The sequence below is a fragment of the Silurus aristotelis genome (assembly GCF_946808225.1).
Source record: "Silurus aristotelis genome assembly, chromosome: 21".
Taxonomy (NCBI): domain Eukaryota; kingdom Metazoa; phylum Chordata; class Actinopteri; order Siluriformes; family Siluridae; genus Silurus; species Silurus aristotelis.
The window spans coordinates 16,282,112-16,409,899 of NC_139594.1; the positions used below are offsets into that span (position 1 = coordinate 16,282,112).

General features: G+C 39.4%; 5 protein-coding genes and 2 long non-coding RNA genes across 27 annotated transcripts in view; 5 read left to right on the forward strand and 2 right to left on the reverse strand.

The window, feature by feature from the left end:
* Positions 1-25,233: 25,233 nt before the first annotated feature.
* LOC310716538 lies at positions 25,234-32,227 on the forward strand. Of its 2 annotated transcripts, none has more exons than XR_014530587.1 (6): positions 25,234-25,353; positions 25,775-25,903; positions 26,000-26,230; positions 30,549-30,776; positions 31,056-31,662; positions 32,213-32,227. It is a non-coding gene; the product is annotated as an uncharacterized lncRNA (long non-coding RNA). The 2 variants fall into 2 exon arrangements; XR_014530588.1 differs by having other exon boundaries at positions 25,240-25,347.
* Positions 32,228-34,423: 2,196 nt separating this feature from the next.
* grna.1 (granulin a, tandem duplicate 1) lies at positions 34,424-49,566 on the forward strand. Of its 6 annotated transcripts, none has more exons than XM_083523700.1 (12): positions 34,424-34,510; positions 41,362-41,436; positions 41,659-41,793; positions 43,834-44,106; positions 44,184-44,321; positions 45,594-45,755; positions 45,833-45,970; positions 46,659-46,820; positions 46,898-47,035; positions 48,310-48,471; positions 48,549-48,686; positions 49,274-49,566. In XM_083523700.1, the coding sequence occupies exons 3-12, from the start codon at positions 41,659-41,661 to the stop codon at positions 49,367-49,369; spliced, it is 1,542 nt and encodes a 513-aa protein (XP_083379826.1). In that variant the 5' UTR covers positions 34,424-34,510; positions 41,362-41,436; the 3' UTR covers positions 49,370-49,566. The 6 variants fall into 6 exon arrangements, with proteins under 6 accessions (XP_083379826.1, XP_083379827.1, XP_083379829.1 ...); XM_083523701.1 differs by having other exon boundaries at positions 34,426-34,485; XM_083523703.1 differs by lacking the exon at positions 34,424-34,510 and adding an exon at positions 39,413-39,455.
* Positions 49,567-57,643: 8,077 nt separating this feature from the next.
* On the forward strand, positions 57,644-65,224 carry clxn (calaxin). Its single transcript, XM_083523834.1, has 6 exons — positions 57,644-57,822; positions 61,945-62,100; positions 62,200-62,304; positions 62,408-62,559; positions 62,655-62,759; positions 64,498-65,224. Exons 1-6 carry the CDS (start codon positions 57,747-57,749, stop codon positions 64,546-64,548), a joined length of 645 nt encoding a protein of 214 aa, XP_083379960.1. The 5' UTR covers positions 57,644-57,746; the 3' UTR covers positions 64,549-65,224.
* Positions 64,455-74,217, reverse strand: rbm48 (RNA binding motif protein 48). Its single transcript, XM_083523798.1, has 5 exons — positions 74,064-74,217; positions 68,087-68,277; positions 67,370-67,515; positions 66,748-67,274; positions 64,455-64,681 (listed from the first exon to the last, which is right to left on the reverse strand). The coding sequence occupies exons 1-5, from the start codon at positions 74,211-74,213 to the stop codon at positions 64,613-64,615; spliced, it is 1,083 nt and encodes a 360-aa protein (XP_083379924.1). The 5' UTR covers positions 74,214-74,217; the 3' UTR covers positions 64,455-64,612.
* A 796-nt stretch (positions 74,218-75,013) lies between these two features.
* pex1 (peroxisomal biogenesis factor 1) lies at positions 75,014-90,599 on the forward strand. Its single transcript, XM_083523499.1, has 24 exons — positions 75,014-75,253; positions 75,333-75,488; positions 75,568-75,651; positions 77,994-78,108; positions 78,198-78,907; positions 79,794-79,913; positions 80,033-80,156; positions 80,244-80,350; positions 81,280-81,371; positions 81,496-81,628; positions 81,730-81,826; positions 81,988-82,158; positions 82,254-82,408; positions 84,286-84,478; positions 84,555-84,721; positions 84,887-85,021; positions 85,458-85,522; positions 85,879-86,021; positions 86,266-86,369; positions 88,231-88,407; positions 88,712-88,942; positions 89,607-89,801; positions 89,911-90,041; positions 90,147-90,599. The coding sequence occupies exons 1-24, from the start codon at positions 75,146-75,148 to the stop codon at positions 90,229-90,231; spliced, it is 3,798 nt and encodes a 1,265-aa protein (XP_083379625.1). The 5' UTR covers positions 75,014-75,145; the 3' UTR covers positions 90,232-90,599.
* Positions 90,600-123,386: 32,787 nt separating this feature from the next.
* On the forward strand, positions 123,387-125,552 carry LOC310716551. Its single transcript, XR_014530606.1, has 2 exons — positions 123,387-124,464; positions 124,501-125,552. It is a non-coding gene; the product is annotated as an uncharacterized lncRNA (long non-coding RNA).
* The window catches only part of elmo1 (engulfment and cell motility 1 (ced-12 homolog, C. elegans)), a 113,693-nt gene continuing 110,733 nt past the window's right edge, over positions 124,829-127,788 (reverse strand). For all 15 annotated transcript variants that reach the window (XM_083523618.1, XM_083523620.1, XM_083523628.1 and 12 more), the window contains 2 exons: positions 126,691-126,768; positions 124,829-126,072 (listed from right to left, as the gene is read on the reverse strand). In XM_083523618.1, coding sequence (XP_083379744.1) covers positions 125,872-126,072; positions 126,691-126,768 — 279 coding nt within the window. In that variant the 3' untranslated portion in view covers positions 124,829-125,871. The remainder of the gene's footprint in view (positions 126,073-126,690; positions 126,769-127,788) is intronic.

Consider the following 127,788-nt stretch of genomic DNA (forward strand, 5'->3'; position numbering starts at 1 on the left):
TAAAGAGGTTCCAAAATAAATAACTGTATGACCACATATACAGTATACATACAGGAAGTTGACACTCATAAACCAAAAAAATAAACAAATAAATAAAAATGAAGCCATGACACTTCTACAGTCTTCTATAATTTATAGTTTAATTTATAGTAGTGAAAAGCTTTTCTTTTTTTTTACAACTGTCCAATATGTAAATAAAAATAGAATATAAATATCTATTTAGTTTATTTTTTATATCTGAGTAAATAAAGGATGTCGTGGAGGCTACAATTTTGCCTCTTTTATTGATATAAATTTTGTAATTTCATTATATTTTAAATAAAATACATTTGCAGTAAGGCGTTATTTAAAAAAAAAATCTACTGTAAATTAGTATAGAAAACAAGTTATTTTATTATATATATTTTTTCACAGTCCATTTTCTTACCCCATCTCTAACCTCCGTCTATCCAAAACTCTACATTTGCATCACAAAGCACAGTTTTCACACAATGCCTTCTAAAGCTATAACTGTAAATGGCTTGTTTTACATTTAGGTCTCACCTTTTGTTTATTTTCAATGAACTCTGAGAGCCATTGCCCAGCATGAATACATTAGCATGCCTACTCTTGACATGAACTGGCCAAGTAATTAAACTGGTGTGTGCAGTATGCAAACACATTTAGCGTAAGTAAATCAAGTCTATAAAAAAAAGTATATGATATACTGTATGTGACGTGAAGGAAGGTGAAATATTGTAGATACGATGAGAACTGGATATGATCAGAACTGTGGAATTAAGACATTCTTCAATGGATACAGAATTCAGCATAAGAATGCAGTGATAATATTTAAATAATAAATCTCAACAAAAACATTAACAGTTTATGCTATAAATAAAACGGGCTGCCAAGTGTAAAGTTAAATGTGTTTGACTCATTATAGCAAGAATGTTTTTTGTATATGTTTATAGTAAACACACACACACACACACACACACACACACACACACACACACACACACACACACACACACACACACACACACACACACATAAAAGTCCCTAAACATGAAACTGTTCTTCTGCCCGACCTGTTCTTTAGGATAGCTCTTACATACTGATTGGCTTGTTCACAGGAGCTTTGCAAGACACTTTGGCAGTTAATGATAACGTGAAGACTAAACAGTCTGTTAAATGTGCCGTTCTGATGGCCAAATGCTTGTCTGATAAAGCCGTGTTCTGTTATTCCTTGTTCCTTTGTGGTTGGTGTGACATTCAATGGTTGTTTACAGTTTCCTGATCAAATAATCACTATTATTTTGCGGACTGTACAGTTTTTGATAGGCTTTTTTAGAGTCCCTTTTCCATATTTATTCGCTGTCATGATAATCTCTAATCTACTGGGAAGATCCTCCACTGGATTTTGGAGTGTGCTTGTGTACATGAGTGCTCATTCAGTCATGAGGAAATTAGTAAAGACAGGTATTAACGAAAGGAGAGGAAGCCTGGGGTGCCCCCTGTTTCATCCCAAAGGTGTTCAACAGGGTTGAGGTCACAGCTCTATAGCAGGCCAATCAAGACTTAAGCAGAAGAACCATACATGGATAAAAAGTCAGGGGTCTCAATACTTTAGCCCATACAGTATATACAGTGAGGAAAATAAGTATTTGAACACCCTGCTTTTTTGCAAGTTTTCCCACTTAGAAATCATGGAGGGGTCTGAAATTGTCATCGTAGGTGCATGTCCACTGTGAGAGATATAATCTAAAAAAAAAAAAAATCCCAAAATCACAATATATGATTTTTTAACTATTTATTTGTATGATACAGCTGCAAATAAGTATTTGAACACCTGTATATCAGCTAGAATTCTGACCCACAAAGACCTGTTAGTCTGCCTTTAAAATGTCCACCGCCACTACATTTATTATCCTAAATTAGATGCACCTGTTTGAGGTCGTTAGCTGCATAAAGACACCTGTCCACTCCATACAATCAGTAAAAATCCAACTATTAACATGGCCAAAACCAAAGAGCTGTCCAAAGACACTAGAGACAAAATTGTACACCTCCACAAGGCTGGAAAGGGCTACGGGGAAATTGCCAAGCAGCTTGGTGAAAAAAGGTCCACTGTTGGAGCAATCATTAGAAAATGGAAGAAGCTAAACATGACTGTCAATCGCCCTCGGACTGGGGCTCCATGCAAGATCTCACCTCGTGGGGTTTCAATGATCCTAAGGAAGGTGAGAAATCAGCCCAGAACTACACGGGAGGAGCTGGTCAATGACCTGAAAAGAGCTGGGACCACCGTTTCCAAGGTTACTGTTGGTAATACACTAAGACGTCATGGTTTGAAATCATGCATTGCACGGAAGGTTCCCCTGCTTAAACCAGCACATGTCCAGGTACGTCTTAAGTTTGCCAATGCCCATTTGGATGATCCAGAGGAGTCATGGGAGAAAGTCATGTGGTCAGATGAGACCAAAATAGAACTTTTGGGTCATAATTCCACTAAACGTATTTGGAGGAAGAAGAATGATGAGTACCATCCCAAGAACACAATCCCTACTGTGAAGCATGGGGGTGGAAGCATCATGCTTTGGGGGTGTTTTTCTGCACATGGGACAGGGCGACTGCACTGTATTAAGGAGAGGATGACCGGGGCCATGTATTGCGAGATTTGGGGGAACAACCTCCTTCCCTCAGTTAGAGCATTGAAGATGGGTCGAGGCTGGGTCTTCCAACATGACAATGACCCGAAGCACACAGCCAGAATTACCAAGGAGTGGCTCTGTATGAAGCATATCAAGGTTCTGGCGTGGCCTAGCCAGTCTCCAGACCTAAACCCAATAGAGAATCTTTAGAGGGAGCTCAAACTCCGTGTTTCTCAGCGACAGGCCAGAAACCTGACTGATCTAGAGAAGATCTGTGTGGAGTAGTGGGCCAAAATCCCTCCTGCAGTGTGTGCAAACCTGGTGAAAAACTACAGGAAACGTTTGACCTCTGTAATTGCAAACAAAGGCTACTGTACCAAATATTAACATTGACTTTCTCAGGTGTTTAAATACTTATTTGCAGCTGTATCATACAAATAAATAGTTAAAAAATCATACATTGTGATTTTTTTTAGATTATGTCTCTCACAGTGGACATGCACCTACGATGACAATTTCAGACCCTCCATGATTTCTAAGTGGGAGAACTTGCAAAATAGCAGGGTGTTTAAATACTTATTTTCCTTACTGTATAGGTGTCTGAGCAGCTGATCATGTTTAAGTTTCACCGCCAGTTGTATTCTGTATATAACTATGCTTGTGACAAATAAAAAAACGTGAATCTTGGATCTTAAGGTAACCCAGTTGCAACTTCATTTATACAAATAGACTGTTTTTGTTGATTTTAATGACTTGACTTGACTAATGTATAAATAATACAATCTGCAGCTGCAATCTGGGTAAGGCGGTTTATCATAGATTACTGGAGTATTTGACAAACACCAAAGTTACTTGAGAAGCAGGAGTCACAGATGGACTTCTAATTGTCCTTGTAAAGGAGACTCTCGTACTGAGTACAAAGCAGGTGACATCCAGTCAGATTCGCTTTCAACTCTGGACACATCAGTTCAACCTCTAGGATCACCTTTCCCAAATCAGTCCTGCTTCCACTCAGACAGGCGGCAGGTGTGAAAAGGATGCTAATGGACTCATATTACCTTCCACATTTAGGCAGGGTGTGTCTTAGTGCCTACTTTCAATGCATTTTAAATGTGTGAAGGAGAACAATCAGGTTTTTAAAATTTGGGGGAAGGGCAAGAATCAGTCACACAAAACATAAAAGAGTGATATACACCTGAATAAGAAAGCAAAAGTAAAATGGAAAGTATAGCACAAAGTACAGTATATGTTTATATGATGGCTTGAAGTTTCTTCCTGATTCCATGTTTGTGAAGTTTTAAAATAGTTTCCTAATGGCAATTTACTAACAATAAATTAATTTATTTTCAAATTGTAGTTTCAAATTTTTTATACAAATTATTTGTAAACAGTAAAGTCATTTGGACAACAGTGATAGTCATTATTTTAGAAATCTAAATATTCAAGACCCATGTGAATATCTAAGGCGAACTTTTATGTGTCATCACATTTCTTTGACTAGCAAGCTAAACAGCTTGCTAGTTTGTACATTTGTTTTTAAAATGTAATATCAATGGAACTATTATACTATAAAGTGTTATACCAGGGAGGTTGTAGATCAGTGGTTAAAGCATTGGACATTGGATCTGAGGGTTGAAAATAAAAAGTAGGAGGTAGGAGGTTTTTTTTTTACAAAGAAGTCTGCGATTCTTACAAATGCTTTTTACAAAGTTTAAATCTGGGAAAAATGGTAGTTTAGTGGTTAAATCTATGAACCTTGGATCTGAAAGTCACCAAGCTGGGCCCTTAAGCAAGGCCCTTAACCCTCTCGGCTCATTTGAAATTCACTCTGGATAAAGGTGTCTGCCAAATGCCATAAATATGAATACAATTGTCAGAAATGAGGACATACTATACTATAATCTTTTTCCGCATAACAGACCAGTTTCATGCAAGACAATTTTTCATAATAACATACACATTATATTACTATTGTATATATTATCTGATTATATAATTCATTATTTCATACCTAATGATAATGTAACTCAACTCACCATAATTCTAAATTAGTGGGAGCACCTCAGACCATAAAAATCAATAATATTATTTCTTTGGGACCCACTGGTCAATACCATCCACGGCCCGGTGGTTGGGGACCCCCGCTATACAAAACCGACAAGAAAGCTTCATGCTCACTATTCAGAAGAGGCAAGTCTGAGGCTAAATTTAGCACAGAACTAAAAACAAGAACTATGATGAGGAACAACGCAACCAGTGAAGGAGGCTAGGAAAACCAAGAAACTGTTTATAGCTCCAGCTATTCACTGTATTATCAATACGAAGGGACTTGAGATCAGCATTGCAAGACGTATGAGTAAAGATCAGGAAAGTAGATCAGGGTAGATTCTTTGATTCCAGATTATGTTCTGGAAGGCTTTGGTTCATTGGCTATGTAATATATTATATGAGGATTGTAAATGGCACATGCAGAAATGCTCAGATACAGAGAAGTAGGTTTAAGGCAAGAGGAACAATACCACATGAATGCCAGAAACCATCTAATCCATTTCGCTTACGTTCTTTACACCATACCCTGTGTATACTTCTGTTTATATTTATACCTATACATAGACTTGTAAACTTTGCTTCTTTTTATCACAGACCTTGCATGCTTGCAGTGCATGCTTAGAACCCCCTGAGTATTAGTGTCTGAGGAAATGCCTCCAGACGCTGTGTGAAGTTAGTTAACTGATACTATATGCATGTTTTGTCTCAGACAGAGGTATAAAGAGAACCTGAAAATCATACTCGAGTAACAGTATAGATTCCCTACTGCAAAACTTATTCCATTACAAGGTAAAAGTCACAGATTGACTTCAGCAAACCCAAAAAAAAGGCTCAAAGATTATGGTGAAAAGCCCAAAACAGTTGATTTGTGAGGATTTATTTCCTAAAATACAAATCAGAATGTACATCTCAACACCGCATTAACACTGCAAGATCAACACAACAGTCTCTTCAACATGCCAGAATGAAACATAGATCAAACAAGTCGGTTAAAAAAAGACAAAGCAGTAAAACGATCTTTTAAAAAGGGATCATCAATTAGCCAATAAAATAACAGGATCATGTCACAAAGTATAGAAGAACCATTATAATTCAATTGACAAATCAAATTTTCATAAATAATTGTAGATAATGTAAAACTCAATGTACAGAGCTGACTTTGATGCAGCTCTCAGTCTCAGAGGGAGACAATATTTTTTATTCAACTTCAACAAAAGCAGGTTCTTGAAGTTTTGGGAATTTATTTTTTGGACTGAAAATGAGGTTAAATAGTCACTCACATGCAGCAGATGTGGGCAGAGGAGTGTTAATGACATCTTAAAAAATGTCATTGGTGGAGCTCATTGTCTATTCAAATATATTGAAGTAAAAAGTACATATATTGAATCACAGATGTAGCTGATTAGCGAGTAAAAGTTGCTTATATATTTGATACAATTGCTTAATTACAGTACTGGAGTGCATTTACTCAAATACTTTACACCAGTTGTCTCAGATCAGACACTAGCATGTATATTGGATCATCTCCACGGGGTTTTGTCTGCTAACGTTTATATTGTAAAAGAAATTCAAGACATCACAAGCTTCAGTGAAATGTTTCACAAGTTCCTCAAGGCTCAAGTGTATATTGATGGATACTGATAGCAACAACAGAACCACTTTCTTGTTTGAGTGTGATTTGAGCTGAAACTCACTGAGTGGGTCTCTGCAATCCTGGTCATGAAGGATTGCAGGAGAGCATGGTATGCACTAGAGCATGGCATTGGGTGGGAACTCCCATGGGTGGGAACTTGTATTCAGGATCCAAGGAGAGTATATCAGTTATATAAGAAGATAGAGTGGGAAAAGGAGTATATTTAAGACAAATATTTGAAATATGCCAGTCATCCTATTGGATTAATCCTGACTACTTGTATAGTTATCCTAAAAGCAGTATGAGGCAGTCTAAGCAGGGGGGCCTCTGGAGGCCAGGTGAGAGAATACACAAGACCTTTTTGGAGGGTCTGCTGTATTTTTATTTTATTTTGGATTCTTTTGGCGGGGGGGGGGGGTATTTAATATGGTGGCGATTTGGACTGACATGGCAGATGTATGTTTAAGCTCATTTTCTGGATCCTGTCTCCAGATTCCATCTCCAGTCTCATCTTGCCTCAGTGGACAACGGACTGTTTACTTCCTGTTTTCCAGTTTCCAGTTTGTCTTCCTGATTTCTATAGCGATCAACAGCTGAAACTATCTCTAGAGGTGTAACGGTACACAAAATTGTCTACATTTGTCAGATCCCACTTGGGTAATACAGCTATGTATATAAGAGTGTGTGTGTGTGTTTTACACCATTACACCAAACCAAACCAAACCAAACACACACACACACACACACACACACACACACACACACACACACACACACACACACACACACACACACACACACACAGTATAATACAGTTTAATGATAGAAATTAAAAACTATAAAATGCCATGCTTAATCAACCCTTTAAAAGCAAAACGAGAGTTGAAAATATACGTTCTGGTAATATAGGAATGGCAACCTGACAGTAAATGTTGTCAGAAGGAAATAAAGTATTAAATCCAAATGCTGGCATGCAGTAAAGAACACAGAGCTGGCTCAACATTTACCCTGAGCATCACTGCTAGAGACAATGCTAGGTTGTTTTCTGTGCTGGCTTGATTTTTCTTTCTTTTTGTTTTTTTTTTTAAACTCAAGTCCAGGTCAGGCAGCTAGTAAATCCGTCCCCACAACAGGCCCCTTAAGACAAGACTCTTTCTGTTGGCCATTTCCATGGAAACCAAGCAACTAACTTGAGGAGGGACATAAAAACCTGCTCTGTGGAGAAAGGAGGAACACCTGCCACCTCTACAAACGGACGCTCAGAGAAACTCTGTGCATTTACACATCACACAAAACGCACTTTCACAGGCTCCAAGCGAAATCGACACATCTGTTTAAACTTACATTAAACGCTATTTATTCAAAATTTGTTATTCTGTTTATATTTGCATTGTGGCAATGCCATGATGACAAGTGCTGAAAGAACAGATGTCTTAGCCTTAGCTGTCCATCAACCTGGAACAGGTTTCCACTGACTATTTAGAAACACCTCAATAATTCATTATCAGTGCTCTTAGTAAATGTGTTTAACCAGAATCTATCGACTGTACAACAGGAACTAATAAATGCATGGAGAGTTGGCATTTAATACAGATTATTTCCTTCACTCTGTTTCCATATGCCGTCCAAATATGTTCAGCAGATATGTGTCAGCCCATGAATGATTGCAAGCAGACGGTTCTGGAAAGTACCGGGTGCTCGTGTGCTCTGTTTATTAACAGCATTAATGATTAACTGAGGTGCCATTGTCTTAGTCAAGCTGTCTACTGTTTATCCAGGTCTGAGGTCTTCCATTTTCTTTGGCTTCTACTGGTCTGCGTTGAAACTGACAGATGTGAAACAGTGAAGCATGTTTTGTGGGCACGGATGCCGTAGAGTTCATATCTGTAACATCTCTATAACAGTGTAGCTTCATTTCCAAGACGGATCCGTTTCAACATTTGCACTGGGTTTTAGGTTTATAGCATATATTTCCTGGACAATAGGGCCATTAATGTGTGAAATAAAAAAATTAAAAAGTGTCAAGAGGAAATAATGATGATGGATGGCAATGCTGACAATGTTGCTAGATCAGTCTTCGCAGCTTAGCAATCTCGTTTGTTATGGCTTATTTTGGTTCACACTTTCACCTTTCTACGAAACGTCACACTTTCATTGACCAGAGTGTGAAACTACATGAGCTTAATGTCATTCAATCACATTTCCTGTATACTGTAGCCACAAATCCATAAATATACCTTGCTGTACACATTAACCCCAAACACAACAAAAGGTCCATTTTTATCTTTACACCACAAGTACTTTAGTCTTTGAAGGTTCTGTCACTTTCACTTTGGATCTGGTTTTTGATTTGCCAGGCATCAAGGGTGTATTTCAAATCCATCTGGAAATGATTACATTGCAAGAGGCCTCAGTCAAGCTTTCTCTTCCTCTAACAATATAAAACATATAAAGCCAGGGCTGAGGGTATTACCAAGACATGTATGAATCAAAAACTCCACTTAGTCTATAGTTACTATTCAGTGATAGATTATTATTTATAACACATTTATTCTGGGATCTTTGAGAGATCCTTATATAGAACTGATTTTTTTTTTCATTCGTTTAGAAAATGCTGCATTGCATTAACCCTAACTGACACTGACTCTATGGTCATTAAAAAAAAATAAAAGAGGAATTATTATATATTTTTTTTTTATTCTTGCTAGGGGACGTCGACCTGTGCTGTAAAATGACCCACAGGATTTAACAGGTCCAGTGTACCACTAGCAGAGAATAAAGCTTATTCAAAATGTCAAAACGTGTCGCCAGTTATTAAAAAATTTGTCTTAAGTGAAGTACAAAGTAATAGACTGCATGAAGCAATGGAAACGATTATATAAAACTGTTACAAGACTAACTTCAGAGCAACTCTTTTCCACGAAATGTTCGCTCAAAGTTGCAGTATATTTGCTATGATGAATATAAATTTTGTGCAAACGATGCAAAACAATGCATCAAATCATGTACGTTAGATGAAAAACCTATCTTTTTAGACCTTTTGTAGATGATTTTACATAAGTATTCTGAAATCAAATATCAGTTTTTCATATGTGGACCTGGGAAAAGCTCTACATATCAAAATCTATGAATATATAAAGACAATAAAGAAGTCCTGTGTAGTCAATATTATATTATATTCTTTGGCATGGCAGTATTTTTTACAATAAGTGTACTTGGTAAGAAGTTTGCATGTCCTTCCCTCCATGTAAACCTCATTATAATTTAAGAACATTTTTTGTAAATTACTACTACATACTCAAACTGTTTCTAACTCTACATTTCAATTTAAATGTTCAATCAAGTGTTTCTTCATTTATGTTGAAAATCTATCTTGTACTTTTTTCACGTACAGAGTACAGAGTGCTTGTGCTCGAGCGAGCATGCTCAACCAGGATGTCTGGTGTGTGAGTCTGTGTAACGGCTGCATGTTCTGGGGAAATATTTTCTAAATGACATCATCTGGGTTTTAACATGGCCTCCCAGCGGACACGTGAGGGGGACCCACAACACAGAAGTTAATGTAGGCGTGGGTTTGAGTTGTCGAGCGAGCACAATCGCTTCGTAATATGATTCATTACAGCTACAGCTGGAGAGCACAGTTTATCAACCATACACTGCACTCCAAACATAACCTGCTCTACCCCAAACATCTGGGACATAATGTTGCTTAGAACACACTATGGGAACATGAGAAATTAAAAACGGATCTGCATCTACTACAAACAGGTAATTGCAAAAAGTTTTGGATACTTTTATGACAAAGTTTTTATTTTATTAAAGTTTACATTTATTTGCTGCACTATGCAATACAAGTTCTATCTATCTATCTATCTATCTATCTATCTATCTATCTATCTATCTATCTATCTATCTATCTATCTATCTATCTATCTATCTATCTATCTATCTATCTATCTATCTATCTATCTATCTATCTATCTATCTATCTATCTATCGATCATCTCCATTCATTCATCCATCTATCTTTTTAACTGTCTGTCTGTCTGTCTGTCTGTCTGTCTGTCTGTCTGTCTGTCTGTCTGTCTGTCTGTCTATCTATCTATCTATCTATCTATCTATCTATCTATCTATCTATCTATCTATCTATCTATCTATCTATCTATCTATCTATTTAACTGTCTGTCTGTCTGTCTGTCTGTCTGTCTGTCTGTCTGTCTGTCTGTCTGTCTGTCTGTCTGTCTGTCTGTCTGTCTGTCTATCTATCTATCTATCTATCTATCTATCTATCTATCTATCTATCTATCTATCTATCTATCTATCTCCATTCATCCATCCATCTATCTATTTAACTGTCTGTCTGTCTGTCTGTCTGTCTGTCTGTCTGTCTGTCTGTCTGTCTGTCTGTCTATCTATCTATCTATCTATCTATCTATCTATCTATCTATCTCCATTTATCCATCCATCTATCTATTTAACTGTCTGTCTGTCTGTCTGTCTGTCTGTCTGTCTGTCTGTCTGTCTGTCTGTCTGTCTGTCTGTCTGTCTATCTATCTATCTATCTATCTATCTATCTATCTATCTATCTATCTATCTATCTATCTATCTATCTATCTATCTCCATTCATCCATCCATCTATCTATTTAACTGTCTGTCTGTCTGTCTGTCTGTCTGTCTGTCTGTCTGTCTGTCTGTCTGTCTGTCTATCTATCTATCTATCTATCTATCTATCTATCTATCTATCTATCTATCTATCTATCTATCTATCTATCTATCTATCACCATTCATTCATCCATCTATCCATCTATCCATTCATCCATCTATCTATCTATCCCATATCTATCGAGGCATCCTGAGGTTGCTCCAGCTCCAGTCACGTCCCACATTATAAATATTATGTACCTTTAAAGAAGTAAATGCCAACCCCGCAAACACAGACGTACCAGTGCCAATTGGATTCCACATCATGTGGAGTTTGAAAATGAGTGTTTAAAGGCTCTGGCATGGAGAAGCTGGTGTTGGATCTGTGATGATCGCAAATGTTGCTCAGTAGCTTCTAGTTTTATAACCACAAATTACTGTATAAGACTGTAGAAAGAACATTACTCATAATCTTACACTCCAGTGCTCATGTTAGTTCTCACTCTCCAGTGTTCTGTATTGTTTAAAGACTATAATCACAGTCTTGATGTCACCCAAATGAGGATGGGTTCCCCTTTTGAGTCTGGTTCCTCTCAAGGTTTCTTTCTCATAACGTCTAAGGGAGTTTTTTCCTTGCCAGTCACCATGGCCGATCATCAGGGATAAATACACATCGTTCACCTTCACTGTTAAATTCTGTAAAGCTGCTTTGAGACAATGTCTGTTGTGAAAAGCGCTATAAAAATGTTAAAAATAGGGTTCCTGCCACTTCTGAAATGTGTCCTGGAAGTCTTCTTTTCAAAGAGTGTCACGCACATTCTGATCCTTTGAGCTGGATCTTCATCTTCAGGAAAAGGGCTGGAGTCCGCAGAAGCCAAATCTGGTAGTAGTGAGATCATGTGGCTTGTTCTACAACGATCATCTTGCACAAGTTACCGAATAGTCTTGACATTTTCAGGGGCTGAACTCATTGAAGTTGTTCCAGATCTCTCGTCGTCTTCCAGTGATGTTCTTCCGAAACACCTAGAACGACTCGTTACAGCATCGCCGTATGTCAAACGTATGCCATGTCAAAAATTTCTGTAACAGATTTGCCCAGTTTCAAGTTAAGTCAAGTCAAGAAGCTTTTATTGTCATTTCAACCATATATATCTGATGCAGTACACAACGAAATTAGACAACGTTCCTCCAGAACCCTGGTGCTACATTAAACAACATAAAGCTACATAAGTGTCCTCGCCACATAAAGTTCATTGTGTGCAACCTGGTGCAAACAGTGCAAGACAGACAGTGCAAAGACAACACAAGACAAATACACAAAACACGAAATTCACACAGAGTTTCATGTTTGCTCTTTGTTCTAACTTGCTGTCCTTGATGAAATCGCAGACGTGGTAACGCCCGTGGTCAGAATAGCACCAGATGCCACCATTAGTTTCGAAACTTTTCAATACCACTTCATATACTCTAATTCGACTTTGTTTTAGAGTCCCATTCTTCTGGCTAAAAAGAACCCCTCACTAGAACAGTACTGATGATTGACATGAATGAGCCAAGAATGAGGCTTTACTTATATTTGTAAGCTTTCAAAGCGAGACACAAAGATGTTCACTATACACACACACACACACACACACACACACACACACACACACACACACATACACACACACACACACAAACCCATATGTTATTGTCCACTAAGTGAGACTCCAGGTTAAAACAGCTGTGTGGCAGAGAGAATGGATCGAGACAACTTAGCAGGATTTGCCATTCTTGATTCAGTCACATGTCAAAATGCGTAGGCGAGGTATCTGAGTGAAAATGAAAGGCATTAAAGGGGCGAGGCTGCAGTGTAGACATCTAAACATACTTCAAGTCACACACTCGTGCACACACAGACACGCGTGCACGCACACCCGCACTCCTGCTGTGACTGTATACCAACAACACTGAGGTGAAGACTGCCAGTGCATTTTCACACTGACTGCCACAAGTGAGGGAAATGGGTGGTCTGCAGATTATTTGCTGCAGAACTGCAAATCAGAGAGTCAACCCTTATGAAAAATTTTTTCGCTAAAACATGCACACATACTCCATGATTCAATTACATTCATGCCATTTGACAGACACCCTTATCCAGAGCGACTTACATTTATCTTGTTCATACAACTGAGCAGCAATGGCATTAAGGGCCTTGCTCAGGGGCCCAGGAGTGGCAGCTTGGTGTGGCTGGGATTTAAACACACAAGCTTCGGATTTATTCCCTCAACCACTAATGCCATGTGCACACTGATATGTTTCGTTTGAAACACTGCGCCGCGAATACGGCGCGAACTGTGAACATGGAGGCTTTCGAAAACGATGACTCGTTTGTCGTCATTGCAAAAAGTTGGAAAGTAAATAGACGGCAGGCGGAGATGATGCACGTTTTTTTCACGTGCGGTACAGGGACTTGAGCGTTTCCAGCCGTTTCAGTGAGGATGAGCAACCTTTGGGAAACCATTGAAATTGAAAGTGTGAATGCGGATCGTTTTTAGACGAAAACGCTGTTTTCAAATGTGTCAGGATTCAATAGCTCAAGCTACTGAAGAGGTCTGAGCTACCACCTTCCCTCAATTCGAACCAGTCAGACTTCCAAATCTGAAACGTCTCAAAACAAACATTTGGAAGAATCTCATACTGAAGTTTTACCAACAAACCAAACTTTTTATTTATTTGTAATTTTTTAAACGCTCGGGTGAGGTGAATAGCAAATCCATTGAAAACCTCAATCAAACTTATCTTCATTTAAGGGTGGAGCTTATTTTCAAGCTGGAAAAATGTAAAACCGAAGCCAAAAATGATTACGATTATGTTTTTGCTAATATTCCAAAAATTGGTTGCGTATTGCACCTTTAATGCTGATGAGAAGAACTGTGATTAAATCTAATGTGTAATCCTGTGTTGAAGTGGAATAGATCAAATCTAAAACAAGAGAACTGCCAGTACAGCATGAGTCCATGATTTAACACTTGGAAAATATGCTTTCCTGCACTAAACTTCGAATGAGAAAAAAGGAGTATCCTGCACCTGCTGTGCAAAGTCCTGGGACCAGCTTTATCAGCCTTATCTGCATCTATTTGGCTCTTGGTATGCAACCAGTATGCCAGAGGGTCACTAAGCCAAAGGCAGTCCGACCAAACATGTAGACCGTTTACACCTTCATGGAAATGGGACTTCTTGACAAGTCTTATCATGCAAAAATTTCCCCTTTCCCAATTCTCTCTCTTAAAATATCAAGCTATGCTCTCATATCTGTACCTCAAGACTATAAGTACAATATGCTTAGTATATACTTAACATATAGTATATAATTTATTATATAATTTATTTTAAATACTTGTCTTAATATTAGAGTCTTAATTTTACTTTTAAACTTTGTGTCCTCACAAGCAGATTATTAATGTGGTGCAGTTGCTCATGAGGTACCAGATGAAGCCTGGCTTATCGTCGAAACCATAATATAATATTTTTTTGCCAGCAAATATATAATTGTATTCATAAAATAAAAAAATCCCACAGCTAATAGACTTATAAGCAAATGTCACCACAGAGCTGATGCAAGCCACTCATCACAAGTGTGATGTTTCTCTCTTCTATTAAATGGAAGTACATAGTTTCACAGCCATTCGAGGTGACGGTTGTAATGTGCTGCTGCCTTACTCATTTAGAAAACTTCAGTTAGTTCGGTTAGTTTATGCAAAATCAAGCAGAGCTCATTATCCTAGTTTTTTAGAAATATATTATCTAGTTACTCTGTTACCCTGTACTGTTTACTGTATAAGACTGTAGAAAGGACATTACTCATAATCACACATTCCAGTGCTCATGTTAGTTCTCACTCTCCAGTGTTTTGTATTGTTTAATGATTTATAATCACACTTTTGATATCACCCAAATGAGGATGGGTTCCCCTTTTGAGTCAGGTTCCTCTATGGCTTGCTCATCAGCGGTAAATACACATCGTTCACCTTGACTGTTAAATTCTGTAAAGCTGCTTTGAGACAATGTCTGTTGTGAAAAGCGCTATAGAAATAAACTTGACTTGACTTGACTTACCCAGTTTCTCTGGAAAATATCTTAAAACTTCTGCCTAGAATCCTGCAACAGATCGAGTGATTATGAGATTATAATTACTTCAGAAACGTTAAAATTAGCCTTTTGTCCCAAAAAGTGTACAGAAGTCCTATTTATAACCTTTAAAAATCTAACTAGTGTTGCTCTAGTGTATTTTTTCTGATCAGCTTAAGAAATATAGCCTGTCACAATTATTTTACTCGTAACATCAGGCATATCAGAGAGTTTTCCTAATATCTAAACTCTGGATTAGTGTTCAAGAGACTATTAGGAATGTTTTAATAGCTGTACAGGTGTCCTTATTGCCATATTTTTTTGCATGTAAAATTTTAACAGCATGTTAAACCCATAGTAAGTGTTAACCATATAAGGGTTAAGCTTGCCAATTGTATTATAAATACGCTGTATTGCCCAGCTTTTTAGACCTCCAAAACTGCAGCTCTTGTGGAATGTTCCCAGTCTGCCATGGTCAGTATCTATCAAAAGTGGTCCAAGGGTGGAACAGTGGTAAACCGACGACAGGGTCATGGGCGACAGAGGTTTACTGATGCACGTGGGGAGCAAAGGCTGGTCCGTGTGGTCCGATCCAACATATGAGCTCCTGTAGCTCAAATTACTGAAGAAGTTAATGATGTTAATGCTCGACAAGTCAGAACTGTTTTAGCAGCAAAAGGGGGACCAACACAATATTAGGCAGGTGGTCATAATGTTATGCCTGATCCGGTGTATATCCAGGGACCACACCTGAGTTCAGATTGAAGTCCTTGTGGGTTTCATCTATGTTCCATGACCTTCCAAAATGACTGCCAAAGCTGCATGAAGCTGACTGGCTACAATGACATTCATGCTTCTATTGGTCTGGTTTCTTATACAAGGTGTGTTCCTGTGTGACAGTTTTCCAGAATTAGCTCCAGATTCATGACCATTGCCAGGATAAAGCAATTACTGATAATTAATGAGTTATTATTTACAGTATGTAGGGTTGGACATTTCCTGATCAAGATACTAGGGATAAAATATTTAAAGTTTGCTTAATACCTAATAACTTAATTCCAAAATTTTATTTTATTTCTAAAATATCTATTTTTTATGTATACCTAATTTACAAGCTGCAAGTAATCCTAAAATATTTTTTTGAGAAAAAGAAATTGGAAAATTAAAACTAATAGAAATATTATTGTGGAAAATTAACATATGATAATAAATAAGATACAAATAAATAATTACAGATGGTATCGATCTGTTACCAGGTATTGGGCTGAAACCAGCAAAAATTGCATAACAATACATAGTTTAAAAAAAAATACAATTCTAACAAGACAATGTTAATCTGAGCTTGACAAAAAAACAGCAACAAAAGAAAAATTTTTTGTTTTCATTTCAATTCTAAATACTTTAGTATGCATAGATCCACTTTCCAAATGTACACAAATTAATACAAATAAAATTACAAAGTAAATAAGTGAGTGTTTAATAATGTTGTTTTTGAAACCATTATGCTAATATGGTGTCCAAGTCAAAGCAAACTTTATGTTTGCAGTGGATATACAGACTGAAAATATATTATTTACCAAAAATAATAGAGTCAGAATATTTATTTCCTCTCACTTCTTTCCGCTTTAGTCATAGGCAATTCCCTCCCATCACATCACAGCTACCAACCACGGAGGGCGAGGGTTATCACGTTTCCTCTGATGCACGTGAAGCCTGCCAAATGCATCTATTCAAACGCCAACGTCACACACTTGAAGGAAAGCGCCCACCTCGGAATGCTTTAGGTCACATATGCCTGTGATTGGCTCGTGTACTTGCGATTGATGGGTGAGAGACTGTACCACCTCTCCCTCCCTGAGAGCATGGCCAAGTTTTGTTCTTCATACTGAATAGCTGCAGCTTCACTGGGATCTGAACTCCTTTCTTATCTGTCACTTTCTTTTTGAAACATTATAAAAATCATACTTACAAGTCTTTTTGTTTTTTTTTTTATTGTTTTTTATTTATAATTTTGTCTTTCTAGATTAATTGAATTTATCTTATATGTCATTCATATTGTTCTTTAGAATCTTATTTTCAGAGGGATATATTTTATAAATCATAACAGTTTTATAATTTAATTCATTTCATTTTTAAAAACGTATTCGTTTTTTTTTTTAAAACAAAAATGTAAAAACTAAAATAGAATATGTTTATATAGTATGGTTCTGATGATGGGGTAAGTATTGCACTACTTACTGTACACTGTAAAATGTAAATAGAAACAAAATGCAGAGATTGACTAATCTCATAAACCCATATTTTATACACAATAGAACATAGAAAATATAAATTGTTCACACTGAGAAATTTTACCATTTTAAGTAAAAATTTGGTAATTATGAATTTGATAGCTGCAACTGGTCTCATAAAAGTTGGGTCGGTGGAAAATGTTATTATAAATAGACAGTTGGAGAAAACTTTACCAAATAATGAGGTTAATTGACAAAGAGTGTAAACAAGTAAGTGTTATTAAAATTAAAGAGTTGCAGAAACATTTTGCAATTAATGATGTTAATGATGATGATTGAGTAAGATGATTGGGTATAAATAGTGTGTCTTAGTGAGGCAGACTCTCTCTGAAGTAAAGATGGGCAGAGCTTCACCATTGTGTGAAAGACTGTGTTTACAAATTGTGGAAAAATTTCTGAATAATGTTCCTTAACATAAAATTGCAAAACAGTTGAATATCTCATCATTTACAAAACATAATATCATCAAAAGTTTCAAAGAATCTGTAGAAATCTTTAGTGCACAAGAGGCAAGGGTGAAAATCAATATTGGATCGTGATCTTCAGGGCTTCAGGTGGCACTGCATTTAAAACAATCATGATTCTTTAATAAAAAATCACTGCATGGGCTCATTAACATCACCTTGAAAACATTTTGTGCATTATGAAACAAAAAACACAACAAAAGAGACCCAGAACTGTTGAACAGTTAGTGTCCTGTATCAAACACAAATGGGACAACTTCCCTCTCCCAAAACTTCAGCATCTGGTCTCCTCAGTACCCAGATATTTACAGACAGAAGGCGTGACGCTACACAGTGGTAAACATGGCCCTGTCCCAATTTTTTTGAGACCTGTTGTAGCCATCAAATACAAAATTACCACAAATTTCCCTTAAAATGGAATATATATTTTCAGTTTAAACATTTCATGTTTTTTTTTTGTTTTTGTTTTATTGTAAATATAATATAGATTAATGAGATTTGGAAATCATTCTGTTTTTTATTTACATTTTACACAGTGTCCCAACTTGGGAGAAATTGGGGTTAAAGATAATAAAAAATAAAAAATTTTAATAAATAAGATAGATAGACACTAACAAACCTTCTACATTTTATATTAGCTAAAATTAAATGCCATGCCATTAAAATTTTTTGTACATGTGTGTGTGTGTGTGTGTGTGTGTGTGTGTGTGTGTGTGTGTGTGTGTGTGTGTGTGTGTGTGTGTGTGTGTTTAATCAGGCCTGCGGCTCAGCCTCAGAGACTGACTGTTGCAGAGTCACAGTGGCCTCTTTCCAGTCTCTCCTGGCTCAGGCCACATCTTTCCATCCTGCACAGTGTCAGCATGGAGGATCTGAGCTCCACACAGACGCCACTGCGAGTGTCACACGGTTCAACCCACTGAATTAAATACTCTTGAGTAAGACTAACACACTTGGCCTGGCAAATACACCGCCAGACATCTTCACAACTTTTAATTAACCCTTCCAACTCCCACTGGGGTTAATACTATTTAAATTGTATGCTGTGTATGTGTATCTTCTGTGCATATGTGCCAAGTTTGACCTTACTATTAAACCCTTTTGCAAACATTATATTAGCGCTTGATGTACTTTATGAAACTAAACAATAGTGTATGATTCAATGTGGCCATCTAGAGGACAAATGTGGAAGAGCTTGTTGGATAGCACTGTAAAAAACTACAAAAGAATGTTTCTGTTCTTTTTCTTCATTTCTAAACCTATATTTTTATTTTTCTATCTCACTATATATGTCCGTTTTAAATGAACTCTTTTGCACCCATTTAAACAAAAATGTGAAAATGTTTGAGAAACACATGCCACCAAATCAGTGATAGCAAAAAAACCCAAATATGTTTATTACTGTATGTGTACATTTTATATAAAGCACTCAAAAGTCAAGGTTTAGTTGCTGATTCAATAAAATAGATGATACAGTTAAACAAAATAGATATCTGTATATACATATAATTTACAAAGAAATATTCTATAGCGTTTAATCTGTGTATAATGCATCTGCTAGATTTGTAAAAAAAATTACCAGGACTTTTTCGTCTAGTATACTGTATTAGTACACTTTAACAAAACGTATTAATTTATGACAGGCTGTGCTGGGATTCATCAGAATCTAATTTACATATAGAGATGTTCAATGTGTATAGGTGTATAAAATGCATACTTTACTGCAGTAAAGTCAAACTCAACAGTCAATTTAATTGTTTTTTGATATCTTGGGACATGAATTCTGACCAACATTGAAGAATCCTGAGGTCCACCGTTCGGGCCAGATCATATCATATCTCCCTGAGGATCTTTTTTAATTTCTTTAGAACCAAATTACTTTTTTTCTGGATTATTTGAATTAATTTTGGGTTTTACATGGTGATTCTTGCCCCTTATTATCTGATTTTGATTCATCTAAAAATTTCTTGTGAAAGTTCTCCAAAATAAAATAAAAATCTAATGATGACAGAACTTTGTTATTTAATAAACAAAAAATAATTGATATGATAAATAAATGAGAAACAAATGAAAGTTTGTGAAAGTTGTTTTTGAGTCTGTCCCCACTGTGGGATGAATAAAGGTATAACTTATTTAATTCATAAAAAAGAAAAAGAAATTAATCTTTGCAAATTTGTATATATTTAATGCCAACTAGCTTAATGTGTCAACATAAATAGCTTAATATGTGTAAATTAATGCTGTGAAAACCTAATACAAAAAACTCTTTTTATTAAACAAATGAAAAATAAATGAAAACAAATTAAAATAAATCAACCATCATGCAAAAGTTAAATTCATGCTAAGTCGTATTCACTTTTAATGCTAACTCTAGCTGAGGTTTATAAAAACATTACAAAATATGGAATCAGATTAAAGAAAATACAAATTTATGTTAAATCCACCTGCAGAAATGTTGAAGTCTATCACAACAAATTTGGATTGATCCTCCCTAATTCACCTATGAATTGTGACACAGCGATACACAGTTTGTGGCTTTTAAAAGGTTCACTCGAATCTCTGTGCCTCGTTGTTGTCACCATGCCACACCATGCCCCATGCCACATTAGCGGTTCTGTAAGCAGAACTGTGTGTAACAGCAAACAAACACTGATTTGATGTTAACATTTTTGCAGCGTTTACAAAGATTCCTTCTTCAGTGTAATATTTAAGGAACATACTGGTTTTAATACTCTCAGTTTCATTTTAAAGAATTGCTTTCAAATCCAGTAAACATTTCTATATGCTTATTAAAATTCTTGATAAAGATAAAGCTTTACCTGTTCATAATAATGATTCATTATTTCAGTGCATAATTATATCTTATATTACTTCTTCTTTTTCTTTCGGCTTCTTCCATTAGGGGTCGTCACAGCGGATCATTCGTCTCCATACCCCCCTGTTCTCTACATCTGCCTCTTTTAAACCAACTACCTGCATGTCTTCCCTCACCACATCCATAAACCTCCTCCTTGGTCTTCCTCTTTTCCTCCTTCCTGGTGGCTCCGTTCTCAGCATTCTCCTACTGATACACCCCATGTCCCTCCTCTGCACATGTCCAAACCATCTCAATCTCATCTCCCTCACCTTGTCTCCAAAACGTGCTACATGAGCTGTCCCTCTAATAAACTCATTTCTAACCCTGTCCATCATCGTCACTCCCAATGAAAACCTCAACATCTTCAGCTCTGCTACCTCCAGCTCCACCTCCTGTCTTTTACTCAATGCCACTGTCTCTAAACCATACAACATCTCAGGTCTCACCACAGTCCTTTAAACTTTCCCTTTTACTTTTGCAGATACTCTTCTATCACAAATCACTCCTGCTATCACTCTTCTCCACCCACTCCACCCTGCCTGCACTCTTTTCTTTACTTCTCTAACACACTCTCCATTACTTTGCACTGTTGACCCCAGGTACCTGAACTCCTCCACCTTCTCCAGCTCTTTTCCCTGCAACCACACCTCTCCACTGCCCTCCCTCTCATTCACACACATTTACTCTGTACACTCCTACTGACTTTCATTACCCTTCTCTCCATCAGGTACCTCCACCTCACCAGACTCTTCTCAACCTGCTCCCTACTCTCACCACAAATCACAATATCATCTGCAAATTTCATAGACTCCTGTCTGACCTCGTCCATTAACCTTTCCATCACCACTGCAAACATGAAAGGGCTCAGAGCCGATCCTTGATGCAGTCCAATCTCCACCTTGAACCAGTCTGTCGTTCCTACTGCACACTTCACTGCTGTCACACTGTCCTCATACATGTCCTGCACCACCCTCACATACTTCTCTGACACATGTGTTGTATGCTTTCTCTAAATCCACAAACAATTATATATTATATTATAAATAGTATTATTTATAGAATGATAGACTTTATGTATTACAGATATGTATTAGGTAGTGTTACTACCCCAACTGTATAGTTGTAATTTTTCTAGATGCTTTTTTAATGTATTTATATTAAAAGCATGGATACTGGCTTCACAGCATTAAATACACTAGGAGTTCATTTGAATAAAAAAAGGGAATAGGGCATAAGGTTGTGAGAGTGAGGGGAATTTGTGTATCACAGTAATTATAATATTGACATCATATTACATTAGATGTGACTGTATTTGAATCGTGCTTTTCTTAATTGTCTTTCTTTACAGAAATAAATTATGAATATTTTATGAATATACATTTAAAATTTACAAATTAGTCTGTACATTTATCCCTAATGAGTGAGCCAGTGGTGACTGTGGCAAAATATAGATGGTATGTGGAAGAAACCGTGAGAGCAACCAAACCCAAAAGGGAACCTCATCCTCATCTGGGTGGCACCGGCAGTCCGAAATTATAGTTCCATCAATGTTGAGGTTATCAACTGTTCACTGACGGGAATGTAAGTAAAATGGTTCATGGTGATTTCAGTCCCAAGCCATTGTATCAAACTGTTAATATTAATCACAATGAAAATCCATCCTCATAGTTCTCGAGTTTAACCCTCCACAGTAGCCCCATGGATCTTTAGACTGTTGATGTGGAACCACCCTCAGCAGCACAGATTGGTCTCAAATCGAAAAGAACTCCATCCAGAGTTAGGGCATCAAGAGAAATAAAAACGAGATCTTTTATATTGAGGATTCAATATAAATGAAGCCAGTTACTGTTAGCAGAAAATAAAAATACAAATATATATATATTTGGAAATTAAGGAAAAAGCGATTACAGTGTTGAACTTGACCAAACAAACTGATGCAAGAAAGAACAAATTAGATCCTCAAATGACTTCTAGGTTTACTTCAGTATAATAAAAAAAATTTCCTCACAAAGTATGAGGCACAAGGAGCCATTTTATTTGCCATGTATGTGTACATTTGAGTGTTTTATGAAGGCGAAGGATTGAGTGAAGAAGCACCTATTTTTTTCTTGGGAATGAAGTGAGGTAAACGAGTGAAGTGCAGAATTCAATTTAAGCAATAATAGCAGTGTTGGACAATAACAAAGTCAATGTAATTTGTTGCTGTATTTAAGTAGCTTTATTTATTTTTTTGTAGTCTATTGAAGTATTTTCATTTGGGGAAACTTTAACTTTAACTTCACTACAAATATATTTTTTACCTAACTACATTTCGCAAAATCAGTCGTTCCTTTTTTATTTATGTTTGGATTCAAACATTACTGGTCAAGCAGGCAGCAAGCCACCCATCAGGGTAAAGAGTGTGCTCTGTTTTAATGTTAAGTTGTTTTCTTTGCTGCTTGATGGTTTTTACAGTAATCCCCCGTTTATCGCGGTGGTTACGTCCCAACACCGCCCGCGATAAACGAAAAACCGCAAAAAATGGACGCCACCCCAAAAATGCCATTTTATGTATACAGTACTGTACTATATTAACTTTTTAATTTATTTATAAATTCTTATATTCGTATTAATAGATTTCATTATTTCAACATAAAACGTCATAAAAACAATTCGCTGTATGTTTTTTGGTTTATCGTGCTCTCTGCGAGAGACCGGGAAAATCAGCCAAACTAATAAGTTATATGGCAAATGCAATTCCGTGATAAACCGGGGGCGCACGATTCGAAACTCGGTAAAGTGGGGGATTAGTGTACTTATCAACAACATACAGTTCATAAACAGTTCAACAGCAAGCAGAACATTTTGAGAATAACTCCTTGCCACAACACCTGTGGCCTTCTTTGTTTGACTTTTTCAAGCAGTCAAAAACAAGATTTTGGGCTTATGATCATTGTAATAGATATCAATCAGTGTTTGACTCATTAATATCATTATATTAATAGATTGTTGTACTGAGAGTAAAACGAGTGTCTTTTCACATAAACTGAGTTGATTACCAAAGAGTCTGACAAATCCACTGTCTTCTCTAGGGTCTCTTCTATGTTCCCCCCTACTGTCTCCCTTGCTGACTTCTCCACTATCTTTGCCACCACCTCTTCCACTGTGTCCTCCTCTGATCTGGAACTTTTTAAGGATTCCAACCCTTTGGTGGCCTAGAATGAAATAGTACTCTTTTGCTTTTTCCCCTGACATCTTTAAAACAAACAAATGTAATAATTTGTGAATGAATTGCCATGATATAAAGCATTACTAAAATTATTGCCAGAGTGCTCTTCTTTAAAAGATGTTTTATCATAGCCGAAAAGAGTATTAATACTGTTGAAATTGAAATATAAAAGAAGAGTTTTTAACTCCATCAAGCATGATTAAGCTCTTACTAGCTTTGATCAAAGTAAAGTGATTATGTCCATTACGTCCATTATTACAAATAAAATCAAAATGAAGGGGTTCCCTACTGCATTCATAGTAGCAAATGTGCTTGCAGCGGGATTACTTAATTTACCCGGAAACAACAAATTCTGTTTTCTGATTGGTTGCTAGTTGGCATTTAACTCTGTATAAATCGAGACAGCAAAGAAGAGAACTTCCCTCTGTATGCATGTGTCTCAACCATTCATTTAATATAGATTGACAAGTTTTCCCTAGACTTGAGAGCCCTGTATTTGTAATATACACCGACCAGGGATTACTTTATGGCCACCAATCAGGTATAGCATTATAAGAAACAGACTAATATTGTGTTGGTCCTTCTTTTGCAGCCAAAACAGTTCTGACCTGTCAAGCATTAACAGCATTAACCTCTTCAGCAATTTGAGCTACAAGAGCTCGTCTGTTGGATAGGACCACACGGACCAGCCTTCACTTCATGACTCTGTCCCTGGTTCACCACTGTTTCTTCCATGGAGCACTTTTGATAGATTCTGACCACTGCAGACCAGGAACATCCCACAAGAGCTGCAGTTTCGGAGATGCTCTGACTCATACGTCTAGACATCACAATTTGTCAGACTCGCTCAAATCCTTACGCTCATCCATTTTTCCTGCTTCTAACACGTCAACTTTGAGAACAAAATGTTTACTTGCTGCCTAATAAATATATCCACCCACTAACAGGTGCCATTATGAAGAGATCAGTGTTATTTACTTCACCGCTCATACTGTTATAATGTCATAATGTTATGCCTGCTTTTATTAGACAACAGCACTGAGCTGGTTTCTGCTCCTGTACCTCATACTGTGTGCTCCTATAATATCTTACTGTATCTACTTATGTATATTTATATACATGAGTAGATACATTTAATTGGCCCTGACAATAAAGTTGAATCAAATCAAATGTAATCTAATATATGAAAATTTTCAAAAGAGGTACTGTTAAAATCATTTTAGTTAAATGAGATGCATTTTTCTGTTCTTCTTCTCTCATAACTGCCGTACAATTAGTAAGTTCCTCTATACAGCACTGACAGAATGGAAATAAAAGGATCACATCCTCTTTCTTGGGTGTTGGAGTTTCACATCTGCTTAATAAGTGGGTCTGAGGGGTAATACAGCCATTTGAGCAGCTGAGACAGAAACGTACTCACGGATATTGCTAACAAACAATCCACGGCACAAGCAAGGCAAGTGTTGTTCAACTATTTCATAGAAATCTGCCGTTATTTATTATTTATCAGAGACTGAAGGTGGATTGATTTAAAAGTTGTTATGGATTATTTAGTTTAAAGGTCCCCTGGTGGTCTAGTGGTTAAGATGCAGCGCTCCCACCGCTGCGACCCGGGTTCGATTCCCGGTCAGGGAACCATCCCCAGCCACTCTTAGTGCCGGTCCCAAGCCCGGATTAATTGGGGAGGGTTGCGTTAGGAAGGGCATCCAGCGTAAAACATGTGCCAAATCAAACGTGCGGAGGATCCGCTGTGGCGACCCCTAATGGGAGAAGCCGAAAAGAAAGTTTATGGATTATTTAGTTTCAATGGCCAGTCCTGTTTTAAGTATTTGCCTCAGACACCAGTGAAATAAGTATGGGTTGTTTTCTGCGTTTTCATCCAGATGATAGCTGTGTTGCTTTTGCTAAGACTGGTTTCTGGCAGTATTGTTTGTCCAGACGGGACAGAATGTGACGACAAAAATACCTGCTGTCCAGCTAATACAGGATATGCATGCTGCCATTATCCATTTGTAAGCATAAACAATTAATAAACTAATGATCTGTTTGTTAATTTAATGCATTCAATTAAAGTACATCTTATATAACAATCTTCCATGTATTTTAAGGCTGTTTGCTGTCCAGACAAAGCCCACTGCTGTCCACAAGACTACCAATGTGACCAGGAGACTGGGACATGTAAGAAAAACGGGCTTCATTTGTATGGAATCTCTCATTCCCGTCAGATACCTCCACAAAAGGAGGAGAAAATAACTCCTGTTCCTCTGAGGAAATCTGACAATCCTTTAGTCTCTTGTGGCAACTTCTACACCTGCTTCAAATCTCTGACTTTAAAAAGGGTAAGATTTGTGTTATGTGTAAGTAAGTAAACACCAAGAGACATTCAGTTATAGGTAATTAATAGAGAACAAGAAAAAAAAAGTATAAAAACAGCGATTTACCTTGTGTGAACTTATCATTTCTTTTTTCCCCGTAATGAAATTGCGATGGTAAGTGGTGCACAGGAGAAAGGATGTTTTTCACAAAATAGATAGAAAAAAGATATATGGTGTGATATTTTTAGGTAATTATCATGTGTGCAAATTTTTTTATTTTTTATATATTTCTTTTTGTTATCATATACAATTATTTATTTATTATTATTATTTATTTTTTTATTTTTTTTATTTTTTTTACGAAAGATATCTTATCTGTCACCTCTGTAGATTTGTGTCTGGCTGTTAACCCTCTAAACTGATTTGTTATTCTATAATAACACATCCTGAGAAACATTTTCTTCTGAATTAAGTGAAGGAAGTCAAGTATAGTGCAGTCATCCTTTCATTCATTCATTTTCTCCCGCTTATCCGTAATCCGGGTCGCGGGGGCAGCAGTCTAAGCAGGCCCCCGCCTCCGACTGCTGCCCAATCCTCACAGCACCGTCCCTTACGGTCCCTCCTGCAGGTGGTGAGCCCACGGGAAGGGGGCCCCACGTCACTCCGGCGTCACGGACCTTGATATTTCCCTCGTAAGAGACCCACGGAGCATAGAGGGTTAAGGGCCTTGCTCAAGGGCCCAAGAGTGGCAGTTTGGCGATACCGGGGCTTGAACCCCAGACCTTCCGATCGGCAACACTCCCCCCGTATAGTGCAGTATTAAATGAAAATTGGTGAAAGTATTATACAGTGGGGCAAAAAAGTATTTAGTAAGCCACCAATTGTGCAAGTTCTCCCACTTAAAAAGATGAGAGAGGCCTGTAATTTTCATCATAGTTACACTTTAACTATGAGAGACAAAATGAGGAAAAAAATACCAGAAAATCACATTGTCTGATTTTTTAAGAATTTATTAGCAAATGATGGTGGAAAATAAGTATTTGAAATTGAATTTAATTGAAGTTATAGAAAATGTATAAAAACCTCACTCAGGTAAAAGTGAAAGAATTCAGTCAGAAAATGAAAGTAAACTTCGACAAAGTCAGGTGCAAACTAACTCAGCACAAATGTTGACTAAAACTTACACTGTGATATAATATGCCTTTTATGCAGCAAAACGCTTGTATTTACTCTGTAGGACTGTACAGTTGATGAATGTTTAGCGAGAGTAACGCATCGCTTAACAGTAAAATAACCAAATGCATCAGTATGTGATCACTTAGGTGGGAATTAAAATGATAAATGATGATAAAACTGAAAAGACAATGTTGTGCAATTTCAGCTTCTCAATTTAATACAAACTGCTCTAGTTTCTATGTTGTATCTGAAATTTTAATGTAAGTGCATAAGCAAATGTAAGTGTTAGCTAAAGTTTGCTCTCACATTTTCCACAATGGCTACAAATTTAGCGACGCTTAGGGTATAAATCGTTTTCATTAAAACATCGATTTCACCCGTATTTTTTTTTTTTTCATTAAAATAATTTACATGTAAGAAAATTATTGTTTTTAGAGATATTAGCCCCATTTCCAAGTCCCAACACACATCGTTTAACCCCTGAACATTTCTACTTATTATTTGTTTATTTGCCCATAACTACAGTGAAACTACAGCAAAAGTATTATGTAAGTAAGGAATCCATTTCACAACATGCCAACGAAGTGAAAAACATCTATAAAAAAAAGAGTGTATGAATAAGTGAGGGGAAATGATTCAGATCTATGACCCATAATAAAGTTCTATTTATGTTAGGAATAAAAAATAACTAAAGAATATACTTTTTAAGATAAATAATCAACAATATGTTAACATTTTTGTATGTCTAATTTTATTTTTAATGATCCAAAATAAAATAAAAAATGGCAAAATATTATATAATAATATAATATTAAATAATTTCCCTAGAAACCAAGTGCTAAAAACATTTTTTGTCTGCACAACTGCATGTAATGTCCACAGCTCTAGCATGTGTCAGCTATAGTCAGTGGTCATTGCTTCAACCCCATGACTCCCGTGTGATGTTGGGCATGACTGTCTGGTCTTTCGAAATACAAATTTATGACATATGTTAAACTTTATTGCTTTACAGTTTATAGTATGTGTTCCAATACAAACTGTGTAATAACTGTGTAATTAAAACATTGGGATCTGTAACATCTGCTTTACCATATTAAATTATACAACAACCCACAATGCTTTCCTGAGCGACAATATGGATGGTAAGATCCACAGATTCACATCTATGCATCGGCTTAAAAGTTAAGTGTTAAAGTTAAAGTTAAAAGTTATGTGTTGCATCGATTTAAAAAAGTGTGCATCGAGCACAAGTTGGCATTTGTATCACGATTCATAATATTTTTTTAACAGATGTGCATCAGTAAAAAAAAATTTATTTATGTATAATTATTAGTAAATGTGCAATACTTTTATTATTTGGCAATAATCTGTGACCAATATTTTAGATTGATTTATTTTTGCTAAACCATTTCTCGAACGCATTTTCTCAGTACCACTGCTGCTACCGAGGCGTATAAAACCGAGGCGTGTCCTGAGAGTCACATAGAATACAGATTAACATGGCAGAGGTAGAGCTGCATCTTCCTGTAGACACAACAGGAAAAAAACTCTGGTTATTTCTTTTTTTGTTGCACAACAAAGTGCTATTTGTTAAAAGGCCATGTGTTAGAAGTCAGAAGGCACTTAAGTAAATTTGTCTGTTGAACTGTCTAAACCAATGATGTCATATTGCACTGAATCGCATTGTATTGTGTTGAATCAAATTGTAATTGTGTCACACTGCATCATAATTACATTTTATTGGGTATACATTTTATCGATACGGTAGCAATACCGATATTGCTTCTCAATACCGCTATTTATCGATACTGCTATACCGATACTACACTCTATAATTTTATGTAAAAATACACAATATGAATTTCTTTTTTCAATTTAAAGATATTCTATTACTACTGAATTTTAGTACCGCAGTTTACAAATGACTCAACAACAGAAAAAGGAACATAAAGCACTCTTTAAAATGTGTGTGAGAGCGAGAGAGAGAAAGAGAGCGAGAGCGAGAGAGAGAGAGAGAGAGAGAGAGAGAGAGAGAGAGAGAGAGAGAGAGAGAGAGAGAGAGAGAGAGAGAGAGAGAGAGAGAGAGAGAGAGAGAGAGAGAGAGAGAGAAAGAGATTTCCTCAGCATACCACAGCACAACATATTTGAATTAGCGGTCGACCGATACTTAGTCCGATAGCTACATTGGATAGTAAATAAAGCCGCATTTAATCAGGTTTGAAAACAGATCATTTACTGTTGTAGTAGGCAAATGCTATAAAAAGAGAATGGAACGGAGAAATGCAGCAAGCTAACAGATTTGATAAAAAAAGGAAAAAATATACATTGGTGTACAAATGCATTATAATTCGCTGAAAACCACAACAGTGACTAAAAATGTGATTGTTTACTGCTGCTGTTATTTGCTGCTTTTGGATTTAGTGCTTTCATTGAATCCATCACCATGTAGAGTGAGTCACGACATAACAAAAGTTATCAAAAAAAACAGTTTACACAATAGCACTTCATTAAACTGTACCATTTTCACATGATGAGGATTATACAGTTTTCATCCATGACACCAGTGTGTTTTATTTTCATGTGGTACCTCCATCTCACACAAACTCCGCTTTGCATAACTTCCAGGTACAGTTTTCTTTGTTGTGTTTAATATAAAATGCTCCCATGCATTGGATGACTTGGGACGCACACTTTTTCCTGCTGCCGGGTGATCCTGTACTGTACTGTCCGCCATTTTCCCAAACGGCTGTGTTATTTTACCGTCACACTAAACCGTAAATTGAGCAGCCCAACTAACGATAATGGCATTCGTTGACAACGAATTTCATTATTGATTATTATCGGTGTACATGGGATTGCTTGATGCACTGACTTTCCATGTTAATCCCCTAAAGTTTTAGCATTTAATTTAGTTATTGAACTTGAAGTGTATAATAAGAACTACAATGAAAAAAATCATGTAGCTCTTTTAATTATGACAAAATAAATGCAGACAGATTAACCAAGAACAAGTCCATCCTTTATAATTATTTGTGGTTAATTAGATTAGATTCAACTTTATTGTGATTGGACAAAGTACATGTACAGAGCCAATTAAATGCAGTAATGCTGCTGTCATACTCGTGCAAAGCCTCTCTGAATGACTAAATAGAGTTATTCTCTGCAGGATCAGTGTTGTCAGTGCAAGGCAGGCTGCTGTCCCAACGGGTTTCACTGTAATGAGAAGACCAAAACCTGTGTGAGAGACTCCGATCCCTCGACTCTAATAAAGTCCACGTTAAATCTCCAGAGTCAGTCTGGAGTTATACACTGCAGTGACCAATTCTACTGCCCAGATGGAAACACTTGCTGCAAGACACCCACCGGCCAGTGGGCATGCTGTCCATATGCTCTGGTATCTATCTATCTATCTATCTATCTATCTATCTATCTATCTATCTATCTATCTATCTATCTATCTATCTATCTATCTATCTATCTATCTATCTGTCTGTCTGTCTGTCTGTCTGTCTGTCTGTCTGTCTGTCTGTCTGTCTGTCTGTCTGTCTGTCTGTCTATCTATCTATCTATCTATCTATCTATCTATCTATCTATCTATCTATCTATCTATCTAATCTATCTATCCCTGATAATTCTAATGAACTCGTTTATTTTATTGTACATTCTTTTATAGGGTCAGTGCTGTAAGGATGGACTGCACTGCTGTGAATATGGCTATGACTGCAATTGGACATTTACAAAGTGCAAAAAAAAAAGAGGCTACTCTATCGTTCATGCTGGTGTCACCAAAGAAGCGCTTCTTCTCTGAATCTTCGTTCCTTGAGCCAAAAAGGCGAAAACCCTAAAGAGCAATATAAATAAATAAGAGCATTGTATATGATTCATGAAAGTTTGCAATTTCTATTTTGTTAGTCTTTTTTTTTTTCTCAATGAACAAAAATAAATCACATGAATAACTAACTTTAATGCACATACGAATAAATAAAAAGCGATTTTTTTAAATCAGAGTTTTGTATTATATTTATTTCTAGTTTAATTCCTATTGTATAGCCTACATGCTATTTAAGAATTTCTGAAAGGTTTTTCTCTGTTGGTTAATATTTTTAACTTCTTAATGAGCCATACTTTATAATGTCACACTGTCTCAGTATTCACCACTGCATTAATTATACACCTGACAAGTAACTATTTGGCTAAAAGTATGTGGACACGTGACTCCATCCATGTGTGCTTTTTGAACATTCCTTTATAAATTTGTCCCCCTTGACTATTATAGTCAAGTCAAGTCAAGTCAAGTTTATTTGTATAGCGCTTTTTACAACAGACATTGTCTCAAAGCAGCTTTACAGAAAACAACAGTGAAGGTGAATGGTGTGCGTTTGTCCCTGATGAGAAAGCCGTGGCGACAGTGGCAAGGAAAAACTCCCTTAGATGATATGAGGAAGAAACCTTGAGAGGAACCAGACTCAAAGGGGAACCCATCCTCATATGGGTGACATCAAAAGTTTGGTCATAAATCTTTCAACAATACAGAACAATTTGTGATCATCATAGATCCAGCATCAGCTTCTCCATGCCAGGGCCTTTAAACACTCGGCATCTACTTCTCCATGATCATCCATAGGTCCATAATCTTCACGTGGTGGGACGTGACTGGAGCTGGCCAAACCTCAGGATGCCTCGGGATGGGGAGAGAAAGAGAAGCAGTGGAGAGGAATTAGCGTAGCTGCTGTTCATGATATTAACAGCACAAGTTGATAATGTGCATGTGATCAGATGTTCTGGAGCACAAGGTTATGATGTGATGTGTGTGATGTGTGTTATGATAAGCTGCATTCTTCTGAGAAGGCCTTTCGACTATATATAGGAGCAGAGTTATGGCAATTCATTCTTTTAGGCACAAGACCATTATTAAAGTAAGGTGTTGATGTTGGGTGTGGGGGTCTGTGGATCAGTTCATCCTAAAGGTACACTGTGAAAAATTCTCAAAATTAGGGAAGTTTCTTCACATTTTATATATGAAATTATTTGTTAAATATTCAGAATGAAGTGATTTATTGTGTTGTTATAGATTAAATAAATACATGATTAAGAAAAAAAAAAAGTGTGCTTGACGATCCCTCGAAACTTTTTAGCGTCCCCTAGTGTGGGTTACGATCTCCCTTGAGTTCCAGTAATGGCAATGGCATACAAAAGCATCCTATACAATTGGTGCGTCCAAATTTGTGGCAAAAAACCCCACAAAAAACAGGGAAGAACCACAATTAATATGTGAAGCTCACCAGCAGTACAATCGTAGACAGCAGCAAATCAGCTGATGCTTAGTTCCAACAAAACTGCTTTCCAACCCATGAAATTCATTTCCATGTAAACATCTTGTGACCTCTATGGAAAACTCTCTGAATGCAACTTTGGGTAAACCATGGACAATCAACAGTCCTTCACATGTTGCTGATCTAACACGCTCATGTTGATTTCTCCTTTACAATAACAGGAGAATACGTGAATTTCCGTCCACAGGACAGCTCAGGTGTTTGTTCTGTCCCTCGTCATCTCAATACTAGACTCTTGGCATGTCTGCCTCCAGAAGACCACCACACACCACACCACCCCACTGCACTATTCCCTCCATTGGTTTCCTGTAGTTGCTCACATCAGCTTTAAAAAACTGAAGCTTGCCTTACATAGCCAAATGTCTCTTAGGCAAATCTTCTCTGTCATTGCACTGAGGTTCCCACTAGATGGCCTCAGAGATTCATTGGCATTTTCAATGTTTGTTTTGACGTTAACCCTCTGTAGTCAGTGGTCCTCGCCGGGTTGCATTACATGAGATGACAGCTGAGTGTGTATTTTAAAACAAACTCCACTTAAACACTATATTAGAGACAATCAAAAGACTAGTAACGCAGATCCTTTGAAGAATGTTCAACTTTAAATTTGTCTTTATATCTGTCACATCTGCTCATTATTGACTTTTATATTAATTGTTATCAACTAAATCAATTAAACTAACACATTTGGCTATGGACATGTGACTATCACACCCATGTGTGCTTTTGCATTTTTCTGGGTAGCTTTTGCACTAGTTATTGGAGCAGCATGTTAATCTTTCAGGTACTGATGTTGGGAGTGGAGGTTTCTATGTTACAGCAGCAAACAAAAAGAAATGTGCAAAAATATATATACAAAAAAGTAGAAACATAATACAGTATATACAACACAATGTATAAATACAAAAGAAGAAAAAGAGACCACCAATAAGTAGTTACGCTATCAAACATATTGCACATAGGTAATATTGCACGGTTTTAAATGATTGTTATTGCACATTCATTGCATTAAAAACTGTGTTATTGTTATTATTGCACAGTTAAACATAATAACAGTGTGTATTATGGTGACTGGTTCACTGGAAGCAACTCTGATAGTAAAGTCCAATAGCAGCAGGAAGAAAAGACCATCTCTATTCTTCAGAAACTTAGAATAGAAAGAAATACTAATTATAGATATAAAAAGCAAAGTCAAAGTTGGATTTTCTCAAAAACTGTTTAAAATGTGAACAAATGTGAACACACAACACTGCTCCTATTTTCTGCTAACATCATTTTTATTTTCCAAATATAGATTATTTTATAACTAGAGCCACATGTATATTTGATACTGATGGTTGTAATGTGGACATTAGGCAACATTTTAAGTAGATTGTCTTTAAAGCGGAACCAGAAATCACCCAGATGCAAAATTTGCATCCAGATTGGGAACAGGACATGTGCTAACAAATTGTTCTAACCTCTAATAACAATGATAAACTTAAATATATAGGATTTAATCAAGCCAATAGGGTGTAAAGCTAGATTTATAAGTATAATATATAAATATATAATTAGAAACAGGGAAAAACTTTATCAATACATTGTAATAGTTTATTTGTCCCAATAGACCAAAAACACATTTCTTTTCCACACAATTTTAAATAAACAATATTTTGATAATATTGACCCTTTTGGCTTTCTACAGTCACAGCTCCACCTTAAGTACACTCCAGGGTCTGATAAGGAAACCAAGAAATCTGGGTGCTTCACTGCGGAACAGAGGTTTTGTATGTAAGTTTGCTGTTCCTATACATAGGTAATACTATATATACTAATACTATATGATCCTATACATAGGAATTATTCAACAAATAAACTATAATATATAAAACACTATGTTCAAAGGAATGAAGTTTTTTTAATCACAGTTTATTAAACAGGGAATATAAATGGATTAGGAGTTTAAAAGGATTTGAATTATATTTTAGTTCAGTTTGAAAAATTGGGAGGGAAAAGAATCTTATATAAATTGAATTAAGTTTTATTTGTAGAGTGCTTTTAACAATGCACATTGTCCCAAAGCAGTTTTACAGAGATAAAGTGGTTATAAAATATGAATGTATACGTTTTATAAGATCATCTGCAATGAACCAGCCAGTGGAAACCGTGACAAGAAAAACTTCCCTGGCAGGTAGGAGGAAGAAAGCTTAAGAGGAAGCAGATTAAAAAAAAAAAAGTCCTTATCTCGGTGGCATCAGAAGTCTATTCATTACAGTTCTTTAATTGTTGCGGTTTGGTGGTGGGTTTTTGAATGGAGAACTGTTCATGCAAATTGCGATCCTAAGTCACTGTGGTAGGCTCTTTACATTAATTACAGTCCAAATCCATCCCCATAGTTCATGGGCTGCTCAGTATCATGGATCTTTCGGGAGATAAGAATTATTAAGTATGTTTCGGTGTGTGTGATCAGGGTATGAGAAGGAGAGAAGACCTTCTGTATCGTTCCTTTAGACACTTGGAATATAACAGTCTGCCACTAAAGGAGCTCATAGATTAAAAGTGTGAGCCAGAAAGCATCACAAAGATGAGGGATCTCTGGAATAAGAGATGGCCACCACACCACCGTCAATAGAAAACCTGAGTAAACACATGAGAGTAGTAGGATGAAAGCATCTAAACATCCCAATTCAACTTAATTCTCTATAACCATGATCTCTGCAGATCTGCTTATTTACTTATCAAAACTTACTGACAAAAGACTTGACTAAATTAATGTGTTCAGCCTTGATTTGATCACTGAGACAGTTTTTGAGTCCCAAACAATGATTGGAAGGCTGTTTTATAACTGTGGTGCTGCTGTAGTCTTCATATTCTGAGGTACCAACAAATAGCCTGCACCTTTTGATTGAAGATCGTTTTAGTGAAACATACAACTGCGCATCGTCAGCATAGCAATGGAAGCTAATATGAAGTTTACAATCAATTTCACCCAGTGGCAGCATATATATATATATATATATATATATATATATATATATATATATATATATATATATATATATATATATATATATATATATATATATATATATATATATATATATATATAAATTTAGTGGCCTAAGACAGATTTCTTTGGTGTTTCCTCCCTCAGTAAGTGTAGTCTAGCAGGGAGAATATTATGATCAGTGGTGTCAAACGCTGCACTGATATCAAGAATCACAAGAAAGGAGACACAGCCCTGATCAGAGGCCGCTGTCTCTGAATGTTATTTCTATGCAGGTATGAGCATAACTGCTCTGATATAACCTTTTATCTAAACTCTTGCAGATAAAGGGGAGGGATTAATATTGGCTTATAGTTGGACAGCTGACAGGGGTTGGCGGTTTGATAACCTGTTTGAGAACAAGTTTGAAATCGTCTGCTATTATCTGTATGAATAAACATGTTGCTAAAGGATCTAGAACAGAAGTTGATGATTGTGATGCATAAATAAATGTATTTGCTATCTTTAAAACATTATAAATTGATGATTGCTGTTATAACTAGAATGTGACATTTCTCCTGAAGAAAATGTAAGCAGTGCTTGCCGGTGCAATAGTCGGCACCGCCGGGCGTGCGTCGTTTTTAGTGCCGACCGAGAGACAAGCAGTTTGCCTCCGCACGCCTGTAATTGCCCTTGTTTTTTGGGTGTGGTTAGGGGGGGTGTCAGCGACACACGTTGTCAGACTCCCCTCGCAGTGACGAGCGTTTTGACATATCGCGTTAGTTTTTTAGCCTATTTGGGATAATGGTGGGGGCGTGGCTTGAGGTAACATCACGATGAGTCCGTTGATATGTCACATGTCCCCTTCCTGTATTTTTTTAAACCCCAAACCCCCCACTTTATTGCCCCTACCCCCTTCTCCCCATTCAGTTTGGGGTTATAGCATTTCCCATGATGCAGTTAATAGTGAATGAACTGATAGTCTGGATTTTCTGCCACTTTTGTTTTTTATTTGATCAATAAACAAAATTCATAAAATTATCACTGCATATTGAGAAAAATAAAAATGTAGGCTATGGACATGTGACTATCACACCCATGTGTGCTTTTGCATTCTTCTGGGTAGCTTTTGCACTAGTTATTGGAGCAGCATGTTAATTTTTCAGGTACTGATGTTGGGAGTGGAGGTTTCTATGTTACAGCAGCAAACAAAAAGAAATGTGCAAATATATATACAAAAAAGTAGAAACATAATACAGTATATACAACACAATGTATAAATACAAAAGAAGAAAAAGAGACCACCAATAAGTAGTTACGCTATCAAACATATTGCACAAAGATAATATTGCACGGTTTTAAATGATTGTTATTGCACATTCATTGCATTAAAAACTGTGTTATTGTTATTATTGCACAGTTAAACATAATAACAGTGTGTATTATGGTGACTGGTTCACTGGAAGCAACTCTGATAGTAAAGTCCAATAGCAGCAGGAAGAAAAGACCATCTCTATCGTTTTTTAAGGCACTTAGGATGGAAAGAAATCATTATTATAGATATAAAAAGCAAATAAAAAGTTGGATTTTCTCGAAAACTGTTTAAAATGTGAACACACAACACTGCTCCTATTTTCTGCTAACATAATTTTTTTTAATATAGACTATTTTATAACTAGAGCCACATGTATACAGTGAGGAAAATAAGTATTTGAACACCCTGCTATTTTGCAAGTTCTCCCACTTAGAAATCATGGAGGGGTCTGAAATTGTCATCGTAGGTGCATGTCCACTGTGAGAGACATAATCTAAAAAAAAAAAATTTTGGAATCACTATATATGATTTTTAAACTATTTATTTGTATGATACAGCTGCAAATAAGTATTTGAACACCTGTCTATCAGCTAGAATTCTGACCCTCAAAGACCTGTTAGTCTGCCTTTAAAATGTCCACCTCCACTACATTTATTATCCTAAATTAGATGCACCTGTTTGAGGTTGTTAGCTGCATAAAGACACCTGTCCACCCTATACAATCAGTAAGAATCCAACTACTAACATGGCCAAGACCAAAGAGCTGTCCAAAGACACTAGAGACAAAATTGTACACCTCCACAAGGCTGGAAAGGGCTACGGGGAAATTGCCAAGCAGCTTGGTGAAAAAAGGTCCACTGTTGGAGCAATCATTAGAAAATGGAAGAAGCTAAACATGACTGTCAATCTCCCTCGGACTGGGGCTCCATGCAAGATCTCACCTCGTGGGGTCTCAATGATCCTAAGGAAGGTGAGAAATCAGCCCAGAACTACACAGGAGGAGCTGGTCAATGACCTGAAAAGACCTGGGACCACCGTTTCCAAGGTTACTGTTGGTAATACACCAAGACGTCATGGTTTAAAATCATGCATGGCACGGAAGGTTCCCCTGCTTGAACCAGCACATGTCCAGGCACGTCTTAAGTTTGCCAATGACCATTTGGATGATCCAGAGACGTCATGGGAGAAAGTCATGTGGTCAGATGAGACCAAAATAGAACTTTTGGGTCATAATTCCACTAAACGTGTTTGGAGGAAGAACAATGATGAGTACCATCCCAAGAACACCATCCCTACTGTGAAGCATGGGGGTGGTAGCATCATGCTTTGGGGGTGTTTTTCTGCACATGGGACAGGGCGACTGCACTGTATTATGGAGAGGATGACCGGGGCCATGTATTGCGAGATTTTGGGGAACAACCTCCTTCCCTCAGTTAGAGCATTGAAGATGCGTCGAGGCTGGGTCTCCAACATGACAATGACCCGAAGCACACAGCCAGGATAACCAAGGAGTGGCTCTGTAAGAAGCATATCAAGGTTCTGGCGTGGCCTAGCCAGTCTCCAGACCTAAACCCAATAGAGAATCTTTGGTGGGAGCTCAAACTCCGTGTTTCTCAGCAACAGGCCAGAAACCTGACTGATCTAGAGAAGATCTGTGTGGGAGTGGTCCAAAATCCCTCCTGCAGTGTGTGCAAACCTGGTGAAAAACTACAGGAAACGTTTGACCTCTGTAATTGCAAACAAAGGCTACTGTACCAAATATTAACATTGACTTTCTCAGGTGTTCAAATACTTATTTGCAGCTGTATCATACAAATAAATAGTTAAAAAATCTTACATTGTGATTTCTGGATTTTTTTTTTTTAGATTATGTCTCTCACAGTGGACATGCACCTACGATGACAATTTCAGACCCCTCCATGATTTCTAAGTGGGAGAACTTGCAAAATAGCAGGGTGTTCAAATATTTATTTTCCTCACTGTATGTGATACTGATGGTTGTAATGTGGACATTAGGCAACATTTTTAGTAGATTGTCTTTAAAGAGGACTAAAGAAATCACCCAGATGCAAAATTTGCATCCAGATTGGGAACAGGACATGTGCTAACAAATTGTTCTAACCTCTAATAACAATGATAAACTTAAATATATAGGATTTAATCAAGCCAATAGGATGTAAAGCTAGATTTATAAGTATAATATATAAATATATAATTAGAAACAGGAAAAAACTTTATCAATACATTGTAATAGTTTATTTGTCCCAATAGACCAAAAACACATTTCTTTTCCACACAATTTTAAATAAACAATATTTTGATAATATTGACCCTTTTGGCTTTCTACAGTCACAGCTTTACCTTAAGTACACTCCAGGGTCTGATAAGGAAACCAAGAAATCTGGGTGCTTCACTGTGGAACAGAGGTTTTGTATGTAAGGTCGCTGTTCCTATACATAGGTAATACTATATATACTAATACTATATGATCCTATACATAGGAATTATTCAACAAATAAACTATAATATATAAAACACTATGTTCAAAGGAATGAAGTTTTTTTAATCACAGTTTCTTAAACAGGGAATATAAATGGATTAGGAGTTTTAAGGATTTGAATTAAATTTTAGTTCAGTTTGAAAAATTGGGAGGGAAAAGAATCTTATATAAATTGAATTAAGTTTTATTTGTAGAGTGCTTTTAACAATGCACATTGTCCCAAAGCAGTTTTACAGAGATAAAGTGGTTATAAAATATGAATGTATACGGTATATAAGATCATCTGCAATGAACCAGCCAGTGGAAACCGTGACAAGAAAAACTTCCCTGGCAGGTAGGAGGAAGAAAGCTTAAGAGGAAGCAGATTAAAAAAAAAAAAGTCCTTATCTCGGTGGCATCAGAAGTCTATTCATTACAGTTCTTTAATTGTTGCGGTTCGGTGGTGGGTTTTTGAATGGAGAACTGTTCATGCAAATTGCGATCCTAAGTCACTGTGGTAGGCTCTTTACAATAATTACAGTCCAAATCCATCCCCATAGTTCATGGGCTGCTCAGTATCATGGATCTTTCGGGAGATAAGAATTATTAAGTATGTTTCGGTGTGTGTGATCAGGGTATGAGAAGGAGAGAAGACCTTCTGTATCGTTCCTTTAGACACTTGGAATATAACAGTCTGCCACTAAAGGAGCTCATAGATTAAAAGTGTGAGCCAGAAAGCATCACAAAGATGAGGGATCTCTGGAATAAGAGATGGCCACCACACCACCGTCAATAGAAAACCTGAGTAAACACATGAGTCCCAAACACTGATTGGAAGGCTGTTTTATAACTGTGGTGCTGTTTATATATATATATAAATTCAGTGGCCTAAGACAAATTCCTTTGGTGTTCCTCCCTCAGTAAGTGTAGTCTAGCAGGGAGAATATTATGATCAGTGGTGTCAAATGCTGCACTAAGGTTAGGGGGGGTCCGACTCCCCTCTCAGTGACGAGCGTTTTAATAGTGGGGGCGTGGCTTGAGGTGACATCACGCTGAGTCTGTTGATATGTCACATGTTCCCTTACTGTATTTTTTTTAAAACCCAAACCCCCCACTTTATTGCCCCAAACCCCCTTCTCCCCATTCAGTTTGGGGTTATAGCATCTCCCATGATGCAGTTAATAGTGAATGAACTAATAGTCTGGATTTTCTGCCACATTTTTTTTTTATTTGATCAATAAACAAAATTCATAAAATTATCACTGCATATTGAGAAAAATAAAAATGTAGAATTGTGCATTTATTATCTTTTAGAAGGATAGCAAAATATATGGTGATCTAAGCTTTTTTATAACTTGGAAGGCTGCTTTTTAATACTATCAATTTAGTTTGTGTTCTACTATCATTTCCAAGTGGCCTGTTTCGAGGCGTGTATATTACCATTATACAACGGCGCTAGTTTTCCTCTCTAAAAATTTTAGAGACAAGAGGACATACAAGAGGAGATACATTATCTATAGTGAAGTGGAGCATTTTAGACATTCAGTAGCCCAGTGGGGTCAGACAGTGATCCAATCCCTATTAATAACTCCGGGGAGATAATTCATTATACACACTGCAGTAGCTGATATTAATGTGCGTTTGACATGGTAATGTGTCAAAGTACATATGCTATGACTGGCAGATTTTAATGTCTTGAAAACTATGACTACATTTTATATGAACTTTGCTTTATCTCAGCATGCATTTAACATTATACAGAGTTCATTTCCAACAAATCAGTTCCTCAATGGAATGACAATAAAACGTCTTTAAACAATACTGACACAACTGTTTTGAAGGATCACTTCCTGTTTTGTCACATCTGCCTGCTGACTGTGTTTACAGATCAGTACAACCATTTAATGAGCTGAGAAGGAACCTTACAGATACTTTGAACGAACGGTCCACTGCACAAGCAAGGCAAGTGTACTTTTTATATAGACAACCACACAAACATTAACATAATTAAACACAAATTTAAGCAGTCGATTTTAGTTTTAAATGTATTGTTCAGATTCTGAAATTTTGCTGTCTTTTATATTTTCATTATTGAAGGTCAATTTAAAAAGTGTGTATGTCGATTTTAATGTTTATTGGTGTTTTTCACTAGTATATATTCTTTATTTTCTATTCTTCATCTAGATGATCGCTATGCTACTGTTGCTTACGATTGGACTAGTTTCTGGCAGGACTCTTTGTCCAGACGGGACAGAATGTCAGGAGAGAAATACCTGCTGCCCAACTAAAACAGGATATGCATGCTGCCATTACCCATCTGTGAGCAAAAACTATTCATTTCTTTAAAGGTTTATTAATAACAGAATAATGAAAAAATCATCTAACATCCATCCATCCATCCATCTTCTCCCGCTTATCCGATGCCGGGTCGCGGGGGCAGCAGTCTAAGCAAAGATGCCCAGACTTCCCTCTCCCTAGACACTTCTTCCAGCTCTTCCGGGGGGACACCAAGGCGTTCCCAGGCCAGCCGGGAGACATAGTCTCTCCAGCGTGTCCTAGGTCTTCCCCGGGGTCTCCTCCCAGTGGGACGCGCCCGGAACACCTTCCCAGGAAGGCGTCCAGGAGGCATCCGGAACAGATGCCCGAGCCACCTCAGCTGACCCCTCTCGATGTGGAGGAGCAGCGGATCTACTCCGAGCTCCTCCCGAGTGACTAAGCTTCTCACCCTATCTCTAAGGGATCGCCCAGCCACCCTGCGGAGGAAGCACATTTCGGCCGCCTGTACCTGGGATCTTGTCCTTTCGGTCATGACCCAGAGCTCATGACCATAGGTGAGAGTAGGAACGTAGATTGACCGGTAAATCGAAAGTTTCGCCTTGCGGCTCAGCTCCTTCTTCACCACGACAGACCGGTACATCGACCGCATTACTGCAGAAGCTGCACCAATCCGTCTGTCAATCTCCCGTTCCACCCTTCCCTCACTCGTGAACAAAACCCCAAGATACTTAAACTCCTCCACTTGCGGCAGGAACTCCCCACCAACCTGAAGTGGGCAAGCCACCCTTTTCCGACTGAGGACCATGGCCTCGGATTTGGAGGTGCTGATTCTCATCCCAGCCGCTTCACACTCGGCTGCAAACCGTCCCAGTGCATGCTGAAGGTCCTGGTCTGATGAAGCCCACACGACAACATCATCTGCAAAGAGCAAAGACGAAATCGTGTCGTCACCAAACCGGACACCCTCCGACCCCTGGCTGCGCCTAGAAATTCTGTCCATAAAAATTATGAACAGAACCGGTGACAAAGGGCAGCCCTGCCGGAGTCCAACATGCACCGGGAACAAGTCTGACTTACTGCCGGCAATGCGAACCAAGCTCCTGCTTCGGTCATACAGGGACCGGACAGCCCTTAGTAAAGGGCCCCCGACCCCATACTCCCGGAGCACCCTCCACAGGCCGCCGCGAGGGACACAGTCGAATGCCTTTTCCAAATCCACAAAGCACATGTGGACTGGTTGGGCAAACTCCCATGAACCCTCCAGCACCCTGTAGAGGGTATAGAGCTGGTCCAGTGTTCCACGGCCTGGACGAAAACCACATTGTTCCTCCTGAATCCGAGGTTCTACTATCGGCCGTATTCTCCTCTCCAGTACCCTGGCATAGACTTTCCCAGGTAGGCTGAGAAGTGTGATCCCCCTATAGTTGGAACACACCCTCCGGTCCCCCTTCTTAAAAAGAGGGACCACCACCCCGGTCTGCCATTCCAGAGGCACTGTCCCCGACCGCCACGCGATGCTGCAGAGGCGTGTCAGCCAAGACAGCCCCACAACATCCAGAGACTTGAGGTACTCAGGGCGGATCTCATCCACCCCCGGTGCCCTGCCACCGAGGAGTTTCTTTACTACCTCGGTGACTTCAGCTTGGGTGATGGACGAGTCCGCCTCTGAGCCCTCAGCCTCTGCTTCCTCAATGGAAGACGTGACGGCGGGATTGAGGAGATCCTCGAAGTATTCCTTCCACCGTCCAACGACATCCCCAGTTGAAGTCAACAGCTCCCCACCTCTACTGTAAACAGCATTGGTGGGGCACTGCTTTCCCCTCCTGAGGCGCCGGACGGTTTGCCAGAATCTCTTCGAGGCCAGCCGATAGTCCTTCTCCATGGCCTCACCGAGCTCCTCCCAGGCCCGAGTTTTTGCCTCGATAACCACCCGGGCTGCAGTTCGCTTGGCCTGCCGGTACCCGGTATCATCTAACATAATAAAGATAAAAATGATGCTGCATTCTGACTGAATTTTAGGAATATTCTATATATACAAACCTTCTTAATATCCTCTAATTTGAACTCTTTGTGTATTTTAAGGCTGTCTGCTGTTCAGACAAAGCCCACTGCTGTCCACAAGGCTACCTGTGTGACCTAAACAGTAGGCTGTGTGAAAAGCAAGAGGTACCATGGTACAGACTTCTTCCTTCCCCTCAGATACCTGCACAGGAGAACAGTGTTCCTGCTCCTCTGGGGGAATCTAACGGTCCTGCAGTCTCTGTGGTTTACTGTGATAATTACTACACCTGCCCTGATGGTACAACATGCTGCAGGACTCCCTATGGGCAGTGGACTTGCTGCATATACAATGTGGTTGGTATTTGATCAGTAAATAATGGATGTAAATGTGGTTTATGAGACCAGTCTTAACCTTTTGTCTGATCCTTCAGGGTCAGTGCTGTCCTGATGGCATCCACTGCTGTCCCTTCGGTTATCGCTGTGACAGCACGTCCACCCAATGTTTTAGAGGAGCACTGAGATTTCCTGCTGCTCCAAGGATCCCTGCCATGAAGAGCGACAGCATGAAGGTATAAGACAGAACAATAACTTTCTCTCTGTTATGCAATAAATGCTAAACATTAGTGAAATGGCATGCTATAAAATGAATGGGAATAGGTAGGGGAAAGAAGTTAATCATGAATTAAATCTGTGGCCTTCAAAAAGGTTTTTTACTGGATTCCACAACGGATCACAACGGTACATTCTTGTGAAACGGGAAACGCTTGTCGCAATTCCAATGATGAGAAAATGGGTATCGGGGCAAATGTAATCCATCCATCCATTTACAGATTATTGCTGGAGACTTTACACTTATGGCATTAAGAAGACACACTTATCCAAAGCAACTTACAATCATCTCATTTATACAGTGAAGGTAACGAGGGTTCAGGGCCTTGCTCAAGGGCACAGCAGTGGCAGCTTGGTGGTGCTGAGATTTGACCTGATCAAATTACGATCAAAAGTTCAATATATTAAAGACTGAGCTACCACTTCTAATAGAGCTCTCCCTTGTTATAGACTAAAGGTCGACCGATTGATCAGTAGGCCAATTAATTGGAAAGATTATTAGGCAGGCACATCTGACACACCAAGCCATGCATGCGTTTGCGTTCTGTGCTTGTATGAGAGAAAGCAGGGGGCAGTAGTCTGTATTCGGTATCCAAACAGGAAAACCGGAAGAACTAGAACTGTGAATACATAAAGCGATTAGCGTTTACACCTTCCGCGATCATTACTAATGGATTTGTGTAGCTTTTTACAATTATGTCTGCTAAGTTGCAAAGAGAAGTGCAGAATGACGTCTGTGTGTGTTCATTCTTTATTCCGTCATTGTTTGCTTTCGTCAGTTCTGTTTTTTTCTCATGTGATCATTCGCTAAGCTATAAAGCTAATTGGTGTCGACAAGCTCCGCTGCTGATTTGATATGCAGAATCAACCAGAAAACTGTCCAACTCGAGCCAATGGTGCAGAACACACAGAAAAAAATACTAATGCACTTAAAAACCACCCGCCGTGTCACTACGACCGGACGTCAGCTTAGTGTGTCCCGGGCTTTAAGTTCTTATCCTTCGTTCTTCATCTAGCCTCATATACTTCATTGGTTAAATATGATGCTGCATTTGAAGATAGAATGAGAAGTACTTTGGTGGCGTAACTTTTTGATACTGTATTGTAAGGGGGTAAAAAAAGAAAATCAGCAAAACATATCGGCCAAAAAAAAGCTGTTCTATATATCGGCATCGGCCAGAGAAAAACCCATATCAGTCGACATCTAGGACAAACTTCCTCTTTCCCCTCAGATACCTGCACAGGAAGAAGAGAACAGAGTTCCTGCTCCTCTGGAGGAATCTAATGATCCTGCAGTCTCTGTGGTTCACTGTGATAATTACTACACCTGCCCTGATGGTACAACATGCTGCAGGACTCCCTATGGGCAGTGGACTTGCTGCATATACAATGTGGTTGGTATTTGATCAGTAAATAATGGATGTGAATGTGGTTTATGTGAACAGTCTTAACCTTTTGTCTGATCTTTCAGGGTCAGTGCTGTCCTGATGGCATCCACTGCTGTCCCTTCGGTTATCGCTGTGACAGCACGTCCACCCAATGTTTTAGAGGAGGACTGAGATTTCCTGCTGCTCCAAGGATTCCTGCCATTAAGAGCGACAGCATGAAGGTAAAAGACAGAACAATAACTTTGTCTCTGTTATGCAATAAACGCTAAACATTAGCAAAATGGCATTCTATAAAATGAAGAGCTAGAAGTGTGAATATATGACGCAATCAGCATTTACACCTTCCGCGATCATTACTAATGGATTCGTGTAGCTTTTTACAATCATGTCTGCTAAGTTGCAAAGAGAAGTGTAAGAATGACAAGTGTCTGTGTGTTCATTCTTTATTCTGTCATTGTTTGCTTTCGTCAGTTCAGTTTTTTTCTTGTGTGATCATTCGCTAAGCTATATAGCTAATTGATGTCGACGAGCTCCGCCGCTGATTTGAGATGCAGAATCAACCAGAAAACTGTCCAACTCAAGCCGACGGTTCAGAACACACAGGAAAAAAAAAAAAAAAGCAAACGGACACTTAAAAACCACCCGCCGTGTCACTATGGCCGAACGTCAACTTAGTGTGTCCCGGGCTTTAAGTTCTTATCCTTCGTTCTTCATCAAGCCTAATATACTTCATTGGTTAAATATGATGCTGCATTTGAAAAAATAATGAGAAGTACTCTGGAGAGAGAACGCGGCAAACTTTTTGATACTGTATTGTAAGGGGGTGGAAAAGCTGTTCTATATATCGGCATCGGCAGAGAAAAACCCATATCGGTCGACCTCTAGGACAAACTTCCTCTTTCCCCTCAGATACCTGCACAGGAAGAAGAGAACAGTGTTCCTGCTTCTCTGGGGGAATCTAACGGTCCTGCAGTCTCTGTGGTTCACTGTGATAATTACTACACCTGCCCTGATGGTACAACATGCTGCAGGACTCCCTATGGGCAGTGGACTTGCTGCATATACAATGTGGTTGGTATTTGATCAATAAATAATGGATGTGAATGTGGTTTATGTGAACAGCATTAACCTTTTGTCTGATCCTTCAGGGTCAGTGCTGTCCTAATGGCATCCACTGCTGTCCCTTCGGTTATCGCTGTGACAGCACGTCCACCCAATGTTTTAGAGGAGGACTGAGATTTCCTGCTGCTCCAAGGATTCCTGCCATAAAGAGCGACAGCATGAAGGTAAAAGACAGAACAATAACTTTCTCTCTGTTATGCAATAAATGCTAAACATTAGCGAAATGGCATTCTATAAAATGAATGGAAATAGGTAGGGGAAAGAAGTTAATCATGAATCAAATCTGTGGTCTTCGATAAGGTTTTTTACTGGATTCCACAGCGGATCACAACGGTACATTCTTGTGAAACAGGAAACTCCTGTCCCAATTTCAGTGATGAGAAAATGGGTATCAAGCTAAATCTAATACATCCATCCATTTACAGATTATTGCTGGAGACTTTACACTTATGGCATTAAGAAGACACACTTATCCAAAGCAACTTACGATCATCTCATTTATACATTGGAGGTAACAAGGTTCAGGGCCTTGCTCAAGGGCACAGCAGTGGCAGCTTGGTGGTGCTGAGATTTGACCTGATCAAATTACGATCAAAAGTTCAATATATTAAAGACTGAGCTACCACTTCTACTAGAGCTCTCCCTTGTTATAGACTAAAGGTCGACCGATTGATCAGTCAGCCAATTAATTGGGAAGATTATTATGCAGGCACATCTGACACACCAAGCCATGCCTGCGTTTAGGTTCTGTGCTTGTATGAGAGAACAGAACTCTCCCGAACCAGCAGGTGGCAGTAGTCTGTATTCGGTATCCAAACAGGGAAACCGGAAGAGCTAGAAGTGTGAATATATGACGCAATCAGCATTTACACCTTCCGCGATCATTACTAATGGATTCGTGTAGCTTTTTACAATCATGTCTGCTAAGTTGCAAAGAGAAGTGTAAAAATGACAAGTGTCTGTGTGTTCATTCTTTATTCTGTCATTGTTTGCTTTCGTCAGTTCAGTTTTTTTCTTGTGTGATCATTCGCTAAGCTATAAAGCTAATTGGTGTCGACGAGCTCCGCCGCTGATTTGATATGCAGAATCAACCAGAAAACTGTCCAACTCGAGCCGACGGTTCAGAACACACAGGAAAAAAAATAAAGCAGACAGACACTTAAAAACCACCCGCCGTGTCACTATGGCCGAATGTCAACTTAGTGTGTCCCGGGCTTTAAGTTCTTATCCTTCGTTCTTCATCAAGCCTTATATACTTCATTGGTTAAATATGATGCTGCATTTGAAAAAATAATGAGAAGTACTTTGGAGAGAGAACGCGGCTAACTTTTTGATACTGTATTGTAAGGGGGTGGAAAAGCTGTTCTATATATCGGCATCGGCCAGAGAAAAACCCATATCGGTCGACCTCTAGGACAAACTTCCTCTTTCCCCTCAGATACCTGCACAGGAAGAAGAGAACAGAGTTCCTGCTCCTCTGGAGGAATCTAATGATCCTGCAGTCTCTGTGGTTCACTGTGATAATTACTACACCTGCCCTGATGGTACAACATGCTGCAGGACTCCCTATGGGCAGTGGACTTGCTGCATATACAATGTGGTTGGTATTTGGTCAGTAAATAATGGATGTGAATGTGGTTTATGAGAACAGTCTTAATCTTTTGTCTGATCCTTCAGGGTCAGTGCTGTCCTAATGGCATCCACTGCTGTCCCTTCGGTTATCGCTGTGACAGCACGTCCACCCAATGTTTTAGAGGAGGACTGAGATTTCCTGCTGCTCCAAGGATCCCTGCCATGAAGAGCGACAGCATGCAGGTAGAAGACAGGACAATAACCTTCTCTCTTTCTGAAATTAAAAAGTTTGCAAATGAAATATAACATGACTCTGTAGTAAATGTTTAAAATTTGCAATGGAAAAGGTGAGTTCATGGTGGAAAAAGTTTGGATAGGTCAAGATTTGTATAGAGATAAAGTAATTTAGTGTGGGATGGTTATTTTTTGCTTAATAATGTGTGATGTTCAAATTCACAGCAATACCAGCTTATTGTTAGTAATCATTGCAATAACTCCAGTAATTTAGAAGTGACAGTTGGATGAGATTGCATGTCTATGTGAAATCCAGTCTCATGAAATACTTTATATCTAGTGATACACAGTTTCTAGGACTCTCTCATCCACACTTATTCCTGCAGTTGAACTACATAAATTTGTGTGATAAAATAATAAAAAAAAGTATTATTGTTCTACGATTTGACAAATTTATGCATACTGGGAGTTAAATATATGAAGTGAATAAAAGTGATAAATAAATGAGGGGGAAAACAAAGGGAACTGCACATTTAACAAGCAAATAATAAATGTAGCATGGCTAACCACAGTTAAATCTCTGTTCATCTGTGCAGGATCACTGCTGTCAGAGCGAGAAGGGCTGCTGTCCCATCGGGTTTCGCTGTGATGAGGCGAGCAAAGCCTGCATAAGTAACTTTGATATTCTTTGAACAGAAGGCAAAATCTAGAAAAGAGCAACAGTCATTTGCACTCTATTTGCCCAATTTTTTGCAAGCCTATCTTGTTAGATTTTTTTTTGTTATGCCTCAATAAACAAGCTATTACACTGGATTTTTATAACATTTTAATTTTGAACAAGAAATAAATAAATTCCAAATAAATTAATCTTAAAGCAAACTCAAATAAATGTGCATTATTTCTGTTTCTACATTTGACATTTGACTGTCTGCTTATTACAGAGTTCAGTTCTGCTTTATGGTGCACAAATGGTTTCCAGAAATATCTTGAAGTACTCAACAGTGCAAATATAAGCAATCTTAGAATTTCTTGACTTAATACCCAAATGTAGCAATTTCGTTTTTAACCTGACAACATTTCAGTAGAAGTTCCCCCTGGGGAAAGATCTATGTTTATCTTGGTGGTTAGATCATGTGAAGCTTCCTTATTTTTTCTACTCACAAGAATATCTCTGTCTTTTCAGTCTGCCTTTTCTGGGTAAAAAACTTGCCCAGCCCAAAATGCCAAAACAGGAAGCTTTAAATGATCCAAACAACAAATGATCACTCAGGAAACTAGCACAATTTTCTCGTTTACTGTTGTTGAAGTGAAGCGAGAGTCAGGGACATTCACTTATATAATTTTATTGTAGTCTTCCTTGTTAATCCTGATACAAATTCAAATATGTAATATATCAAATATAAAACAAATGCCTGGGTTCTCATTAACTGACTCTCATTGTTTGATAAAGTACAACAAAGTTGTTTCATCATTTTGGTTTTGGCCCATTTTTTTAACCCTGGAGTGAAATTACCAGCTGAGACCCATCAAGTCAAGTCAAGTCAAGAAGCTTTTATTGTCATTGCAGCCATATATAGCTGACACAGTACACAGTAAAATGAGACAACGTTTCTGCAGAACCCTGGTGCTACATAAAACAACATAAATCATAGAGTTACAAGAACACAGAGTTAAAGACTAAAGGAAGTTGTCCTCACCACATAAAGTGCAACTTGGTGCAGACGGTGCAAGACATAGTGCAAACACAACACAGTGTAGGACAAATACACAAAATTCAAAATAGCGCCACCAGTAAACCTACTGTATGTTATTCGAGTTTCAAGATGGCACCGGTAAGGTTTGCTGACGTCACGACTGCTCCGGCTGCAGGTTTTTGATTTTTTACATATCTATCATTTTCTTTATATAAGATGGCCATCATTACATATGACAGAGCCACTCATATCTATTGGTATACAATCTACTTACCTTTCCCCATTTTTCAACCCGGACCCATGTTGGCCGAGCGAGAACCTGGGGAAGAACAAAGGTCAGTCGAGGGCGAAACGAGCCGGCACCAGGAACAGGCTGAGGGCACGTGCAAACTGCGCCCCCTTACAGAGTATCCCATTAGCCAACATCCAGTCTAAAACAAAGACATGGCAGAACCCAGCGGTACCGGACCACACTATCCAGCCAGCCGAGTTTTTCTCAGTTTACAGCATGGACAGAACAATGGAGATGGGGAAGTAAAGGAAAAGTGGAGTGTGTCTAATGGTGAACAACCACTGGTGTGACAGCGCGAACATTGTTCCTCTTTTACGCTCCTGCACACCAAATCTGTAACTACTGACAATCAAATGTCGCCCCTTCTATCTCCTTCGGGAATTCAGCTTGATCATAGTCAGGTCCGTTTATATTCCACCTCAAGAGGACACATAACATTAAAATATGGGAGTTTCATAAGGATGCGGCGCTCATGTGTGTTGATGTCAACATGTTTTACGGAAGTGGTTGTGGTATTCATCTGGAAACTAGTGGATGACACGGTACAGCTGATCAGCTGACCATCAGAAGGTTTCCCAACCAGAAGCCAGGGGTGGATAAAACTGTCCACGATGCTCTGATAACCCGCTCCGCTGACTACAAAGCGGGGCTCATCACCGGGAACATGGACGAGTACAAGGCTGCATCTTACAGTGGCACAAACAGCAGGCACGGTGAGAGAGCCAGAGAGGTAAACAAGTTCACCATCTCGGAGCATGACGTGCTAGCTAGCACCGGTGCTCACAGAGATATTTAACCTTTCCCTGGAACAGTCTGTTGTCCTTTCATGCTTCAAACAGCCAAACAGTCAAACAGAGACTACATCAATACCGGACACACTGGATCCTCTACAGTTCGCATACCGCCAAAACCACACTGAGGACGCCATTGCACATCTTGTACATACAACTATTAGCGACCTGGACTGCAGAAAAGGGAATTATGCAAAAATGCTCTTATGGACTACAGTTCAGCAATTAACACCATAATTCCCTCCACACTCACCTCTAATTTGGAGGTCCTGGGATTCAGCCCACCGCTATGTCAATGGATCACCAACTTCCTGACAGACAGACCACAAGCCATATGGGTGGGCAAACACACCACATCCTCCCTCACCCTCAGCTTCTCAGGGTTGTGTTCTGGGCCCCGTGCTGTACTCACTGTACACACGACTGTGTGGTCACTTCCAACTCCACCACCATCATCAAGTTTGCTGATGACACTGTGGTTCTGGGCCTGTCTGTACAATTTGAGATGGCTAAGGGACTTTAAACTACCCTCTCAGGTGCTAAGGATTTGCACCACCTCTACACCTGCACCACTGAGAGCATCTTGACGGGTAGCACAATTGTCCGCTCCTTGAAGGTGTACTTGTAAATAAAAACAAAATGTAAACACAAAAGGTTGTGCAAAACAGTATGGCAGCAATAGCAGCAGTCAAAAAGTTGTGCAAAAACAGTATGTAAAGTGTAGATATAATAAAATAATATTACAATATGGGTGGTGCTAAAGACATGTATGTGTGTGAATTGAAATAAGTATAAGTGTGGGTTTGATTTCAGATTTGTAACAGTTCAGTAACACACAGTTGAGTGTGTGCGTGTGAGTTTCAGATCCAGTTCACTAGTGTGTGTTGAGAAACTAGATGGCTTGAGGAAACAAACTGTTGCACAGTCTGGGTGTGAGGCCCAAATGCTTCAGAATCTCTTTCCTGATGGAAGGAGAGTTAAGCGTGTGTGAGGGGTGTGTGGGGTCGTCCACAATGCCGTTGGCTTTGCGGATGTTGCATGTGGTAAAAATGTTGATGATAGAGGGGAGAGATCCATTGTCCTGTAGGGTCTTGCGATCCGAAACGGTGCAGTTCTTAAACCAGGCAGTTATCAAATCAAATCAAATCAAATTTTATTCATCACATACACATACATACAGGGTACGACATGTAGTGAAATGTTTTATACGATGGTCCGGCATGAGGGAATAGGATGGGGGAAAAGAAAAGGAGGCAGATAAATAAGTATAAGGTATAAGAAAAACTATATAAAATAAAATAAAAATAAATAAATAAAATAAAATAAAAGAATATAAGGTATGAAGATATATAAAAAGATAATGTATGAAACAAATATACATATAAACAGTAAACAATGTGTAGTAAAAAATTTTTTAACAATAGGCAATTTGTGGTGGGTTGTCCATAAAGTGTCCGTGTGCGGTATGGTGTGGTGTAAAGGTCCGTAAAGTGTCTATGTGCAATATGGTGTGGTATGAATAAAATAAAAGGCGCACTGTGCTGTGCAAGTCCAGAGTTTAAAGTGTCGTGGTGCGAACGGTGAGATATGTTTAAAGTGACGTGGTGCGAAGGTGAGATATGTACAGAGAAGTGTGATGATGGAGAGAGTGGGCCAGTTCTAGATCCTGGGTGTTTTCTGGTTTAAACACCGAATGGCCTGCGGGAAGAAGCTCCTCCTCATTCTCTCTGTGTTCGCTTTCAGGGAGCGGAAGCGTTTTCCTGAACGCAACAGAGAAAAGAGTCCATTGTTGGGATGGCTGAGGTCCTTCATAATCTTCCTAGCACTTGTCCAGCACCGTGTGCTATAGATGTCCTGCAGGTTAGGGAGCTCAGTGTGGATGGTACGTTCAGCTGAACACACCACCCTCTGGAGGGCTCGTCTGTCCTGCATGGTGCTGTTCCCGAACCAGGAAGTGATGCTACCCATCAGAACGCTCTCAATGGTGCAAGTGTAGAAGGTCTTAAGCACCTGAGAGGGTAGTTTAAAGTCCCTTAAGCGTCTCAGATGGTACAGACGCTGCCGGGCCTTCTTCACCAGGGTATTGGTGTGACAGGACCAAGAAAGATCCTGTGTGATGTTAACACCAAGGTACCGGAAACTGTCCACTCTCTCCACTGGGGTCCCGCTGATGTTTATAGGTTGGTATGACCGCTCCCGCTTTGTGCTGAAGTCCACGATCAACTCCTTAGTCTTGCTGACATTCAGGAGAAGGTTGTTCTGGAACCATCTCTCCAGGTTTTTAACCTCCTGTAGGTAGGCCGTCTCGTCGTTGTTGGAGATCAGACCCACCACAACAGTGTCGTCAGCAAACTTGATGATAGTGGTGGAGTTGGATGTGGCCACACAGTCATGTGTGTACATTGAGTAAATCAGGGGGCTCAGAACACAACCCTGGGGGGCGCCAGTGCTGAGGGTGAGGGTGGATGAGGTGTGTTTTCCCACCCGTACGGCTTGTGGTCTGTCTGTCAGGAAGTTAGAGATCCATTGAAACAGCGGCTGGCTGAGTCCCAGGACCTCCAACTTAGAGGTGAGTGTGGAGGGAATTATGGTGTTAAACGCTGAACTGTAGTCCACGAACAACATCTTTGCATAATTCCCATTTCTTTGGTCCAGGTGGCTCATCGTGGTGGAGAAGATGAGCAATGGCGTCCTCAGTAGAGCGGTTCTGACGGTACGCAAACTGTAGTGGGTCGAGTGTGTCTGGTAGTGATGCAGTGATGAAGTCTCTGACCAGTCTCTCGAAGCACTTCATCACTACTGAGGTCAAGGCTACAGGGCGGTAGTCGTTAAGGCAGGCAGGCTGGAGCAGTTATGCAGCTGCTCAGGATGATCTGAGTGGTCCCTCTGTAGAACATGGTCAGGATGAAGGGAAGAAGATGTGCTTTTCTCAACCTTTTTAGAAAGTAGCCTTCTCAGTATGTATAGATGCTGCTGTGCTTTCTTGGTGATAGAGCTGGTGTTAAGTGACCAGGTTAAGTTGAACACCAAGGAATTCGGTGCTCTTGATTATCTCCACAGAGAATCCATAGATGATCAGTGGAGAATGGCCGCTCAAGCCGTCAACAACCATCTCTTCAGTTTTGTCAACGTTCAGAGACCGGTTGTTGGCTCTTTACCAGGCTGTTAGCTGTTGCACCTCCTCTCTGTATGCTGACTACGATCGTGTCAACAGTGAACTTGATGATGTGGTTCGAGCTGTGCATTGCTACACAGTCAGCAGAGTAAACAGCAGTGGGCTGAGCACACAGCCCTGATAGGCCCCAGTGCTAAATGTGGTGGTGCTGGAGATGCTGTTCTTGATCGGGACTGACTGAGGTCTCCCAGTCAGGAAGTCCAGGGTCCAGTTGCAGAGGAAGGTGTTCAGACCCAGTAGGTTCAGCTTCTCAATCAGGTTTTAAGGGATGATTGTGTTAAATGCTGCACTGATGTCTATGAACAGAATTCATACGTGTGCGTCCTTATTGTCCAGGTGGGTGAGGGCTGTGGAACGGTTTGGACGATACACAAACTTAATGGGGCCCAGTTGGGAGGTATCTGGGTCTTGATGTACCTCATGATGAGCCTCTCAAAGCACTTCATTACGTTGGATGTGAGTGCCACGGCCCGATAGTCATTCAAGCAGGAGACTGTAGACTTCTTTGGCACGGGTATGATGATCGTTGTCTTAAGGCATGTAGAAACAACTGCGCTGCTGTGGGAGATGTTGAAGATGTCAGTAAAGACATCCGCTAGCTGTTCTGCGCATTTAATGAGCAGGAATGTTGTCTGGTCACTGGCGATTTGTACTCCTACAAGTCGGTTGCAGCCTCCTCAAACAATCAGTGCATTTAAAGCGGTCCTGAAGAGCAGACATGGATCGTGCTGGCCAGGTTCTTACCTGCTTTCGAACTAGTCTTGAATGCTTGTTGAGGGGTCTGTATGCTGGGGTTAGCATAACAGAGATGTGGTCTGAGTACCCGAGGTGGGGCGGGGCTTTGCCCGGCATGCGCCTGGGATGTTTGTGTAAACAACATCCGGCATGTTTTTCCCTCTGGTTGCAAAGTCCACATTCTGACTGAAATTTATGGAGCACAGTTTTGAGAGTTGCATGGATAAAATCTCCAGCGACAATAATAAATATCCGTCAGGTTGTGTGTCCTATGTTCCGTTAATGGTCCCATAGGGTACATAGAACCCCTCTTTAGCATTAGTGCTAGGTGGAATGTACACTCCAAGCACAATAGTGGTGGCGAATACCCGCGGTAAATAAAAAGGTCTGTATCTCACAACCATAAGGGCAGAGTTCTTACACAGTTACTTGTTAATGTAAACACAGAGTCCACCGCTGCAAGTCTTACCGCACAGGGCTGCATTTCTGTCGGCACAAAATGTGTTACTCAGCCACGTCTCCGTTAAACATCCCCCCCCTTGCTTGAACCCAATCATCTTGTTATTCTAGATAACAAACTCAACCTGTCTACAGAATTTATTCAAATTTGAGAGAAATTCTTGCTTAAGGTCTAGATATTTCCAGACTTAATCACTGTAATTCAACTCTATTTGAAGAAGTGGTAGCTCAGTGGTTAAGGTGTTGGGACTTTTGAGCAGGAGGTCATGAGTTCAACTACAAGGTCGTTGGGAAACTTAGTGTCCCTAAGTTTCCTCAAAATAAAAAATTCGTACATTACTACACCAGGAAATGAATGTAATACATATTAAGTATACAGAATCACAACATAGCCCTCTCTTTCTTCGGAATAAAAGGTGATGTAAGCCTATTAAGGTTTTACTGAAGCCTAAACATTAACTTTTAATATGTAGACAGAGATAACATTCAGCATGTTGATAAAGAATATATGTTCATGTTTGAGTTTCAGGTATCATTTCTTACTTTACTTTATTTCCACATCTTTCTACTTTCCAATTGTTTTCCTGAAACGATTGCAATTTCGTTCATTTAACATAAAATAGAATCCAATAATATCTAGAGGCAAACATCTACAGTGCATGCAACATCTTAATGATCTTCAAAATATTTTTCAATATAATCTATACTTCAAAGTAATTTATTCTTTAATATTTGATTAGTTTTGTAGGTTTGGAATTGTTAATTGTTTGCAATTAGTGTGTGTGTGTGTGTGTGTGTGTGCAAAACCATGTACAAACCTGTAGTGTTATAGAAGGTTCTATATGGAACTCCATAAGATCCATAAAGGCTGCAAAGTTACCTGACCCCAAAACTCTGCCCAAAAAATGAAAATGTGAGTCTGTTCAACCAAAAAACAAGAAAAAAAAAAAAAAAAAAAAAGAAAGAAAGAAAGAAAGAAAGAAAGAAAGAAAGAAAGAAAGAAAAAGGAAGAACAAAAAAACGAAAGAAAGCCACAAAAATCTCAGAGACTGACAAAATCATGATAAGGCCTGTGCAACAAGCTAACAGTTAGCAAGTAGCCATTTTATTAAAATAAACTTCTCTTATCCAATAATGTAATAAAATATAATTTCTTGTTGTTGTTAAGTTTCATTGTTATTTAAACACTTTTGGACTTAATATCACAAAAAAACGAAAAAAAACACCACCACCACCAACAACATTAACGTAATAAATGATGTGAAATGAGAAAAACACTGTAGTGTGTTAGTGCATAAGTAAATACAAAATAAAATCAGGATTAATAAACAAACAAACAAATGAATAATAAAGACATTGACAAATCAATTAAAAAAGATATGTTTGTTCCATTACAAATATATATGAGATATGATTTAACACATTTAAATATTTATTTATTGTTATATTGACCCATAGTCATTCATTCCCTTTCTGAATGAGTAAATTCGAAATGAAATAGATTAATATACAAACTAAACTAACAAATGAATACCATAGACATAATATTGCCATAATTGTCAAAATCAATTAAACATATATGCTTGTTTGTTTTATTATTAGCTATTAGATTGAGATATATAGACTGTTTTTATTTAATCAGGTTATAAAGAAATGTGCAAATATTTTTTTTAAAGTAAAGCCATAATATACATCATGGCTCTAAAGATGTATAACTTAGTTTTATTTATGTTAAACTAAAGGTTTCACCGCTTAGATAATTAGGGCACTAAACAGGGTGTACAGCATCAGCTGCTCTATCAGGGGGTATTTGGGTTTCAGCCTGATAGAATCGAGTTGTTCGCTTATCGCCCCCTAGAGGCGATTTTGGGTTTCCATGGTAACCGAGTGTCAACATCGTGAGTTGGTGAATGCGCTTCCAACATGGCAGAGATGTCTGCACTGAGCAGGAAGTTAATCCAAAACATGGCTGAAACCTTGTCTAAACAAGTGAAACACTGTAAGTATCATATCTTGTTGCATATTTATTTAATCAGGATCTGGATCCTTTGGCAACAGGGAAAATCTAGTTGTTTATTACCAGCTTAGCCAGCTAGTTTCATTGTTGTCTTAGTACACAGTATACAACTAGTGATTAGTAATCCAGTTTTTCATCATTTTTGTTTGTTTAATTTTTTTTTATATCTATTCATCCCTTTTTATAAGCACATTTCGGAGATGTTTCAGAGGATATTATTGAATTTATTACAGAGAATAAAAAAAAAAGTGCACAATATTACACTTCTTTACAATTTCCAATACATTGATACTTGTAAAAGAACTTTAACGGTCTAATTAAAATAATGGTTAAATTGACCCGTAGTGTCTTAGTGAATGTAACAAAGTAACAAAGTTGTTAAATAAATGTACAGATGTTATTTACAAGTGTACAGTTTACAAATAGACCATTTGAACTCTATGTACAAATGTGACAGTTATGATGGACAATGTGTAGTTCTGAATATTTTGATTGTTAATGCTGATTATAGCCTGCGGGAAATCTCCACTGTTTTGACTGTGTTGAGCTCCAGGTTGTTGTGGTTGCACCAGACAGCTCTCTAACCTCCTGTCTATAATCATCCTGGATGAGGCTGATGACTGTAGTGTCGTCAGCAAACTTCAGGAGCTTGACAGAGGTGCAGTCATTTGTGTACAGGGAGAAGAACAATAGGGGGAGACCTGGATGTGAGTTTACCAAACCTCACTGTCTGCTGCCTGTCTGTCAGGAAGCTAGTGGTCCACCGACAGAATGGGGTCGGCACGGAAATCTGGGTCAGTTTGGCTGAGAGAAGGTCAGGAATGATGGTCTGTCAAGATGTTGCAGAATATATTGCAGTCCAATGTTCCTCTGTAGGCAAACTGAAGGGGATCCAGCAGAGGTCCATTGATGTCTTTCAGGTAGGCCAGGACCAGACTTTCAAGTGTAGAGCGCTTAAATCAGCAGGGAACTACACACCAGTGATCTGTTAAAGATCTAAGTGAAGATGGGAGCCAGTTGGTCAGCACAGACTTTTAGTCAGGCAGGTGAAACACCGTCTGAGCCAAAAGCTTTTCTAAGTCGTCTGTCTTTGGAAGACTCGTTTCAGATTCTCTGCGCAGGTTGAATGGAGAGGGAGGGAGGAAAGGGGTGTTGAAGGGGGGTAGGTAAATGTGTGAAGTGCAGATCAGAGGGGGTGGTGGGTGGTAGACTGGGCTTTTCAAACTGGCAGTAAAACACATTCAGATCTTCAGCCAGTTGTTGATTCTCCACAGACTGTGGTGTGGTGTCTTGTGCTTGGTGTTGTTCCTCAGACCAGTCCATACTGATGCTGGGTCACTGGCTGAAAGCTGTTTTTCTAGCTTTTAAAAATATATATTTTTTAGCCAATCTGATCTCCTTTGTTAGTTTGTTCCTGGCCTTATTAAACAAGATTTGATCCCCACTTCTGTAAGCATCCTCTTTAGCATGACTAAGCTGTTTGAGTTTCCCAGTAAACCATGGTTTATCATTACTGAATGATAAGAATGACCTGGTGGGGATGCACATATCCGTACAGAAACTGATGCATGAAGTTACTCCGTGAGCTTGTCCAGATCGGTGGCTGCAGTTTCAAAAACACTCCAGTCAGTGCAGGTGAAGCAGGCTTTTAAATCCTGCTCTGCTTCATTACTCCATCTTTTACCAGTCCTCAGCACAGGTTTAGCTAAATTTAGTTTCTGCCTGTAGGTTGGTATGAGATGAATTAGACAGTGATAAGAGCCCCAAAGCTGCTCGTGGGACAAAGTGATATGAATCTTTTATTGGGGTGTAACTGTGATCTAAAATATTACTGTCTCTGCTGGGACATGTAACGTCTGTATTTTTGGCAGTTCACAGGAAAGATTCGCTTTGTTCAAATATCCAAGAACGATTAAAAGAGAGTCTGGGTACCTTTGCTCCGTATCAGTTATATGTTCCACCAGCTGTTGCAGCACTGCGCTGAACAGCTGGAAACCCGGCAGTTGTAGCGTGAATAAAATGTCCAACAAAACGTCTCAATAGTCAAAAATGTGAAAACTATTGTCCGCGCCGTGGGTGCCCTTCGCTGCACCATCATGATACTACTATCTGTTACGACTAACAGATAATTGGTTATATAGTATGTGTATACTATAGGTAGTCAGCTTTTAGTAGCCAGATACAACTTTTCCAGCGGTGGACGAAGAACACAAATCATGTTGTTGATTTGAAGTAGTGAAAAACAGGGTAAAATATTACTCTAGTAAAAGTGTTCCCTTCAAATGTACTAAGTATCCAAAGTACTATGATTTATTCTGGCTATAATGTTCCTGTTATCATTTTTACCAAAAAGCAACTCAGTTTATGTAAAAAGACACACTAATGCTACTCTCAGCACACTGATCTATTAATAGAATGATTTTAATTAATCAAACACTAAATGATTTCTATTAAAATGATCATGAGCCCAAAACCTTCTTTTCAACTACTTAAAAAAATTCATGAAATAAGGCTAAAGGTGTTGTGGCGAGTTTGAGTCAGGAGTTTCTTCATCATTTATTCTGGTCAGAATCGTTTGTTATTTTATCACGTGACTTCATGGCCGCAGGAAGTGGGGGTGCTGGGGGTGCTGCAGCACCCCCTATTGGCGAGAGAGAGATTAAAAAAAAATGTAGGCTATTAAAAATATTTTGCACAATTTATAAATTCCTTATGAATATTTTAGGAAATGATTTTGACACACGTAAGCTGTTAAGTGCATTTTGGATTTTAATTAAATTATTTTGATTATTTTAATTATATTGATTTTTCAAGTTTATTTGTAAAACGCGTTTCACACGCGCGGGTGATTTTAGTTTGGCTTTCTCTGGCAGCGCACAAACATAGCCTAAATGCCTTCCCCTTGTGGAAGATAAAATTAGCTCTTCGTACCTTTTACAACAACATGAAGATATCAGAAAAAGAGATCAGTGGTCTCTTTCCTGCTCGTGTTCCACATCCCTCTCAAAGCGCAGAGCGGTAGGCTATAACGCATCGTTGTGTGGAAATATAAAACTGTTTTTTTTTTTTTTTTTTTTTTTTTTAATGGATTCAACTTTATTATATTATGTAAGTTACCAGTATTTACTGATATTTATTTCAATGCTTTACAGGCTTTAGTGTGTTGTTTCTTTGGGTTTTTTAAATTATTATTATTTCAAAACAACCCCCCAACCACCGCAACACCGCCGGTATTTGGTCCACTACCACCGTGGTGGTAAAAAGAAAAAAAAAAAATGCCATCGTCACAGCCCTATGTTATTTTTTAAAATGTATTCTAAATAGGCCCATAGGCTCATAGGTTTAAAAAAAAAAATTAAAAAATAAATAAATAAATTCACAGCACCCCCTGTTCAAAATTACTTCCAGCGGCCCTGCGTGACTTCCATAGACGCTACACAATACAATAGTTTGGGTTTTTGGTCCCAATCTTGACATTGCTACAATAATTATGGGAGTCACGTGACAAAAGAACTAACAATACGGACCAGACGATATGAGACATAAAGCTACTCATTCTGTCTATCATAATTTGTCTTTATCTGCATTTTCTTCATTATTGGAACTATAGTTAAAGATCATGTAGACATGCTGGGGGATTTGCTTCCTAAAAATGTAATATATATATATATATATTATTTCTGGTCGAAGGAAGGAAATAATCTAAATGACAAAAAAGGATTCGTTTATATTGATGAAACAGAGTTTGCACTCGACCCTGATTGGTGGATTGCTGCGTGCTCGATTAGTTAAGTTTTTATCCTCATAAATAAAAAGGAACGACCGATTTAGCAAAATTTAGCTGACTAAAAAGTTATTTAACTTTGAAATGTAGTGAAGTGAAAGTCTCCTCAAATGGAAATACTTCAGTGAAGTACAGATACCCAAAAAAGCTGCTTCAATACAGTAACGAATTACATTTACTTCTTTACTGTAAACTGCTGATCTTTGGATATCGGAGATTCCGATATATTTCGATACGCTCCCTTTCTCATACACATGATTCTTTGATTCTTTCTTTCTTGTTGATTCTTGATTCAATGATTCTTTGTTTTTGTTGTACAGTTAATAAAACTGAAACGGAGTGCCTGATCCGCTTGTTTAACACGCTCCTGGGAGAAAAGACAGAGAGCAAAGCGACACACGGGTTGGACCGAGGCAAATTTCGCAACATCCTGCACAGCACATTCGGACTCACCGACGACATGATAATGGACCGAGGTTAGCACACAAAAGTTTGACCTCGGTGTGGTTTCTAAGATTGAGTTTTTCTGCAAATGTATTAGTTTTTTATCAATTAACCTTCGTTATCTATCCCAGTATTTCGCACCTTTGACAAGGACAACGATAGCAGCCTCAGTGTTAAAGAGTGGATAGAAGGACTAGCGGTCTTCCTCCGAGGGACGTTAGACGAGAAAATAAAATGTACGATTATTTTCATTTGTGTTATATTTTCTTCTTCTGTACGAGTATCTCTAATCGCAGCACTTCTCAAGCCGCTGTCCTTCTCTGTCTGAAATGCCTGTAGTCTGTTTTGTCGTGTACGACCTGAACGGAGACGGCTACATATCTCGAGAGGAAATGTTCCACATGCTGAAGAACAGCCTGATCAAACAGTTGACTGAGGAAGACCCTGATGAAGGAATTAAGGATCTGGTGGAAATAGTACTGAAGAAAATGGTAAGCGAAACGCAATGGAATCTCTGATAAGAGAAAGAGATCTGAAATATGACAGATCTAGTAACATTTATGGTGCAAATGATGTTTGTGTTCAGGATTACGACCATGACAGCAGAATTTCATTTTCCGACTTCAGTAATGCGGTGAGAGATGAAAATCTGCTACTGGAAGCTTTTGGACCTTGTCTTCCTGACTTAAAGGTAAAAAGAACAAAAATCACACTTTTGGTATGAAAGTGCAGGAGATGTAGTCATTTAAGGACTGTTTTGTGCATATATATATATATATATATATATATATATATATATATATATATATATATATATATATATATATATATATATAAACCCTGAGAAGCCTTTTTATTATTCAAAACACTGTCCAGCCTTGTGTTTCCTCTTAATTACCCTAAACCTTTGACGAAACTGCATATGTGTGACAAATGAAATACCAATGATTTGCCCTAATGAACAGAATAAACACTCACTGAACAGTGTGATGTGACGATGCTTATTATATGTGCAGTTTTTCTTAGTTGCTTTGGAGCGTTTTAAAATAATATAAAATTCTCAGAACTACTTGTTCAACCTCTCCGTCATGTAGTAGCTTGTGCACATCATTAAGCAATTTAACAAATTGCTACGCCTTGGTAATTCATTTAATCGATTGTGTACAATTGTTTGCCGTTTCTTACAATATCAAATGTTTGTCATGCTGATCCAAATATATTATACTGGTTCTCACCTGAATATTCCAAACCCCCAAAAGAATTACAAACATTTTTGTAAATGTGTCTTGAATTGATTAATTGTGCACATGAATCTTGAACGTCACTAATGAAGGCAAGTGAACGGCATCAGATCAACCAATGATCAACTAGTTCTCTAAAACAGGTCAAAGGTGAATCTCGTGAACCTTCAATTGGTTTGCGTATACAGACAAAACACAATTTCGGAAAATGGTTGAACAACCGGGAAACAGACACTAGTACAGTACAGTAAAAGTGTGACATACATACACTAATGTGTACGTTTGTGCTGTTAAAATTCATGTACGCCATACAGAAGAAATTCAGCTTTATTGAAAATCCTGAAACCGCGTGCCGTCATACTGACATGACTAAACATTTTGACGCTCGTTTGTTTACAATGACAAATAGACTTCTATTATTCTAATTAGATGTTCATCGCGGTATATATTATATTTCGAACGGTACGATATTATAATTTTGCTGAATTCGGTATTTCATTCGCTGCTGTTCCGAAATTCACCTGTAGGCGGCAGCGCTTCCTAAATTGATAGGCACATGGATTAATTGTGTAAACTCAAAATGTAACCCATGTTCCTGGTAGGTTTTTTTGTTACATTTTGTTTGCACAGAAAAGATCCGAAGATTTGAAAACATTTTCATTGTATTACTTCAGTTATATTTAAACTTTTTTTCCAACATAAAAATCTATGTTCCCTTTAGGATTTTTGATACAAAAGGTATGAATCTATTTTTATTATTACTTTTTTTTTTAAATAAAATTGCTTTCAAATTATTTTCAATCACATCTTTTAAGGCTGGTTATTTATTAATTATGGTTTAGATTTGGTATCGATTCCGAGGTATTGCATTTTGGTATCGTACGGACACCAAAATTATTATATTGAGCCATCCCTAACTGACACACATACTTACTTTAGAGAGACTCACTAGGGATTTTTAAAGAAGTACAGGTTTTGCAATTAATCCATTGTGTTGTTCTGTTTGTACAAATTGTTCAGAAAAATGCACTTACTGGTGTGCAAATATTAAGAATGATTCAAGAAATGCTCCTAAACAACTGAGAAAAACTGTAAAAATTCAATAAAACATACCACAATGTTCTACCATCCTTTTTATATATATAATTAATATATGAAAAGTAATTTATTATTATTATTGTTTTGCAGAGCATACAGGCATTTGAGCAACATGCATTCCAGGATACATCAAGAACCTAAATCACTCAAATCCACAACAAAGCCAAATGCAGCTCCTGTATGTGTTATGATGTTTAGAATGGGATTAAATTCTTCTCCTTGGCTTTGCTGTGGTGGTACTGGTGGTCTTTATCTCTGAGGAAATTGATGAGACCTAAAAAAAAAACCAAAAACAAAAAAAGAATTAAATACATACAACATACATATGTTCATTGAATATTTAATTGTAAGTCTAGTGACTTATACTGTACAGTTTCTATGTAACAATCTAGATAAAGGGATAAAACAGACAAGAATTCTACAGTGAGTGAGTGGAAGAAAGTTGGACATATTTAATCTAACAGAAGAGAAGATATTAGCCTCAAACCCACAGTCACACATAGAAATGGAAGCTTAATGATTTGGGGTTGTTTTGAAGCAGGGAAGGTTGAAGACATATTCTGGGTGAAATATACCAACATGGCAACCATAATTTAACACCATGCAATTCCATCTGGACTGCGGCTCACTGGAATCGAAAAAATAAGCGTACGTCATTCTGGATCACAAGAAGAACATCTCTAGCGATGTTTTACAGAAAGTATAGCAAAGTATTTCAGCTGAATGTTTGGTGAAATAAACTGTCCTTATGCCAAGCTGTTATTCATGTTTGGGGAGAATTTTTCAATGAAAAAATAAAGAATATTTGAAAATGTAATTTGTTGTAGAGCTGAAACGACTCCTCTAGTCCATTTAACTACACACGGAGCACCGTGTTTCCCAACGGATCATTATTACTGACGCACCACCCGCTAAACTCTGGAGCGCTCTGGACAGGTAAACACTATGGAAGCCTGTTTTAACCACATAAAAAACGTTTGCCTAATTCTGAGGGGTTTTATTTTCGCAATTCTGACTTTCTTTTTAGTTAATCGGGCAACGTTGCCCCTCTGTAGTGCCAGAAAGATTTACACACTGAGAATTAAATTGGCTTTCAAACTAAGCCTTCAATCTCTGTCTTACAATTAGCTCTGGAGGAGAAGGAACAAGAAGAATGAAGCAGAGGAGCCTCATTCATACACAACAGCTTCAAATTTTAAAACTTTTTTAAAAGACAAAGTTGCAATTGCAAGAAAAAAGTCGTAATTAGGCAAACCTTTTTTTTTTTTATGTGGCAGAAACGGGATTTTATACAACACAGAAAACGCTGCAGAAGAGAGAAAACAGCGAGGGGTGAAGGGAAGATTCAGGTCAAAGAACACGACTGAAAGTCTAAAGACTAAAACAAAACAAAAAAACAGTACAGTGCATTTACCCTTTTTAAAGTAATTTAACACATTTTTATATTTTTATTAATGATTTTAATATTTGTATTTGCATTTTGATGTAATATGGCAATTAAATGGACTAAATGGGTTTAGTTTTTACAGATATTCTTGTTTGCAATTTCAGCAATAAAAATTTTTATTTTTCTAAAACAAACAAATTTTTTATTTTTTAATTACATTTTAAGAAACCTGTCTTGTTTTCTCTCTCTCTTATTTTCTCTTTTCTTACTTTCATACAAAAAATCTGTACTGAATCATGACAATGTTCTAAATACAAATTTTTATATTAATTATATGAATAAATACTGGGGAAAATAAAACACATGCATTCAAACTGAAACAAAAGATTACATTCAAATAAATAAAAAAAACACTTTAAATACAAAGAACTGCATGCGATTCAAGTATATCAAGGTCCATTTCTGGTTCTAGTTCAATATTTAAAGTTAAGAAGCCTCAAATTATAATAGAGAAAGCAAAGCTGGTGTGCATGGTGTTCAGTGATTCGCCTCTAGAGGCCGCTCTCGTACTGAATAATGACAGTGGCAAACAAACATGTCCATGCACAGTCCATTCAACATTTTGGATAAGGCCAAAATATAAGGAATGCTCTGGTAATAATCTCAATCATCACACCTGCTCATTTAAAATAGAATCAAATGCATTTTATTCAGTAAAGAAATTATTATTCATAAACCCTGAGCAATGACATCAAACGCATTATTACAAAGCTTACACAAAAGAGGAAGGCGTAGTTCAGTGTTTAAGATGTTGGACTTCTGATCAGAAGGTCATGAGTTTAAATCCATGCACCATTAAGCTGCCACTGCTGGGCCCCTGAGCAAGGCCCTTAACCCTCAATGCTCAGTTGTATAAATGAGATAAGTAACATTAAATGTAAATGTAATCTTACCTTTGCCATTGTTTGTCTGATTATGTTGGCCGTGGTGTTTAATGAATTGTCTTCCATGTCCATTCTCTGTTCTTCTGGAAGTTTGGGTCCAAACACAGGAGCATTTTTGTCCAGCAAATCCGCCCTGTCCTCCATTTTTCTCTTCCTCTTTTCCAAACTTGCTGTCCTCGGTATAAACCTTGGTGCAGTGGATGGGGGAATTTGGGATTTTTTAGTCCTGTCTCTTTCTTCTTTTTCAGCAGATGCTGAGATTGTGCATTTTGAGGTCTGTTTGGAAAGTTCTGGGGAAGCCGGGATGAAATGATGTAAAGATCCCATCTTATCCTCTGTAGGTGCACTCGTTTTGTTTTGTGATTCAAATCCGCTTAAAGATAAACTGTACTGAGGTGCTTTTTTATGTGGCGGTAAGGGCAAGAGTGGAAACCCTGAACAAGTCTCAGTTTGAGCACTGTTCCTATCTCGCCAGAAAGTAGATGCTGGTGCTGATGATCCTGCAGGTTCCTTTTCACAGTCCGGTTCTGGAACAGCTTTGTGTAAGACAATTCATAAGGAATGAAATGCATATGCAGGGAAAAAAAATCTCGACATGAATCTAGGAAGTGGACGGGTTTAATCGCGCTACCTGATTTCACACATGCTCTTTTCACGTAGCTCCTCCTGTCTTGTAGCTTCTTTCTTATATCTTCTACAGTCTCATATTCAGGAGCATAACATACATGAAGAATGCCCCCATAAAAGCTTTTCTCGTCAGTGTTCCGCTTAGCAGCCCTGAAGAAGAAAAAAAATCAATATTATTACAATTTTAGTGCAACTACATAATTGTCTTAGTAAAATTTAAATTTTTAAGTTTAAAATTTAGAAATCAAATTCAAAATCATTTTAAACAGTATTAATTTTCTGATGTCCACGTATCGCTATTTCTAACGCTCACTAAAATGCTGCTGCAGCACTTTAGAATGGTTTTGTTTGTAGTTTCCATGGTGATGCAATTCTTTCTTTGCGCTAGTTCAAATTTAATTCGCCGTATTACAACTACAAACGAGACCAACATGCAACAGCCAATCAGCTTTCTCCTATTGGCGTGAATCTCTCTTGGATTGTGGCACAGATTTAAAACAGATTTCATTTTTCAGCTGTAGGGAAATGCAAGTTTAACGACATATGGCCTAAAAAAAAAAAAAAAAAAAAAAAAGAATTTAGGGCTCGTTTAAGGCCAGTTACAACAACGTATTTGTGTGTTTTTGATATCGTGATACAGGTCTTAATTTTTATTCTTAGTGAGCTTAAAAAGTATTACATTTGACTTTGTGAAACCTGCAGAAACCCTGCGACCCCTTACCTTGCCATGGTGAGTTTCTGGAACTTGATTAGATAAACTTCGGTGAATTGTTCAGCAGGATATTCATCGAGAATCCTATATTCCTCGATCACTCCGTAAAGAGCAAAAAGCTGCACCAGCTCGGCCATCACACCAATAGCAGGCACTCCTTGCACCAGAAGAAACCGAGACTCCAAGTTAATAGTATAAACCTAAAAAAGCACACAGATTTTAGGACAAAAAGCAGAACAACCAACATGCAAATAATATAAAAGAGCACTCTGAAGTACAGATTGATTACCGAAACTGATTTAGTAGGAATGGAACGGTTCCTCGAGTATTTCGATTACAAAAATTAAATCAAGGCAAAATTATTTGTAATGGAATTACTCGAGGTTCGTGCTTAGTTTAGTCTATTTAACTACACTCGAAGCGCTGCGTTTCCCATGGACCATTATTACTGACGCACCACCAGCTAAACTCTGGAGTAGAGACCTGCACTCCCACGGGAACAAGTGCGGTGTGGGACAAGACTTATTTGGTAAAAGCGGATGGGTCACTGAGTGCTACAAATATCAAGTCAAGTCTAAGGGCTTTTATTGTCATTTCTACTATACACAGTGGTACACAGTAAAAATGAGACAACGTGCCTCGAGAAACCTGGTGCTACACTAAACAACACAAAGGTACAACACACAACACAAAGCTACATAACAACACATATAACACAAGACGGCACCGACCAGTAAACCTCCTGTATACTCTGAATATACAGTACTGTGCAAAGAGGACTATAAAGACTATAACCAGGAGTATGTATGTATGTAAACAAACATAATGTAGTGCAAAAACAGCAGTAGCAGCAGGCGAGAGGTGCAAAAAACAGCATGTAAACAGTGTAATATGCTTAAGTAAATAATAATAATAAATGGTGGTGGAATGGATTGAGATGAGTAATGAGTGTGTGTTAAGTTCAGGTTGTACAGTTCGGTAACACATAGTTGAGTGAGGGTGTGTGTGTGAGTTCCAGTTTAGGTTGTGTTCAGGAGTCTGATGGCTTGTGGGGGAAAGCTGTTACACAGTCTGGATGTGCAGCCCGAAAGCTTCGGAACTTCTTCCCTGATGGCAGGAGAGTGAAGAGTGTGTGTGATGGGTGTGTGTGGTCGTCCACAATGCTGTTTGCTTTGCGGATGCAGCGTGTGGTGTAAATGTTCATGATAGAGAAGAGAGAGAGACTCTGATGATCTTCTCAGCTGTCCTCACTATCCTCTGTAGGGTCTTGCGATCTGAGACGGTGCAGTTCCCAAACCAGGCAGTGATGCAGCTGCTCAAGATGCTCTCAACGGTCCCTCTGTAGAACATGGTCAGGATGGGGGGAGGGAGATGAGCTTTCCTCAGCCTTCTCAGGAAGTAAAGACGCTGATGGGCTTTCTTGGTGATGGAGCTGGTGTTGAGTGACCAGGTGAGGTTATCCGCCAGATGAACACCATGGAATTTGGTGCTCTTGACGATCTCCACTCAGGATACATCGATGATCAGTATCACTTCATTATTAAAGGAAGGAACAAACAGCACAACAAAACCTTGGCCTGTTTTTTTCGTTTCAGTTGATGTGTTGCATCAGTTTAACTGAATCAGATCACAACCTGGATCATCTTCTACCTGTGTACAAACCCCTTGCAAGCAGGCAACCAGCAGCCTCTCGCCCAGTGAGGACATGGCCTGATGAGACCAGTGAGGCTCTGAAAGACTGTTTTGGCACAACTATGTGGGAGGAATTGTGCAGTCCACATGGGGAGGATATTGACAATCTAAGAGACTGTATTACAACTTCTGTGTAAGCTAATTAGCAGATTAGAGAAGGTGAGTCATATTTTTCGACATTTCTAGTGCTTTTAACACCATCCAACCTGTGCTCCTGAGGGATAAGATGGTGTACATGGGAGTGGACCATCATCTGTCTGCCTGGATACTTCACTACCTCACAGACCGACCACAGTATGTGAGGACTCATGACTGTGAGTCTGACATGGTTGTCTGCAACACTGGAGCCCCACAGGGAACGGTTCTGCAGACTTCAAATTCAGCTCAGCAATCTGTCACCTGCAGAAGTTCTCTGATGACTCTGCCATCGTTGGTCTGATCACGGATGATAATAACAGGGAGTACAGAGGACTGATTCAGAACTTTGTGGACTGGTGCCATCTGAGCTGCCTCCAGATAAACGCGAGAAAACCAAAGAACTGGTGGTGGATTTCCGTAGGCACAAATGCTCTTCGCGCCTACCAGTGAATATTCAGGGAAAGGACATTGAGAGAGTGGACAAACACCTGGGTGTTTATCTGAACAGTAAACGGGACAGGACAGACAGAAGATAATACTGAGGCAATTTCCAAGAAGGGACAGAGCAGACTCTTTCTGCTAAAGAGACTAAGGTCTTTTAGAGTGCAGGGAGAGCTGCTAAAGACCTTTTTTTGACTCTGTGGTTGCCATCTTCTATGGTGTGGTCTACTGGTGCAGCTGCATCTCTCCTGAAGACAGGAAGAGACTGAACAAGCTGATCAGGAAGTCCAGCTCAGTCCTGGGGATTCCTCTGGACACTGTACAGGAGGAGGGAGAAAGGAGGATGGAAGCTAAACTATTATCATTGCTGGAGAACGCCTCTCACCCCCTGTATGAAACAGTTTATTCTGTGAGCAGCTCCTTCAGTGACAGACTGTTACGTTCTAAGCGATACAGCAATACAGAAAGTCTTTTTTTCCAGCTGCTATTCAGCTGTACAATCAGAGCTGCTCCCAGTGAACCAGTCACCATAATACATACCGTTATTGTGTTTAAGTGTGCAAGAGTGCATGTGAAATATGTTTGAAAGTGTAACTACTTTATTTGTGGTCTCTTTTTCTTTTGTATTTATACACTGTGATGTAGAACACTTGTATTATGTCTCTACTTTTTATATACAGTAGAACCCCGGTACTCGACCGTTTCAGAACTCGACGGAATTGGAATTCGGGGCGAAATTTCGAGTAAAATTCGCATCGGAATTCGAACAAAAACCCGGAATCCGACCCGATAAACCGCGCGATTCGTTTGTTAAACAGCGTGTTTCGATCAGTCGGCGTCCATCCTACAGGTTGTTCACATCACGCTCAGCTCTACTCTGAGTGTAAAGATATATTAAGCTTTTGTTTCTTTTTGTACTATTTTTGGATAAAAAACATGGGTCCCAAGAAGGCCACTTACCTCCTCTCCATATCGATGCCCACAGATCAAGATCATCATCAGTGGCAGGGTACAGCAACTTTATAATGTTGTGTTTTTTAAATTAAATTATGTTATTTAACTCTGAACTATTTAAGTGTTATTTCTGTGTAATGTTTTGTATAAAAAGGCAAAGTTAGGGTAATAACTTGGTGGTCGAGAACGGATTAATCCAATTTGATAAATTTCTTATGGGGAAAAATATTCGGATTTCGACCGTGTCGCATTTAGACGCTCTGCTAGAACGGATTAGCGTCGAAGTCCGGGGTTCCACTGTATTTTCACATTTCTTTTCTTTGCTGCTGTAACACAGAACTTTTCCATTTAAAAGTATATATTTGTATTTACATTTTGATGTAATATGCCGATCAAATAGACTAAATGGGTTTATTTTACACAGATATTCTTTTATGCAATTTCAGCAAAAAAATTTTTTATATATTATATTTTTTACAATAATATATTTTCTCTTTTATATTTAGTATTGCTCTTTTTTTTGTTAATTGTTGGAATAATCGGTAGAATACTTGATTACTAAAATAATTTATAGCAACAGCTCTACTATACATACTATTTATATGTTTATATTTGGACCTGATGCCATCCAATTTATCAGTGGCAGCCTGTAATTGCCAGTAAGATCTTTTCTGCTGGTCTAAACTCAGAATCTCTGACATATAGTTTACCATATTTTTGTCCATAAATATTTATTCTCAGTAGTCTATTCTCTTCCTTCCATAGTGAATTTAGATTAGAGTTTCTATCCATTCAGATTTCAGCCGTCACATCACATTAAAAGACCTGGGAGTTATTTTAGACAGCAACTTATCTTTTAAAAATCACATCAATCAAGTTACAAAAACAGCCTTCTTTCACCTTAGAAATATTTCTAAGCTAAGAAATATGTTATCTATATCTGATGCAGAGAAGCTCGTCCATGCGTTTATGACCTCTAGAACAGACTACTGTAATGCATTACTAGGTGGATGTCCTGCATCATTAATAAACAAGCTTCAGTTAGTTCAGAATGCAGCAGCAAGAGTTCTTACTAGGTCAAGAAAATACGATCATATAACCCCAATCTTATCGTCCCTACATTGGCTTCCTATTAAGTTTCGAATAGACTACAAACTACTGCTACTCACTTATAAAGCACTAAATGGTTTGGCTCCCATGTATCTATCCAGTCTCTTAACACGCTACAATCCGTCACGCTCCCTGAGATCTCAAAACTCTGGGCTTCTAGTAGTTCCTAGAATAGCAAAGTCCACTAAAGGCGGTAGAGCATTTTCACATTTAGCTCCTAAACTCTGGAATAGTCTTCCTGACAGTGTTCGGGGTTCAGATACACTCTCCCAGTTTAAGTGCAGATTAAAAACATATCTTTTTAGCAAAGCCTACACATAACACACATCACACACATCACATCATAACCTTGTGCTCCAGAACATCTGATCACATGCACATTATCAACTTGTGCTGTTAATATCATGAACAGCAGCTACGCTAATTCCTCTCCACTGCTTCTCTTTCTCTCCCCATCCCGAGGCATCCTGAGGTTTGGCCAGCTCCAGTCACGTCCCACCTCGTGAAGATTATGGACCTATGGATGATCATGGAGAAGTAGATGCCGAGTGTTTAAAGGCCCTGGCATGGAGAAGCTGATGCTGGATCTATGATGATCACAAATTGTTCTGTATTGTTGAAAGATTTATGACCAAACTTTTGATGTCACCCATATGAGGATGGGTTCCCCTTTGAGTCTGGTTCCTCTCAAGGTTTCTTCCTCATATCATCTAAGGGAGTTTTTCCTTGCCACTGTCGCCACGGCTGCTCATCAGGGACAAACGCACACCATTCACCTTCACTGTTGTTTTCTGTAAAGCTGCTTTGAGACAATGTCTGTTGTGAAAAGCGCTATACAAATAAACTTGACTTGACTTGACTTGACATCACGTGTTGCATTCAGATTTCAGCCGTCACTTTATGTGTTGCAGAGGTCAAGAGTATCTGTCTGCCATAAGGGCTGTTAGTATCTTCTAATCTATGTTGCATGAAGCTGTTTCTTTAACCAATCAGATTGCGACTTGCTGACTCCGAGGCCCTCTAGAAGGCATCCAATCACATCAGCATTTTCATGTCCTGTGACTGGATGGTCAGAAAGAGCACTAGTCAGAGCTCGCAACCCGCATCTATAGCAAACGGCACAAGCTCAAATCTATTCATGTGGATTTAATAGTTTTAATTTTATATTTTTTTCATTCCAAAATGACAAAGAGGAGAAGAAATTGATTTGGCTGCAGATACACTTACAAGGACATTTATCAACTTTTCAACAAAAGATCCCTGCACATCCTGAGGAAAGATCAGCCAAAACATTTCAAAACAGTTGTTAAACCTTTTATACTTTTGTGTGTGTGTGTGTGTGTGTGTGTGTGTGTGTGTGTAGGGGGGATTTTAAATCCCCAGAGTCATTTTATGAGGTTAATGTTGGTGCTTCTGCTAGAGATGATGTATGCAGGTGTTCCGGCTGTGGCTACAGTGAATGGAGAATTGTTGAATTGTGTTCATTTGGGTTCTTGCTTTGGTAATGCCATTCATTCTTACATTAAATGCCATTTAATGCCTTTTCCAACCATCCCATGGAAGCCTGAGCTCCCAGCTGATTCTGTCAATTCCGATCCATTATCTTGACTTCCTTTTAAATAAATTAAATAAATAAAAAAACAAAGCTGACCTTGACGGCTTTTGGTCTCCTTCCCTCCCTGTACTTCGGTCTTGTGTGACAGACCTTTTGCTGCTCATGGTGTTTGTACACTCGGGGTGCATCCCAAACAGAGCTGCCCCTGGACGCCGCCATGTTTTCTCGCTTTTGTTCCCGGCGCATGCGCACAACCAATAAGCTCTCTTGATGCTACATTCAGTGGCATTAAAATTGTTATCAAGTTCCTAAAGCGAGCGTTTCTGTAAATCTGTAACTACATACTTAAAATACGATATCAAAGATGACCAAACAACCCAACCCAGTTTTATCTGCCGCACCACTGTATTTACAAACCTAGTTTCTATAATAAGTTATATTTTAATGTTCGATGCGATCACAATGTATTCGTACGATGACAAAAAATACTATTTGTACAATATGAATAGATATATATTTTATTATAGTGAAGGGTGTGTTTCAGTTGTAGTTTTTCGATCGATTTATTGGTTGAGTTTCAAGGATGGATTATAAGTATTGATAATTATAAATACATCTAGGAAGCATGAACACTGCATAAGACCAAACTAATCTATCTACGATGGCTTCCCCCAAAAAATACAATACAAATAATTTCAGACTTTCAAATAAACAATATATATTGAAAATATTTTCTGAATGCAGTAAGTTTAAGTTGTTTAAAATGTATTGCTGTGTCTAAAGCGGACAAAGATAATAAATAAATAAATAAATAAATATAACTAGAAATAGAAAAAACAGATACATTAAATAATAATAATAGTCTACACAGTGATTTATTATATATATATATATATATATATATATATATATATATATATATATATATTTTTTTTTTTTTATTATATATATTATTTAATATATTAATATATATAATATTGTTTCTTGATATCCCTTATGTAATGATCAGGACTAGAGAGTGATCAGTTTACCGATAAATCTACTAGTCATGCCTGTTATGGACTATGGACATGGTTAGCATGGCAGTTGTCAGTTCACGTTAGCCATGAAGATAAATATTGTCTAATATTTATCTATAATTATTAAACATAGACCATTTTGAATCATATTTCCATGCAATGCTAGGCAGCTATGGGATTCAACCAGTTACTCTGGTCTTTAACAACTTTAAAGATTGTTTTCTGCACCTGTCTCCCAACTTAGTGTCTCAGCTCTGTCTCAGAGAGGTGTGTATGAACAGATATGTGATTTCAATATGTGAGATTTTTCTATGCATGTTTATAAATCCTGTGTCTTATAAAACAGAATCAGGTGTTGGAGTTGTCCTGGGCTGATGGTGATCATCCCCTGTACTTAAGCTGGATCAGGGGCAGTAAGACATCATCATCAGCAGGACAGGAGGACAGGGTTGAGCTCAGCAGGCAGTTGGGAGAGAAGCTCGGGTTGCATGAAGGAGAACAGGTAATTCAGTGATCGTGTTTTGTTTTTTAGAAGAAGAATAAGATCCAGTGTAGGAAATAATTAGTTTTTCTATTCCCAGGGCTTCCTGAGATCATGTGTTCAGGTGCAATCAGTTCAACAGGTGTTTGTGGAGCCTCTGTCTTCAGATGATTGGGAAATCCTGGTGAGAGCTTAAAACCTTTTTTTTTTATATATATATATTTGCATTTATATAAATATTTTGTTTAACTCCAGATATTTCTGTGCCAGAATTCCAGGATATAAATGTATGTATATCACCACATAATATTTATAATCAGTGCTCTTGCTGATATTTAAAGCATAAATTTTTGAACACATTGGAATGAAGTTTGTGTATGCAGTGAGTTTTATTCAGCAGCACTCCTTGGCTTTTAATATATGGATCAATGATTTTTTTTCAAGTTATACAGTCATCAAGCTGTATACACTAATACACATTAGGGATGATGAGATTCAGCGATTCGCATCGGCATAAAATTTAACCATGTGATGCATCGATTTAAAAAACGTGCGTCAGATACAAGTTGCCATTGTTTTTAACATATTCGCATCTGTAAAAAAAAAAGTGAAAAAATGTATTTATAAAATATATTTATCTATAATTAGTAATAGCGCTATACTTTTATTATTTCAAAAGTACCCATGTCCTGAGAGTCACCCAGAATACAGATCAACATGGCAGAGGTAGAGCTGCATCCTTCTGGAGTCAGAACACTGCAAAGCTTTGCCCTACAAAGTGTTTCACAAAGTATTTATGAAAGTGGCCATGTGTTCAGTCAGAAGGCACTTAAGTAAATTGATGATTTGTTGTTTGTCTGAACCAAAGAAATAAAAGTGGACTCTCTGTACCTTATTGAATTGTATATCTTCTTTTCTCTTCGGCATTCGTCCGTCTTCGAGAGACGATGGTGTAGCTTCCAGTTTGGGTGTCCTATCTGCACCTTCGCGAATGGCTGAAAAGTCCGATTCTATTGCATCGTATTGCATTTAATTGCATTGTTTTGAATTGAATAGAATTTGGATCACACTGCATCATAGTAGGGGTGACTTATGTCGCATCGGGAGCTGCTACCTATGTATCTTTTTAATGTATCGTTTCGTTTTCTTTACGTCAAGATCACATCGGCCTCAAGTTATGGAGACTCACATCCTTCAAAAAATATATATATATATATTTGTATACTAACAACTATTTTGATAATTGATTAATCGAGGTGTTTGTGTGTTTTATTTATTGTGTATTAAAGTGTACACAATACACTTGTACACAGTACAGGATTTATTGTGTATAAAAGTGTACTTGAGAAAATGCAAAAGCCGCATATTATCTTTAATTTAGACATTTAAAGTTTATAGTAGCTGCATGTTGAGGAGTGGATGCGGGATTTCTCCTCTGAAGAAATTCACTTATGCTGGGTTGTTTCTAGGGGGGGGGAGAAAATCAACATTTATATTGTTTTTAATGATAATTGCAGATGGCAAGTTGACAATCATGCTTAAAAAATCGATATAAAAAAAGTTTTGAAATTTTTTGTTTGAAAAATTCACATTTTTTGTTCATTTGTAAAGATATAAGCATCTAGAATATATAATGAATAAAATTTTGTATAATAATGAAATGATTTATGCATAAATTAAATATACAAATATTAAAAACAAGCATTTGAACGTAGTAAAGCCGCAGTTAATCAAGTTTGACAACGAACACGTTACTGTTGTAGTAGGCAAATGCTATAAAAAGATAAAGGAATGGAAAAAACCTTAATCCGTGACACCAGTGTGTCTTACTGCAACGCTGTTATACCTCCATGCAACACAAGCTCCGCTTTGCATAGCTTGCAAGTTGCAGTCTTCTTTGTTGTGTTTATTATAAAATGCTCTCATGCCTCGGACGCACACTTCTTTCTGCTGCCGGTTGACCCTGTACTCACCGCTATTTTCCCAAGCGGCTGTGTTATGTTACTGTCATGCAAAACCGTAACTTGAGCAGCCCAACTTATCCATTACGAATTGTTTATCAATTTCATTATCGATTATTATTAATTTTATTGATTAGCTGACGCAGCCCTAATACATACGTACATACATATGTTTGTGTATGCAGTGAGTATTATTCAGCACCGCTCTTTGGCTTTAAATATATAGATTAATGTTTATTTATGTTTCAGTCGAAAGTCAGATATTACAAGCTATGTATACTACACATGCACTTCACATAGACATAGGTATAAAATCAGGACAAAGACCCTGGAGATATGAGAAGAAAGCAATACTCACTAGGAAATGTGCACTGTGGTTGTTGAAGCATAGTCGTTTTTATTTGTATCCCATTTTATGACACACACCAATTTACTGCAGAACGAGATATATTGTACTTTAAGATGTTTTCTGCAGAATACACAAGTATCCACTACCGTGTCCATTAAAGCAAGTTAACCATGCATGTGTATGTAACATGGTGTGCACGTATTTTAATGTTTCCAGGAGCTTCACTGCTTAGCTCTTGAACAGCAACTTTTAGACCAGATCCGAGTGGTCTTCAGAGATGCAGTGTTCCCTGTGTGGGTGGACCATCACACTGTTATCTACATCAAGATAGGTTGGTAATTCCAATGCTTTATTGGAATTTTGCAGTCAATAGTGCAGCTCTCTTCTTCGTCTCTAACCACTCTGCTTTTATTGTTGTAGTCTCCTTGTCTCCGTCTGTCTCATACGGCCGATTGGAGCAGTTCACTGAGCTGGTAGTCTCACCTAAACTTCGACCTGGAGACAACCACCTTCCTCATGCTCCCTCAAATTCTGAACCAAAGAACCAACATCTGCCAAGGCAGCCGAGCGCCGAACCCTCATCTGTGACCTCATGTACCGGAAGCGACTCCCAGTCGAGTGTCCCAGAGTCTATTAGTCATCGCTCAGATTGTCCTCAAAGTCTTCAAGTTGGAATGACTGATCTGAGGAGTCTGTTACGATACATGTTTACAGGAAACCATCAGCCGGCCAAAGAGATTCCCGAAGTTCCTATTATCCCTGCTGTCTTCCAAGATTGTGTGCTTCGGGTGTGTGGATCCCCACCAGCAGCGATTTCTCATCTCGGTTCGAGTCCTAGAGACGTTCATGTATTCCCATGGCACCAGTTGGAGTGTTGGAGTCCAAGCCTGCCTGTATTAACCTACGGCAGACTTTCAAAGGTTCACTCTCCGAAAGAAGTGAGGGAGCAAGCCAAGCAAGCGATGGAGAAGAAAAAGAGCAGAGAGACAGAAAAAGATCAGACTGATACAGATATTCAGAAAGACAGACAAGAGTCAGTGGTGGTTAGGATGATTTGCCACGATGCTGAAAATCTGCAGCTGGATCTGAGATCCTGGAAAATGGGAGAAATTCATAGTGGGAAGATTTGGGTGAGTATTATTACAGCACCACACTTTAGCTTTAAATATATAGATCAGGGGTTTCAAACTCAAAGCACACTTTAGGTTGCGGACAGGATAAACATTTATTGAACACACTAAAACTGAATGGTTTTTTTACATAAATATAAATAAAAACAGACAGTAATATTATTCCAGAATAAATCAACTTTAAACTTTAAACAACATAAAATATTTTGCTCTTTATAAAAATATCCTGTCAAAATTTAGAAATTTGAAAAAAGTTAGAAATATACAAATATATAAAAAAAAAAAATGTGCCTTTAAGTAAACGTTAAAATAACAAACATTTTCTTTGTTCTTTTGCCATTAAAAAATATATAAACTTTAAATAACAAAATATTTTGCTCTCCGTAAAAATATCTCCTGTCAAACACAAGACGTCGCACACCTTCATCATGCAACTCTTCAGAAACTCTCCCTCGGTAAATGGCCGGGCTGATTTGGCTCTGATTTCTCTTCACCATTGTGAGGGGCTTCGCAATAACTTTACAATAGGGTTGTATACATTAACAGAAGCTTGACTTGATTGACGCTGGAATGTTCCCAGGTAGCCTAGCATTCGGCAAGGTAGCTGAAGCGCTGCATTATGGGATTTGTAGTTTGTGTGTTATCAACGCTTCATATCGCCGGGCCATTAATACCAATAATAATAGATCTATATAAAATGAAGTTGCGGGCCGGATATAATTGTACATCGAACCAGATGTGGCCCACGGGCCTTGAGTTTGACACATATGATACAGATTTTGATGGAGAATTACGATGGAGATGCGTTACAATGACACCATCATAACTTAAAATATAGTAGGTCGAGACACAGCCTAGCCTACACAATACAATGTTCTATTTCCAGATCCCAAGCAGTTTACGAGGCAGGTTGAGCGTTGAAACGAACTCTGCTGTGAAAATCCAACCTTTGCGATGTACCCCTAAAGTAGCACTACATGTTTCTCTTCAGCCCTTACATCTTATGGTGAGTGTCTCTGTCCTCTAACCAACACGTTTTCACTTACATTTCGTCATTCATATATTAGCTATGGGTTCTATTTGACACACAGTGAAACTTGATGCTTTTTATTATTGTTTCTGCAGGCTGAAGGTGACCGAGAGGAAGATGTTCAGTCTGCTTTCCTCAGTTGGCTTCATGCTCTGAGCCATCAGCCTTTAGCTTGTCTCACAGCACGGACTGACGTCATCATCCTGCCCTGCACTGAAGGTAAAACAAAGGTGCATATGGTTTTTCTACGAAATAATTGATTGACTTCTAGTTTGTCATTTGGTTTCTGCTGTTTTTATTTCTTAGGCAAGTCCGAGTTCATCTTGACTGTTCTAAAACCTGAAGCTGAGCCTGAGCAAGCAGATGAGATCTTTCTCTTATCTACTGGTGCCCTGTACAAAGCAGACATAAAGGTAGTTTGTTACTGGGAAATAAAATTGATTTTCCAATGCAATTAGTCAGCCAATTTAGGACACTTTTTATTCACATTTATTTTTGGAATTTAGGAGAAAGCTGGTTTTCTTTTCAAATTTTGCTTAATAATAATCATTTTAAAAATGCGTTCTGATTTTCAAAACAATGATTCTCTGATGCTGTAGCTGAGGATGGTTCCTATAATCAGCCTATGGATTCATATGGTTGCTGTCTAGGATTGAAATCTGGAAGCATGAAGACGGATTTGGACTGTAATTAATGTGGACGCTTTTTTTGTATTTTTTATTTAGGTGTTTATCAGTGAAGAGTTGATCATCTCACTATGATGGAACTCCTGTATAATTTCTATAATTTTGGACAATCAGTGTCACCCAAAAGAGAATGGGTTCTCTGGTTCCTCTCAAGATTTCTTCCTCATACTATTTCAGGGAGTTTTTCCTTGTTGACACCTGCTCGTTCATTATAGATAAAAGTATAGGGATTAGGGACGATGTGCATCTTTATACTGTAACTGAGGCCGATGCGATTCACATCTCCATGCATAGCCAACGATATGATACATTAAAGATACTTATGAAGCAGCTACTGATGCGAGACAAACCTTTTTTAATTCGATTCAACAAAATGCGATTTAATGCAAGTTAATGCAATTCAATATGGTACAGATAGTTAACTTTATTTCTTTGGTTCAGATAGACAGCAAATCATAAATTAAGTTTTAACATATCACGTTCAAAAAAGAAACAAAATTTGAAAAGAAAAAATGAACACAAAATAATGCAGTAAATGTGATTTGATTATGATCATATGTATTTGTTTCGCTATAATCTGATAGTTGTAAGTTTTCAGTTTTTCTATTCATGTCTGTTGAGTGCCAAAATGAGGCATGTCGTGATTTCTTTTCTAGATTGTCAAGGAGCCTCTTGGGTCGAACCAAACCACAGCATACACTGCAGACGGGTCGCCTTGTGTTGACTTCCCTTCCCTCAGCTCTCTTGGGTAATTCCAGGCAATAGCAAGTTGTTTTATCGAATATCAAAAACAGACGTACGTCAAACACACGTCCCATGTCATAGTGATTTATGTCAAAATTTGTGGACTTATCTGATCCCTGCTTGTTTAGCGGTGTGGAGGACATCAGTGCATGTGCTTTTGAGCACATCTCTCACAGTCTGTTGGGAAGTCCACTCTCGTGTGAGCTGGTATCTTTTGGCTGTGGCCTCCGGAGTGGAGCTCTGCTTATCACAGGAGCCAAGGTGTCCTTATTGAGATGTTCTAGGTTTAACAGTAAGCCATGGACAATAACATTTACTGTTCAGCGCACTTACTTAGTGTTTGTCTCTGTCCGTGTGAAAAGGGCAGCGGTAAGACTTCTCTAGCCAAGGCTCTCTGTAGAAAAGCTGTGGAAGAGCTCGATGCCTACGTCGAGGTACTGGATTGCAAGAAACTTAAAGGTGGGACGGGGGTATTGGTGCATCTGAGTGAGAAGAACTCAGTAAAATTGTGTATTTTGTAAGTAAGGAGTTTCCTTTCATCTATCTATCTATCTATCTATCTATCTATCTATCTATCTATCTATCTATCTATCTATCTATCTATCTATCTAATCAATCAGGTAAACGAGCAGACGCAGTGAGGCGAAGACTGGAAGAGGTTTTTGAGCAAGCAGTGTGGAGACAGCCGTCTGTGGTGCTGTTGGATGACCTGGATCACATGACTGGAGCAGCCACCACCCCTGAGCAGGAGCAGGGAGTGGAGGCTGTGCTGCATCATCACATCACACAGAGTACAACACACCTGCAGCCTAACACTTTAAACTGCTTGGGGCATCGTTCAAAAGATCGAGCTAAAAAGCAACTACGTTCGTGTGTGCGTTTTTAGGCCTGAAGGATTTGGTGGATGAGGTGGTGGAACGCTCCAGTTTGGTGACTCTGCTGGTCACGGCACAGAATGAACACACTCTTCACCCAATTCTGACCGAAGTGCAGGGTTCACACTTCTTTCAGAGCTTCTGTAAGATAGACACACCTGACCAGGTGAAAATCACATCGGTTTATATTTATAGTACCATTAACCTAAAAATATATATTAATGACAATTATTATAAGTATTACATAAGTAATATAACACATTCTTGTGTCTTATATGTACATGTTGTCATATATCATACAGTGAGGAAAATAAGTATTTGAACACCCTGCTATTTTGCAAGTTCTCCCACTTAGAAATCATGGAGGGGTCTGAAATTGTCATCGTAGGTGCATGTCCACTGTGAGAGACATAATCTAAAAAAAAAAATCCAGAAATCACAATATATGATTTTTTAACTATTTATTTGTATGATACAGCTGCAAATAAGTATTTGAACACCTGAGAAAGTCAATGTTAATATTTGGTACAGTAGCCTTTGTTTGCAATTATAGAGGTCAAACGTTTCCTGTAGTTTTTCACCAGGTTTGCACACACTAGAGGAGGGATTTTGGCCCACTCCTCCACACAGATCTTCTCTAGATCAGTCAGGTTTCTGGCTTGTTGCTGAGAAACATGGAGTTTGAGCTCCCTCCAAAGATTCTCTATTGGGTTTAGGTCTGGAGACTGGCTAGGCCACGCCAGAACCTTGATATGCTTCTTACAGAGCCACTCCTTGGTTATCCTGGCTGTGTGCTTCGGGTCATTGTCATGTTGGAAGACCCAGCCTCGACCCATCTTCAATGCTCTAACTGAGGGAAGGAGGTTGTTCCCCAAAATCTCGCAATACATGACCCCGGTCATCCTCTCCATAATACAATGCAGTCGCCCTGTCCCATGTGCAGAAAAACACCCCCAAAGCATAATGCTACCACCCCCATGCTTCACAGTAGGGATTGTGTTCTTGGGATGGTACTCATCATTGTTCTTCCTTCAAACAGGTTTAGTATAATTATGACCCAAAAGTTCTATTTTGGTCTCATCTGACCACATGACTTTCTCCCATGACTCCTCTGGATCATCCAAATGGTCATTGGTAAACTTAAGACGTGCCTGGACATGTGCTGGTTTAAGCAGGGGAACCTTCCGTGCCATGCATGATTTCAAACCATGACGTCTTAGTGTATTACCAACAGTAACCTTGGAAACGGTGGTCCCAGCTCTTTTCAGGTCATTGACCAGCTCCTCCCGTGTAGTTCTGGGCTGATTTCTCACCTTCCTTAGGATCATTGAGACCCCACGAGGTGAGATCTTGCATGGAGCCCCAGTCCGAGGGAGATTGACAGTCATGTTTAGCTTCTTCCATTTTCTAATGATTGCTCCAACAGTGGACCTTTTTTCACCAAGCTGCTTGGCAATTTCCCCGTAGCCCTTTCCAGCCTTGTGGAGGTGTACAATTTTGCCTCTAGTGTCTTTGGACAGCTCTTTGGTCTTGGCCATGTTAGTAGTTGGATTCTTACTGATTGTATGGGGTGGACAGTTGTCTTTATGCAGCTAACGACCTCAAACAGGTGCATGTAATTTAGGATAATAAATGTAGTAGAAGTGGACATTTTAAAGGCAGACTAACAGGTCTTTGAGGGTCAGAATTCTAGCTGATAGACAGGTGTTCAAATACTTATTTGCAGCTGTATCATACAAATAAATGGTTTAAAAATCATACATTGTGATTTCTGGATTTTTTTTTTTTTTAGATTATGTCTCTCACAGTGGACATACACCTACGATGACAATTTCAGACCCCTTCATGATTTCTAAGTGGGAGAACTTGCAAAATAGCAGGGTTTTCAAATACTTATTTTCCTTACTGTATATGAGATATGAGAAGTTTCAAAACTAATGGTGAAAACTGGTTTTACAACGTGACATTTTAATCCATTGACTACATTTAATATCATTTGTTTGCTCTCTGTTCATACAATAAATTGGGATTTTGTCTGTACAGGTCCAGAGAGCAGACATCCTGAGATCAATAATGACCAGTAAAAATATCATAACCGAAGACAGCACAGGAAATTTTGATCTGGAGGACATTACCATGAAAACGGAAGGCTACCTTCCACGAGATTTGGACCTTCTCCTGGACCGAGCCATTCATGCCAACGCTGTTCACAATAGCGGCAACAGGAACACTCAAGGCAAGCACAAAATCAAGTTCCACGTCACTGTGATTGTGTCATACATGTCTATCTGAAATTCTGCAATGTCCCGCAGGTGTGTGCTTGAGCAGTGTGGACTTGCATCAGGCACTGCAGGGTTTCACACCTCCCTCTCTGTGGGGGATGCAGCTGCAGGTGCCCAGCGTCGCGGGAATGGAGCAGGTGGGCGGACTTCATCAGGCACGCCAGCTTCTAATGGACACCATACTACTGCCTGCCAAGGTATAGCCGGTAGTCATTTCCTATAGCATTAAAGCAGTCAATCTGTGAATGTTTAATATCTAGTTGCCTGGATTATTAAATTATATACAAATATATTACTTTATTGAAGTTCTGTTATTAGATTTCCTAGTTGTCAGTGCTAATGTGTGCTGTGATATGCTGCAGTACCCACTGCTCTTCTCCAGTCTGCCAATTCGCCATCGCTCTGGTGTGCTGCTTTATGGAGCTCCTGGCACAGGGAAAACACTATTGGCTGGAGCTGTTGCCAAAGATAGTGGCATGAATTTTATCAGCATTAAGGTGAGAATCTACACTTCTCTTATTTATTACCAGATTTTAAGGAATAGAATTGGAGGTCAACTGATTTGGTTTTGCTGATTAATCATCACCGATAGTTGATTGCTGGAACAATCAGCAAAAATCCATACCTAATAGTTTTTCCGGGTTGCATTATACAGCACGAGAGTTCTGTTTATTTGATCTGTATTGTTTAATTCATTTCATATGTGATTTTTTTTTTTTTTTAATTCAGTTTGAATGCATCTGTCCCCCCCCCCCCCCCTTATTTTCATTTTTTTTTTTTTTTTTTCCCTGCTGTTCTAGGTATTACATTGTTTTAAACAGGTCTTAATTTTTCTACGTCCATGTAACGCTACCTCTAATGCGCATTGAAATGCTTCTGCAGCACTTGAACATCTTAGTCAAATGGCTAAAAAAGTGGTCTGTTTTCCTCCAGGGTCCGGAGCTGCTGAGCAAGTACATTGGTGCTAGTGAGCAGGCAGTAAGGGATGTGTTTCAGAGGTTCGTAACAGTTCCTCCAAAGCGATTTGATTTCCAGATCTACCTTGTTGTTTTTGGCAGCAATTATACTCTATCAATTTGCCTTGCTTGTCATTTATTGCATTACATATTTTTTAAATCCATTTTTCATTTATGTTTATTATAGCTTTAATAATGATGTGAAATATCCGCCATGCACTTTCCATGTACAAGCCTTGTATTCTATGGAAATTGTCTTTAAGCCATGCTGTTGTATTAAATAATGCACACTGACTGACCAATCAGATTCAAGCATTTAACCCTGCTGTGGATTTATTCGCCTAATACATTCTGTTGCCTTTTTTTCTTTCTGTTTTCCCTTTTCTGGTTCACTTTAGAGCACAAGCAGCTAAGCCCTGTATCCTGTTTTTTGACGAGTTCGACTCCCTGGCACCACGGAGAGGACACGACAGCACAGGGGTCACTGACCGAGTGGTTAACCAGCTGCTCACACAGCTGGATGGAGTAGAAGGGTTGCAGGGTAAGTACTATATTAAAGAGATTCACCTTGAAATTCTGGGATTTTAAGTGTTACACCTGCATTTACATCAGGCAAATGTGTTTGAAACAAATAGCTATTTTTCAAGATAGACTAATAATCCACTGTCACCTCATTCTTTATTTTGAATATTTTTTTGTGAATGCCTGTTTTTTGTTTTTTTTTGACAGCTGATGTTTCCATAAATATTTTTATAGCCTGTTTGTATCTGTTTTATTAATCTCAGGAGTGTACATGCTGGCAGCCACCAGTCGTCCTGATCTGATCGACCCTGCTCTGCTGAGGCCCGGGAGGCTAGACAAGACCCTGTACTGCCCTCCTCCAGACCGGGTCAGTCTTATATATCCTATTAAACGTAGACCTTTTTTTTTTTTTTAGATTTTTACCAGGTTAACTAGGGGTGACCCCAAAAAGTCAAAGATTATATGTTTTGATTGGAGGAGCCTGATTCGACCAAGAATCTCACAATCAAAGAGGGCCCAATGTGGGGCCCAATGTCTGATTTCACATAGAACTACAGTTTTTCTTTTATTAATTTAATATACAGCCTATTATGATATTTCTGTAAATAAAAACTGTGAAAAGAAAGAATCTTTTTTAATAAATATATTAATGTTTTTGAATAAATCCACCCCTAAAAAGTCTGTGTGAAAGAAAATAAAAGTTGTCTTACTCACTGACTACTAGGTGTCATCGTCCCCCAAACACACACACCCCCCCACACAGACACATGATTCGAGTATCAGTCGACTGTAGGCAAGACTTGACAATTCTGACTCGACTATGTAAATTCTCGTTCGAGGACACTCCTAAAGTAAACCAGGATCTGTAAAGGAACTGTGTGGTTTCTTATTTAATGGCAAGCTTCAGCCACTAGAGGCATTAATTATTTACTGATACAGTGGTACCCCGCTTATCGACCGGCTCGGACATCGACCTTTTCGCTTAGCGAACAATTTTTCGACCGAAATTCGCTTATCAACCTTTTTTTACCCTGACCCACGTGGAGCATTTTTTTTTTTTTACTTTTGTAATGTTTTTAATTTACACTTTTTACTGTATTATTGTCAGAAATCCACCTGCCACACCCCTTCGGCGGCTGTCAAAACCTCCGCTTTCCCTGAAGCCCCCGGCTTCAACAATGCACATCTGGGGCTCATTATTCACTCATCCCCAGCTCCTATATAAACCCCTCATTCATCCACACTCCTTGTCGGTTATTTTTGGTATGTGAAGGTGTTTGGTGCATGTTTGTCTGTGTTTTCCCTCTCACACGTATTCCTATGCGTTTCCTCCTTTCCGGACTCCACGCGCTCTCCACGGCTCCTACCTTGCGTTTGCCCATGGACCTCGCCCCTCCAGGGCGTACCACGGATATCTCCTTCTCGTTTGTCAGGATTCTATGGACTCCCGTGTGTGTGTTTTTTGTGTTAAACTCTCCGTGTTTTCGTTAAACCAAAGCGAATTTACGCTGCATAACAATTATATACAGTATTATTTATGTACCTGTATTATTTAGTATTAATACTGCTAAAAACAGGGCAAAGATTTTTAATAAATGGGTATCGTGGAGGTCGAGAACGGATGAATTGGTTTTGCATTATTTTTTATGGGATAATTACATTCGCTCTTCGACCTTTTCGCATTTCAACCGGTTTTAAGGAACAGATTAAAGTCAATAAGCGGGGTACCACTGTATTTGGATACGCTGCAGCCCAGTCAGGGAACCAACCCCAGCCATTAGGGTTGCACAAGCCTTAGTGCCGGTCCCAAGCCCGGATAAATGGGGAGGGTTGCGTTAGGGAGGGGGAATCCAGCATAAAAACGTGCCAAATCAAACATGCGGATGGTCCGCTGTGGCGACCCCTAATGGGAGAAGCTGAAAGAAAGTTTATTTAGATATTCCTGTGGAAAAAACTATTCTATATAAATATAGATTCTATATAGACTAGCAACATTTAGGATTTAAAAAAAGTTAAAAAGTTGCTGCTGTTGATGCTTGACGGGTCAGGACTGTGTTGGCAACAAAAGGGGGACCAACACAATATTAGGCAGGTGGTCATAAAGTTATGCCATGTAAAAATGTAAAATATAGAAGTTTGCAGCCTGGCATTTGCACTCCTCACATTGTTGATAAATGCAGTAAAGTGTTTAGGTGGTCATCGAAGTGACTGAGTGTTCTTTCTTTTAGGAAGCCAGACTGGAGATCCTGAAGGCTCTGACTCACGCTGTTCCCCTTGCTGCAGATGTGGACTTGGAAGAGATCGCTGTAGCCACCGAGCTATATACAGGAGCTGATCTGAAAGGCCTGTTATACAACGCACAGCTGGAGGCCATTCACAGCAGTCTGGGAGCAAGCGTGCCGGCTGTGAGTCATACTTATAAACTCAGAACTTCACGGGGGCTTCATTGTGGCAAAGGCTTGTCTATACTTAGCTTTTTTTTTTTTTTTTTTTCAAAGTCGCAGCAAAGGTTTTGGGATGAAAATTATGGATGAAGACATTTATTTAAAACAAATTTTCATAATTCAATTTTATTTGTACAGCCCTTTTTATGCACATTGTCTCAAAGAAGCTTTACAGATGAAGCGCTAATAAGGTTATATAAAAGTGATTATATAAAATGATAATCCTAAACAGGAAATGGTCAGTTTTTCCTCCACTGGTGTGCAGGAGCTAGTCTCAGGATCCGACAGCGAGGTCAGCGTATCGTCGCTGATCTTCCTGAACCATAGCAGCGGCTCGGACGACTCTGCAGGAGAGGCTGAGGCTGGCCTGGAGTCTTCCGCAGCAGCCCTGGAGCACACTGAGATTCCTACTGAAGACTTAAACCGCAACATCTGGCGGCTCTATTTTGGAAGCTCGTTTGAATTGGAGCTTGGCCACAACTCACCCCCTGAGCTGGTAGGAATCACTTTGATTTAATCTAGTCTAGTTTAGTCTGTGTTTAACTGTGATATACCCAGATGTGATTTGTAAAATAGTGATAAAGGTAAAGGTGCTTTAGACTTGCCACATGCACCTTTTTACTATTTACTATTAATCCTCGGACAGACAGCAAATAATCAAATTACTTAAGTGCCTTCTGACTTCTAACACATGACCCTTTCACAATCAGGCCTTTGTAGCGCAAAAAAAAAAAAAAAAAAGATGAAATAAAACCAGTTATTTTCCTGTTGTGTCTGCAGGAAGATTCAGCTCTACCTCTGCCATGTTAATCTGTATTCTATGTGACTCTCAGTACACGCCTCGGCCTCCGTAGTGTTGTGATACGTCATATTCACGTAGCAGCAGCGGTGCTGAGAGAACGCGCTCGAGAAATGTTTTAGCGAGAAGAAATCAATCTACGTATCAAAATTTGATCACAAATTATTGGTCACTTTTTTTGTGCATCTACTAAAAATTATATATATAAATAAATAGTTTTTCACCGATGCAAATGTTTTAAAAACGATGCATCACGATACTTGTAAACGATGCATACTTTTTAAAATCGATGCATCGCATCACTAGTTCACAAGAAACCGGTGTTATGATGTTTATACTGCTCTGTCTTCCCCACTTCCAGAATTCACAGTGCTTATCAGTCCCTAACTCCACCACGCATGAGCTGACCGGTGCATCGGCGAGAGACGTTACTTTCCTCAGAGGCCCACTGCTTATGTCCTCCGTGCAGCAGGGCTTCCAGGACCTGAACTCTGAACAATCTGAGCGCCTGAGAGCCGATCTCAACACAATCAAAAGCAGCTATCACAGGAACATCGTCAGTTCTTCTGTACCCTTATAGTGTAATAATCAAATCCTTAGTTCCTGAGGTTGCCATTTGCAGGTTTTGTAACTAGTGCATATGTGTGTTTTTTTTTTTTTAATAGGAGGACACCAGTTTGGAACAGACAGGCCCTGTTAAACCTGTGGTCCTGATATGTCAGTCTCACCTCATGTCAGCACTGGCTAACACTAGAGCCTCTATCAGTAGACAGGACTGGAGGAGGTATTCTGAGCTGTAAGTAACATCGAATTACCAGAATTTAATTGTTTTTACAGTGTATTCTGCAAAAATTATCACACCATGAAACTTACGTTTGTGTTAATGTGGGTGTCACTGCAGCTACGAGTCATTTGGAGCTTCGCGAGAAGGCAAGTCTCAAAACGCTGTGCTGTTTACACCAGGCCAACGAGTAACTCTGGCCTAACGAGGACCACCCCCCCACACACACACACACACACACACACACACACACACACACACACACAAACTCTGTAGTTACTACTTAACAAAGGCAGATAAATATTTAACTTTGACTTACTTGGAAAAACATCACGGCCACATCACGCATTATACGTTCGGTTAACATTTTGACATCTGAGTCACGTGTAAATAGTTCTTTTAGGTTAGAAGATTGGATTGTCCTTGATGTGAGCTAACCAGAAAGCTTAATAACTGTAATATATTTCAGAAATGTTTGTGTTTTGATTGATGTGAATATAATCAAGGAACTGATGTGTGACCATTGATTCCTTCACTTAATTAAATAAATATTGATTGACTTTTAAAAAAAAATAATTAACTTATTTTTTTTACACACTGACTATTAATCTGCCCATGTAAACACATCTATCAAATCTTGGCATGTTTACAAGCGTCATCCGTCTGCCTGCTAAAGCGAAACCATTCGCTTATTAAAGCCGGTCTTGTTCACCTTTTCAAAACTAATGTTTATAGTAGACACTTTATACAGCCCAGTAGATGGCAATATCATGCAACAGACAACAGTTTAAAGCAGTGGTGTCCAGTCTGGTCCATTTAGTTGGAAAGAAATAACCGCAGCTACTCCAGGAATTTGAAACCACAAGCAAGCACCTCTTTCTGCAGAAACAAAAGTCGAGGATTTAGTTCAGGGAGTGAGGACAAATTGGTAGGGGTGAAATGGTACACAAAATTTACAGTTCGGGACGTACCCTGGTTTTTAAATCAATGTTTGTTCCAATTTCAGTACAGTGAGGGGGAAGAAATGCAAAACATAAAATTGCTTGTCAATTTTAATTAACACTATTATTATTATTATTATTATTGACATTTGTGATCAACATTTGAACAATTTACAATTTTAAAACAATTTTAAATAAAATGCCTGCTCGGTTAAATAATATCAAATAATATTTTCTAAAAAATACTAAATACAAACCTGATTCCAAAAAAGTTAGGACACTGTACAAATTGTGAATAAAAAAGGAATGCAATAATTTACAAATCTCATAAACTTATATTTTATTCACAATAGAATATAGATAACATTTAAAATGTTGAAAGTGAGACATTTTGAAATGTCATGCCAAATTTTGGATTTCATGAGAGCTACACATTCCAAAAGAGTTGGGACAGGTAGCAATAAGAGGCCGGAAAAGTTAAATGTACATATAAGACGTGATCTTCGGGCCCTCAGACGGCACTGCATCACATACAAAAATGCTACTGTAATGGAAATCACAACATGGGCTCAGGAATACTTCCAGAAAACATTTTCGGTGAACACAATCCACCGTGCCATTCGCCGTTGCTGGCTAAAACTCTATAGGTCAAAAAAGAAGCCATATCTAAACATGATCCAGAAGCGCAGGCGTTTTCTCTGGGCCAAGGCTCATTTAAAATGGACTGTGGCAAAGTGGAAAACTGTTCTGTGGTCAGACGAATCAAAATTTAAAGTTCTTTTTGGAAAACTAGGATGCGGTCATCCGGACTAAAGAGGATAAGGACAATCCAAGTTGTTATCAGCGCTCAGTTCAGAAGCCTGCATCTCTGATGGTATGGGGTTGCATGAGTGCGTGTGGCATGGGCAGCTTACACATCTGGAAAGGCACCATCAATGCTGAAAGGTAAATACAAGTTGTAGAACAACATATGCTCCCATCCAGACATCGTCTCTCTTTCAGGGATCTGCATTTTCCAACATTCTGTTGGACAGTTGGGCTGCTCAAGTTATGGTTTAGCGTGATGTTAAGATAATACAGCCGCTTGGGAAAATGGTGGACACTACAGGGGGAGGGTACAGGGTCAACCGTCAGGAACAAGTGTGCGTCCCAAGTCATCCTAAGCATTGGAGTATATTCTATTAAACACAACAAATGAAACTGTACCTGGAAGTTATGTAAAGTGGAGTTTGTGTGGGATGGAGGTACCACAGTGATGCACAAACAGATGAAAATCAAATACACTGGTGTCATGGATGAAGGTGAAACATCAGCATGGTGAGCAGAAACTGTTTAATCCTCATCATGTGAAAATGGTGTAGTGTAATAGTGATATTGTTTACACCATTTGTTTGTAACTTCAGGAAAGTCGCACTGGATCTGTTCTGTCGTGACCCACGAGCATCAGGTCAAGCAATCAGCTCGCTCGTGACATGGTAATAGATTCAATTAAAACGGTGCGAATAAACACTAAATATAAAAGCAGCAACAGTAAACAAACAGTAAACAAACAATGCATATTTCTTTTTTTTTTCTTTTAAAGCCTGTTATCTTGCTGCGTTTCTCTGTTTCATTCTCTTTTTATAACACTTGTCTACATCAACAGTAATTTATCTGTTTTAAAATGTGATTTACTGCGGCTTTATTACGTTCAAATGCTTGTTTTCAACGTTTATATATTTAATTTTATCAATATCGGTCTATTTTTCTTTGAACAAAAATTGTCAGTTATTTTATAGAGATTTTTTAAGCATGGTTGTCAACTTGCAATGTGCTAAATACAATTGTTGATTTACACAAATTACACCTTGCATACTTAAATGCTGTTTAAAAGGAACCAAATTTAGCTGACAAAATATTCATTCTTCTCAACATGGAGAACTCTGAAAGAGAAGTTAGTCATGTGAACACAAAACTACACAGTTGTAGTCAGTGTTGGGCAACGTTCCTTTTTTAAAAGTAACGCATTACAATATTGAGTTACTCCCCAAAAAAGTAACTAATTACGTTACTTAGTTACTTTTTATGGAAAGTAATGCGTTATATTACTTTTGCGTTACTTGTATCTCTTTCACGCCTTACAGGTGTAACAGGTGTAATATAAATAATTGCCATTAAGAAATGTTATATTAGGGCAAAAGACGTGTCTTAAACATTTAAAATGCTTAATAACTTCTTAGAGAACAATAAGATGATCGACTAAATTTTTACCCCAAGGCTGAACACTTTCCAGTCGCACTTCTGTACACTGCTTTTCAATCTGCCTTCGCCGTCAGGAATGTAACTATCGTTCGTGTATATAAGGTTAAGGGTGTGGGCTGCACACCGGTGATGTGGAGGGAGAACATACCTTTCGCTGTCATTTCGCAAAACATCGTATAACTCCGTAAATATGACCTCGTCCTCCTCTACATCATTCTCTGCTTCATCATCAGCTTGAAACATTCTAAACGCTTTTACAAAGTTCGCGCTATTATCAGTGACAGTGGCAGTTTATCTTCCCACAAAGAGCAAATGAGCTGTGAATTTGCTCTCTCTCTCCGCTGTGATGGCATCGTACATGTGTCTCCCACGGAAAACTTTTATTCTGAGCAGTCAATAGAGCTGCAGTGGTGGAAAGTTGGCAAAAGTTTTCTATATTTCTGTCTCCATTTCCATATATTCAACATTATATACACACACACACACACACCTGTAGTGCTGTGCTTTGCATGCAGATGTTATTTTTTTTAAAGTGGTATTTTTTGCAGTTGACGAGCTTTTTACCAACACATAATCTACACTTAACCATTATTTATTTCTCCTTTTCCTCGACTATTTCAAAATAATAAGAATACTTCCATCACAGTAATGTAATTCTCTGGTTTGCCATCTCCGCTTCTGACCAGCTTCTGTTCCCGCGGCTCGCACGTAGGAGTGCACGATTCTACGTGACTACGTTCATTTTAATTCAGTATTTCTTTTTTAATGCAAAATAATTTAACTGAAAACTAACTCGCATTACTTTTTTAAAAAAGTAACTCGGATATTAATGTGTACATTTATAAGGTAACGCGCTACTTTACTCGTTACTCCAGAAAAGTTATATTATTACGTAACGCACGTTACTTGTAACGCGTTACCCCCAACACTGGTTGTAGTATTCTAGTTCAAAATACCAGGTGGTATCATAGAGTCTCGAAACCAGCTCTGTCTCTTTCGTCAAATGTCCTCCCTCAGTACCTGCTCTGGTAAAAATCACTATTGACGGTCCGGCCCCCAGGGGGCGAATTCTCAATGCACAATGGAAAAAAAAAGATGATGAGCATGCACTTGGTTGAGCTGCAGACCTGCCTTACCCTTTTTGGTCGTGGAGATGATGGGCTCTTACACTGTGAAGACACAGGGTGTACAGGTATGACCCTGAGACGGAGCAAGTTTCGTCACCGAAACAACGTAATAATCCTCGGCATAAAGGACATGTCTTCCACGGCACGCTGAGACCTTGGCAGACTTCGACAGTGTTTGTTCTGCCCACGATCAGTAGCCTGGCGACGAACTTGGCAGCAACATGGCGCATGTTTAAATCACACGTGTCAACACACCGACAATGGCAGCAGTGTTGTGAATTGTTCTTCGGCGATCATCATGCACAAGGGGGCGAATGGTTTTGAAATTTTCTGGGGTTGAGCTTGTTGAACATCTTCCTGATCTCCCATCGTCTTCCAGTAAGGTTCTTCTGCTCTTGAAGCCCACCTACCACTTAAAACACCTCGAACAATTCGATGGTAACGTACATGGTCAGAATAGCACCAGTTGCACAGCTCTGGTGTGTACAGGACGATATCTTTTGACTTATGAAGTTCACTGCTCCCTCTCACTGTGCGTGCAGCCTTGTGCTCTCATCTGCTGCCGTGTTAGGAACATTTAATGATAACACCTCGTACACATATATTGATCTAAATTTGATGTCTGCAAGCTTGTGCTCTCATCTGCGTGTTAGGAAAATTTAATGATAACACCTCGTACACATATATTGATCTAAATTTGATGTCTGCAAGCACAGTTATAACAACCAGCTTCGTTTTTCTGATTAATGTCAGACATTCCGTGTAAATGTACATTTATAGCAAATAGTTTTAGTGAAATCCTGGGCTCTTATCAGAGGCATTGAGTGCTGAAAGTTATACAGACTTTAGTTGTAGCACAGCAAGAATGAGTAACAGCACTATACGTATTGATTCGCCGGAGACAACGTGCTCGTGAATAGGAACACATTATTCTGTTAGATGAGAACTGGAAATATAAAGAAGCCGCTGGGAATTTATTCTGCCCAACCCATGACTATGGAACAATTCTTTCTGCAGCATACAATCAATTCATGGATGAGGTACTGAGCCTGAATACTCAATTTATATTCCAAACCGATTCAGACTTGCAGGAATGTTTTTGTGAAAATTTTTCTTTAAAGCACCTACTCAATTTATATGTAAGAAAAGTACAAGATTTCTCTTTCATTGCATCTGTATTCCAGAGGCTCCTTGTTAATGCACAACTCCAACCACCCGGATTTTGATGTGCTGGCATTTAAAGAGGAAAGGAGGGGGAAAACGGAAGCTTAAGCTCTGTTAAAATGAAAGGAAATGTATATTCAGGGTTTTTTTTCTTTCTTCCAGCTGTGATTTAGAACCTACACTGTCTTAATTGTCATATCAGTTTTTCCTGCTTTCTTTGCAAGGGATGTTAAAATCAGCTTTTATGTGTGGACATTTTTTTCAGAGCTTCATTTAATAGGTTTTCGCTTTCAAAATGTCAAACTTGTTTGTGAGGATTGCCTATGACAAACTGCAACTCGGTAACCAAAGCTCAGGAAATAAACTGGGAACCCCAGTGGTGTGAGGTGACAATATTACGACATCCATACCCGTGTATATGCGGTTTGGTGGTATCTTTCCTCTCTGGTTCGTTCTGAAAGCTGATTGGTTAATAGTGACTAGAGGTAGACTGATCTCGATAGCTAGATTGGATAGTACTTGCCGATAACCGAATTATCAATGGATTCTTTTTTAAACGTATTCTCTATAAAACAAACAAAAAAAAAAACATAACACTCCATGTAAAATAAAACTGAACTTTAGTACCAAAAGAAAAAATATAAAAAAAACAGTACTGAATCATAAAAATGTGAGGAAAATAAAAGACGCATTCAAACTAACACAAAAAGTAGCATCCAAAATAAATAGAAAGAAGACACATCAACAAACATGTGGTGTAAGTGATTGGCCTCTATATGATAACCCACTTAATGGCCCAACGGTGGAATCCACTGGCGTGGGTGAAGGTATGCTGCGTGGTAGTCTTTCTCAAGCTGCTGTAAAAGATTACTAAAATGGATTGCAATTTGTTACATGAATCAAATTTTTTACCTTAAGACTTCAGTTTGTAATAAAAATTTAAATTCTTCTTCTTCTTTTGGCTGCTCCCATTAGGGGTCGCCACAGCGGATCATCCGTCTCCATACCACCCTGTCCTCTACATCTGCCTCTTTAACACCAACTACCTGCATGTCTTCCCTCACCACATCCATGAACCTCCTCCTTGGCCTTCCTCTTTTCCTCCTACCTGGTGGCTCCATCCTCAGCATTCTTCTACCAATATAATTCATGTCCCTCCTCTGCACATGTCCAAACCATCTCAATCTCGCCTCCCTCACCTTGTCACCAAAACATCCTACATGCGCTGTCCCTCTAATAAACTTATTTCTAATCTTGTCCATCCTCGTCACTCCCAACGAAAACCCTAGCATCTTTAGCTCTGCTACCTCCAGCTCCACCTCCTGTCTTCTACTTAATGCCACTGTCTCTAATCCATACAACATCACAGGTCTCACCACAGTCCTATAAACTTTCCCTTTCATTCTTGCAGATACCCTACTATCACAAATCACTCCTGTCACTTTTCTCCACCCACTCAACCCTGCCTGCACTCTTTTCTATACTTCTCTAACACACTCTCCATTACTTTGCACTGTTGACCCCAGGTACCTGAACTCCTCCACCTTCTCCACCTCTTCTCCCTGCAACCGCACCCCTCCACTGCCCTCCCTATCATTCACACACATGTACTCTGTCTTACTCCTACCGACTTTCATTCCCCTTCTCTCCAGCACATATGTCCACCTCTCCAGGCTCTTCTCAACCTGCTCACTACTCTCACCACAAATCACAATATCATCCGCAAACATCATAGTCCAGGGAGACTCCTGTCTGACCTCGTCCGTCAACCTGTCCATCACCACTGCAAACAGGAAAGGGCTCAGGGCCGATCCTTGATGTAGTCCAACCCTCACCCTGAACCAGTCTGTCGTTCCTACTGCACACTTCACTGCTGTTACACTGTCCTCATACATGTCCTGCACCACCCTCACATACTTCTCTGACACACCAGACTTCCTCATACAGTACCACAGCTCCTCTCTTGGCACCCTGTCGTACGCTTTCTCTAAATCCACAAATCCACAATGCAATTCCTTCTGTCCTTCTCTATACTTCTCCATCAACATCCTCAAATAAGGCATCTGTGGTGCTCTTCCTCGGCATGAAACCATACTGTTGCTCACAGATGGTCACCTTCTCTCAGCCTGGCTTCCACTACTCTTTCCCATAACTTCATGGTGTGACTGATCAACTTAATTCCCCTGTAGTTACTGCAGGTCTGCACATCTCCCTTATGCTTAAAGATCGGTACCAGCACACTCCTCCTCCATTCCTCAGGCATCCTCCCACCTTCCAGAATATTGTTAAACAATCTGGCTAAAAACTCCACTGCCATCTCTCCTAAACATCTCCATGCTTCTACAGGTATGTCATCTGGTCCAACCGTCTTTTCACTCTTCATCCTCTTAATCTCTGCTCTCACTTCCTCCTTACTAATCCTATCTACATCCTGCTTTACCAATTCCACATCATCCAACCTTCTCTCTCTCTGAATTTCCTCATCCATCAGCTGCTCAAAATACTCCCTCCACCCTACACTCTTTTCACTAGTCAACACATTTCCCTCTCCATCCTGTATTGCTCTAACTTGCAGCACATCCTTCCCAGCTCGGTACCTCTGCCTGGCCAATCGGTACAAATTCTTTTCTCCTTCCTTAGTGTCCAACCTCTCATACAGCTCCTCATATGCCTTTTCCTTGGCTTTTGCCACATCCCTCTTCACCTGCAGTCGCATCACCTTGTACTCCTGCCTACTTTTGTCATCACTCTGTCTATCCCACTTCTGTTTTGCCAACCTCTTTCTTCTTATGCTCTCCTGCACTTCCTCATTCCACCACCACGTCTCCTTGTCTTCCTTTCTATGCCTCCCTCATCATCCCTATCCTGCAGTAGTTTCCCAATCACCCAACACCTCCTTACCACCACCGAGCCCCTGTCTGACCTCTTCCCTGAACCTCACACTACACTCTTCCTCCTTCAGTTTTCACCATCTTATTCTTCTTTCAGTCCTCACTCCTCTTCTTCTTCGCCTCCAAAACCATCCTACAGACCACCATCAGATGCTGTCTAGCTACACTGTCCCCTGCCAACACCTTACAGTCTCCAATCTCCTTCAGGTTGCATCTCCTGCATAAAACATAGTCCACCTGTGTGCACCTTCCTCCACTCTTATACGTCACCCTATGATCCTCCTTCTTCTTAAAATAAGTGTTCACCACTGCCATTTCCATCCTTTTAGCAAAATCTACCACCATCTGCCCTTCCACATTCCTCCCCTTAAGGCCATACCTACCCATCACCTCCTCATCACCTCTGTTCCCTTCACCTACATGCCCATTAAAGTCTGCCCCAATCACCAATCGTTCTTTCCTAGGTACACCATCTACCACTTCATCTAATTCACTCCAGAATCTTTCCTTCTCCTCCATCTCACAGCCAACTTGTGGAGCATAGGCACTGATGACATTTATCATCATCTCTTCAACTTCCAGCTTCACGTTCATCACCCTATCAGAAACTCTCTTCACCTCCACTACACTCTTACTGTACTCTTCCTTCAGAATCACCCCTACACCATTTTTCTTTCCATCCACACCATGATAGAACAGTTTGAACCCACCTCCAATGTTCCTGCTCTTACTCCCTTTCCACTTGGTCTCCTGAACAAACAACATATCTACCTTTCTCCTCTCCATCATATCAGCTATCTCTCTCCCTTTACCCGTCATAGTAGCAACATTTAAAGTACCAACCCGAACCTCCAATCTCCTACACTGCTCCTTTCCCTGCTGTCTCTTTAGAGGTCTTCCACCTCTCCTTCTCCTCCTTCGGCCCAATTTCCACCGGTACCCTGTCGGCTAACGATACCTGTGGCAGTCGTTGTTAACCCGGGCCTCGACCGATCCAGTATGAAATTCTCATTTGTGATCCGCATATTTGATTTGGCGCATGTTTTTACGCTGGGTGCCCTTCCTAACGCAACCCTCCCCATTTCCCCGGGCTTGGGACTGGCACTAAGAGTGCACTGGCTTGTGCCTCCCTAGTGGCTGGGTTAATAAAAATTGAAATCAAATATATTTAATTAAAGCTGATCACCTTATTGGTTATATTTCTTCTTTCATTTTAATAGATTGTTCTAAGTGTGCCGTCATTTCAAATAATCGTTCATTATGGACCTGGAGTCGTTTAGAGCCTTGTACTTGGCTAACGATACCTGTTTAAAGACACAAACTTGTCAGTCTGAATCTTGGCCAGAGGATCTTCATATTCATAAACTTCATATTCTTTAAGTAGTCATTTAATGCTTGCTCTTGCATAAATAATAGTTAAAATAAGTCACTTTGTCATAACTTGCTAAGTCAGTGATAGTCAGAAATCAGGAGGTCCCAGACATTGTGCTCTATGCTCCATCCATTAATGAGCCTTCTGAATGTACTACCCTAGTCATAGATTCACGGTAACACCAGACTACATAATCAACTAGATATAAATGATTTCAGAGTCAATCAATAATTTTACATTTATTTGCCAGGCAATTATTAATAAACAAATGTCAAATCTACCTCAAATAATGAAGTTACACAACATTCATTCATCCTTCATTCATTTTCTCCCGCTTATCCGTAATTCGGGTCGCGGGGGCAGCAGTCTAAGCAGGCGGAGTGGTGGCTCCAGTGGTTAAGGCGCTGGGTTGCCGATCGGAAGGTCTGGGGTTCAAGCCCTGGTATCGCCAAGCTGCCACTCTTGGGCCCTTGAGCAAGGCCCTTAACCCTCTATGCTCCGGGGGTCCCTTACGAGGGAAATATCAAGGTCCGTGACGTCGGAGTGACGTGGGGCCGCCTTCCCGTGGGCTCACCACCTGCAGGAGGGACCGTAAGGGACGGTGCTGTGAGGTTACACAACATGATCAGCATAAAACCAAATAGTTAAGCAATGCAGTTTACAAAAGAATTGTTAAAAAAGTCACTGTACCTGGCAATAGGGACACATAGAGACTGTGTGGAAAGTTCTGACTACAGAATCAAAGTAGAAGGTGGTGGTCAGGAGGTGACCTAAAAACCAGCACCTGGTAAAGATCTTCTTCGGGACTTTATCAATAGGACAGAATTTTGCATTTTTATTTTTGGTCTGTTGGGACTGAGATCATATTTCCAAGACCTTTAAATTGATATAAAATATGTGAAGGTAAGTCACCTTTACATGACTCGGACATATCCGCAGGAGGGAAAAAGGGGGGCTCAAGGTTGGGTGAGAGGGCATCTGAACAAATGGCTTTCTCTCATCAGATTAAAGGGATTCTCTCCTCAGATTAAAAAGTTTATTGTTTTGTTGCATGGCAGTTTTTGGAGTCCGGCCTCATGAAGTTGCATGGCACTTCTCAGGGTCTGACCTGATGAAGAGATCTGACCATCTTTACACCTCTAGAAGCCATTTTCATACTGTATAATGACAGCGGACATTCTCAGCCACTCCAGCATCCCGGAAAAACTATCGGTATGAATTTTTGTTCCAGCCATCAACTATCGGTGCTGATGTATTGGCAAAACCAGTAAATTGGTTGACCTCTGATAGTGATCATGTTCATTCAGCAGAATATATTTCCAGTGTCTGGATCCACAATAAACAGGTAAATATGTCCACAAAGTTGCATTGACAAACAGGACATGAGCTACTTCTTTTCTTGACAATAAATTATAATAGAAACTGATAAGCCTCCTGAGAACCCATATCCTCTTTTTTTTATGAAACATTATTAATTTCTTTGGCCAAATCTTTAAATTTTTCTAAATTTTCCTGCTTGAACAATACACTGAAGTGCCACACAAATCTTTTGTAAAGTAAATGGAGGATTTTTCGTGTTTGTTAAAGTGTAAATAAAAACAGAATGCAATGATTTGCAAATGTCATAAACACATTCTATTCACAATAAAACAAAAACATCAAATGTTTAAACTGAAGATATATACAATTTTAAGGTAAAAAAATTAGGTAACTTTGAATTTGATGGCTGCAGCAGGTTTCAAACATGTTGGGACAAAGTAATGTTTACCACTATGTAGCATCAAGTCTTCTGTCTGTATACATCTGGGAACTGAGGAGACCAGTTTGCTGAAGGTTTGGGAAAATAATGTTGTCCCATATGTGTCTAATACAGGATGTTGTATTTTTCGTTTCATGATTGTATTCAAGTGTATGCAGTTAGCATTGTCTTGCTTAAATATTTAAGGTCTTCCCTGAAAAAGATGATTTCTGGATGGAAGCAATTGCTGTTCTAAAACCTCTATGTACAGCATTGATGGAGCCTTTCCAAATGTGCAAGCTGCCTATTCCACAGGTACTAATGCACTCCCATACCATCAGAGATGCGGCTTTTTTTTTTTTTTACTTAGTCCTAATAACAAGATAGATAGACCCTCTCCTCTTTAGTCTGGAGTACGTGGTGCCCATGGTTTCGAAAAAAATATTTACAGTTTCATTCGTCTGACCACAGAAAAGTTTTCCATTTTGCCTCAGTACATATTAAATGAGCTTTTTGGCCCAGAGACGATGGTGACATTTCTCAATCATGTCTACGCATGCCTTCTTCTTGCATGACAGAGATTTAACTTGCATTTATGGATGACATGGCAAACTGTGTTCACAGACAATGATTTCTGGAAGTGTTAATGAACCAATGCAGTGATTTCCATTACGGAATCATGACTGTTTCAAATGCAGTTTTGCCTGAGGGCCCAAAGATCACATGCATCCAACATTGATTTTCCCCCTTTGTCCCTTGTGTGCAGAGATTTTTCCAGATTTTTTTTAACTTTTAATAATATTCTGTACTGTAAATTATGAGATTTAACTGTTTTGCAATTTGATGTCAAGGAACATTAATCTGAAATTGTTCTACAATTTGTAGACACAGTCTTTTAGACATTGACGAAGATTTGCCCATCTTTAATTCTGCCTCTCTAAGACACTCTTTATACCCAATCATCTTACTGACCTATCCATCCATCTCCATCCATCTTCTCCCGCTTATCCGATGCGGGGTCGCGGGGGCAGCAGTCTAAGCAAAGATGCCCAGACTTCCCTCTCCCTAGACACTTCTTCCAGCTCTTCCGGGGGGACACCAAGGCGTTCCCAGGCCAGCCGGGAGACATAGTCTCTCCAGCGTGTCCTAGGTCTTCCCTGGGGTCTCCTCCCAGTGGGACGCGCCCGGAACACCTTCCCAGGAAGGCGTCCAGGAGGCATCCGGAACAGATGCCCGAGCCACCTCAGCTGACCCCTCTCGATGTGGAGGAGCAGCGGATCTACTCCGAGCTCCTCCCGAGTGACTAAGCTTCTCACCCTATCTCTAAGGGATCGCCCAGCCACCCTGCGGAGGAAGCACATTTCGGCCGCCTGTATCCGGGATCTTGTCCTTTCGGTCATGACCCAGAGCTCATGACCATAGGTGAGAGTAGGAACGTAGATTGACCGGGAAATCGAAAGTTACTGACCTATTTAGTTGCAAAATGTTTCTGGAACTGTTATGTATTAATAACATAACAATAACTTTTTCCATTTTTTCCCCAGACTTTTGTTGTCAACTGTGTTGACGTATTGCAGGCTAAAAATTTTGAATGACCTTGTTTTTTCCTTAAAATGGAACATTAACATTTGGTAAGTTTTGTTGTGAATAAAATATGGATAGAATTATCAATGTAAAATAAGATGGCCAGTGTATATTCAGCTCGGTCAACTCTAGACAAGTATGCTATTGTTAAAATTAATTTCCTGCTAAATCTGATTAAATCTGAATGGTGGCCATGTTTAAAAAGAAAAAGTAAGGGAAAACTTGACAAAGCTGCTGCGACACAGATAGGATGAGTGCTGTGCCTCTGCAGTTTCCACCACCATGATGGGCATTTTGAAAGATGAGAGATATCTTCTGACAAGTAAGGGCATGTCTGTGGGGTAAATCAAATCCAACTCCAGAGAGTACACATAGTCTGCTATAGATAAAGCGTTCTCTGTTACAAAGATCTAAGAACAGATTTTGAGCACAGATGGTGGTCTGAACTGTATCTGCCTTTTTCATCTGAGCGATGTGTGCAAAGCTAAATCATGAGAACATGCACACAAATGAAGAGCATGCAGGTATTTACTACTTCTTTCGGCTTCTTCCATTAGGGGTTTGCCACAGCGGATCATCAGTCTCCATACCTCTCTGTCCTCTTCATCTGCCTCTTTCACACCAACTACCTGCATTTCTTTCCTGACCACATCCATAAACCTCCTCTTTGGACTTCCTCTTTTCCTCCTTCCTGGTGGCTCCATCCTCAGCATTCTCCTACCGATATACCCCATGTCCCTCCTCTGCACATGTCCAAACCATCTCAATCTCAACATCTTCAGCTCTGCTACCTCCAGCTCCACCTCCTGTCTTTTACTTAATGCCACTGTCTCTAATCCACACAACATCGCAGGTCTCACCACAGTCCTATAAACTTTCCCTTTCACTCTTGCAGATACTCTTCTATCACAAATCACTCCTGCTATCACTCTTCTCCACCCACTCCACCCTGCCTGCACTCTTTTCTTCACTTCTCTAACACACTCTCCATTATCTCTTTTGTGATCTGCATATTTTATTTGGCACATGTATTTACACTGGATTCCCTTCCTAATGCAACCCTCCCCTTAAAATGCATTCCATGCAGGTATTTACAAAAACAAAAACAAACAAAAATAAAATAGATCCAGTTTGTTAGGAGGAACAAAGTTTCTTTATTTGGTAATTGGTTCCTATACCTGCTTTGGAAAGAAGGAAATGTTGGTGTAGAAATTTTCTGTTGAATATTAAGTTGACATTTCAGTCTGAGTTGGATATTACATAATCAAATTATTCTGCCCTGTTAAGTTTGCTTTTAGGCAAGCAACACACACACACACACACACACAGACACACACACAACAGAGGTGGCAAAAGTACACACATCCTATACTTAAGTAGAAGTACAGATACTCATGTTTTAAAATACTCGGGTAAAAGTTGAAGTACTGATTATAGTCTTGGCTCTGACATGTACTTAAGTAAAAAGTAGTTATTACTTCTACCTGTTTTAGCTGTTAACTGGACCTCACGTCATATAAATTAGTGATAATTGTGATAGCCTAGTGCAGGGGTGTCAAACTCAGAGTAATTATTTTTGGCCCGCGAGATCATATCAAGTGTGTAAAGCGTACAGCGCTAATACTACAAATCCCAGAATGCTTCGTTAGTTCACTGGCGCGTCAGTCGAGACCGCTGAAAACTCAGCGTACTCAGCATTGAATTTACCCGAAGATTTACCGACTTTGAATTCCAAAAATGCAGATTTGAACTGCTCAGTAATCCGTTTGTGGTTGACGTGGAAAGCGTACCAACCAACCTCCAAATGGAGCTGATTGAACTCCAGTGTAGAGACACGATCAAGTCAAAGTACGTCTCTGTGTGTGCTGCACAGTTTCCATGTTTCCTCCCCAACACACTGCACAACTCCGTGCCCAAGCTGCTCAAACGCTCTCTATGATCGGCAGCACATATCTGTGTGAGCAACTGTTCTCTTTAATGAAGAAGAATAAAACACCATTCAGGAGTCTCACTGATAAACACCTTCACTCAGAGCCTAAACCCAGACATGATGCTCAGCTCAGAGCCTAAACTCAGACATGATGCTCAGCTCAGAGCCTAAACCCAGACATGAAGCTCAGCTCAGGGTCTTTAATGAAAGATAACTCCACTACAAAAAAGCACTTCAGTGGTAGCTCAGTGGGTTAAGGCTTGTGCCTGAACATGGTCCTTAATATAGTCCACGCTGGTGATAAGGTTCCAAAGCCAGTCCTACATGCCTTCTTTCTTACTGCGCTGGCATGAAACAAAGTATGAACCCTCCAAAAAGCACACATGCTTTTCAGCAGCGGTCGCTTAGTGGTTTAAGGCTTGTGCCTAATCTAAACATGCTTCCCAGGCTGATCTCTTCCATGGTTCAGTGGGTTCTGGCCAGTGCCTCGCTGAAGTCTTAGACTTAACACTCGACACACACTCATTACTCATCTCAGCCCATTCCACCATCATTATACTCCCGTACTACACTGTTTACATGCTGTTTTTTTGCACCTTTGACTCTATTATACCGTTTATATGCTGTTTTTTGCACCTTTACTGTTTCTTATTACAATATACTGTTATTATACTATACTGTTTACATGCTGTCTTTTGCACCTCTTGACTGCTGCTGTTTTTTGCACTACATTGTGTCTGTTTATATTCACTCCCAGGTAAAGTTTTTACATTTCTCCTCATACAGTACTGTATACTCAAAGTATACAGTAGGTTTACTAGTTGGCGCTTTCTCAGGTTTTGTGTCTTGTCTTGTGTTGTCTTGTGTTTTCTGTCTGCACTGTCTGTCTGTATTGTTTTTTGTCTGCACTGTTTGCACTAGGTTGCACTCGATGTACTTTATGTAGCTTGTTGTTGCAGTAAAAGCCTCTTGACTTGACTTGACTTGATGGTGAGGATCAGGGTTTGAATCCTGCTTTCTGTCTGCTAGTTGCGATGTAGGTTATGTTCCTGCTTCCTAAATCTTTCTTTATCTTTATATTCTTTTGTTGATGGTTTAAAGGTAGATAGACCTGCTCTAAACAAACTTCCTGGCCTGTCTTCCCTGATGGTTCAGTGGGTTAAATCAGGTGTCTGGCTTTTGGTGGGGTTCAGGGTTCGAATCCTGCTTTCTGCCTGCCCGTCACGATCAGGATTCACTTCCTACATCTTTCTTTAGCGATATATATATATATTTTTTTATGGGTTGAAAAGAAAGATAGACCTGCTCTAAACAAGCTTCTTAGCCTGTCCTCACCGATGTTTCAATGGGTTAACGTTGGTATCTCGCTGGTGGTGGGGAGCATGGTTCGAATCCTGCTTTCTTCCTGCTATTTACAATGTGGGTTCAACTTGTGCTACTTACATCTGTATTTGCTTCCTACATCTTTCTTTAGCATTAAATTCTTGTGTTGATGGTTTGAAAAGAAAGATAGACCTGCTCTAATCAAGCTTCCCATCCTGTTTTTTTCTGATGGCTTAGTGGGTTAAGGCTGGTACTTTGCTAATGTTGGTCATCGCTAGTGGAGTTTGTGACTGTTAGATGTAGACCATTTTATTTTCCACCGGAATTCACCACTGTTTACATTGTCGGAGTGTACATTTCTCCCAGTGCTAATGCTAAGGAGGCACTGTGTGAACTCTACAGCACTATTAGCGACCTGCAGAATGCTCACCCCGACGGATTGTTTATTATCGCCAGAGATTTCAACCATGTGAATCTCAGGACTGTGCTTTCTAAACTCCATCAGCATGTGGACTTTGCAACGAGAGGAGCGAGCACGCTGGATCTTGTTTAGACTAACATTCCCGGCTAGAGAGGCTGCAACTCAAAAATCCTCAACCACTTCCAGGACAGTGGAGGCACTCGGCACATGTGGCAGGGCATCCAGGTGATCACGAATTACAAGACAACATCACCTGCCTGTGACTGTGACGCCTCCCTCCCAGATGCGCTAAACGACTTCTACGCCCAGTTTAAGGTACAGAACAACGTGAAGGCGAGGAAGACCACCCCTCCTCCCACTGACCAGGTGCTCTGTCTAACAACACATGAAGTGAGGAAAACTTTATGCAGAGTTAACCCACGGAAGTCTGCTGGACCAGACAACATTCCTGGCAGAGTGCTCAGGGAATGTGCAGAACAGCTAGCGGGTGTCTTTACTGACATCTTCAACATCTCACTGAGCAGTAACGTTGTTCCCACGTGCTTCAAGACAACGACCATTGTTTCCGTGCCGAAGAAATCTACTGTCTCCTGCCTCAATGACTATCGTCTTGTCACGCTCACACCCATCGTGATGAAGTGCTTCAAGAGGCTCGTCATGAAGCACATTAAGATCCAGCTTCCACCCTCCCTGGACCCCATGCAGTTTGCGAATCATCCAAACTGTTCTACGGACGATGCCTTCTCCACAACCCTCTATCTGGCCCTCACCCACTTCTACAACAAGGACTCATATGTACGAATGCTGTTTATTGACTTCAGATTAGCATTCAACACAATCATTCCTCAGCACCTGATTGAGAAGTTGAGCCTACTGGGCCTGAACACCTCCCTCTGTAACTGGATCCTGGACTTCCTGACTGGGAGACCTCAGTCAGTCCGGATCGGGAACAGCATCTCAGGTACCACCCCACTGAGCACTGGTGCCCCTCAGGGCTGTGTGCTCAGCCCATTGCTGTTCACTCTGCTGACTCACGACTGTGTAGCAATGCACAGCTCCAACCACATTGTCAAGTTTGCCAATGACACGACCGTGGTGGGTCTAATCAGCAAGAATGACGAGTCAGCATACAGAGAGGAGGTGCAACGGTTAACATCCTGGTGTGGAGCAAACAACTTCATTCTAAACGTTGACAAAACCAACGTTGGTTGTGGACTTCAGGAAAACACAGCGCGAGCAATCTCCACTGATTATTGATGGATCCTCAGTGGAGATCGTCAAGAGCACCAAATTCCTTGGTGTTTACCTGGCGGACAACCTCAACTGGTTACTCAACACCAGCTCCATCACGAAGAAAACTCAGCAGCGTCTCTACTTCCTGAGAAGGCTGAGGAAAGCCCATCTCCCTCCCCCCATCCTGACCATGTTCTAAAGAGGGACCTTTGAGAGCATCTTGAGCAGCTGCATCACTGCCTGGTTTGGGAACTGCACCGTTTTGGATTGCAAGACCCTACAGAGGAAAGTGAGGACAGCTGAGAAGATCATCTAAGTCTCTCTCCCCTCTATCATTGACATTTACACCACACGCTGCATCCGCAAAGCAAACAGCATTGTGGATGAGCACACACACCCGTCACACACACTCTTTACTCTCCTGCCATCAGGAAAATGGTTCCGAAGCATTCGGGCCACCACATCAAGACTGTGCAACAGTTTCTTTCCTCAAGCCATCAGGCTTCTTAACACACAGAACTGAAACGGAACTGTGAATTACCGAACAGAATGTGTGTTACCGAACTGTACAACCTGGACAAAACACTTAACACACACTCATTACCCATCTCAATCCATTCCACCACCATTTATTTATTTATTATTATTTATACTTGACCGTACCACTCTCTTACTGCTGTTTTTTGCACCTTTTAATTTATTATACTGTTTACATGCTGTTTTTGCACCTTTGACTGTATTATACTATACTGTTTTAATGCTGTCTTTTGCACCTTTTGACCGCTGCTGTTTTTTGCACTACATTGTTCTGGTTATATTCACTCCCCTGTATAGTTTTTAGGTTTACTGGTCGGCGCTATATTTGTTGTTTTGTCTTGTCTTTTGTTGTCTTGTGCTGTCTGTCTGCACTGTCTGTCTGTACTGTTTTTTGTCTGCACTGTTTGCACTAGATTGCACGCAATGCACTTTATGTAGCTTTGTGTTGTGTTGTAGCTCTATGTTGTTTAGTGTAGCACCAGGGTTCCGGAGGAACGTTATCTCGTTTTTACTGTGTACCGTGTACAACTGTGTATAGTAGAAATGACAATAAAAGCCTTGTGACTTGACTTGACTTCATATTCTTGTTTTGATGGGTTAAAAAGAAAGATAGACCTGCTCTGAACAAACTTTCCAGCTTGTCCTTTCTGATGGTTCAGTGGGTTAATGCTGGTACCTTGCTAATGGCGTGATTCAGGGTTCGAATCCTGCTAGTCACGATATGGTTTTGCTTCCTACGTCTGTCTTGAGCATTATATTCTTGTGTTGATGGTTTGAAAGAAAAGATAGATCTGCTCTAAATAATCGTTGCAGCCGGTCCTTCCCGATGGTTCAGTGGGTTAAGACTGGTATTTCACTGTTGGTGGTGTTCAGGGTTCGAATCCTGCTTTCTGTGTTTCTGTCTGGTCTGAATTTCTTGCTTTGAAGCCTGAAACAAACGATAAACCCCCCAAAAAAAGAAGGTGTGTTGTGGGACTTGATAGCTTTGTGATAAAAGCCTTGCCTCTGAGCTCAGAGGTTGCTGGCTCGAATCTGGCTTGTCCCCACACTGGGTAAGCTGTGTGGAAAGTACTCTGTGGTGAGCAATGAAGTGGTTGACTGTGAACAAAGGCTGTGAAGACCTGCTGCTTCACAGCCTCAGAAAAAGTGAGGGTGATAGGTTTTTGGCAGAATTTTTCCCTATATATGCAAAACTAAGTCGATAATTTTTTGGATGTTTTTGCTTCATAACCCCCTCTTTTCAGCTTCTTAGACGCCAGGGGGGGCAGATGCCCGGATATTGCCCCCCTGCGCCAGGATACACCCTCCGAGACCGTCCACATCCAACCTTCCACGCAGCCATTTCTGACACCTTCCTCACTACAGTCACCGGAACCTTCCACACTCTTAACTTTGAGCCCTGGCCGGGGTTTGAACCAGCAACCTCTCAATCCAGAGGCAATGCTCTTCCGATTGAGCCACAGGATCTCCTGCAAGAACCTGATTTTTAGGACCTTTTTTTTGGTTCTTTTTTTTTTTTACTTTTTAAACAATTTATAAGAAAGCTAAGCGGTAGGAATCTAACCGGGTGAGTCAGATAACAGAGCCCGCATCACTAACCACTACACTACCACAGGGGTGGCAAACAAGCCTTTGCTTATTGGACTCTTGGCTTTTCTATAGTTAGGCGACCACTGTTTTCTCTTAGATCATGATGGTAGAGGATCAAAATATCTCCTTCCTGTACATTCTCTCAGTAACTGGAAGTCTATGAGAAGTGACTCAGGTACAAGAACCACATATCCAACACCTGCACCACTGATATACCATGATTTACCAGCAACCAATTTTAATGACGTTTCATTGTTCTGTTTTTAAAAACTTTTTATAATGTTCAATATGAAACTAAAGGTAAGTGCTTATTGGACTTTTGTCTTCAAGAGACAAAGTCCAAAAAAGATGAGAGGTGCTTTTTCTTTTTTCTCCTTTCACGACGGTAGCATTTAGACCGCAATTAGATGTCCATTTAAGTCATTGGGCAGAGGCCATTTTCCAGTGTAACCTACAACCAAACAAACGAGGGCTATGGGCCTGGCACGAGCGCACAGTGGCAGATTGCTACTGTTGGGATTGGAACTTGTGTCCTTTTGACCCAGAGACCAAAGCCTTAACTACCAAGCTACTACCACCACCCTACGAGAAATGACTGAACTGTACAAGAACCACAAGTCCAACACCTGCGCCACTGAGGTCATTCTTGTACCATGATAAAACACAGTCAACCACAAGACTCTCTTGTCCACCCTCAGGAGCCTTGGTATCCGTGGAACAGCATGGAAATGGTTTGCTTCCTACCTGAAAGGTCGCTCATACCAGGTAACATTGAGGGGGTCCACATCTGCTGGTCATCCCAGCACCATTTTACCTCAGGGACCTCATCACACCTCGCACTGCACCACGCTGTCGGAGATCCTCCAGCACTGCTCGACTGGTACCACCTTCTCTCAGGATGAGTGGTAAGTATACTTCAAGGCTCTTCTCTCTTCTGGCACTGGGGTGGTGGAATGAACGTCCCCTAGATGTATGAACAGCGGAGTCTCTGGCTTTCTTCAAGCAACAGTTAAAGACCTACCTCTTCCTGAAACACTTAAACTAACACTTTCCATGTTTGCTTTGTTCATACTCAACAGAGTTGAGCTTTTTTCTACAATTGTTTTGGCTCAGTGGGTGTAGGTACGTACCGCCCTGATGGTGCCAACTGGAGTTCACTTTGTGGTCTGTTTTCTTCCCCTGTCTATGTTTAGAGGAAAGCTTTGCTGGTATTAAAAAGGGTGGGGCTGCTGCCATCTATGATGGCTCAGAGGTTTACGGCCGTTCCTCTGTAAAAGAGCGGATCAGGGTTCAAGTCTTGGTCTCTTCGTTCAGCTATGATGGCCCAGAACCTCCACGATTGTATTATTCAGCTTTTGAGGCCTAGTCTGGGTGGGGTTTTTTTTGCATTAGGTGCTTGCTTTGCTCAGAGGAAAGATAAACCAGTACAACAGGAGGGTTCGTACTCATTGTCTGTGATAGCCTAGTGGCTTAATGTCAGTATCCCCATGAGGATGAGTTTGAGAGTTCGATTCCTGTTCAAGCTCTTTTCTGTGTTGGTAAATTAAACTCCTGGACCAAATGAAAGGTAACCCCACCTAAAAAAAAGCACTTCTGTGTTTTGTCTGTCTTGGCTCAGTGGGTTAATGCTTGTGCCTAAATATAGTCTCTGCTGGTAATAAGGTTTTTTATCCAGTCCCACATGCCTTCTTTGTTACTGCGCTGTCATTAAACAAAGGATGAGCCCTCCAAAAAGCACACATGCTTGTCAGCAGTGGTGGCTCAGTAGGTTAAGGCTTGTGCCAGGCTTCCCAGCCGTTCCTTCTCGATGGTTCAGTGGGTTACCGCAGTTACCTCACTTTTGGTGGGGATCAGGGTTCAAATCGTGCTTTCTTCCTGCTAGTTACAATGGGGGTTCAATGCGTGCTTCTTACATTTTTCTTTAGCGTTATATTCGTGTTTTGATGGGTTGAAAAGAAAGATACACCTGCTTTAAACACACTTTTCAGCCTGTCCTCCCCAATTGTTTAGTGGGTAAATGCTGGTGCCTCACTGATGGAGGCAATCAGGTTTCGAATCCTGCGTTCTCCATACTAGTCATGATGTGGGTTAACTTCTTACATCTATCTTTAGTGTTATATTCTTGTGTTGATGGGTTAAAAGTATAGATAGATCTGCTCTAAAGATGCTTGGCAGCCTGTCCCCCCTGATGGTTCAGTGGAATAAGACTGGTTTTTCGCTGTTGGTGGGGTTTTCTGGGTTTAAATCCTGCTTTCTGTGTTTATGTCTGTTCTGAATTTTTTGCTTTGCTGGTATGAAACCAAGGATAAACCCCACAAAAAAACAAAGTTGAGCTGTAGAACTTGACGGCTTTGTAGTAAAAGCCTTGCCTCTGAGCTCAGAGGTTGCTGGTTCAAATCTGGCTTGTCCCCACACTGGGTAAGCTGTGTGGAAAGTGGTGAGCAATGGGGTGGTTGACTGAACAAAGACTGTGAAGACCTGATGCTTCACAGCCTCAAAAAAAGTGAGGGTAATAGATTTTTTCACTATATATGCAAAACTAAGTCAATAATTTTTTAACGTTTTCATTTCTTAACCCTCTGTTTTCACCTTCTCAGAAGCCACGGGGAGTCAGATGCCCGGATATTGCCCCCCTGCGTCAGGATACGCTCTCCAAAACCATCAACATGCAACATTCCACACAGCCATTTCTGACACCTTCCACACTCTTAACCTCGAGCCCTGGCCAGGGTTTGAAACAGCAACCTCTCAACCCAGAGGCAAAGCGCTTCCAATTGAGCCACAGGATCTCCTGCTAGAAGTGTATTTTTAGGACCTTTTATAGTTCTTTATTTAAACTTTTTAAACAATGTAAAGGTAAGCTAAGAAGTAGGAATTAAACCGGGTGAGTCAGATATCAGAGACCGCATTACTAACCACTACACTACCACAGGGTTGGCAAACAAGCCTTTGCTTATTGAACTCTTGGTTTTTCTATAGTTAAGAGACCACTGTTTTCTCTTAGATCATGATGGTAGAGGGTCAAACCTTCTCCTTCCTGTTTATTTTCTCAGTTATTTGAAGTCTATGAGAAGTGATTTAGGTACAAGAACCACATCTCCAACACCTGCACCACTGATATACCATGATTTGCCAGCAACCAATTTTAATGACCTTTAATGAATGAAATGTTGGGCAGAATGTACAGTAATGATATATTGATACATAGATAAAAAATAGTGCAGATATAATGAGTAATAGAAAAGTATGTAATATGTACATGTATTGTACAGAGGTTATTTACAGTGTTTTTGTTTTGTGATTGTTTTGTAGTGATTAGCGGTGTAGTGTAGAGTTCAGTAGTGTGATGGTGGATGGAAAAAAGCTGTCCCTGAACCTGCTGGTTCTGGTGCGCAAGTTCCTGTATCTCCTTCGTGAAGGAAGGCGGTTAAACATTTTATGACTGGGATGTGAAGAGTCCTTGATAATGTTGTGAGCTCTGCGCAGACATCTGCTGTGGTGAAGGTGTTCAATGGCAGGTAGTTTGGTGCCAGTGATGCGTTGGGCGGTTTTGACCACCCTTTGCAGGGCTTTCAGTTCACTCACAGTAGAGCCTCCGTACCAGACAGATGAGATTTCTTGAGACTTCTCAAGAAGTACAGGCGCTGTTGTGCTTTTTAAACCAGAGCTGACGTGTTCTGCTGCCATGTCAGATCCTCAGAGAAGTGAACTCCCAGGAACTTAAAGCTGGAGACTAGTTCTCCCTCAGTTCCATCGATGTTGATAGGTAGATGTCTCCTGCTGTTGGATTTCCGAAAGTCCACAATGAGCTCTTTGGTCTTTGTGGCGTTGAGAGTCAGGTTGTTGTTGGCACACCATGCTGTCAGATTTTGGATCTCTTCCCTGTAGGCCGATTCGTCGTTGTTGTCGATCTGGCCGACCACGGTGGTGTCATCTGCATACTTGATGAAGATTTTGGAGTTATATAGAAGAGCACAATCGTGGGTGAACAGGGAGTAGAGCAGTGGGCTCAGAACACAGCCCTGCGGTATGCCAGTGTTCAGAATGAGGGTTGAGGATACCTGGTTTCCCAACCTGACAGATTGAGGTCTGTTGGTGAGAAAGTCCAGAATCCATCTGCAAGTGGAGGTGCAAATACCCAGTTCACTGAGCTTAGTGATCAGTACAGTGGGGAGGACTGTATTGAACGCAGAGCTAAAGTCAATGAACAGCATTCTGATGTATGTGTTGCTTTTATCCAGGTGGGTGAAAACTGAATGAAGAGCTGTGGAAACTGCATCCTCTGTTGACCTGTTCGGGTAATAGGCAAACTGGTATGGGTCCAGTGTAGGTTGTAGGCCCGCAGTGAGGTGATTCAGGATCAGTTTCTTAAAGCACTTCATAGCAATGGGGGTGAGTGCAACTGGCCGAAAGTCATTCAGGCATTTCGCAGCAGAGTGCTTAGGCACTGGTACCATAGTAGTGGTCTTCAGGCATGTAGGTACCGTGGCTTGGGCCAATGACAGGTTAAAAATGTCAGTAAAAACCTGTGCCAGTTGTCCAGCGCATGCTCTGAGAACACATCCCGGTATGCCATCCGGGCCAGCTGCCTTTCGTGCATCCACTCTGCTAAACACTGAATAGACGTCCGTTGTTGAGAGTGAAAGTGGGCTGTAAGCAGTAGAAGAGTCCGTGGTTGTTGTGTAATGTCCTGTGCTTTGGTCAAAACGAGCAAAAAAATGATTGAGCTCGTCCGGTTGGAAGGCACTGCTGGTTGGTTGAGCTGTAGGTTTGTAGTCTGTGATGGACTGGATGCCTTTCCACATGCATCTGGGGTCAGAGTTGTGGAAGTGCTCTTCTATGTGAAGTCTGAATGTGAGTTTTGCTTTCCTGATGCCCCCTTTTAGGTTGGCCCTGGCTCTGTTGTAGTCCTCTGCACTGCCAGATTTAAAGGCAGCATCTCTTGCTTTCAACAGGAGACGGACTTCAGAGTTCATCCACGGCTTCTGATTAGGAAAGCATTCACGTGTTTGACAGTATCATATTATAATGTTCAATATGAAACTAAAGGTAAGAATCGAACCAGGGAAGTCTTTCATCATAGATCGCTCATAGCATTACTTCAAAACTCAAAACTTTGTTAGACATGTAAAGGAGCAGGAAAGACAGAGACAAAGACAAAGAGACACAGACACAGCTTTAGAAAGAGTGAGAAACAAATAGAGAGACAGCAAGAGAGAGACACATACAGTGAGACAGAGACATTTACTAAAAGAGACACAGAGACAATTAGATAGATAAAATAGAGAGACAAGGATAGCGAGATATAGCCACTTCCTGTTGGAAGTGTTTATCCCGAGCGACTCTTAATGATCTAATTTACTAAATGAGCAGTAGTGAGTTAAGGGCTTGCTCAAGTGCCCAAAACTGGCAGCTTGGAGGTGTTAAACATGTATCATATTTACAGCATGTGATATATTTGTAAGCATATGTACAGTGATTAAATATAAAGGCTATATCAGTGCAGAGACGTGTGGACATCATTAAGAGCCTTTGCTATGTTTCCACACGGACAGTTAATGAGGTGATACCGGAGAGACTGCACCTCTTCAAGTCAAGTCAGGACGCTTATATATAGAAAATTATAGACATTTTACAGATTTGAATGATGTATTGTTTTTATCTGTACGATCAATAAAGACAGTAATTTAAGTTTGTGTCGTCATTATGAGGGAAAACCCCACAAAACGCCACCTAGAGGGTAAATTGTGTGAATCATGGTGAAAAAAGATATTTTTATCTGGAGTTTATTTATTTTAGATCTAAGTAAAGAAAGGACATCGTGGATAAATGTATTTTTTGCCAAAGGTTTTAATTTCGCCTCTTTTTTATTTAGTTATTTATTTATGTATTAAAATTTTTTATAAAAATGGTGAAACAGAAATGTGCGCTGAATTGATAGCGCGTTAATAAAATTTTGTGCCGTTTAAAATAATTTTAATTTTGACAGCCAAATATACATAAACATACATACATACACACACACAGATATATATATATATATATATATATATATATATATATATATATATATATATATATATATATATATATATATATATATATATATATATATATATATATATATATATATATATATATAAAAAACTGGTTTTACTGACTCCCTCTGTCTCATCCACATTAACCCTAAACTTCTAACTGACTTCTGCTTGCTGATTCTCAGCTCCATAAACTAGTCTACATCTGTGGTGAGTGAGAGTCAGGACTTTATACACCGGCGGATTAAAAAAGACACGAAATTACAGGAAATCGGTTGTTTGGCTAAAATTGGCACGCAGTGAAAATAAAAAAAATATACTTTAACAAATCAATAGATTAAAACTAAAGTAACGAGTCTGTTTTAAAAATGTAAGAAGTAAAAAGTACAGATATTTGTGTAAAAATGTAATGATTAAAAGTAAAAAGTTGTCTGGAAAATAAATAGCGGAGTAAAGTAATGATACCAAATAAATCTACTTGAGTACAGTAACGAAGTATTTGTACTTTGTTACTTCCTACCTCTGACACACACACACACACACACACACACACACACACACACACACACACACACACACACACACACACCAAATCCCCAAATCTGCCATCTGTGCATGCAGTAATCACAGAAATCTGATAAGCTTGTCTGTGTTGAAATTATTTATTTAAAATAAGACAGTGTTTCTATTTATTTAATGCAGCAGCACAAGTGGAACACACACACACACAAACTTTTTTTGAGACCAAATTTAGCAGGGTGTTTGAAAGCAATTAGAAGCAAATCAAGAAACATAAAGACTTTAGCGAAGTGATGGACAATGAGACAGTAAATGTAATTTGTTACTGTACTTAAGTAGCTTTTTTTTATGTATCTGTAATTTGCTGAAGTTTTTTATTTGGGAAGACTTTATCTTTACTACATTTTAAAGTCAAATATTGTACTTTTTACTCAACTACATTTCTATGATTGTCACTTGATGGTATCTACTTGTCACCAACATACATTTCAGCATCAATCTGAACATTTGCCACAAAACCTGTGGCCTTATTTGTGTGAGGTTTTTGAAGAAGTTGAAAAGAAGTGCTCATGATAATTGTAATTAATATCTATCGGTATTTTAGTAATTAATGCCATTCTATTAATAGATTGATGTGCTAAGTGTAACTTTTCACATAAACTGTTGATTAAGCAAAGAATCTTGTGACAAAAATGATAATAGGAACATTATAGCCATAATAAACCATAGTGCTTTGGATACTTAAGTACATTTGAAGGCAAATTCTTTTGTACTTTTACTCAAGTGAAAGTTTAAAGGGACACTTGTACTGTTACTGAAGTAATATTACTGAATGTATCGCCACGTTACTCAAGTACATTGTTTGTGTATTTCGTCCATCACTGTTACATACTAGTATTAATGTATACAGAATATAGATTACTTTATGGACCAAAAAAGTTTCCACCTTTCCACCAGCCACCTTACCTCTCACAGTGATCCCTCTTTGGGAGAAGAGATCTTTTGTGTTTTCATTCAAAAAGCAGTGGTGGGCCATAATGGTTAGCATAGAAGGTCTTGCTCAGAATTGGGGATGGGGATGCAAACAATGAGAACAATGGTATGTTCAAACTCTCTATGCAAATAATAGGGATGCAAACGTAGTGCCAGAAGTACAATGTCCAAAGTTCAGGACTACACCACCTCATGTTCATGTATAGAGAGTCCTTCTCCTTTCCGCTTTTGGGAGGCTTTGGTGTTTCTATCCTCAGTGACTGTGCTGAACCTAGGTAGCTTCACGTTAGCATCCGGAAAGCTAGTGGTGAGCTACGTTTCGCAAGAAGCACAACAAACTTCACTTTTTACTTTTTTTGCCAGAGAAGCCAGTTCATCGGCCTTGTTCTATAGTGAGTTCACATTTCCCACAATCATAGAAGGTACCGAAGGCTTATGTCACCACTTCTGTGCTAGCAGTTATACCTTTAGCTTAGCGTCAGCTCTGCAGCCACAATACAGCTTCCTCACCTAGTCAGGTAAATAGAAACCATGCTGGCTAGGGACTTTTTTAGAGCAAGTAGGAGATTTCTGTGTAAATCCAAATCAAATGGGATAGATGGTAATTAGATGCAACAAAAGCACAAGAAAGAATTTAATACACACACACAAACACACACACACGCGCACACACACACACACACACACACACACACACACACACACACACACACACACACACACACACACACACAGCTTGCTGGAAAAGCTGCCACTTGCTGTGGTGCCGAAAGCGAGAGTTTAATAGGTCAATATCGATGCTTTTGCTAGAGATGACGTATGCGGGCGGTGCAGTTGTGGCTGCAGTGAAAGGAGACTTGTTGAATTGTGTTCATTGGGTTTCTTGCTTTAGTAATACATTTCATTATCACTGTATAAGATACCGGTCTGTGATGCAGTACTCTGTTATACTGTGTTTATCTATAATATTAATGGTCTCTATAGCTGTAGCATGATCATAATGATGGCATAGAGAGGTGGATTGATTCCAGGAGGACACCACTGAAGGCCTCGGTGGAAAATGAACAACCCACCACTGTTAAAAATCATGGTGACAAAACTATTGACACTCCTGAAGGATATTTGACCAACAAATGGTCACCCTTGTGAAATGATTTCACACTCACAAGCACAACTGTGTCATCCATCACTGGGGGAAAAACTGCAGAGCTTTGAACACAAAAGAGACAGATGATTGTTGACCTGCACAAAGCATGGCAATAGATGGCTTGATGTTGGGATGGTTCTGTTTTTATAATGTAAGACATTTTGACTTTTTTTTTGTAATGGTGCCGTTCAGAAGTGTTAAACAAAGCGAAGGCTGGATGTTCACACCAAGCTTGAGTACAATACATGCCATCCAATCTGTACCATCTGTCAGTCAGTGCCATCTGTAATCAGATCAGATTAGTATGTCTGGCTGGATGGCAGAGAGGAGCAGCTGCTCCCCAATGTGTTGAGCTTCACATCTTTCAAAGCTGAACAAAGTCAGCATCGTAACTTCACTCACAGGGGAAGAGACTCAGGAGGACTGACGTACTTTTCGGGGTTTTTTTTATATTCTGGCTTACCTCCACTAAATCTGTCTACAGCTGTGAGGAATAATTGGTCTCAGATATGTCCCGGCATTTCACTTTCAGCTAGGTCTGCATTACTGGCATCTGTCTTATCCGTCTCCGTCTTTCTTTCTTGTTAGTTTAGCGTGTTTGTTTCCTGCCCATCAATCAATCAGTGCAGTAATTTCCGTGCCGCTATTCTCTTCTCATGCATTATTATATTTTTTTTATTCAGTGACATATGATTTAAAATGTAAAGTTCAATACTTCAAACTAAACACAAAGTAAAGTAAAATTATAGATTTGAAAAACATTTTAAAAGTGGAAGTACACAAAAAACTTCTCAATTACAGCAACTTGATTAAGTGTAATTCGTTACTTTCTACCTACACTGTTATTTATGCTGCCAGACCTGTACACCATGTACAGCGTTTTTTTTTACTTTTATATAACAAGAGAGATACGTAATAATCCTTATTTCTCTCTCCCTGTCATCCATCGACTCTTGATCTTTCTCTCTGTTGAGTTAAACATGCTCTTGAGGTACCAGTGACCCTGTCCTTTTCTTCTTTCTGGATCTCTCGATTTATCCCCTTGACCAACCTCTGGATGGAGATCTTTTCAATTGGAGACAGCTGATTGGTTCCACATTAAACATCCTAAAGAACCATTAATAACTTCGTGGATGGATTTGGACTGTGATTACTTTCAACAGTGTACTCCAATGGCTCAGGATTTTAATTGGCATGAACAGTTGTGTTTTAATTACTCTATTATTTGTCAATTAAGGGGCCCATAAATGAACAGCACACCTCAACGATGGTAGAACAGTAATGAATGGACCTTCTGTAATAAGGTTGAGTTCCCTCTCTTCCCGCTCTCATACCATCTCAGGGAGTAGTTTTATATAGCACCTGGGACCCAGAGGAATGTGGTTAAATTTCACTGTATCATGTGCGAAATGTGTATAGTTGAAATGACAAAGCCACTTGAATTGGCTTAGGACCCTTAGGGGTTCTTAAATTTTTTGTCGAGGCAACCTTTACAACAAAAAAAAAAAAGGGGTCCTAGGGGAATCTTTTTACAATTGTCCTTGAGTATGCAGTTGACTCATGAACAATTATTTGCCTTATCTTCTCATTACTCCAGTAGTAGACTTAAAAATGTGAAAAGTTTTTTTTTTTTTTTTTTTTTTACAGTATCCCAAATGAGCATTTCCTAGTATAATACATGCTGATTACATGTACAGTATCCAGATTACAAACTAAAGCAAGGTTGCAGAAGGGAAGTGCACAATTAATACTAAAGTTATAACAATAATAACACAAATACACATTAAAAAACTGTCCTGTGATTAAACCCTGTGGAATGATTTATAAACACAGAAAAGTGGTCAAGCTGCTTAGCACCAAAGCTAGAACGTTAAAAATTCTAATCAATATAATTGATATTAAAATGACTATAGAACAACTTGCTGTGGGTTAAAAATAGTGAGGCTGTAAATTAAAACCAAGGAACATGTATGGAAAAAGCCATTTCTGACAGCGTTCTCTCATGTAATGAGAACATAGGACTAGAGGGCTAACGAAAGATTTTATGGCAGAGTAGAATGTTATTTTTGACATTTATTAGGTGAAGTATTCTAGCAATGATTGACATAAAAAAATTAAATAAATACAAGGCGGCTGCTGCTGTAAAAAAAAGCCTTAAAAGCAGCTGGGGAAATTATATGTAGGAATGTTCTGCTTATATTCGGGAATATATGTGAAGCTGATTCTTTTGGGGGAAGATTTGAAATTCTAACAAGAGTGAATCACATCTTTTGGCAGCACAATTTGCACTAAAAGGAATTAATCAAAGCCATTATTATTATATAGTAATGGCAAAGAATCAGCTCTTCAAAAAAATTTGAAAATTCGAATCCATTCATCAGTTGATTAATGCTATGGTCCCGTTTCACTGAATAAAATCAGTCATGCTCACATTACTGCAGTATCGAATTTGATGTTATGCAAACGAAGAGGTTTGCGCTGTCCCTCTAATAATCTTGTTATCACTCCCAACGAAAACCTCAACATCTTCAGCTCTGCTACCTCCAGCTCCACGTCCTGTCTTTTACTCAGTGCCACTGTCTAAAACATACAACATCTCAGGTTTCACCACAGTCCTATAAACTTTCCCTTTCACTCTCACAGATACTCTTCTATCACAAATCACTCCTGCTATCACTCTTCTCCACCCACTTCACCCTGCCTGCACTCTTTTCTTCACTTCTCTAACACACTCTCCATTACTTTGCACTGTTGACCCCAGGTACCTGAACTCCTCCACCTTCCCCAAATCTTCTCCCCACAACTGCACCCTTCCACTGCCCTCCCTCTCATTCACACACATGTACTCTGTCTTACTCCTACTGACTTTCATTCCCCTTCTCTCCAGCACGTACCTCCACCTTTCCAGGCTCTTCTCCACCTGCTCCATACTCTCACCACAAATAACAATATCATCCGCAAACATCCTAATCCATGGAGACTCCTGTCTGACCTCGTCCATCAACCTGTACATCACCACAGGAAAGGGCTCAGAGCTGATCCTTGATGTAATCCAAACTACACCTTGAACCAGTCTGTTGTTCCTACTACACACTTCACTGCTGTCACACTGTCCTAATACATGTCCTGCAACACCCTCACATACTTCTGACACACCTGACTTCCTCATACAGTACTACAGCTCCTCTCTCCACCCTGTCGTACGCTTTCTCTAAATCCACACACACACAATGCAACTCCTTCTGATCTTTTCTATACTTTTCCATCAACATTCTCAAAGCAAATAATACGTCTGTGGTGCTCTTCCTCGGCATGAAACCATACTGTTGCTCACAGATGGTCACCTCTTCTCTCAGCCTGGCTTCCACTACTCTTTCCCATAACTTCATGGTGTGACTGATCAACTTTATTCCCTTGTAGTTACTGCAGGTCTGCACATCTCCCTTATGCTTAAAGATCGGTACCAGCACACTCCTTCTCCATTCCTCAGGCATCTTCTCACCTTCCAAAATCCTGTTAAACAATCTTGTTAAAAACTCCACTGCATCTCTCATAAACGTCTCTACTTTTCTCATCACTCTGTCGATTCCAATTCTGTTTCTCCAACCTCTTTCTCCTTATGTTCTCGAGCACTTCCTTATCCACTACGTCTCTTTGTCTTCCTTTCTATTTCCAGACGCCACACCAAGTAACTTTCTAGCTTTTTCCCTCATTACTTCTGAAGCACCTCTTGCACCACCACCTTCAGTTTCAGTCCTCACTCTCCTCCTCTTCTTCTTCACCTCCAAAACCATTCTACAGACCACTATCTGATGCTGTCTAGCTACACTGTCCCCTGCCAATACCTTACAGTTTTCAATCTCCTTTAGGTTGTGTCTCCTGCATAGAACACAGATCACCTGTGTGCACCTTCCTCCACTCTTATACGTCACCCTATGATCCTCCTTCTTCTTAAAATACGTATTTACACTGCCATTTCCATCCTTTTAGCAAAATCTACCACCATCTGCCCTTCCACATTCCACTCCTTAAAACCATACCTACCCATCACCTCCTCATCACCTCTGCTCCCTTCACCTACATGTCCATTAAAGTCTGCCCCAATCACCAATCTTTCATTCCTATGTACACCTTCTACCACCTCATCTAATTCACGCCAGAATGTTTCCTTCTCCTCCATCTCACAGCCAACTTGTGGAGCATAGGCACTGATGACATTTATCATCACCCCTTCAACTTCCAGCTTCATGTTCATCACCCTATCAGAAACTCTCTTCACCTCCACTACACTCTTACTGTACGCTTCCTTCAGAATCACCCCTACACCATTTCTCTTTCCATCCACACCATGATTAAAAAAGTTTAAATCCACCTTCAATGTTCTTACTCCCTTTCCACTTGGTCTCCTGAACACACAACATATCTACCTTTCTCCTCTCCATCATATCAGCTACCTCTCTCCCTTTACCCGTCATAGTACCAACATTTAAAGTATCAACCCGAACCTCCACTTTCCTACACTGCTCCTTAGAAATATCTGATAGTTCGCAAGAAACCGCGAGTCTCTCGAAAGTCCGGAGTAACATTTCAAAACAGAGTTTGTACTAATAAATTACATCAAAATGTTTGAAAAACTACTTTATTATTGTATTATTCATTTAATGTTGTAAATAAACCATTTATGAGAAGTAATTCACAATTTTTGTTCAGTTTACAGTACAGTACATGTACAATTCCTCTTTAAAAAGGAACCATGAAAAGGAGAAAATCAGGAGTCATAGAACGTAACTCCCGCGAGTATCGAGGCTGCACTGTACACACTAAAATGAAAAATGTGTGCGAGTTGTCAAACTAGATTCAAAGAAAGACCAAATTTATTAATGTGAACTAAACTCGCTGTATGGGTCACTCATTAAAAAAATTGAGTAGTCTCAAAGTTATTCATTCATTTTTCATTTTGAGTAGTTAATCTCATGAGTCCTCTGGTCCGACTCGTTCGTTCTTTTCTCAAGTGACTCCTATATACGCTATGAAGGCAGAGGTGGGAAGTAACAAATACTTTGTTACTGTACTCAAGTAGATTTTTCTGGTATCAGTATTTTACTTTTTTACAACTTTTTACTTTTACTCAATAAATCTTTGACACAAATATCTGTATTTTGTACAACTGACATTTTCAAACCAGGCTTGTTACTTTAGTTTTAATCTATTTGTTGACATGATCAATATGTTTTCTTCTCATTGCCTTTTTTCAGCTCATCAACCTATTTCCTGTCATTGCGTAGCTTTTTCAATCTATCACTGTTGTATCATTTCCTGTCTCTCACACACCACAGACGTAGACTACGCCAGTTGAGATACCAATGAGTAGGCAAAGGGCAACAAGTATGGGCGTAATTTAAACTACCACAAAAAAATAAGCTTTACAGTGTTTCCAGGGGCATAATAGGGGACAATGTGGGCATAATCCATCATTAATAAATATATATTTTTAAAAACTTTAGACTACAGCAGAAGTATCCAATTCTGGTCAGATTTTCAATCAAAAAGACCCCACACATGATACATTTACTAAAACTCATGATTTAATTAAACCCATGTAAATAGAGCATGACTCCTATTGGAATGGAATAGTGTGTGTGTGTGTGTGTGTGTGTGTGTGTGTGTGTGTGTGTGTGTGTGTAGCCTTTTGTACAATTGTACGTCTTCAACTGTGCCAACATGAAATTGCTTTATTTCCTAATTACATCAAGTAATAAAGCCTAGCGTTCACAGAAGTCCAGGCAGTAAACAGTTTAAAAAATAAAAAAATTTATAAAAAATTTAAAAGGGTAATGGGTTCGATCTCAGCTAATAAAAAAAAAAAGTTCTACTTCTGCTCCCACTGTGCCCTTGAGCGAGGTGGCTGATGCAAAGCTAAAGTGTTAGAAAAATCACAATTACATTTCGTTTCCCTCGAGTTGCATAAAAAGAAAGGCCTAAGTGTTATCGAACAGAAACACAATCAGGAGGCTGAATTGGAATTGATCTTTAATGTAAACAGCATGGCGTAGGGCTCTAAAATACATAAACACCCGAAAGAGATAAAAAAATATTTCAAGAGGATAAAACAGTGAGAGCATTTTATCATTTAACTTAAATTAACAATAATGATCAAATTTATCTCAAACTACAAACAAAAAAAAAGAAAAAAAAAAAAACGGACTACTTGGCCACACAAAAAATCACTAAATTTTACACCATGTTATGAAAACAGAAACATAATATATTGCTTTGGAAAGTTACAGCAGTCTACCGTGAGTCTGGTGGGTATCAAGTAGAAGCGAGTGTTGGATTTGGATTTTCAGCTTACAGTCCCACAGGCTGGTTAGACCGCTGAGGGAACAGACCCAGATCAGGGATAATACAAGACAAAATTAACAGTCGTAGTTGGTGAAGCGATGATGATGATGATGATGATGAGGGACTTAAACATGGACTTGGACACTCGTGCCACTGCTTTTTCTGTGCTGTTAGCTGCTGCCTGTGCGAGTCAGACATCTGCTGTAAGAAGTGCTAAAAGCCAAAGTCCCCAGGCTCGGCACACACTTGGTTGTGGGGCTCTCGCCTCGAAAACAGGATGAAAACGCCCAGTAAAAACAGAAAGGGACAAGCACTGGGACCGAGCGGAACGAGTGTGAGCCAGAGCTAATCCAGGATCAGTGTGTGTGTGTGTGTGTGTGTGTGTGTGTGTGTGTGTGTGTGTGTGTGTGTGTGTGTGTACTACAAAGTTGAATTTTTTTTTTGAGGTGCAAGTTCTGGACCTGAGGATCCAACCCTATGGGACATAATGTCAGACACCCGAAGAACAAACTGTTTGATGAGGTTTGATGACCCCCTTGGAATAGAACAGGATTTGAAAGAAAAGAACGAAGCGAAAGTAAGAAAGAAAAATCGATCCTTTTTGTTAGACGTTTTTTTCCACCCCCGAAAACGTTTTCCAGTCTGCACGTAAAAAAAAAAAAAAAAAAAAAAAAAAAAAAGCAGAAAAAAAAGCACTTGGTTCAGTGGAGGGTTTTAGTTGCAGTCATAGACAAAGTCATAATTACTGGGTTCTTTTGGGATTGGGGGTGGGGCCTCTGGAATCTGGATATTCTCCAGATCCAGGAGGCGGAGCTTCATCTCCATGTTCAGAAGTGTGTCCAAGTCGGAGCGAGTGAATTCACTGGTCATCTCCTTGCCCAAAAGAGCGTTCAGTCCATCTGTCCACACACAGTACTGAAACACACACACACACACACACACACACACACACACACACACACACACACTTACAAAGATTCCTTGCACAAATGAAGAATTTTCATGGTAGCAATAAGTCAGAAACCAGTGCGAGCTCATTTGGAGACCCCTCGTCATTAGTTATTACGGAGCAGTGCGCAACAAGTGTTCACTGTATGACCTTTTATAAGAACAGTGATAGACGTCATAACGTCCCGTGCTCATGCGATTACAACATGGGGGTGGGATTTTCGCCTTACGACGGGGACTGGGGACATCTTTATTTAAAGCTGAACCCGTTTCTTCGACGGGACACGATTACGACGTCCACACTGGTAACGACGCAGAGATTTATTTATATTATCTGTGTTTTACAGCTCTTTGCACCACTCCACTGCTCCGTTATAACTAATGACAAGTGGTTAGAAAACGAGCCAGTTCCGAACTGCAGACGCCCCAGGATCGCCAAGTGCTAGCTTAAAAATTTCCCCTTTCCCTACGCCACCCTGTGTAGTAGAAACGATTGTAATTACTTGTACCTTTATAAAACACTGCATTTCACGAACGAACACTAAAATTGGGAACCTTTGAAACCCACAGTGTGTCAGTGCTTACCTCGTGCTTGTCAGGAGCAATGAAGTTTAAATACTCATCAGACTCATAGAGGATAGAAAAGGCCAACTCCAGCAGTTCCTATGAACAAGATAGAAACAGAGAAAAGAATCAGTATATATTTCAAAGCCGTTTTTTTACCCTTCTCCTTTACGTATACCAGAGCAGATGGTTTATCCTGTCACTGCGCAAATATGTGTGTGTGCATCGACTTCTGCTGGGAACCAGTGAACAGCCAGCACACCGAGTGTTACGGGTGCTTTACTGTAACAAGATGATCTTGACAGATTGCGCAAGACAAATGTTTTTTTTTTCTTTTCTTCTTCTTCGGATCGCTGGCAGCTAGCACCACGCACATGTTTCTGAACACAAAATTACTCTCACGTCAGGCAAACCCGGCTTTATTAATTGATAAGAGAATCGATTTTCGATATTTTTCGATTTCTCACAGATGCTGTTAAATGGCTTAAAAGTGAATGTTAAGATGATAATAAGAAGAAAGTAACCTGGAGGTAGCAAATGTGTGCAGGTAATGAGAAGCCTGAATATTAATAAATGAAAGAATATATCAGTAAAAAGAAAAGGTGTATTTTTTTTTTGAAAATAAATACAGCTTTTGGACACTTTTTGTAACCTAATACTTCTTCAACATTCACATGGCATTTAATTAGAATGAGTTTTTGTTTTTATTGGGGTTTTTTTTTTGGATTGTATTTGCTTGTTTTTGTGATCGATTTAAATGGAAGTGACTTTTTACTTTCCAGGAAGTGGAAACTGACACCACTGTCGAGTCAGCAAAATGTTTTCATTGAGTAGCATGTGACACAAATGAGGTACCTCCTGAACATCTGATGAAATACAGATCTATCTATATATAGATTCTATCTATCTATCTATCTATCTATCTATCTATCTATCTATCTATCTATCTATCTATCTATCTATCTATCTATCTATCGATTCGATCTATCGATTCGATCTATCGATTCGATCTATCGATTCTATCTATCGATTCTATCTATCTATCGATTCTATCTATCTATCGATTCTATCTATCTATCGATTCTATCTATCTATCTATCTATCTATCTATCTATCTAT

What these genes read in the sequence shown, in the direction of transcription:
- grna.1 (XM_083523700.1), top strand. Translation starts at nt 41,659, where the DNA reads ATGATCGCTATGCTACTGTTGCTTACGATTGGACTAGTTTCTGGCAGG. An exon ending in CTTGCTGCATATACAATGTG is followed by an intron (nt 44,107 to 44,183) that starts GTTGGTATTTGA and finishes CTGATCCTTCAG; the next exon opens with GGTCAGTGCTGTCCTGATGG. An exon ending in CTTGCTGCATATACAATGTG is followed by an intron (nt 46,821 to 46,897) that starts GTTGGTATTTGA and finishes CTGATCCTTCAG; the next exon opens with GGTCAGTGCTGTCCTAATGG.
- clxn (XM_083523834.1), top strand. Translation starts at nt 57,747, where the DNA reads ATGGCAGAGATGTCTGCACTGAGCAGGAAGTTAATCCAAAACATGGCT. An exon ending in GTTAGACGAGAAAATAAAAT is followed by an intron (nt 62,305 to 62,407) that starts GTACGATTATTT and finishes AAATGCCTGTAG; the next exon opens with TCTGTTTTGTCGTGTACGAC. An exon ending in CTTGTCTTCCTGACTTAAAG is followed by an intron (nt 62,760 to 64,497) that starts GTAAAAAGAACA and finishes ATTGTTTTGCAG; the next exon opens with AGCATACAGGCATTTGAGCA.
- rbm48 (XM_083523798.1), bottom strand. Translation starts at nt 74,213, where the DNA reads ATGCGCCGGGAACAAAAGCGAGAAAACATGGCGGCGTCCAGGGGCAGC. An exon ending in GGAGACCAAAAGCCGTCAAG is followed by an intron (nt 68,278 to 74,063) that starts GTCAGCTTTGTT and finishes GTGCTTTTTTAG; the next exon opens with GTTTATACTATTAACTTGGA. An exon ending in CAGAAACTCACCATGGCAAG is followed by an intron (nt 67,516 to 68,086) that starts GTAAGGGGTCGC and finishes TTTCTTCTTCAG; the next exon opens with GGCTGCTAAGCGGAACACTG.
- pex1 (XM_083523499.1), top strand. Translation starts at nt 75,146, where the DNA reads ATGCTAGGCAGCTATGGGATTCAACCAGTTACTCTGGTCTTTAACAAC. An exon ending in AGATAGACACACCTGACCAG is followed by an intron (nt 82,409 to 84,285) that starts GTGAAAATCACA and finishes TTGTCTGTACAG; the next exon opens with GTCCAGAGAGCAGACATCCT. An exon ending in TGGAGGAGGTATTCTGAGCT is followed by an intron (nt 90,042 to 90,146) that starts GTAAGTAACATC and finishes GTGTCACTGCAG; the next exon opens with CTACGAGTCATTTGGAGCTT.